This window comes from Halichoeres trimaculatus, unplaced genomic scaffold, assembly GCF_033239565.1.
Source record: "Halichoeres trimaculatus isolate MK-OKI-2021-1 unplaced genomic scaffold, fHalTri1.1 fHalTri1_scaffold_13, whole genome shotgun sequence".
NCBI lineage: Eukaryota > Metazoa > Chordata > Actinopteri > Labriformes > Labridae > Halichoeres > Halichoeres trimaculatus.
This window is the reverse complement of record NW_027437191.1, coordinates 16014093-16156553: the sequence shown is the minus strand read 5'-3', so window position 1 is coordinate 16156553 and position 142461 is coordinate 16014093. Positions and strand designations below refer to the sequence as shown.

At 39.6% G+C, this 142461-nt stretch overlaps 10 protein-coding genes across 12 annotated transcripts in view; 6 read left to right on the top strand and 4 right to left on the bottom strand.

The window, feature by feature from the left end:
• Positions 1-2336, top strand: part of LOC141802396 (phospholipase B1, membrane-associated-like) — a 4709-nt gene extending 2373 nt beyond the window's left edge. The window contains exons 6-7 of the mRNA XM_074685947.1: positions 1430-1501; positions 2070-2336. Coding sequence (XP_074542048.1) covers positions 1430-1501; positions 2070-2207 — 210 coding nt within the window. The 3' untranslated portion in view covers positions 2208-2336. The remainder of the gene's footprint in view (positions 1-1429; positions 1502-2069) is intronic.
• A 6616-nt stretch (positions 2337-8952) lies between these two features.
• chga (chromogranin A) lies at positions 8953-19492 on the top strand. The gene is made up of 8 exons (XM_074684573.1): positions 8953-9217; positions 9485-9534; positions 10421-10514; positions 13836-13904; positions 13989-14081; positions 14552-14863; positions 16886-17304; positions 18707-19492. Exons 1-8 carry the CDS (start codon positions 9151-9153, stop codon positions 18788-18790), a joined length of 1188 nt encoding a protein of 395 aa, XP_074540674.1. The 5' UTR covers positions 8953-9150; the 3' UTR covers positions 18791-19492.
• A 3639-nt stretch (positions 19493-23131) lies between these two features.
• ccn2a (cellular communication network factor 2a) lies at positions 23132-25846 on the bottom strand. The gene is made up of 5 exons (XM_074685079.1): positions 25508-25846; positions 25114-25330; positions 24749-25000; positions 24444-24655; positions 23132-24342 (listed from the first exon to the last, which is right to left on the bottom strand). Exons 1-5 carry the CDS (start codon positions 25568-25570, stop codon positions 24046-24048), a joined length of 1041 nt encoding a protein of 346 aa, XP_074541180.1. The 5' UTR covers positions 25571-25846; the 3' UTR covers positions 23132-24045.
• Positions 25847-67601: 41755 nt separating this feature from the next.
• On the bottom strand, positions 67602-79454 carry stx7l (syntaxin 7-like). Of its 2 annotated transcripts, none has more exons than XM_074684518.1 (10): positions 79358-79454; positions 77146-77239; positions 76956-77025; positions 76584-76674; positions 76328-76465; positions 73098-73144; positions 72915-73005; positions 72744-72816; positions 70413-70495; positions 67602-69632 (listed from the first exon to the last, which is right to left on the bottom strand). In XM_074684518.1, the coding sequence occupies exons 2-10, from the start codon at positions 77228-77230 to the stop codon at positions 69537-69539; spliced, it is 774 nt and encodes a 257-aa protein (XP_074540619.1). In that variant the 5' UTR covers positions 77231-77239; positions 79358-79454; the 3' UTR covers positions 67602-69536. The 2 variants fall into 2 exon arrangements, with proteins under 2 accessions (XP_074540619.1, XP_074540621.1); XM_074684520.1 differs by having other exon boundaries at positions 77146-77241; positions 79364-79437.
• A 2253-nt stretch (positions 79455-81707) lies between these two features.
• Positions 81708-85610, top strand: LOC141802319 (protein LEG1 homolog). Its single transcript, XM_074685857.1, has 8 exons — positions 81708-81993; positions 82258-82344; positions 82496-82569; positions 82914-83018; positions 83151-83269; positions 84969-85110; positions 85277-85373; positions 85456-85610. Exons 1-8 carry the CDS (start codon positions 81708-81710, stop codon positions 85608-85610), a joined length of 1065 nt encoding a protein of 354 aa, XP_074541958.1.
• Positions 85611-90236: 4626 nt separating this feature from the next.
• Positions 90237-93177, top strand: LOC141802272 (protein LEG1 homolog). Its single transcript, XM_074685807.1, has 8 exons — positions 90237-90522; positions 90757-90843; positions 90993-91066; positions 91586-91690; positions 91823-91941; positions 92529-92670; positions 92783-92879; positions 92984-93177. The coding sequence occupies exons 1-8, from the start codon at positions 90237-90239 to the stop codon at positions 93136-93138; spliced, it is 1065 nt and encodes a 354-aa protein (XP_074541908.1). The 3' UTR covers positions 93139-93177.
• A 5197-nt stretch (positions 93178-98374) lies between these two features.
• On the bottom strand, positions 98375-122483 carry dpf3 (double PHD fingers 3). Of its 2 annotated transcripts, XM_074685761.1 has the most exons (12): positions 122412-122483; positions 112639-112799; positions 111289-111396; positions 108203-108336; positions 107578-107673; positions 106408-106480; positions 105893-105934; positions 104574-104711; positions 104324-104452; positions 103223-103335; positions 101477-101558; positions 98375-101347 (listed from the first exon to the last, which is right to left on the bottom strand). In XM_074685761.1, the coding sequence occupies exons 1-12, from the start codon at positions 122441-122443 to the stop codon at positions 101280-101282; spliced, it is 1176 nt and encodes a 391-aa protein (XP_074541862.1). In that variant the 5' UTR covers positions 122444-122483; the 3' UTR covers positions 98375-101279. The 2 variants fall into 2 exon arrangements, with proteins under 2 accessions (XP_074541862.1, XP_074541863.1); XM_074685762.1 differs by lacking the exon at positions 105893-105934.
• A 527-nt stretch (positions 122484-123010) lies between these two features.
• Positions 123011-128341, top strand: wdr21 (WD repeat domain 21). Its single transcript, XM_074684960.1, has 13 exons — positions 123011-123422; positions 123517-123647; positions 124233-124390; positions 124547-124629; positions 125062-125164; positions 125278-125421; positions 125642-125691; positions 125802-125881; positions 126086-126178; positions 126365-126462; positions 126582-126758; positions 126986-127100; positions 127908-128341. Exons 1-13 carry the CDS (start codon positions 123310-123312, stop codon positions 128126-128128), a joined length of 1566 nt encoding a protein of 521 aa, XP_074541061.1. The 5' UTR covers positions 123011-123309; the 3' UTR covers positions 128129-128341.
• A 140-nt stretch (positions 128342-128481) lies between these two features.
• On the bottom strand, positions 128482-134926 carry zfyve1 (zinc finger, FYVE domain containing 1). Its single transcript, XM_074684959.1, has 12 exons — positions 133486-134926; positions 133152-133395; positions 132800-133060; positions 132489-132703; positions 132300-132406; positions 131878-131986; positions 131694-131791; positions 131319-131436; positions 130866-131036; positions 130572-130752; positions 130345-130458; positions 128482-129968 (listed from the first exon to the last, which is right to left on the bottom strand). The coding sequence occupies exons 1-12, from the start codon at positions 133972-133974 to the stop codon at positions 129736-129738; spliced, it is 2340 nt and encodes a 779-aa protein (XP_074541060.1). The 5' UTR covers positions 133975-134926; the 3' UTR covers positions 128482-129735.
• A 492-nt stretch (positions 134927-135418) lies between these two features.
• On the top strand, positions 135419-137466 carry pigh (phosphatidylinositol glycan anchor biosynthesis, class H). Its single transcript, XM_074685297.1, has 4 exons — positions 135419-136131; positions 136361-136570; positions 136702-136785; positions 136937-137466. The coding sequence occupies exons 1-4, from the start codon at positions 135955-135957 to the stop codon at positions 137006-137008; spliced, it is 543 nt and encodes a 180-aa protein (XP_074541398.1). The 5' UTR covers positions 135419-135954; the 3' UTR covers positions 137009-137466.
• The last annotated feature ends 4995 nt before the right edge of the window (positions 137467-142461 follow it).

The window sequence follows — 142461 nt, the reverse complement described above, 5'->3', positions numbered from 1 at the left end:
TGAAGTGGATAAGAGGTCGAAGGTCAACAATAATAGCAGGGACACTCAGAGGGACTGATTAGGTGTTGAAATATGTCACTTCCGTCTCTGGTGACCTGGAATAGCCTTCCTCTCACTGCTGTTTGAATGCATCGTTTCTTTTCTGAAAGTTTTGTTCCATTTTATCTTTTTTAATCGTAAACAACCATGTCATGTCTGTAAACAAGTAAACAGAACAAAAACACAAATTTGCGGTTTTTGAAAGTGTTAAAAATATTGACAGTCTCAAAAAAGGAAATCTATAGAGTAAAAGTTTAGAAAAAAAAGAACACAACCTTTTAAAAACCGTAGCCCTAGAAAACTATCCCTCGGTTATTTTCACCCAAGCAAATGTTTTTACATGATTTCCATTTTGTTGCATTTGTCCAAGTTTCATGGGTCCCTGAGTAGCTCAAGGACACTCACTGATGACCTCAGTAGTCGTGTTTTCCTGCCGCCATCCCTGTTTTTTTCAGCAGGCTCGTGGTAGTGTTTAAAGGTCGCATATTCTGCTCCTTTTCTGCAGTTTAATATGGATCATTGATGTCTTCATGAAATGGTAGTAACACGTTTTGGTCCAAAAAGCCAATAAATCAAGCACAGCAGCATTGTTTCCAGGCTCTCATAGCCCCTCTGTTCAGAACGCTCGGATTTAGTGGGCGTGGCCTTCATATGTAAATGAGCCACCGCTGATACCACCCCACTCTTCCATATCACTGAGAGTGGCGCCACAAGCTCCGAGTGCACAATATTTAGAAAACAGCGAAGCTCGTTTACCGTAACATTACAGGCTAAAACAACAGGCTAACTGCAGCTACAGTTAGCATCATGAAGCTAACACAGAGACAGGGGGGACACTGAGGAAAAGCTCTTACATCTGTTCCACAGCACACAGTAAATAGATTATTTAATAATATAAATTCGCTAATCATCGCCTTCTTACCTTGCAATATGGAGTAAATTTCAAAGAAACTGGAAAAAACAGTAACCTACCAATTGTGACTTGCAACAATAAATTTGGACATTATGTTAAAGAAGCTATTTGCTAATTTCAAAGAAATAAGAAAAAAACTTTGACTAATTATTACCTAAGTGTGATGAAATATGAGGACCTCTTAAGTAAAGTGTTACCAATTTTCTTATAACCTTCACTTGACGAGGCTCAAATCTCCAAGAGATGGGTTGACTGAAGAAAAAGCTCCCAGCTCAGTTAGTTTTTGGGCCTGCTCATGATACTTTTTTCCCATTTCATTGGACTTATTATATGGAAAATTTAAAGAAGAGTACTTCACTTTGCTATGTATTTTTGTACTTCTTTATATTTTCATGTGAAGTATTTCTTATTGGGTAAAATATACCCAATGCTATGTGATGGTTTTACTATTTGTCTATCTGTTTTTTATCCCCATAGTTTCAGCCTGAAGGAGGAAAGATGATTGTCAGCAGTTTCTCTGACCCCATAAGTCTCATCTGTCCTTCTATGGTAGGTCAGTGTTGTTACTTAAAAAAAAAAAACAGACCCAAGGTAGCTTTGGTTTTCTTGTTGAGTTGTTTTAACAGTCATTTAGCAGCTTTGAGCTAGAAACGGATGTTATTCATCAGTCAAGCCTTTCATTGAAATCATTTTGCTGCATGCTTTAAAAAAAAGATACACAACAAGTCTAATTTAAGACTGTGCATCCATTTTGGTATGCTTGGGCAATATTAGGTCTTTTATTCTTTAGCAGTAGGAAATTTTGCAATCAATGAACTACTTCTCATTTTTTATAGTTGGGGTGAGACTCGGTTGTGATAATAACCAGAATAAATCAACACAGACTTTTCCAGAGCAGTCCCAGTTTTGGTCCCCCTGACACTGCTTCATCATCAAAAAATAATTTGGAGAAGACTGAAGGAAAATAATAAACTAAATATGAATGAATCAAATATTGATGGTAGCCTAATTCTAAGTCTGCAGTTGATAAAAAAAGAGACAGACATATTAATCTTTCAAAACAAGAAGTTACGTTCCTCTGCAATGTTTTGTGAGTGATGATGTCTGTCGTCTGCAGGAACACCCGTACATCTTCACCCGACCGATGGCAGCCAACTCGGGTTGGCCTCACCTTCAGTCCAACGCTCTGTCACAGGCCGCCGTCTTCCTGCTCCTCTCACTCCATGTGGTTTTGGCACGTCTTGGACTAGTGTAGCTTCACTTTGCTGAACTTTTTACAAGCGTGTCACGGCTGCATTTATTAAATTAAGATGATACGATGGACCAGAAGCAAAGGAGAATTCAAAATGCCACTGTTAAACGTTACGTATTTGTGGCTCCAAATAGCAGCACTGAGGAAGTAACACCATTTGTGGGATCTGAAATCTGACATGTAAATGAAAATTGAAACTAAAATCCCCAGACTTTGTTTTCAGAAGGAGCTGGAGATGGGAATAGAATGACTTAAAGTCTCTGTTCATGAGAAGTTTTTATTAAAAACAGAAACAGTTTCTGATTTTTGCTGAACCCTGTCTTTTTTGCTCCTGTATTCCTGTATCGTAGAGGAGAGAATAAGCTGATCTATCGCGGCACCATTCACATGGTAGATGTGGCAGATGAGCCATGCGCAAGAGTGAGCGTGTATTTTTAAAGGACTGATTCCTCCCCTTCACACCAGTCATTGGCTGGTCACACGAGACAACTGAATGATCCTCAGCTCACACACAGGAAACAGCTCCCAAAGACCACCAGACCAGACTCCATAGATATCAGCTCTTAGAGAGTCCTGTGACTTCAAAATATAAACCAACATGGAGCGTGAGTGATGTCTTCAAATGGCCGTACTGATGTTTTCTGAAATGCATCAAAAAACAAGGAAAAGTATATAGAAAAATAATACCCCAAGATGTTCTTTTCAATGCTTGGCTCTGGTTTCAGTTGCCGTGATGATGAGACACAGAAGTCTGTAACATCCAGTGGATGTTGCTTTCAAGTAGAGGTGAGGGATATGTCAAATATACTTTACTTCATATACCGAGGGTTGTTGCATGTGATATGTATGAAGTGACTATGTCACATAAATGTTTAAAGACATTGGTATGTAACTCTCTTTCAAGTTTCCCTTCTTTCACTCTCTGCTGGTGCTCCTGTCACAGCAAAGCAAAAAATTCTTCGCACATCTTTTTATCAGAACAGGTGCATTGGAGGGTCAAGTATCCTGTAAAACAAATCCAGAATAAACACCTTCACACCGTTAGACATGCAAATAGAACAGAATAGAACTGTATTGTCATTGTAACAAGTATAACAAAATTGAAGTCACAGCAGCAATCAAGAAAATTAAAGTAAGAAAGTGTATAGAAAGTGCAAAAAGGTCCATAAGAAAATAGATGATGACAGCTTGTCCATCATTCTCCAGTTCAGTCAGCCTCCACCTCCACAGGGTCCAGGACTGAGCTTCTTCAGCATCTGTTCAGTCTCTGTCTCCTGTATCCTGTCTGCTCACAGCAGGTGAAGCTCTTCCAACATGGCGTTGGTGTCTGGTGCTGGCTCTGTTAGAAATGTCTGTAATTAGCATGATGCTACTCTGCCCCCTGGTATTCCCTCTGTTGCTGGGTTAGCACAGCTAGCTCGTCCATCTTATCGGAGATAGATCTTACGTCCCCAATAACGATGGATGGATGGACAGGTCAATGTCGTCACTTCTTAGCTCACACCTGAGAACCAGCACGTCGTCCTCACCTCCTTCTCCTCACCTTGTGGGGAACATCAGGCCTTGCACCAGTTAGCATCAACATGCTACAGGCTGCAAACAGCTGAGTTCACATGGAAACAATGCAGCCATGGTTACATGTAGTATCTCCAGACAAACACAGGAGAAAAAATAGTAAGAAAGATCACTGAAGAAAAAAACAGTTTGGTGTCCATGACCAAAAAATGAGCCAAACAAAGTAATGATCCACTCCAAATACAAAGATTATGAAAAAGAGACGAAAAAATTACAAGAAACGGACAAAGAGAGAGCTGCTGCAAAAGGCAGCCATAGCCAACAAGTCGGCGCGTAGCAACAAAACATTTTTTTTATTACAATGTTACAGTACAAGACATTCATCAGGCAAATGATTTGATCATAAGAAGGAGCATGTTAAATAAGAGGTGGCGGCCCCACACCTGCAGACGCTTCCTTAATCATGACGTCAAAAAAAAAAAAAAAAAGAAAAGAAAAAGAAAAGCAGCAAACTCCCCTGCCCGACAAGAAAACTCTCCTGTGCAGCATGTTTTTTGTATAAGGAGAGGAGAGCAAAAGTTGCCTGCATATCTCATCAGTCTGGGTTTGGGATTTGCATGCAACTTTAAAAAATCCAACTGAAGGGCCTGCTTGAATTGTTATACTGGTGTTGCTTTATGCATCAAAGGGTTGAATTCAAAATGTATTTAAGGATTAAGAGGAGAAATCGAAATATCAAGACCTGGCATCTATATTCACTTTCAAGGTGATGAGGCTCTGACTGGGTCAGAAAAAAAGCAGAATAGATGGATTGACGCCACCCACTTGAGGATTATTTTGACAAATTATCAGTAATGACAATCCCCAGGTCACGCCCTCCTGGTTATAAAAGGAGGAAACTTAGAGCCTGAATCTGGCTTATAAAAGAAATGTGTGAAACAGTTTTCCCACAATTTGAGGTACCAACAAGGAGATGTGCTGCATTTACATAAAAAGGTTAAAACATCCTGTTGACTCTAAGTCAGGACTGTGACAAAGCAAACAGCCAATCGCGGTTATGGTTTTCTTTTTTCACTTATGTGCTGGGTTGCCAGTTAGATTTAAAAGGCTTATGCCACCCCTGGCCATCCTCTGGATCTGGATCTGCCCATGCTGTTCTGACCACATACTGACTGTAGGGATGGAAGGACCTTTTATGTTTCTTCAACAAGGAGTAGCTTTAATTGAGGAAAATTGGCAATGCTTAAAACTTAACTTTTATTCAAACTTTTATAATTTCATATCAATACAGAAACATGTTTGACCTGTTAGTATGAAAGCATACCTATACCTTTCCAAAGTGGTGTCCTAATCTGCCTTTTCTGAGTGAATTTTCCAGAGGTCAGTCAGTTTCTATGTAGCTCATCACCTCCTCACTCTTTCACTGTTTCTGGTTTTAAAGTGAAACACTTTGAAATAAGGGTAAGTTCCTTTTTTAAGCTGGCTGAGAGAGAGGATAAAATTTCTGAATTTCAAAGAAAAATACAACATTGAAATTCTTTTACCTGAGAGATTGACACAGGTTAAATTCCTATTTTCATTTTTTATGCACAGTCACGCCGAGGGGCCCCACTTTCAAAGAGAGAGCACTGATCCGCTCAATGATTTAAAGATGAAAAAGTGTTTTCCATCCTTATTTCCACTGTGACTTTTCAAACTAGACATTTTAGACACACATCTGCTCTTCAGATCTCCAGGCTGCTGATGGCCCACTTTCACTTTGCTGTCCTTCAATAACTTCATTATCATGCACCAAGCACTGAGGACGAGATGTAAGCTAGCACAGGCATACACAGCAGCAGATAATATATATGATACTTGATGCTTAGCAGAGGATTCTTTGTTGTTTATCTGCACACAAATGAGCCACATTTAACAAAGTAGTTTATGATTACACAGTAAGGCTAATGTTTTATTCATGTACTCCCCGGGTTAAAGTAAACAGCACAGTTTGAATGTTCTCTGTTTAATGAGGAGAGCTCACAGGCAGGTGCAGGCTGTGTTTGGAGCAGCTCAGGTTACTTGAAATGTTCATTTAGCTCCTGAATGGGGATAAAAACCATGCACTATGTGCTTAGCATGGTTTGGTTGAGTTGTAAAGAGCAGAATGGGATTGTTCACTCAGACTAGTTTAAGGTAAACATGATGTACGTAACTCACAATGACTGAATAGACGGGGTTTGTGTCAATATATTGGAAAAAACATTTTCCATGACTTAAACCCTGAGGCTTGAGAAAATGCATGTATTGTTTTTTCTTATCGCCCATATTTACTTAATTAACCTCCCACTTGAAAAGCTGAAGTATATATTTCCAGTGTCCTCGTTTTCTTGCATTTCTCTTGGATGTTTCGGTGCAGTGAATTTTAATCAGTCCTCGTAGCTCTTGGCTTTCATTAGAACCATATTACTGCATTCAAAGAAAAGCCTCTTCATGTTTAAACAAAGCCATCTCTGGTTCACGCAGGACAAATATGGATGTGACGCAAATTGTTCTTTATTGTCTCTCTGAATGCACAATAAGATCTTCAGGATCTCAGAGGACAGAAGCCAGGGGTATTTGAAACAGCAAACAGCTTCATCTGTCTCAGTGAATGTGTCAGTAACAAAAGAGAAAAAATATGTCTCACAGAATCATGTCCATCCGGGCCCCGGCACTCAGGAGGCAAAAGAAAAAAAACAGCTTTACATGTTACCAGAGGCTTTTAAAAAGGAAACCTTTATGGAAAAATAACACGATGTCAGTTTTGTGTAATGGACTTTGTTTGTTTTAAGGTAGACTACAAAACATTGACAATAACATAGCCCGAATGTCTGTCTTTCTACATTTATATGGCCAGCACTGTGCTTTTCAATGTGACACCCCTCAGCAGAGGTAGCAGGCAAAAATGATAAGCTATAGATGATCTGCAAATGGTGATGTGTTCTTGTTTAGGTCATAAAGAGACATCAGTGTTAATTCAAGTTGTTTCACAGCCAAATGAAAACCTCTAGCAGGAGCTTAATGCTAATCAGCAAGCTAACAGACTCTCAGCAGCATTTCAAGAAAATATAACTACATTCCCCTAACACAAACCAACACATTGGTGTTGCACACTGACTTTAATTAAATACTAAGTAAACTTGGACACTGACTGTATATCACCAGTTTTGAAACCTTCAGCTTGCACTTTAAACAATAAACCACTTGTTAATTATGAGTAAAGTGCAAGCATCCTTCAAATTATCATCAAGTCAATAAGTCTGATAAAAACGTATTCTAAAATAACATATTTAGTCTCCCTTTTGAGAGAAAGTGGGTGTAAAACACCTTGACAGTGCCCTCAGTGTTGAAAGCAACAAGCTACATCCTGGTCTTCTGCAATTTAAGTTTGTGTCATGTCTGGCACTTCCTGTGGACAATGTGGGTCTTCTTACATATTTTCTGATTTTGTCCTGTATATTTGCATGTCATGTTTTTACAAACAAACCAACAAACAAAAAATTGCTGTGCTTTTTTATAAATCACTCATCAAAACTCTTTGGAGAAGAAATGTATAAACAAGACTGTTTGGGCAGTTGATCACTTGAACATACTCCTCCCACTCAGCAGAGTTTTTTTCACATTAAGAAAAACAAACAAACAAAAATACAAAACAAAAACAAACAACAACATAGAAAAACAACTATGAAGCAGTAAAAATGGCTTTGGAATTACTATCAGAGGTGAAAAGGCAAGAAAAATGAGAGTGACATCTTTTAAATTAGTCCTTAAAACGCTCTTTTACAGACTTTCATTTTTATTTAATTTTAGACTTTTAGTCTTGATGTCATCATTTGTTCATGTTTTTATTTCTTTTGTCTCATTGTTCCACATCTTTTAACCCTTCCTTTTTCACCCCATATGATGTCATTCCCTTTCTCTTCTTCTTCTTGCTAAATCCCTCCCTTTTTTTCTCCTTTGTGCTTTTGTCATTAAGCTGAATTTTCCACTTCCACCACCACTGCTCATCTCTTTCTGCTAAATGTTTATCAAGTTGTCTCTCCCAGTCTCTGCCATGCTTTTATCTGTCAAAGCACTTTGTAAATATTTGTTTAAAGGTGCTAAATGAACAAAGTTATTATTTTCATTAACAGTCAACTAATCTCCTGTTGCAGGTTTTAAGAACACATCAAATAAGTTTTTCTCTCCTTTATGATGAGGTTAAGAAAAACATAAAAATAAAAAAATAAGAATAAAAACTTCTTACAGGAGCTTTAAAAGAATCACAAAATTTTATTTATTTATTTATTTATTTATTTATTTATTTATTTATTTATTTATTTATTTATTTATTTTTGCACCAGGGTTGGAAATAAATACAACTAAATTGTTCATCATGTAACTCTGATTGCCTCACCGTTTAATACTTAAACATACTGATTTAAAATCATGATAATATGTTTGGTCTCAGAGTCAACAATCATACAAGTTTCATTTTTATGGAAACATTCATTTAACTAAATTTTATGGAATTTGTCTCCACCATATGAGATTTAATTGGTTTTCAGATAATTTTATCATCAAAATCTTTTAATTTGTGCTTTCCTAAACACAGTCCACATTTCATTCCGAGTTTGACTTTAAAAAGGATGATTTGCTGTGGTCTTTGGTTATGATAGGTGACGAAGGTCTTACATTATCAAACTGGAACAATTATGACTGTAGTCGTTTTTCAATAACCTGAAAACTAGCAACAAATTCAGGTGGTGTGGAGACATGACTGGTGAACACAGTTAGACAAACAAATGAGACAAAGACACTGAAACTGTAGACCTTCATCCTTTTGTTTGATCACATTTACCTGATTGTGTCACAAGTTTCTCTCTAAGTTGAAATACAATTTTATTATTTATTTATTCCTTTATTTATTTATTTTTAGGAATAATTTTGAATAGTGTTTCATTCACTGAAGGTTGTTACCATGTGGACTATAGCCTGTACTTTGTAATGCTGAACGTGTTCTCTACACCTAAACACAATAAAGATAATACTTGTAGGATTAATGAAGAAATCATAAAGTGTATTATTGTCTGAGTAGGATCCATGGCGTCATCTGACAGGTGATGTTAACCTGCGCACGCCCTGAGGTACAGGGATCAGGTACGGTGGTAACCGTCAGTCTCTGGATGATGTCACTTCCTCGATCCTCTCCTCCTATAAAAGCGCGCTCTGTTGCGGCGAGGTGTCGGTGAAGAGACCGGAGAGGACGATGCAGCAGGAGATTTAGCTCTCCAGAAATACTAAAAGGCGGCTAAGTTTGCTTCAGAATGCACCCGTAACCCACCGACTTTTCTTTCCTTTTTTTTAAAGAGGTGAAAGTGAAACCTTCTGAGAAAAGCTTCGCTATTTTCTTCTATTCCTGGAGAGCTCAATGCGCCTTGTTTCCAACAAAATGATCGAGAGAGGACTGTTCATTCTGACAATACTGTCCAACTGCGGTGAGAAAATCCTGAATCTGATATAAGTTGGTTTAAATGACGCTCATGTTGGTTTCTCAGAGGAATCTGCAGTAAGAGGAGAAACTGCATTGTTTCAGCACCAAGGACAGAGACCGACACGTCTTTAGATTGAGCTGCACCTTTGGCACATTTGGTCCCCTGTTACTGAAGCAGTGTGTGTGTGAGAGCTCTGGGGATTTGACAGAAATACAGCAGATAGATTATGATGAATGATTCATGATTTTCTTTTCTTTCTTTTTCTTTTAGTTCTGTCATTGCCAGTGACTCCAAGTCAGCTGGAGAATGAGGACGTAAAGGTAAAAAATACAATTATATGCAGCATACAGCTTCATATCACCATTATTAATATAGGGAATATTATGCATCAGTTTGAAGTAATCTTTTAACACATCAGAAATCGTTTGGAAAAACACATTTAACTATTTGAATAATCAATATTTTCCTAAGCCTGTCCAGTCATTCTGCTTTCCCAGCAGTATGAGAAATATTTAATCTGTGCCCTCAACTCACTGAAGTTCCCTCTCCATCAAGGGAAATCTCATTGTGACCTTGTTCCAATCAATATATCCCATTTTGGGAGCAACTGAGAGGCTTATCCTCCATGATTTGGTACTGCTGGATCCATTTCACTACTTGATGGAGAGAGTGGGGGAGAAAGAGAGATAGATTGGAGTATGGAGACATGGGAATAAAGAAGGGAGATGTGAGTGATGCGTAAAAGAGTGATGAGGCTTGTGCGATGGGACTATTTATGCTCAAAGATCTGGCAGGCATAACAAATAATGAGAGAAAAATCATCAGGGATGCAGCGCTGGCTCAAAATTAAGGGCACAATGGGAGTTAAAATGATTTTGATCTCTCATATAAGAGACCCCAGTCTTTGAATTAGGGGTTGAGTAAGCACTAGAGCTGCTTTCAAAGCCGAAGTAGATGAATTTTAATCTTTAAACTGTGTAAATTTATTCTCAAATAGCCCCAAACAAGCAGAGAAGGACTTTATTACACCACAAGGTCCTTGACTCACACTGAGAGTAGTAGCATCATAGTTTACTGTAACATCACTGACTCACCAAAGAGGCAATTTAAACAGTTTTTTCATCTTGTAAAGCATGCTCTAGGCAAATATCAGACTGTAGGAGGAAAAGGTTTTTGAGTCATGTTGAGCTCTGTCTGTGTCTGCAGGTAATGAAATGCATCGTGGAGGTGTTGGCTGATGTCCTCTCAAGGCCCCACCCTAACCCTGTCAGTCAGGAGTGTTTGGTCACACTGAGGACAGGTGAGCGCCACCTAGACAACTACACAGCTACTGATAGTGCTCAACCATTTCTAATCTTTAAACTGCTTCCTTTTAGAGAATTTCCTCCCTTCTCTTTATTTTATCAATAACTCTCTAACAATCACAGCATAATGGCATGAAAACATTTCTGACTCTAAAAAACTGAGGCTAGTTTTACTGCCAAACATACAACAAACTTACAAAGCCTATAATTTTTGTCTTACCGTATTAAAACAGTCAGAGTTAAGCTATTCATTTCATAAATCTGAGTGCAGGATTCATACTATATACTGCTGTTTTAAATATAGAAATTAAACCGCTACCTTTCTGAATATTATTTTAAACACAGAAAACTGTTTTCAGTACAATTAACTTAGTTTTTTTCTTCTCCTTTTTTATTTGGCCAAAAACCAAGAAATCAACTCTTGAATTTGTGAAAAAGAATGAGCTATAAAGGACTGAATAGTATCACATTGTGACTGTTATCTAATTAGCATAATAAATTTAAAAGAGTAAATCACTGATGAATGATACAAAAACATTTCCACTATTTTCACCCAGTTATTTGAGAAAAACTCAGCTTTATATTGTTTTTATGTATTCATTTTAATTTTTATATTTTGTTAAATGCTTTTTTCAGCACTTCAGAGTTTAAAATGATCAATTTAAATGCAAATTTACAAATTAATACCTTAATCTCTTAATCAATTCCTTCAATGCTCCATAAAAATGTTTCAAGTGATCTTGAGTTAGTTTGACTTTTATTTATTTGTCTGTTCACATTCAGTAATTTAAAATTAGGTTTATCAGCGCCAAAATGGGCCATTTCTATGTATTTCTTTTTATCAATTGTTGGGTTGGATTTCCTGAGGGAACACAAATCCATTTATGGCACACATCCCCTTGTTGCTTTGCATCCTGTAAAAAGTTGTCTTGAACAAAGAAAAGTAGCGTTAAAAACAAGATACCATTTCCATTCTTTGCTCCCAAAACAAAAGTTTGTCCTGGCAAGACTAGTGTCTATGTGACAGTGGGTGATAGTGCTCATGGGAAATGGAGTCTTTATCCCAGCAAAAATGCTTCTGACTCCAGATAGCGCAGAGTTTATCAAAGCAAACAAGGCCATCAGCTTTGAGAATTACTAATTCTGCACTGTTACTTCTAAGGGATTATCATGCACACAACAAAGGTGTTCTACGTGAATGCAAAGATGCAGGTTATCTGCTGAAAACAGCTGCCTTACACATCCCGGGACATTAGCCAAAACAACCAATCTAGATAAGAACTTTCTGCATTTACAGGTTGTCGTTAATCAGTCAAGTCAGAGTTTTCTTTAGGCAAATCTTTAAGCACCATTTCTTAATCCCTCTACGCACAGAGTCAGTCTCTGCAGAGTTGGTGTAACCCTAAATCAGAGAATTCTCAAAACAAAAGCCTGAAATTAGATTTTCTAAAAGTAAAGTCAACAAAACATGCAGCGTACAAAGCCCTACAGTGGTTGGCTAAACATGCTGTAATATTCATAAAGTTTTAGAGATATCATTTGTTTTTTTAATGGGATTTGATCGGTAAAAAATGAATAATTGAATCTGTTATATAACAAGGATTTAAGTATGCAACTGATTTAAACTTGGGTTAGAAAATTTGGCACTCTCAGGCATTTCTCCTCACCCTATTTGTCATTATAATCTTCACTTTCCACACGCACAGTTTCCTGTTAGCTACAACAAGGACTAAATCAAATGCCCCCTCTCTGGAACAAACACAGCTGTCTGAAAGAGCCAATAAGTATTCTCCATCTTCATTGAGAGCTAAGTGACAGCATCATAAGGTTAATGGATTGATGCAGTGGCTGCTGGGTAAAAACGTGCTGGGTTATTTGCAGCAGGGTCGCTAACCCACAGTGAAAGCTATTCAGTTACATCGTGAGTGTATTACCTTGAAGCTGTCCTTGTTGTAAAATCAATCGCAGCATTACTCACAAGTGTTTGTTACCGAGCGAGAGAGGGAAACTGGAAACCACTGGGGGGTGGAGGTGGTGGAGTCAAAGTCAAGGAGAGAAAGGATGAAAGGAAAGGGGGGAAGGTGAAGCAGAAGAAAGATCATGAGCTGATATTACAGCAGAGCGGCTGTCTTTTTTTCTGCTTGCTGAGTACAGTATGTGGTGCTGTTTTTGGGTCAGCAGAAAGTCCACGGCTCACTGCTGTGGGGAGTCTCTGTGGGCCAAATGATTAATTGTGCTCCTGCTCGAAAAGCACTAAATTTCAGGGCAATTATCTGTGACGAACCACTGAAGTGAAGTGCTGAGTCCTTTGAAAAAGTGAAGGTGAAAGATGTATACCTGTGATAAACCCCCCGCAGGATCCCATTAATACCTCTTTACTGTTGTTTTTATTCCTTGGAAATTCACACCATGGCCTGTTTCTCTTAACATGTCACATAAGATGCTAAGCTAAAATGCTGTTATAAGTAAAACTGTCTGCACCTGGATGCAAGTTATATAAACACAGTAACTAGACAAACCATTATCCAAATTGTTTGATTATTTACTTTATCACTTTACTTTATTTAAAAAGACAGAGTTAAGAAATAGTGAGTCAGCTGTTCAGAATTTCGGTTTGAAGAATGTAAACAACTTCAGCCACAGTGTTCAACCCATTCTTCGTTATCTCTTCTTCCAGATACTGCAAGCCGTTTATTTTGAAGGCTAAATTACTAGCATAGCTTGTCTAGAGATAAAGTCAGCAAATTGTCAAACAGTGTAGCAGCTAACAGTAATGCTAGCTATGAATGTTTCTTATATCAGTTTTCTGTTTTTTTAGCTAGCTTGACTCTTAGCACAGCTAATTTATTCAGCAAACATTTACACTGACACTACCTGCAATGGCTAATGGTATTCTCAGCTTGGTTTTTCCGCAAATGTATTGTCGCTTTTTGCTAGCTTAAACATTAGCATAGCCTTTCTGGTAAGAAAGCTAAGAAACTGTTGAACAGTCTAGTAGCTGGCTGTAATGTTTATCAGTTAGCTGACTTCTTAATGTAGCTAATGAGCTCGTAAGGCTTCTGTTTGGAAATCTTGTCTTCATCTTCTGTCAGATTTTTATCATTTGTTGTTTTTTTTTCCTTGTCTGGAAGCTTTTTGTTTTTTTAATTTACTGCCCTGAAACATGTTAGTACCAGCAGCACCTTATTACTAGCCCACTTGAAATCCCCACCCTTAGAGTGATGTTAAAGTGAAAATGGCCACTGTGTGATTATGGTTAAATGAACAAACTGCATTGATTTTGCTGTGTTTTAATACCTGTGGTTACTCTCACATAGATGACAGACTGGTTTCAATTCTTCGCCATCACAACTTTCTGAAGGAGCTGCAGGAGATTGCTGTTAAAGGTGAGTCACAGATCACACAGCTGGTGTCTGTTCACATAATTATTTCCTCTACAATGAAGAAACAATAACTGGTTCTAATCTCAGGTGGTCAAGAAAGAGCTCAGCTGCAGGGAGAAGCTGCTGCTGCTGCTGCTGCCTCAACAACACAGAGTCCACAGACTACAAGTGATGTTGCTGGTAACTTTCTCCCAGAATCCACACGTTTTCTTGTTGTTTATTTCCCATCATAGTGAAGCATGTTCCATTTTGGGGAACATCTAATCAAAATTTAAAATGCACCGGCTGTCAGAATGATGTATGACTCCCATTGCTTCCCACTTTTTGTTGTTGACAAATCAGGGCTGAGAAATAGAGGAGAAACATAATGCACAGGAGTGAACTCTATGAATCAATGTCATGTGTGGAAGTTTATGCAAACATTTACATTTAGGACACTAGGACCATAAATCATAAGGATTTTTCAGATTCAAAAATTCCAATAATCCAGCTCATTTGGCAATTTCATTTAGCATCGAACATCTAACTGTGACAACCAAAAATATTTCCAGCTGTAAATGTTTGTGCTTCTGTCCAAGCACCTACTTTAAACGTCACTGAAAAATCAATGCCTTCGAGTAAATTAAATTTCTCCCCCTCCCTGTCTGCAGATCGATCCATGTTGGAGGCTTTAGGAGGCCCTGGTGAGAGATCCATCCTGTCCCAGAAGAGGGGGACAGGACATGAAGTCGGAGAAGAAGAAAAGGATGACAGCCCAGAGGATGAAGAGTCACAGGAGGACACTAACAACCCTGAAGAGGGGCAAGTCAAGATGGAAAATGAGGAGGACCCTGGAAGTCACATCTCTGAGTCTGAGGATGAGTGGAGGGAGGGGAAGGATGAGAAGAGAGAAGAAGAGGGAGAGGATGATTTAAATTCACAGGAGAAATCAGAGGAAGGAAGCATGGCCAAGGAAAAAAAAGGCGAGTAGGTCTCTGTTTATTTATGCACACCAGTCATCTGTTTGTAATAAGGCTTAGTTAAATCAAAACAGATGTTAAGAAATAAAAAAAAGCGTTCACATTTTTATTGGCAGACAGCAGAGTTTTTAATTAAAATAGGAAATGACGTTGACCAAAAGCAGATGGCAGAATCTTGAGATATAGGGGGTATGCAGAAAGATGAATTGCCTTTGCAGATAAAACAGTCTGTCACCACAAGGCTGGGGATTGATTGAAGTGCTTCCATCTACATGATGAGTTCAATCCCTCCCCCCTCAAGCCCACAGCAGGGCGAAGCCAGCGCGCCTGACGAACAAACAGCACACCAAGAGAAATGATTAAATGTGTGCACGTCCCAGAATTCAAATGAGCCACGGTGGATAGTCACAGGTGGGATTACTGAGGACTTCCCCACATTAGCGGGGTCAAGTCAGTAACACCCAGAGAGACAGGTAGGGGATATATCTTAGTGAATATATATATTGAGTGTTTCTGGAAGCTGTCTGTTGTTTTTATTTGATAGAACTGAGAAGAGACAGAAATCATTCAGAGCAGAGAGTAGGAACTCACAAATCAGGTATAGTCTAAGGTCAAAACTGATAAGACAACTGGTCTGATGGGGATGAATATAAGCTTTGAAAATGATTTTCATCTGACATTTTAGGAATTTATCTTTGAAAATTGAGTGTTTAGATATTGAAACCAAAACCTAATTGAACTAAAAACAGCTTTATGTGAAATATCAAAGTTTTTTTTAGATGGGACTTCAGGCTGCAAGCTGAACTGCCCTTAGCTCAGTGTGCTTGAAGGTGCCTAGCTTGTGTAAAGGTGGGGACTCCATCAGTCTTAGCAGTTAACTAGTGTTTAAAATGACGCTATTGTGAGCTATTGTGATGCAGAAAATATGTAGTTATGGGTACCAGCTAAAGACTTTCTGGATCTTCAGAGCAAACAGCAACTTTCAGTGATAAATGAAACCAATGCAAGAGTGCTAAAGCTGCAGTTCCACAAGTGTCCACCTGAGATTGGCTCTAAAAGTAACATAAACCGCATAAACACATATTCATAGAAGCTCAACAGCAAAAACAAGCACTGGAGAAAATGCTTTTACACAGAAAGCAATAGTTTACATTTCCGATAACTTTGCTAACTTAAGATATGATTTTTGAAGCTATGATCTGGGGTGGCCAACCTGTGGCTCGTGAGCCGCATGTGGCTCTTTTCCTTTCATTGTGCGGCTCTTCCATCCATTCATAAAAAAAATACAGATATTTTTATGAGTAGTGGTGTGCTGATCAATCTAAAATATCTATGTGTTGATGCCAATGTTAAGATCACTATTGATCTATACTTGGTGATGAGATTGATACTTAAGTTTCGGTTTCTCTTCTGTACATGTGCTCCTCTCAATTGCTCATGTGCTCATAGCTATCTAGATAGATAGATGGAAATGCTTCTACTTACTTTTTATTTTATGTCATTTCGTTTATGTGTGTGTAAGACAATGTGTGTGATGCGGCTCTTTGTAGTACCATGGTAATTTGTGCGGCTCTGGGTCTCTGACTGGTTGGCCACCCCTGATCTGGACAGTAAAGCTTGACATGAGCTGCACAAGAGTATGAAACTCTTAGAGAGGTCTCAGCGCACATACATCAGGATTGCAATCAAGTTCCCCCTTTTCTGTCAAAACACCACTCAACAGATCAATATTTTTTTTCTTCTCTGAAACAGCAGAGTTCAATAAAATATGCACACCTGCTCTTTAAAAGGGAGTTTCAGCCAAGCCATCTCATTGCTCCAGCCATGCTGTTAACTCCCATAAAGCATCGCTAGCAGCACAGCCACTGAAGCTGCCAGCTGGCACCAAATCTTTCATTACAAGAAGTGGATTCTTGCTGATTGTGGAGGGTGTTCTGTCGCTGGGCCGGCAGAGGTGTTTCAGTTCAAAACAGAAAGATAGAAAAGTTCTCATTCTGTTTCTTTTCTTTTCTTTCATTTCACCAGGTGCAAGATCGAATGAAAAGACAGACACGCACAGAAACAAGTCAAAAGAGAAGAAGTCAGGTGAAGAAGATAAAGAGGAGAAAGAAAAGAGATCAATGTTTTTCTCACATAAACAAGAGCAAAAACACCAGGAAGGAGAGGACAAAGAGGAGGCAAAGAGAGAAGGCCTGCAGAGAGTAAAGCAGTGGACCAAGAGAGGCAAGGCCATGGCAGTGAGGAAGAAAGCAGTGGAAAAAGAGCTAACAAGTGAACCAGAAGTGCCACATCATTCAAAGGAGATGTCAGAGGAGGTGGAGGAGAAGAAAAAAAGAAACACACAGAGGAGTCTGGAGGAAAAAGAGCTGCAGATGATTGCCAGAAGTGGACCCGTGGGGAGTCGGGGGTTAGAGGAAGAGGGGAGCGCCAGCCGAAAGTCAGAGGTGAGCCCTCAAACTATCTATCATACCCCAATTGTCTAGAATTACACTTTTTAAACTTTGGCTTAATTTTTTTCTTGTTATTTTACGTAAGTGAGGAGACTATGTGAGGGGCTGCAGTGTGACAGCTCAGAATAAAGAATAGAGGAGGATAATGGGCCAGCACAACTTATGCTTCCCCAAAAAACACAGCAAGTAACCACACACTACCCCAAAGAGGCAGATGTAGCGTTATGGTTTGAAGATAAAGTTCACAAAGAGGTTCAGTGAACTTTTTTTTCTTCTATCTTATGACCAGCAGGGGGCGACTGCACTGGTCCAAACCACTCTAAACAGAGAGGAAGTTTATCATATCTATCTTCTCAGCTGATTCAAGAGTCTATTTTTGATGAAAATGATAATAAAGCTGGGTGAAACTGAGAGATAGATTTCTACCAACTAGTCTAAAGGTAAAAAAAGATACACAGAAAACAGTCTAAACAAGCACAATTGATCAAAAAAGGCTAAACACAGGATGATATGATTTGTTTGCTCAAGTTAGCAGAGCTAGCACTACTCATCCTGCGCTGGTTAACATCCATGTGTCTGTCCTGGTTATACAATGCTCTTGTCTGGTGGTTATATGCTAGTTTAACCAGACACAGCACAACTTTATCTACAAAGTCTAGGTTAAACTGCTGCCAAACAGCAACAAGCTACAAGATAACATCTGGGCTTGTTTACATCCAGGTTATAGAGCATTACAGAGAGTTACACCCTTAGCTAGTTCCTGTTATATGTGGCTACAGCTGAGACACATCATGGCCCTACACTAATAAAAATGATTAATACTTGACTAGAAATTTTGGTGAGGTTGAGAGGGTTTCTTTATGTATTCGACAAAACACCCCTCATTTGTTTAGGCTAAAGTTACATATGCAGAGAAATATACTGTATCTATGTGTAAATACCCTTTCGTCAAGATGTGGTCAAACCAAACAGGTGACATCCTGGTGGCAAGTGTTTTTCTTTGCATGAAGGAAACACATGACTTGCTTGTTACTGTGATCTAAAACTGAAAGAAGCAGGTAGCCTTTTGATCTTTCCAACAAACAAAAAACGATGTGGCAGGATTGGTCCTAAAGCTAGACTCCCATTGAGATGCAAAATGTAGCAGCTGCTGCTTGGCAACATGTTCAAAGGCAACCACTTGAACATTGATAGGCTGAATGGCCACACACTGTTTCATATGTGTTCTGACAGTGAGGCTAAAAGAGGTGATTCTGGCCTTAATGAGTCCTGCTAATGGTCCTAACACCCAGGCATGGAGGCTGAGTATATCCAGAGCTGCTGTGTGGACAGAATTTGCACATACTGCTCTCTTCGTAACTTTTTCCCTCTTCCCATCCTCTCATCCTATCTGCAGGATCCAGAGATTGAAAGCTTGGCAGCCATTGAGTCAGAGCTTGAAAACGTTGCCCAGAAACTCCACGAGATGCGGCGAGGCTGATAGTGAGAGAGAGAGAGATGGGAGTAAAAGTTGACACTGCAGCCTCCTCTTCCTCTTCGCCCTCCTCCGCTTTACCAGCTGCCTGGTTTCCTCAGATAGAGCGTGTGAATATGTGACAAGATTTTATCTTTTGCTATTTCTCTGGAAGATGCCCTCTGGCACCAAACTGCTGCGGCCTCCCTCGTGACATCCTGTCCTTTACATATATTAGTAAACAGTAGAGGTACATTGCACCTAGACAAGCATACTGAAAACAAAGAAACACCCGACTTGTTTGCTGTCTGCAAATAAAATATTTAGAAGACATAGCAGGGGTCCTGACGGAGAAATATTCCTGTCGGTGAAGGTTGACAGCTTTCCTCTTCTCTCTGACAATCATCTGTCTCTCTCTGTCTTTACAAGAAGTGTCTGCCTGCTTTTCAGATAGATTTAACTCTACACATTGATTTGTGTAAAAGGTTGAGCTAGATCCAGGTAAACACAGCAGAAAGGTGAGGTTGTACAATAGCAGCATGTATTCATGTACAAAGACTTTCTGCCAGGCTTCCTTCAGAGACGCTAGCTTAGTGTAGATACAGCTAACTCAAATCAAGCAAAGGCAATAAATGAACATTTTTAGCAGATTGAAAACTGGATTCTGATCTTAACCTGTAATTAATTTATGTAAGAAAACCAATAAATTAAATTGAGTTTAACTTGAAATCTCTGCTTCTGTTTCTCTGATCATAAATTCACATGAATCCACAGATAAGAGCAAACCTGCTTTTACAACCATGAAGGTGACAGATGAGATTTTTTCATTTATTTTGTTTAGAAATGTACCACAAAGCACCAAATTAAATGACTGTAAAATTAGATTAAAAATTATTAAAGGTCCCATATTCTGCTCCTTTTCTGCAGTGTAATATGGATCATTGATGTCTTCATGAAATGGTAGTAACATGTTTTGGTCCAAAAAGCCAATAAATAAAGCACAGCAGCATTGTTTCCAGGCTCTCATAGTCCCTCTGTTCAGAACGCTCTGATTTAGTGGGCGTGACCTTCATATGTAAATGAGCCACGGCTGATACCGCCCCGCTCTTCCGCGTCACTGAGAGCGGCGCCACGAGCTCCGAGTGCACAATGTTTAGAAAACAGCCAAGCTCGTTTGCCGTAACATTACAGGCTAAAACAACAGGCCAACCGCAGCTACAGTTAGCATCCTGAAGCTAACACAGAGACAGGGGGGACACTGAGGAAAAGCTCTTACATCTGCTCCACAGCACACAGCATTTAAAATACTCACATTTCCAGGGTTTGTTGGCAGATGGTTGGTAATGCGCCTGGATTCAGGACCAGTCTATTCACTAGCCCTCTGTTGTACTGTCCAAAGTTGGAAAAGCAGTCGGCCGTGAAGTGACGAGCACACACATGCAGAGTTTTACTGAGTGTAGCTGGCACATTTCCTTAATTAATGAACTCTCGCCACTTAGTCTTGTCTTCTTCTGAGATGGGAAGCTTGTGCATGAAACTATGTGGCTGTTTACAGCTAAAAACAGAGCAGTGATGGCTCTTCAACTTTGGCATTCTCCTCCCCACTGCGGGGACAGTAGTGGGCTGGGAGGAGGTTGGGGGGTATCTGCTCCAATGGACCAATCAGGTCAGACTTGCTCCTGATTGGTCAAAAAAGGGAATCGCTGATGTCGGCAAATCCCCCAAATCCAAACAACTCGTTTTAGGTCATGATTTTACCTTCAGAATCACTACTAAGTACAGGTTTTGTCATTGAATATCACATTTTGAGGGCTGGGAGGAAAGCCAAAGACCCACAAATTTCACCAAAAGACTTAATAAAGTTATTTTTGCACAATATGGGACCTTTAACATGTTTTTACATTCATTCAGTGCTTCCACTGTACTGGTATCCACAGTCCACTGTAAATCTGTCTGTTAGGAGACATCGATTATCACCGTAGTTACAGTTTGCACTCGTTGGTGTCTGTGGGCGAAGAAGCTGAAAACATGAATCATCACTCTGACACACAAGCTGTTTTTTCATTTCCAAGACAGTCACACTTTAACCTTTAGTTCTGGCATCAGAAATACATTGTTCTTTGGTTGTTACTACAAAGCGGAGCCAGCTGAGTGAGAATTTTTACAGTTTTTCTATAAAATCTGTGAATGCTCTGCAACAGAAGTGCGAAGCAGAGAAAGAATTGCTCTGCTGTCTCTGGCAGAATGTAGGTACGGATAAATTATGTAAAGGTCTCTGTATGTTTTTCATTCAGCATCAATATACGCAAAGGCAGACTTGGAAAGCTTGAATACACATTGTAATTTTAATGAAGTCGCTCCCTGCATGAGCTTAGCATAGTTTAAAAATCATGTGAATGTGAAGGGAATGTTTGGGTGACAACCCAAAAATGTGCAAAGGGACAAGATAAAAAATACCCTCAGGTTTGACTTTTTTATTTTGTAGACAAAGGAGACAAGGAGCAAGGAATGTTTCATTAAATGGTTTCTGCCTAATGCTTTAATGACTGAACAAACCAATTCACCAAAGATTTCTGGTTTATAAAGTGGTGAAACGCTGCTGCAATTCGCAGTAACACAAGCCTCAGTTTAGTGTCAGTCAGAGCTTGTCATTATCTTCCATCTTAAACAGAAAACTGTGAAAGCTGTCTGTCATTTTGACAGATTACAGTAATGAGGACAATCAGCGACTCATTCAGCGATTGTGCTGTGGTAACAGTGCTGTCAATATGCGGGAAAACTCCAGCTTTCTGTCTTTCTTTCTCTAGCTGAGACTTTAGGAGAGAGGATGGAAAGGAACCAAAGACGCACCTGTCAGACAGGTAACACTGTTACCTATATGTTATGAAGTTAATGGCAAAACTTTGCAGTAAATTAAAATCAGTTCAAACGACAGAAGTTTATTACACCTAAACGAGAGTTCCTGAGGGTTGTTGGCCCTGTACAAATGTGTTGTTCTTTAACTGCAGACTTCTTCAGTCTAAAGCTTTTCTGTCTCAGACCCTCAGTGCTGGTATTGATCTGATGTTTGCTCAAATTAGAGCTCATGCAGACATGTTATGACCAAGCTGCAACCTGCAGAGTGAGTGTCTGTATGGGGCTGACACCAGAAACATTATACATTAATTAATAAGGTAGATTTCACAGCATGACTAAAGATATTTAAAGCCTGGATCAGATTAGTAAAGAGGTTTTCATCTGAATTGCTTATTTCTTTCATAGATCACATTGTATGGGGGATACATTATTATTATTATTATTATTATTATTATTATTATTATTATTATTATTATTATTATTATTATTGCTTATTTCTTCAGTATTCCTTAACTCTGCCTCTTCACCTCACATATGGTTAACCCGAGAGCTCATTGTAAGCACTAACAAAATCCACTCTTCTCATACTAAGATTCAATACATTGACAAAAGATGCTAATAGAGAATAAAATCAGTCATCTGACTCTGGAGTCTCTTATTTATTTGTTTATTTTTATTTGTTTATTTATTTATTTATTTACACAATAGTCCTGTGGCTATCGAGAAGACAAAACAAGCTAAAGGTTTTAAAAAAATATGACAGCTCTGTGAAAAGGCCACCAGATGGCAGCATTGAGACAAACTGAGTCTTCCAAAGGTGAGAGGAGTTGGGAAGAGTGCACCTTGGTGACATTAGGACAGTTTTGTTTCCTTCTTTTAATCCCTGACTTGTTACAATCCTTGTTTTGAGTCCTCTGAAAAGTAGAGCCAAACCAGCAGAAATGCTTTTCATTGATAACCTTATTTAACAGGTTCATTTTCAGACAATATGATGGAGGTTTTTCTGTGGGTGTGATGACTAACACTCATTAACAAAATTATAAGATGTGTGTTATGAATCTTATAAAAGTGAAAGAACAAGAAGTAAAAAGGGTCATTACACTAATACTCCCGCTGATACCCTGTTTTATCTTCCTCATCCCCAGATCTGATGTAACGACTAAATGGGGTTATTTAACTGTCCCCTGGCTCCTGACGCAGTGATATTTGAGATATCTGAGATAATGATTAACAGACGCCCGCCCTGTTTGAAATGTCAGCATGAATGAATTATGATCCAGTGAAGCAGATAACAACATGTAATTTCTGTTTACCTCTGCTTCCAAGTGTGAGTGAATAGATCTTTTATTGTAGCTCTTTGCAGGTAGATGCTAAAGTGAAATTATTTAGATTTATTTTTAGGCATAAAGACAAGTGAGTCAAACAGGTTTGTATAAAAAAATATAACATTTATTTCCAGCTACAAAGTGAAACATGTAACATTTTTGTCACACTTCTCAATAAAATAGTAAAAAATACTGTCAACAAAAAAATACACTATTGATACACTTCGAAGCACAGAACAATTTGGCTTTAAATTAACTTAAACTGTACAAATATATACAAAATGTACACATCAACAATAAAAGGAATGAAATAATTCTTCCAGTCTTTTCTTCTATTTTTGTACAAAATAGATATTTTGTTCTTATTGACACTCTGTTTCTTCCTCCTGACCTGAATCAGTAAAAGTCAACATGTCTGTCTTTTTTTTTTTGCTTTTTTTTTCTCAGTGCAGTGGCAACGCCCACCGTGTTCAAATCTAACCCTAAACTCAGCACGCTGCATGCTTTCTCATCCACATGCTGGGCGGAAACTCTGACCTTTCCTCCACTCTGTGAGCGGAGACAAGGCTGACATTCAGGCCTGTGCTAACACACACACACACAAACACACACACACACACATACAAGGACACATTCAGACCTGTTTGGACAGGGGAACACTGGCCTGCTTTGGTCTGCATGCTCCGTCTACAGCTGCTTAGAGTTTGCAGGTCTGGTCTAGGCTCGGTGGAAGGGAGGAGGGAGTTATTAAACACCTCATTTAGAGAGGGGGTCATAGTTAAGATAAGGCAAATGAATACGGTGAAAGGATGGGTCTGTAAGAGGGGAATTCAAGGGAATGGGCAGAAACCTGGCAGTAGGTTTGTCAAAAATACAAGTTATAGTGCAGGAATCTCTTGGAGCTGCTATGCAACCCTCTGTCTGAGTCTATGCGGCTGATGTCAGCCATACCAAACACAGACACTTACACAAGTGTCTCGACTACTTTTACAATGAAAACATGACAAAATAGAATATTACACATAGATACTGAGCTGCAAAATGAGATGGAGTTCTGTTTGTTTTTCAAGTCATAAGCTGCGATCATCCGTCAGTGGCTTTCTATGCCATGTCTCCCATCATCTTCTTGTAGTACATGGACTCGAAGATGTCGTTCTCCCCTGGGCAGTTGTGGTGGCAGGCGCATGACTTGATGAACATCATGTGCTTCTTCATCACCTGTCCGTCAGGGCACTTGAACTCCATGGGCAGGGTGGTGGTTCTGTGCGGCGTGCAGCAGCGACCGTCCAGGCAAACGCCGCAGAACTTTGGCCTGTAGGACTTTGTGGTGGTGCAGCCGGAGATCTCAAACTTCATGGGCTTGGAGAGTCTTGGTGTGCGGATACACTTCTTTCCTTTCTGCAGGAGGAGGATAAAAAAGAAAGGGGTTTTATTAAACATCCTGCTCATTGCTCAATGTTATGACTTCTTGGAAACTCTTCATTTTGACAAACACTCACCCTGATGCTCTGCTCCAGCTGTGACTCGCATGGTCGCACCATACACAACCGGGTCTGTTTCTCCAGGCGACATTCACGGTTATCGTTGGTGACCCTGGTGGAGATCCCAAGGCCACAAGTCTTTGAGCAAGCGCTCCATTCAGTCGTCTGAACCAGGCAGTTCTCCCTCATCATGGAGGGGTCTGGGCCATAGGTCTCCTCCTCTCTGTAGGCTGTAAACACAGCAGCAAACACTCGGTTAAAGAGACCCTTCTTCATGTCTCATTTCAAAAACTTTACTGATGCAGAAAAGGAGACTAACTTACCGGCCAAAGCAGAGCCCATGAAGCTGTGTCTGTAGGGGGAATCACACTCCCACTCCTCACAGCACTTCCCTGGCACCTTCACCCGTTTTGGCATAGGGCAGTCGGGGCTAGGCAGACGGATGTCCATGGAGCAAAGAGGGACACAGCCCACGGCTCCGTCTAAGCAGGTACACTGGTACTTGCAGCTGCTCTGGAAGGACTCTCCACTCTTGTACACCATTCCCCCGAACACACAGGTGGCTCCATCTCGAGCTTTTGGGAAAAACAACAGAAGGAAGTTATTATTGGTTGGGAAATTAGCGTTCCAGTCAGACTTCTGTCATAACTAATAGTGTATGTGTGTGTGTGTGTTTCCAGTGTCTCACCTGTACACACGCCAATGCGCCTGTTAATGGGGGCTCCGAAGTCACAGTAGAGACCTTTGTGTGGGTCACAGACGTCTTTCTCCGTGCACAGCTCCCCCATCTGTTTGGCGCACACCCTGCAGCAGCCGCAGCCGTCCAGCACCAGGCTCACACCTGGGGGGCACTGAGGGGGAGTGGAGGGGCACGAGCACTGGCTGCTACACTCCTGACCTGCAGCCTGAACACAGGACGAGACACGGGTGCATGCTCAGTCAGATATCATCTACACATCATCCCTACAAACTGTGTTAACTTCCACCACAAGAGAACATGTTGTCCCCAAAGCTTGTGTCACAGCTTCAGAGTTTAAAACAAAAACAACAGCAGAATGACATCAAGTGAGGTTTTGACTTACCATGTGTGAAAGCATGATGCACAGGAGAGGCAGCAAAATCATTTTTGTCATCCCAGCAGACATCTTTTCTTCTCTGGAGGTTTAAAGTCTAGTTTTCCTTAAGTCTGGTAGAGAAAGTCTTCCGTTAGTCTCAGGTTCTGAGCTTGAGAAACCTTTTCTGATCAAGTTGATCTCTTGTCTGGTTCGTATAGTAGCGTTTCTCCGCTGCTCTGGTCACAGTCTGTCCCGTTTCTTTTCTTTCTTGGTGAAAGCTAGAGTTTAGCTTCGGTAGAAGAGCTGATCTGAGTTCTGACTGCACAGCCCAGCTCCCTTTATACTCGCTGGCCCTCGGAGGACGTCACTGGGGGCTGAATGGAGAGCCGGCCCTGGACAAACATGGACATACTTGGCATTCTTTCCTCGCTTCCTGACCCCCACTCCAGACATCCCACATTCCTGCTGTCTGAAGGCAAGGCTCTGCTGCTCGGGCCAAACAACACCGTCTCTCTCAGAGCAGCTTTCATCTGGAAGGGGAGGTTAAGTCTGGTTAGAGGCCTGGGACCCCACACTGGGAATTCCTGAAGACTGACTTCACAAACAGACCGGCAGCACCTATAAATATTATTTTTAAAAAAAAGAAAGAGCGAAAGACAAGGGAGGAACAGATCAAAAAGCTTCCTATAAAAGAGGAAGAAAGATTAAAGAACAGCAGGTAGAGGCTCATGAAAAGCATTAATGTGCAGCGATTAAATAAACCAATTGATGTGTAAGGAGTTGTTAAGACTTTAAGCCCACAACAGCATTCCTCAGCTTTAGTTCAAAGGCCCTCAGACAGCCTATACTTAAGTAAATTAGAATCACGTCGTAAAAAAAAAAAAAAAAAAAAGGAAATTCATTTGAGTCATTAACTCAAGCTGATTATCTATCAAGTCCCTGCACACAGACTTGGCAGCTGCTGCAATCTTGTGCTTGTGTGGTTACATCGAGGATACTGTAACAGCATTTTTGTTCCCTGACATCAGTGGCTGAAGTGCAGCTCTAAGCATTCTCAATGAAAACACAAGATAAGGACATTATGATCTCTTATGTATGAAAATAGAAATTTGATCACATTCCTTTTCCCTATTACTATTTAACCAGGGTTCCTCCAGCTTAAGGCAAGTTAAATTTAAGACTTTTTAAGACTTTTTTAATGATGTTGGGAATCAAATTTAAAAACAAGTCGACAATGAACCTCAATTGAAACAAACAAAACTAACAAACAAAAACACCACATGAATTACCTGGGTTAGAGTCAATTTTAACCCAATGTTTATTTTACATAAAAAAAAACACTTTTGACCTTTTTTTAACCCAATTTTTACAACTTTACAACCTATTTTGCCCCCATTCATCTTTTTTGGACACCTTCACAACCATTTTTGGAATTTTTACATGGTTTTTGAAAATTAATTTCAAATTTAATTCTCAATTTTGCTGCCATAATCAATTTTCCAAAGCCACTTTTGGATTTTTTTTTGCCAATTTTTGCTTATTTTTTTCTCTCTCCAGGCACCCTAGGTAGAACCAAGACATGCGTCTGCTTTAAAAGTTTCTGGTGCAACCACATCACCGTTTTGTTAGTTCTGCTATTGCAATTACTCGATGTTGCCACGAAAGTAAATGAGGAAATTATTTAGAAAAACAGATAAATGTTACTTGATATATTTTTTTACTTCAGACAAACATAAATCTTACCAATGTGTTCAAATTTTTAAGACTTTTGAAATTTGGATTCAAGACTTTTTAATGCCAGTTCAGGCCTTATTTTTTTTAGAATTATGAATTCAATGCCTTTTAAGACTTTTCAAGGATCCGCTGGAACCCTGTTAACTATACTTGTGAAAGTCTGGATTATTGTCTCTGATGCTTTTCCTTTGTGACTTCCAGTTTTGACACCGCATGCAGACTCCTTTGAAACAGGAGCAATAGATTAAAAAAAAAAAGTTGTTGGTGATGCGATGCCAAACTTCATTTTCAGCCACAGGTTTGTGGTGAGTCACACACTCTCAAATAGAGCTCTGCCATTTTTTTTGTGATGCAGCTGCCCGCTGACTTCTGGTGCACCTGTATGCTTAGCTCATGGTTGGTACTTCAAACGCAAAGTACTTCAGGGATATTTTGCTCTGTGAAGCTGCTGCTGCTGACTTAGTTCGTTGAGTCAAAAGAGACAAAATACCATATGATTAAAAATAAGAAAAAAAAAGTTGCCATTTTGGATCACATTCCCATTAGGATTAATAAACCAATGCTGACAGCCTAAAAAAAATTTTCTTAAGCCTTAAATTATACAAAACCAATGTTTTAAAGTAATTTTGGGGGCTTTTATGCCCTTAATAAGAGTTGACAGGGCAGTGGATAGAGCAGAAAACAGGGCAAGAGCAGGAAGTGACACGTGGGAAAGAGGCCACAGGCTGGATTTTGAACCTGGGTCGTCCCACCTGTGAAGGGCGACCCCATAGACCAGGGATCTCAAACCCATGCCACGGAGGGCCAAGAGGCTGCAGGTTTTCTTTCCAACCGAAAACTCCACCAGCCGATTTCACTGATTACCTCACCTTCAAGCAGAGAGCAGGGACTATCAGTGAAATCAACTGGTGAAGTTTTTGGTAGGAAAGAAAACCTCTTGGCCCTCCATAGCACGAGTTTGAGATCCCTGCCATAGACTGTTTAATTAATGGATGTTGTCTCCCGGCGTCACCGGTCTGTTTCTGAAACAATTTTTGAAGCAGATCAGCCATATTGGCGGTAGCAAGAGCTATGTGTACAGCTACAGGGTGCTCATCAGTCACGTGACCTCAGCTGTGCTTCTGATTGGGTGAGCTTGGTGTGTATGTGACTTCTGGTAGTTTTGGAGCCAGCTTCAAGTGGACACTGGAGGAACAGCAGATTTCAGCACTTCTGCACTGTCTCATTTTCTTAGACCAGAGGTTGCCGCTTGGGGACCACTAGGCAGTCTGTGTTCCAAAGACTCACTTTTAACACCAAATTTTAAACTAAAAAGCAGTTTTAGGCAGGGTTACTAATATTCATAAGTCTTAACTCTTGAAATTCCTGTTGAAATATTTCAGTTGATCATACAAAAAATAACTTGTCACTCCTTTACTGTTGTTATCTGCCAATGATTCAAAATACATAAATCCTCCGATTATTTCATCGCAGATGTTAGCCGAGCAGCTTTAGATTGACAGCTTCATGGTTCTTAGGTATTTGTTTTTCTTGCAGAATTTAGTATATTTTTAGGCTTTGCCATGGTAATTTGGCCAATAGGCTTGTTTTTTTTCCAGCTGTTGTCATACATAATAACAGTTTTAAAAAGACTAGTGAGTAATATTGTTTTTGGTAACAGGCCCATTAAAGCATCACTTTCTGAAGTGAGGTAGGGAATAGTAAACAATTACTGTCCCTGAGCAAATAAACTCAGCTTCTTTCCATCTCTACAAACCTGGCCTGACCAGACTAACTTTCTTGAAAAAAAAAAAGTTCTAGCACTAAATCATCAAATAGTACCCACTTAAAGGAGATTTCTGTAGCTGTTGCAAGGTCATGTGACCTGTATATCAGTCAAACTTACAGATTTAGCATACACTTAAGAATATCTTAGAGTAAAAATGATTTGTCTTTCATTTTGTAAGATGATCTGGATGGTCTGTTTCCTGTGCTGACTGTGCTGAAACTCAAGCCAAGGTATGCAGGTGAGGGATTACGTAGACAAAGACACAAAGTGGCTGTTTGTTGATTTGAGCGCAAGGAAAACAAAGGCAGGAGGTTTTATTTCACAGCAGTCAGGCACTATTTTCACTCCATCAGGCCTTACTCAGAGCAAACTATGACTAAAAATCCTGACTCAACTAGTGAAAGTGCAGCCCAGCCCATGAAGGCATGATGGGAACAAAGGCTACATGTTCTCTGGCTTCTCACCTGAATAATGAGGTTTAGTCTATGACAAACTTAAAAAGGCCAGGTGTGCCCCGTCCGCGGCTGGGCTTATTTTACGACATCAAACCCAAGAGTGGAGGATCGCAGGAAAGGGGCTAGACGGAGGTTTGTGTATATTGTGAATAAAAACGGGGGGATCACACACCAGGCTAGACTCTTATGAAAGGCGTCCCTACTCCTTCTCCAGCCAGCGAATCGGAAATGAAAAACTCCCAGAGAAACCTAGAGCTGGAGGAATGTGAGGGAGATGCCAGCAGACAGGGCTCTTACTACAGAGGAAGCTGTGCCATATAAGGGCGTCTGCTCTTTCCCTAATATGGATATTTTCTCTGTGTGTGCTGGCTCAGTACAGTAGGGACTCCTGTTAGACCGTCTGAGGAAGGCAAAACAGTCAAGAGTGAAAGTTTGGTGCGTGTGTGTGTGCATGTGCGTGCGTGTGTGTGTGTATGGTTTTCATGGTTTTCTGTCTCTCAAAACAAACCAGAGAGAAGTTTAATCTGTACGTGAGTGTGTCAGACACTACAGCCTCTGGGCTCAAACTTCACCTCTGATATCTAAAGGAAACAGCTTGATAGAGGAACGTGCTCTGGCCACGCTGCAAAACAAAACTCAAACTGGGCTGACAGCTTTATCTAACATGCAGTCAGGTTGTTTATTGAGCCAATTTATCTCACATTTTTAAGCAATTACTGGAATAATTCATGTAAAATCATTGAAAATAAGGTTCATTTTCACAGAGAATTTATCTCATGTTAACACCATTGAAAGACCTCAGTATTGGTCTTTTTATAATAAGAAGGCATTAAATCTTACCAGGTAAGTAAAAGTGCATCTGTGAGTTAAAATATGAAATATAAGTGTATGGGTCAGAAAACAATCTGGATATTATTCTTCATACCATTTTAATGTAAACAAACAGCTTGTTTGGTTGTTTACTGGTGTTGTGTTATTATTAGCTGTTATTTTCCTGGCTGTTGTTATGGCTCGGGTTGTTTTTGCTGTCAGACTGAACGTTCATTGAACTCATTCTATGAGCCTCATGGTTTCCTGTGTTAAATATCAGGAGCCTGACGGGCCACGTGCTCACTGTTCTGCAGATCTGAACGCTTGAAGCCAAAGGAAACATATGGCTCTGTGTGTGGTAGGCCCAGATATGTTAAGGCTAAGTTTAGACAGAGATATTTGTCTAAGAGAGAAGCCATGGGTTCAGATCAGTAATGGGACTGTGGTGGTGATACAGTGTCAGGGGAGTCTGTTCAGCTTTGTGCTCGTTGGCAGCAGTTTTGTAAAACATACTTGCCTGCAAGCTGTCTGTGTTTCACACGCTGGGGAAATCGTTCTTTGAGCAAGACAATGCAAGCAGTGCAGAAGTCTGGGTACGATGGTTGTGACAGGATTCAGATAAAAAAAAACATATTTAATAAATAAATCATAAATATGGAGCAGAGGAAACAAACTCAACACAGGAAGTGAATAATGCCAGCATTTCACTGCTGCCTGATCACTGTTAGCAAAGAATAGCTTATAGCTTATAGCTTATAGCTTGACCTTGATGACAATCCCAACCAGTACACAAAAGATTAACTTTGTTTTGTTATTTAGGTTATTTTAAGGAAGCTTGGCTCAGACATACCAACATTTTGTTATACCGTTATTATGGACCAAACACAGGTTTAAGAATCTCAGAGTCAACTAAACTTTTTCACAGATTTATTGATATTTTGTGGATTTTACATTGGTACCCCATCCCAGTTCTCCTGCATTCCCTGTAGGCAACTTACAAGTACCCAAGCCTATAATAACATCTTGAAACTGTCAAAGTTCTTTCACTTTAGGATTGGCCAAATATAAAACTGTTTACCATTTATAACATTGTTAATCACCAATCACATTATCACAGCTAGGGGGCCGTCACACTGGCAAACCGAACTGTACCTAAACACGATTCAACCCATGGGCCAGTGTGACTGCAAATGTCCCGTGCTTGGGTATGATTGACTTCTCTGCTTTGGCATGCTTTGGAGAGGTGGGCTTCATCGCTGTTCACTTCATGCATGAGCACAAGCACATGGACATGAGGTATGATCGGTGCGACCGCTCCTCTAGACAACCATTTAAAACAATAGCGGGCGGTGTTGGATCACAACAATGTATCACTAGCCAAAAAAGTCCCTTAAGTTGTTGCAGTGTTCTCTGTGTCTCATTGAGCTGACTGATGACTTTTTAATCCATGGCATAGGCCGGCTATGCGTGTGCCCCAAGTCTGGTTCATATTGGGGTAGTGTGACCGCAGGCTGTACTCTCTGGCGGGGGCAATTGTGCTTGAGTATGGTACGGTTCAAATGGCCAGTGTGACCGCAGCCTTAATTTGGTGTTATGACAGCTTTTGAGCTTTACACCTTGAAGCTTGGTGGATTTTGTCTGCTTATCCACGTAAAAATTGTGAACTGTTGTGCTACTACATTTGCTCATGTACTTTTTGGGTGTTTTACTTCTCTTACTCATATCTTCCTCTTGTGTCTGAAAACTTCCTGAACCGATTTGATCTTGGTCTTTGGATTTGTTGCCAGCCTCATGGGCTGATTTCACAGAATTTATGGGGAGCTTTTGGTTTTTGCTTATTTCTACTCAAGTGATTAGTAGTACCCCAGCTGCAGTTGTGGTAAGCCTTTGGACCCGCTCCCCTGTGTTTCTGTGTCCCTGCTGGAACCAGACATGGTACTATGAAGCGCACACGGCAAAGTCATTAGCAAAGTGGCCTATTTTCCCATCCAACAGACACAAGCAACAGTTTTGTTTTTATTTTTTGGTCTTCACAACCTCCTGAGGAAAACTTCTGGCTCTTTAGCTCATTAGTGTACTGAAATCATGTGCCAGCTAAAGCAGCACTGAAGTTTCAGTCTGTTTCCAGGCTTTTATCTCTTAAATCTGCTGCTGGCTTCAGTAAAAAAAGGATTCTGTGAGAATCAACAAAACAGAAAAGAAAAGTGACCATGATTATTCAGGATCTAATGTGATGATGATGTAAATTCTTTATAAAGACTAGATCAATTTCAGACATGGTTTGTAAGTAGTCACATCTGTGCGACAAAAAACTTGTTCGTAGATGTGTTACATCAAAACAAGTTTTAATACTTTGAATAATGTAGAAAACATTAACAGCTTCTGTGAGGAATCTTTGATGGGTTATCAAACAGACTGAAAAAAAGCAGCGTGGTTACTTTATGATAAACTATAAAACAACAGGTAAATCAAAATGTCTTAACACTTTTCCATATAAGAAACAATCCTCTGCTTTTCTACTCTTTCAGAGCAAAAGATGCTGATTTAGGGATGATCCGAATTTAGCAATGAAGTCATACTGACTTAGAGTCACATGACCTGTAGTTATTCCAGGTCAAGGCCTGGTTTCTATCCTGGTACAAACTGACGCACATTGCAGCCTGCCATTTATAGCCTCATTACTTCACTGCTGCTTTCATTGCTACTGTGTGACATCACAAGGCAGCAGAGCTCTGTCAGCTGGGACGTGTCCAACTTTAGGATCTGTGGGGATGACAGGCTCAGTGTCTCACTGAGCCACATTTTTATGTGCCCACATCAGCCTCTGGTGACAACACTGTCCTCATTTAGTCCCATATCCTGCTGTGGAAAGTGGAATTTATTTCCAGTTTTCATCGACGCTTTGAGCGTGAGCAGTTCCATCACATCAGGGGGGAAGACGTTATACCTGCTGGTGACGTCACAGAGGAGGCCTCTGTGTCCTGAGGGACATGGTCAAGCTGTTTCCATGGTTCACACACTCACACTGCTCGTTTTCAGAGCAGCTACAGTCATACCTTCCCAGCACTTTTGAGCTAAACAGAAAGATAAACATCAAAAGTAAAAAAAGGCAAGTAGTCACACCAAACACTCTGTTTCTCCACTCCATCAGACCGTATTTTACAGTGGACAATTTTAGTGTTTGTTGAGTCTCTTAAAGCCTGTACTTCCCTGTACTTTCCAGTTCATGCCAATTTTAAATCATGTATGGAGTTCAGTGGAGACCTCTGGTATGGTATGACTTTTCTAATACATTAAGACATAATGTATATCAAAAATACCAGCCAAACAGTTAACCTCTTTCACCAATACATTCAGGTTTTTTCCTCACACCTGTGGATAATGTAGTTTGAAGTGGTGTAATCTATAACTAAATACACATGCATATATTTATTTGATGTATATGAAAAGGCAAACGAAGAGTATCTTTCTCAAACTGGCTCCGCTTTTGAAGCTTCACGTGTGTTATCTGCACTCAGCTGTCCATTAAAACTAAATTCCATTAGCGGTAGCTGGCAGGCTATTTGAGGAATGTTCCCTGGCTTCAGCCATCAAACCGACTCGCGTACACCACTGTGTAAACTGAACAAGAAACCACCATTCCAAAATGATTTTCCTGCCTGAATATTTTTGCTTCTTTGAACTTTGGGGCTGCCTGCAGAGCCACAATGAGGACAGAAAAGCTGAAAACAACATGGTTCCAAATACTGTCATCTGGTAATTTATTGACTTTCGAGTCATTTTAGATGATTCCCAACTTGTGCTATGGAAAAATAAGCACATATTTCTGTTTAGCAACGCACACAGCTAAGAAAAAAAAGGGATGGAAAATGAATGCAAGAATTGGGGCATAACTTAAGTTTGCAGTCTGAGATGAGTTTTTCATCAGCGAGGCAAACAGCCCAATAAAGACGTGCTGGGAAAGTCTGAGTGCAAAAACACTCGTAGGGGAATATTTTAAAGGCTTGGATGATGATCTTTGGACATTTAACAATCGAGATGGGACTTGTCAGTTACAGAGAGATGAAAGAGTTGGAAAGTGAGGGAAACTTTCTGAAGCCTGTCTGTGAGGAGACAAGCAGTGGAAACTAATAATGGATCTGGAGCCGGGAATGATTTGTCGAGATTTAACAATGGGGTTGGTGGGCAGATGAACTGTCAAGATGGAAACTGTGTCTATTTAAAGGCCAGAGTGGTGGAAAATGTTCAGACTGGAAACATGCATGAGACTGAATCTGATTCAGGCGCAGCCAGTACAAAATAGTTGGGTCTAGGATTACTCAGGGTAATGGGCGGAGGTGTAATATATGGACCATTTCATGCCAAAGGGGCATAGTTGGGGGGTGGATTGAATTTTTTGGTCAATCTTTCTCATAAATCATTTAGTTAGGTTCTTTTAGGGGAGTACAAATGCCAGTTTGTGTCAGAAATGGAGGAGCTTTGTCTTTCATGTGCCTTGGACAAAGTGTTTTTCTCTGGCTGGGGCTCACAGGTGGACGCCAGCACTGGATCCAGAGCATGGGAACATCAGTTCAGATACAACAGAGGGGAGACGGTTATGGGTGGTTGAGAGAGTGGAAAGCTGCTTTTTAAAACCTGTGTCTTGGAAAGTGTTTAGACTGGAGACACTGATGAGAATTTGGGCAGTCCCTCTTTCAACAAACAGCAGAAAACCTTCTCAGCTGTAGATTTACTGCCACACACATGGATCTGGAAGTCAGGTGGTCTCAACCTAAACACAGCTACATGCAGGTCCAGGATGACCTCTGTTCTGGTTTTGGTGACCTGTAAACTGGAGGTCGAGGAACTTTCTAATCTTAGTAACAAATTCTGATTTTTTTGACCCATTTATGGATTTCTGGTTCGAAAACAGATGGTTTAGGGTCATAGTGTCTCTGACCCTAATGATGGTCTGGTTTCTAAATATAGCCTGGATCCTACCACACACAGTGCCACAACCACAATAGGGGCATTTAACTGAAGCACACTGAGACTTATTCAGATAGTCAGCTTGTTGAGGGTCTGTTCTTTTGAGGAATTAGGCGAACATTTTGTTAAATATGCTTATTAGCTACTCATATGACTAAGCCAGGAAGTGATTAACACAGCTTATCATAAAGACTTTAAGGGAAACAGAAAGCCCACAACAATACTAAAGCTTGCTTAAGCCAGCAGTAGTAACTTCCTTGAGTCTTCCTGGAAGTGGACAAAAGAACTGTTGTTTATCTCTGAAAAAACACAGTATGTGCTTCCTAGTTTCTCATTTTTTGTTTCAAACAGATATGACAAAAAGCTAGCTGTCTTTCCTGTCCAGTCTTTATGTGGAGCCAGGTTATGCTCAAAAACCAATTTGGTAATATATCCCCATGCACTCCTCCAAATCATGCACCAATGTACATTATTCAATCAACACAGTTGCACATGCTTCGATGAAAGTTTAGCAATACACAATACATATCACTAAGAGACTACCCTGCTTTGAGGCCTGGCTCGCAGAATTCTCTAGCACCTTATATACGGCTGTTAGGGGATCCTCATGACACCTCAACACCTCTTCCTTTAAGTCACACAGTATAATTACACGAAAGGAAAACCAAAGCAATAATTTATTTAGAGTACTTCACAGATGATGTTTTTGTTATGTTTTGTATTTTGAATTTTATGTATGTATGTATGAACGTATGTATGTATGTATGTATGTATGTATGTATGTATGTATGTATGTATGTATGTATGTATGTATGTATGTATGTATGTATGTATGTATGCAGGGGCGGACTGGCCATCTGGGCGTTCTGGAGAAGTCCAGAACGGCTGGTGCTGCCGGGGGGCAATGTGTCCCGTTATTGTAGGCTGGGCAGAGTTTTGCCACTGTATGTATGAATGTTTGTATGTATGTATGAATCTCTTTTTGTTTATTGTTTGTCTGTAAAATGGGATGGGGGGGGTGTTACTCTTCTATGTCAGGTGTGACTAACCAGTCAGAGACCAAGAGCCACAAAAGTTACCATGGTACTACAAAGAGCCACATCACACACACACTTCCTCTCACACATAAACAAAAGGACATAAGATGAAAATCAAAAGATTTCCAAATTTTGAAGTGACATTTATTGTGTTTGTAAGTGTGTTTCAATTCATACTTGGAGCCGTGTCAAAGACAATTTTTTGTTTTTACTGCAGAAGAGACAAAGTTTCATCCATCAATCTATCTAGATTGCTATGAGCACATGTACAATGTAGAGAAAAGAAAATGAAACTTAAGTATCAATCTCATCACCCAAGTATTGATCAATACTGATAACAATATCAGTATATCAATAATTTAGATTGATTGGTACACCACTACTCACAACAATAATGAATGGATCAAAGAGCCACACACCGAAAGGCAAAGAGCTGCATGTGGCTCAAGAGCCGCAAGTTGGCCACCCCTGTTCTATGTTAACCTTTAGATTGTTCTATTCCCTTTTTAAAAAAAAAAAAAAAAGGGAAGCTATAAATAAACTATTAAAAAATTACATATCACCAACACCATATAACTAAGCCGAAAGGTGACAGTCCAGTCAAATCAAAGATGCATAGAAAAAAAACACATCACTGCAAAAGATAGGAAGCTGGATAAAATATGAAACACTGCAGCAAAACAACAACCCTCTGTCCACAAATAATGAGTCAAAATTCAGGTTAGCCCCTGGTAAAACTGGTTTTCCCTCAAAAGGCTCAGAAGATTAAAAAAAAAAATCTTTTTCTTCACATGAAAAGACTTTCAACCCTTTGGCCACTGTTACAGAAGAATAATTTGAATTGATGAAAAGTTATCGGCCTTTCTCATATCTTCCAGTTTTAGTAAAGATGACTGAAAAGCAGTTTTACATTGATTAAATAACCATCTGAAACTTTAAAACTGTTTCAATGTCTTCCACTCACGACCTAATTGCAGCACTGAAAACACTCTGGTTAAGGTGTTTGATGACAACCACTTTAACACTGACAGTAATAGAATTTCAGTCTTTTAATACTGGATCTCAGTGCTGCTTTCAACCTAGTCCACTACAATGTACCACTACACACAGTACTCAGCTGATTGAAACCCCACCTAAGGAGCAGAGACTACTTTGTGTCATCACCACATCTGAGCAGACAACAATCGGAGTCCCTCAAGGCTCCATTCCTGGGCCTCTTCTGTTTAACTTCTGTAAGTTTCAGCAGGCTCAGATTATAGAAAACAACAAAATGAGTTACATTACAAGGTCATATCCTTCCTGTACAAGCTCAGGGTAAATGCATTGAACAAATTAACAAGTGGATGCGTCGAAATTTCCTTCAGATAAACAAAGACAAAACTAATATAGTTTTTCTTGGAGCCAAGAAAGAAAGATTCAAAGACAGAAAGTTGGTTTCCCACCACAATGAATATCAAGGATTAAATGACTCAAGTTTCAACAGGATCTGGAAAAAAACTGGTCTGTGCATTTATTTTCCGACTTGATTATTCTTACAGCTTCTTTGCAGGTCTCACTTTAACATCCGTCAGACCGCTGCTCGGGTCCTTACTAAGACCAAGAAAGTGGATCAGTTCACTTTGGTTCTGACGTCTTCACAATGGCTCCCTGTTTATCAGATAAACATGTTTTAAAAAAACTGCCTCTGGTCTTTAAAGAGCTAAAGGGTTTCAGGTTAAAACACATTAGTGATCCTCTCATACAGTGCGCAGGTCACCTGGGACAATTCTGCTTTTTGTCCCCAGAGACAGAGCGAAACAAAGTCTCAGAAAGTGTCAAGTCTGCAGAAACATTATGTTCTTTTCAGGTTCCAGGTTGAAGACTCACGTGTTGAGAGCTGACTTTTATTAAATTATATTAAAACCTATTTTTATCAAACAACACTGCAATGTGCCTTTCATGCTTTTGTTTTAAAACTGTGTTGTTACAATTTTAGCATTCTGTTTTTGCTGTCTTATGGCTCATGTAGAGCCAACCCTGAACCAATGACAACATCAGAAGGGTCGGACCTGTGTAAGACCCAAAGAACTGGGCTATGGCTCAGCGTCCAAAGTCCTTGATTCAGATAAAAGTTAATTGTTCATTACATCAGGAAATCAAGAACCCAAAGTCTGGGGGAAGTGTCGACAAGCACACAAAATAATTTGCCTGAAATCAGGTGTTAAGTTTCCACAGTCAGTGATAGTTTCTGCTTCTGCTCATTATGTTTTCTGAAGTCCAGAGTTTATACGGCTGTTAACCAGGAGATTTTAGAGCACCTCATGCTTCTTTTCTCTTACAAGCTTTATGAAGATTATGAAGACTGGCTCAATTGCTATATTATGAGCTTGACTGGCCAGCAAACTTGCTGGACTTGAACTCCAAAGATGGTCAAGAGGAAGACACAGAAGAGCTGGAGGCCACTTTCAAAGCAACCTGGGTTTCCATCACACCTCAGCCCCAACCAAATTTTGAAGACACGAAAATGCACATACTTTCCCAAAAGGATATCATTTTGAAATCCATTTTTGTGGTCTTATGTCATAATCAAATTTCACGATATACTGAATTCTGCTCCAGACAAAGGATAACTCAACTAGATTAACACCAGTTTGAAATTACACAATCTAGATCTACACAACACACGACTGGTGTAACCATCTATCTACTCATGAAAAAACCCTCTTGTTGTTTTGTTTTGCAGATTGATCCTGTTTGAAGCTGGCACATCAAAAGAAGAGAATCTCTGAGGTTTCAGAATCAGCCAGTCTCTTTTATGTCAAAGAGTCTTTTATCATGTTGTTGAAACAAGGAATAAACCGCAGCATGTTTTTCTGGGTTGTTCATTTACCCACCTTATAATCCAGGGCCGTGTCACAACTTTTTTTCAATATTCAAGTTAGATTTGAAAGGAAAAAAAAGGGATCTGTCAGTGAAGTGTTTCATTATGACATGTTACTGTGCACCCAGACTTGGCCGTGACAGTAAATGCATATTCTGAAGCTTTCTGCGGGCACCGCTCCCCTGCAGGAATGTCAGCTTCCCCCTATTAGCCTGGCACACGACTGCATACCTTAGCTAATTAGCTTCCTGTAAAAGCCTTGAATAAAAACATCGGTTTTAATCACACGCTGCTGCTTTGTTTTATTCACTGCCAAGGTAAATGTTACCTCAAGCTGAGAAAAAAAAACCCCTCATGTTGCTTAGTGGGTTTTTGCTTCCTAGACAGGTGTTTTGGGCTGTGATGTGCAGCGAACCAGGTCAAGTCCTCACCTTAAGATTCCTCAACATCAAATAAACTCTGACTGTTTTCCTACCATTAGAGCTTTTAAGGCTTTCATTTAAATTTATGTGAGTTTTTTCTCTCATCCTGAGGTTGCTTGAGATGTCAAACCGCTCTTGAAATGTGTGTTTTATTGGATGGTAATTTACAACTGTTGGTGGGAAAACTGTGCTCTTGTGCGTGTTAGTTCACACTGAGCGTATGGTCGCTTTGAAGGTTGTTTGTTTGCTGTCAGCTTCTGAATTCCTGCATGAGAACTGGTTGACTGGCTTCTGATTATTTAGCAGCTACCCACCGGTAATACTTCCTTCAATTTACTGTAGCTCAGTCAAACACACAAATTATCTACAAGCTGTTTTTTTTTTTGACCTCGCAAAAAGACATACCCACAACTTTTGACAGACCTTGATTCATTTCTAAGAGAAAAAGGCCACAGAATTTGCAAAGTCACATAGACACTTTTGATTCTTTTTTCCAAATCATTCACTGCAGACATAGTTTGATTCACAAGCTGATTCTTTAACTCTCGAAAAGCCAACTCAAGGTCCAGTTTATATCCTGGAAAAATGCAGGCCCACTTGAATCCAAGAGAAGTATGGGAGAAACAGCCTTCAATATCAGGGCCCTCCTCAGTAGATTTTTCCGCGAGCCAGACAGCCTGAGTCCCTGTAAAACTTTCCTTTCTGATAAAGCTTAAATAAAAGTTGGCCTCACGCTTGCCTGATCTGGATTCTGGTTATGCTGCTGTAGGCTAAGGCCTCAAATACATCATATACGTCCGCAGTCCAGCTAAGCTCCGTCGCGTGTTGACTGTGTTCGTCAACTCAGACCGGCTGCGTGTTCAGTCCAGCAAACTGCATGACTGACAAACAGCTGGAGTCACAAGACTGAGGAGTTCTCACTGCAATGATAAGCCTCTTTTTATTCATATGGGGCTATAAAACCTCAAACCGGTTGACTCCTGGTCTGGCTCCACTCATTTTATCCATTTATTATGGCAGTCAAGCTAAAAATTATATATATGTTTTATTTTGAAAGTCACTGGGTGTTCTTCTGTGGTTTTTGTCCACAACTTCCTGTCCTGCTCAGTACCTACGCTGAACTTATGTGCCACAGCTCTGGCGTTCGAAATAGTTGCATGCCTATGTACTACCTGTGATCTGTAAGACCGGCCATGCAGCTGGACTGCAATAGAGTAAATCCAGTGTAAGTTGACAAATTGACTTCAATGGACACCAGTGGCAGTTGCTGGTCAGTCAAGGAGGGGAAGCTCATTTTTTTCCAACCTACATCATAACTTTATTTATTTAAACGTAAATTCAACCCTCCGATCCTTTTCAAGAAAATGATCTGTGACCCTGTCGTACCAACCAGGTGTTTTCCAGGTTTCCAGGGATTTTACCAGTGTTCTCTCAACACTAGTCATTTTTAGGAAAGGTAAACTCCCTGGGGATCGATAAAATCTCTGGATCGGTCCAAAACAAGTGAGAAGATGCTCCGATGGAGGGTTATACTTAAAGATCACTGACTGGCTCATTTCACTGTCAATCAAAAGGGATTCGGCCTCAGACAGATCATCCAATCATCATGCAGAAGCCCAGCGTCCAGGCCAGCCCACTGTCTCATAGACCCCTAGAGACGCTGAGCGTCTGATGGGCGGGACAAAGCCCAGCGTTTATCCAATGACTGTCCAGTTTCCACAGTGGAACAACCCACTCTACGCTTCCCCGCTGAAGTCAGAAGACGCTCAGTGTCCGACATATCAACATTTTTTGGGGGGACATTTTAGGGGAAGCTGAGCTTCCCTTGCAGTCTCAGAGCAATCGCCACTAATGGGAACCAATCTGATCCGATGCCGAGACGGAGCAGAAACACATTCAGTGCATTTCAGCTGTAGGACTGTAAGAAGACTTGATGCCAAGAGCTCCATTCCTTTTTTTTGTGCATACACATCCAATCAAAACATGACACTTACTTTATAAAATCCTAAATCCGCTTGAGCTTCATGCATGTTTTCTCATAGTTGTTTTTGCAAAAAAAAAGAAAGAAAGAAAAAAAAAAAAGAATAGAAAAAAGTATTTAAAGAGACCCCCTTTTGCCTTCCCAACTGCATTAAATCTTCATGGCATAGATTCAACAAGGTGCTGGAAATATTCCCCAGAGAGTTCTGTCCATATTGATATGATAGCATCCCGTAGTTGTTGCACATTTGCTGCAGATTTGTCGGCTACACATCCATGATGAGAATCTCCTGTTCCACCACATTCCAAAGGACCTTCACTGGATTGAGATCTGGTGACCGTTAAGGCCATTTGAGTACAGTGAACTTATTGTCATGTTCAAGAAACCAGTCTGAAATGATTCCAGCTTTATGACATGGCGTGTTATCCTGCTGGAAGTAGCCATCAGAAGATGGGTACACTGTGGTCACATGATCAGCAACAACACTCAGGTAAGCCGGGGAGCTTTAACCTTTACTGAGTGGTACTAAAGTGTGCCAAGAAAATATCTCCTACACCATGACACCAGCAGCTTGGCTGTCCAGCTACGTGCCACTTTCTGCCTGTCTTTAAACAAGTTTTCTCTCTACACACAGAACATCCTTTATCATTGGTGATTCATGTTGGGTCTGTGAAAGTACAGAGTTGTCTTAACCATACCTTAGAAAAATGAAGGTGTGATTTATGGCTTTATTAATAATCAGTCTTGACACACTGCATTGGTTTACTGTACACAGATAATGTCTCTAGATCTCAATACTTTCTCCTATACTTCCATTTGTTTTCCAAGACAAACTGTACTACAGTGAAGCGCTACTGACTCTGCTTATGTGTCACTAATGCTATGAAATAACTATAATGTATCTTCTGTGTGGGTTTTGTCTCTAGCCAGCCCAAAGATTTGGTTCCCATCATCTCAAAAAGAAAAAAAAAAACCTTTCACCTCCGAACACAAAGATCAAGCCACAAACCTTCCCACTGAAGGTGTGTGCAATAAGTCCCTTTCATCACAGCTAGAGTTTTGGCCTAACCCGTGAACACCCTGTCTAGCCCTCTGGCACTGACAGCAAAGACCAGCGCCTGTCTGGAGAGGAAGAACACTCAAAGTCAACAATTGATCCGTCCTGTTAAGGAACTGTCGGTGCTGAACGTTGCAACATTTTCACATGACTAATCAGAATTAACAGAAGTTGAATGGTTAGCCCAGAGAACTGTGCCTGTTTCAGCGGCTGTGAAAATATTACTCTTCAAGGGCTTTCCCTCTTGCTAGGCTATCATATTAAACACAAATGTGTTTTTAACTTAATTTGAAAAACAGTTTTACGACATGCTGCTTCATAAGGTGCTGATAGAATAATGAACTGAGTTTTCGTAGTGGGTGGTTTGGTGATTAGGAGAGCAAAATCTCCCATATGAACTCCTGATGAAATAATTCACTGCCAATTTCTATAAAGAAACAGACCAACCAGGGTTCCTATTGGTTCTAGTGATATGGAGCTTCTGCACAGAGGCTACAGCCGCTAACAGGACCGCTCCCAGTCTGTCTGGGTCTGAAACCCAACAGCCTCTCACCATTTGCATGGGAGTTGCAAGGTCAAACTTTAGCCGACACCCCTGCCTCGTGTCTGTCTGTTTGTCTGTCTGTCTGGTGGCAATTTGACCCCCCTGTGCTTGTCTTTGCATCTGTTCACTGGAAGGTCACAGCAGGTCTGACTTTACTCCTTGTTTTTTTCTCTCTTCTATGCAAAACGTGGCTCCTGCAGTATGAAGTTTTTAGCCACTTTTTCCTCAAGTTGAAGAGAAACATTGGAAATGTGGACTTTTTAGGTTGGTTAAAAATGTTGTCAGGCTTCGAGTCAAAGCACAACCCTAAAACCAAATGTATGTTATGCCAACGTCATGGAAAATAAGTGAAAAACCTGACAATTCAATGCTGACAGTGTTCTTTGCCCTGCAGCATACCTGCCCGCTCCAGATGGACAGCGGAAAATATTAGGCTCCCATCATCCTCTCCACAACAACATGGAATATTCCCAGCTGACACAGTGGAAGGTGGATTTCTCAGCTAAGTGAGGAGGAAGTGATGACGCAGGAAGGAGTCATCGTTCAGCTAGCTGTCAAACTGATGGCAGACAACCCAAGTTTCACATGTTCTTCCTACCTCAGCCCAGACAGCGGGAAATAGGTTTTCCACTACCTGCATGAGAGAAACAAACTCAGACCTTAAAAGGCAGTGCAAGTGGTACATGACACAGGCACAGGAGTCCACAGACAACATTTAAATGTATTTCTCAGAGCAAGATAGGATGGTGTGAACTACACTCGAGTTTTTAATGCCAATTTTATTTTATTTTTTCAGAGATGTGAGCAAAACTGAGAAAGTCAAAACACCCAAATTGTACTGCATTTAGCCTTGTTCAGCTGTTGTATCTAAGTTTAAACTTATATAGAGAAAACACTGACAAGGTGGAAAATATTGTTCTTGCAGGCTTGAGTTGTTGCATCACAAATATTCATTTTTTTTGACTCATTTGATTCCACAACAAAGCCACAAAGTTCCAAGGGCCACATCTTTAAGACAATGAGTGATGGTGCTCATGAGAGATGTAGAGTTCCACCAATAAAAACACTGGAGGCTTTGTCCAAAGGTGGCACCAGAACAGTGGCGGCTGCTGGTCAGTCAAGGAGGGGAAGCTCATTTTTTTCCAGCCTACATCATAAATTTGTTTATTTATTTAAACGTAATTCTACTCTCCATTCCTTTTCAAGAAAATGATCTGTGACCCTGACGTACCAGCCAGGTGTTTTTTTCCAGGGATTTTACCTGTGTTCTCTCAACGCCCATCATTTTTAAGAAAGTTAAATTCGCTGGGGATGGATAAAGCCTCTGAATCAGTCCAGAACAACTGAGAAGATGCTCCGGTGGAGGGTTATACTTCAAGATTGCTGACTGGCTCATTTCACTGTCAATCAAAAAGGGATTTGGGCTCAGACAGATCATCCAATCATCATGCAGAAGCCCAGCATCCAGACCAGCCCACTGCCTCATAGACCCCCAGAAACGCTGAGCGTCTGATGGGCGGGACAAAGCCCAGCGTTTATCCAATGACCGTCTAGTTTCCACAGTGGAACAACCCACTCTACGCTTACCCGCTGAAGTCAGAAGACGCTCAGCGTCCAACTGTGTGAAAGCGCTGAGACGCTGCGGAGATGAATGAGAAGGAGGTGGAGCCAGTTACCTGTGATAGGTAGCTGATTCTGAACAAAAGATGAAGGAATTCTAGCGCATATTTTGTCAATGAAATGTACACACAGCAGAACATATCACCACTTTTTTGGGGGAAATTTTAGGGGAAGCTGAGCTTCCCTTGTAGTCTTAGAGCAATCACCACTGCACCAGAAGCAACACAACATTAAAACTCTACAGGGGCCTTAAAGGGGCTGTGAGGACTTTCTCAGTGATCTTGAAAAGGTCTCACCACTATATTCTTGATCATAATCTGCAATTTAAAATAAGATTATCAGCGCAAAAATAGGTTGTTCCTCAATGCTACTTCTTTGCTTCCTAATCAAGTCAGACAGGACCAAATTGATTTATGACACGTCAAAGTCTCTATGACAAAATCACGCCAGCTGAAAAAGTTAAGCAGTGAGAGGAGAGATCAGTGTTTTTTTGTTTCTCTGCAAAAAACAATTTCGTAGATTAATTTTATAGTAATGGTGGACACTGAAGCTGAACTGTCAAAAAGAAAAAGGACAGAAGAGCAGAAGAAAGATAAACAGGAGAGTGATAGAGCACTGGCCAAAGGCTGAAACACAAGCTAATGCTAAAACATGGGCTAAACTGTTTGTTATAATGTTTATTCCAACCCACAAGCAACAGTTATTGTGTCTGTTCAAACTTGAGTCCATCAATAAAATGAACAATGAGGTTACATTAGCTCTGCTTGGTAGATGACTGGCAGGACATAACCAGATACAAGTGTTGCTTTTGTTTTAACTCAGACATGTCTAATAGGCCAAAACTGTGCTGCTGTTTTTCCAGCTGTATTCAGTCTTGCTCAGTGTATAAATCTATCAGAAGAAGACAAAAGAGGACATGATGCCGTAGGGAGGAACTATCTCAGGTTGGGTATCTGTAAATCAAGTGCTAGCAAGAAATCTTTCAGCTCATGTGATGCCTTTAAAAAACTGTGACTAAACCATGGCTGTTTATAACCAGGATGTGCTGCACATGTTTCTGCGATCAGCATCACTTTTCAGTAATGTGTTCAATGCTTTTGCTTTCAAACCCAGATGGGATCAATGGACGTTATTCAATGCCCTTCCATATTTCAAATTCAATCGAGCAAGAGTTAACAGCCAGAGTAAATCACTTCCAAAGGACATTTTTACAGTAAAGACTCCTCCAGGTCAGATGTGGAGGCCAGGGGGGCTCAAACCTGAGCCTCTTGTGCTATAAAGCGGTGCAGAATGCACGGCTGGGGCCCCTGGTGAGGTCTCACTTACAGCACAATGATGAAAGGGTGCGACGGTTACGCAACGACAAGGTGTTGTGTGATGCCGTGTGAATATGAAGCCTTGTCCTACAGAGCAGAGCTTTTACAGGGCACGTCTGACAGGTAGGTGTTCTGTCACCACAGGTCAATACGTAGCCTGTCTTTTAAGCCCTCACACATATTTTCTTTAACCCCTTTTGCTCTTTTACAACATTATTGCTGAGATTTTTATTTTATCCTGTCCCCCACATAGATGTCCGTTTTGACATTTCTCTCCCATCTGTTTTTTCTTTCAATATGTGCAGATCTCTTACGACTCCATGTTTGATTTCACACATATGTAGAGTTCTGCATTTGTTCCTCAGTATGTTTTGTATGAAGCTTAAACCTCTCTGTTAACTAAGCACGTAGGAACTAAAACTTTCTCCTTTACCTCAAGCTTCTCATACTAACTGCTCCCAGGTATATTATTCTCCTGCCTTTTAGACATGTGGTTTAGCGTGCCTGGCAGGGTGGCAGGCAGCTCTGCTGGCTTGGTGTGTTTATGCAGGTGCAGGACTTTCAGGACACACCGCCCTGCAGAGTACTTTGAAGGGGCTTTTCAGAGCAGCCTACCCTGCAGTATATTAGAAGGGGCCGCCTATATGTGGCATTTAGTGGGAAAGCCCAGAAAAGGCATTTCCTCAGGTTACTGGAAATGGAGCTGTAAAGGGTTAGAGCCAAAGTCAAACACATCAGAGTGAGAAATGTTTGAATGACAGACAAAAGATAGATTCTGTGTTCATTTTAAGATCAAAACATTTTATTGAAAAAGTACATGGTATGAACTCTCACAAAAAAACAAATAGGTATCCAGATATTAGAATCATATTTCAATTACAAGTGTTGTGTAATATAAATTGGGGTGTAACCTGCATAACATATGAAGTATCAGCTGCAAGTATGCCCCTCTTGAAGCATGAAGTTGAATTGTCTCAAATGACTTGTTAACCAGGTGTCAGGTTGCAGCATGTCTGCATATTTATACTAGATGCTCCCTGAAACATCACGACTATCACTGCCCTCTTTATTTCTTTATGGCTTCATGATGTGATGGCCGTCACATATTGCCTCAACAATCTGTCACTAGGTCAAACAGACTGGTTCAAACTCAGCTATTGCCAATCTCCACCCAACTGTCTTGTAGTTGTTATTTGTCCCTGAGCCCAGGCAAGGTAAAGTCTTATTCATGTCTACAGTGTCAAACTAACAGGCACTGCGTCAAACTAAAGGCTCCACCATTTTCCAAAGCACTCTTTCTTGCTGAGTTGTTCCTACGACTGCTCATATTTCCTCCGACAGTCCCAGATATGCAGGTTAGCTGAATTAACAACTGTACATTGCCCATAGGTGTGCTGTGAGTGCGAATGGTTTCCGGCCTATGCAGTGCTATTATAACAACTTGGCTAGCCTGTCACAGACATAGACTGTAAAAAAAATGGACGTCCGCTTGCTTGGTTCGAAGTGAGGTCTCCACAAAAACTGCTCCCCCTGGTGGCTGGTTGCAGTATAGGTTAAAAAAATCCGGCTTTCCAGCCATTCCAGATGGGCTGTGGTCAAACTTTAAAAAATTAATACTTCTCGTAAAAATGTTTCTCACGTCTGATTGTTCTGGTAATTCGAAGATATCATTCAGCTGTCTTGTATTCAAGTCCTCTTTTATTTGAAAAGTTTCTTTTCCTTTAGTTATACGAGGTTAAAAACGAGGCTTTACGTAAGGTTCAACGATGATTGACAGCTGCCGTTCTCATGTGTTTGTTTCAGGGATTGTAAAATATGTCGGGAGGTAGAGTCAAGAAGTCATTAGACTCTCGAAAGAAAAACAATACATATTATTTTTGTCACTCAGCTCCACTTAGATTCTCCCAGAATCCCTCATCGTCTCTACTGCGCAGACTCTGGCTGCAAACTGCTACAATGGCTGCGCCTGTGACGGGGGTATTATGGCTTCAAAACCGTACAATGGTAAATGGCGGATCCACGCTGTCCACTCTATATACAGTCTATGGTCACAGACCTGCAGCCATGTCAAGCAGTACACAGCTCTCACTTGGCCCTTGCTCAGTTTCTTTAGTCTGGTACAGTTTCCAGATACAAACAACAATGCAACTACACATAAGTGGGATGAGGTTGTAGATAAATGCATGGAAAAAGTAATATCTCATTTATCCTTTATACATTGATTAAACCTATGTAAGGAAATAATGATGTCCTTAGGCTTCCGGTCAAAGCGCAACCTTTTGTTTCAAGAGTTCTCTGCTTTTTCAAAGATTCACCGTTACAAGAAACTGACCTTTTTCTTACAAAGCTAAGACTACATCTGGCTTCAAGTACATAACTATTTTGCTGTTCAAAAGGCAGTTTTTAGAGGCCAGGGCTACAGCTCATCTGCCAAAATAACAGCAGTCATCAATAGCAGCAATAATAGGTCTATTGTGTACAACAGTTTCATTGTCAGAGAGGACAGGGAAGAAGAATAGCCTTGCCCTGCTTGGCTCACTGTGCTCTGTAAAGTGTTTCCAGGATAATGAATTCCGCTGGTTTGTTCGGCCAACAGCAGAAATGAGGGGGGAGGAGGAGTGAAAGTACAAAACGGAAATACTGAGGTGTTTGTCCAGTCAGCAATTAGGGTTTTAACAAGCCCTCTGTATTGTGGGTAATTGCAGATTACTGGTAAGATAAGTGGATTGACTAGAAATGAGTGGAGGGAGGCCAGAATTACAAAACAACACATTGAAGTCCAATTTTTTTGTCTTGTCCCTGAATGTAGGTTAAAAAATGAAGCAATTTTTATTAGCCAGGACTTCTGGTTCATCGATGAAAAACATATTGGAATACCAGAACAAAGTCTGCTATTGAAAATTCTGTATTGAGTTTAATATGAATTTAAAAACAGGCCTGTTGGCTCGGGTGTGAATAGTTTGTTCCAATGGGCATCTATCTTTTACTCTTCACATCTGGGGCTGGCTTCCTTTACAAGAGCTCAAAGTTCATAATATTTGAGCTCTCCACTATGTTCCACTTTAAATCTTGTGAAGTTTGGCACTGGCTTAAAATGAGCACATGCTCAATGAGCCATACTGTTGCCCAGTGGTACAAACACAGATGCACACTTAGCGATCACCTTAAAACACAGAATGCACACACGCACAGCACACTGCGCTTCCACATCGGAGTGAACTAGGTTGAGAAATTTGAAAGAAAACAAACAGGATTCCAGAGCGGTGCGGTGTGGCGTGAGGCTGCTGGACTGCAGCACAAAGAGAGGCCTGTTTGCAGCGTTCAGGAGCATTCCAGCTAACAGAACAGGCTCTGGGACACTGTTGACCTAAGCTACTTTAGAATGTTTGTGCAATAGCTTTTGACCACTTGATTAAAAATATCGTTTGATGCTGGAGCGGCTCTGTCCTAGCAAGGGGCAGTTCAGACTGGTCTGAGCAGAGCAACATGTTGCTGCATAAAGGAAGGGCTCTTATTAGGAGGTGAGCGCCGAGCTCTTTGACTGGAACAGTGAGCCACAGTTGAAACATTTAGGATGATGACCATTCTTGCCATCTAAAATGTGATTTTGAATCAATGGATGTTGGTTCGGTGTTTCTTTTTTGATTATTAACACACCACAAAAGTTGATGGGCTGTTACATGATTCATGTTTTTAACCATGACTGTGGCTTGGCTCTGAAGTCTGGCAGTGCTGTTCTGTTGGTTGGACCACAACTTTAAACCAAAAATAAAATATCTCAAAAATATGTCTTTGATTGCAAGGGAATTCTTTATCAACTTTCATGGTTAACAGATAAAAAATACATTTTAAAAAAAAAATTACATCAATGACTTTCTTCTCTAGTGTCACAATGACACCCACATTTGTGGTCCATCCAAGTAAAACTGTAAGGCAATGCCATGAAATCAGACATAGTTGCTAGGTAATTATTTTTGTCTCTTTTTCGTAATCTTTGTATTTGGAGTGGATCATTACTTTGTTCGGCTCATTTGTCAGTCATGGACACCAAACTTTTTGTGGCTTCAGTGATATTTTTACTACTTTTTCTCCTGTGTTTGTCTGGAGATCCTACATGCAACCATGGCTGCATTGTTTACATGTGAACTCAGCTGTTAGCAACCTGTAGCATGTCAGCGCTAACTGGTGTAAGGCCTGATGTTTTCCCACAAGGTGAGGAGAAGGAGGTGAGGACGACGTGCTGGTTCTCAGGTGTGAGCTAAGAAGTGACAACATCAACCTGTCCTTCCATCCATCCTTATAGGGAACATAAGATCTATCTCCAATAAGATGGACGAGCTAACCATGCTAACCCAGCAACAGAGGGAATACCAGAGGGCAGAGTAGCATCATGCTATTCACAGACATGGCTAACGAAGCTAACATCAGACACCAACGCCACCTTGGAAGAGCTTCACGTGCTGTGAGCAGACATGATACAGGAGACAGAGATGGAGCATGACTGAAGATGCTCAGTCTATTCTATTCTATTCTATTCTATTCTATTCTATTCTATTCTATTCTATTCTATTCTATTCTATTAATTATTGAATTGAGAGAATTTTGTATTTTTCCTGCAGTTCTCAACACCAGGCAAGTCAAAATGGATTACGTGACTTTCTCATCTTTAGCTGCAGCTAATGCTAATGCTAATGTTAACATTAAGCTCAGGCTATGTTTCACAAAGACTAACAAGCTTTTGGACCATTGTGTCTCCATCCTTATTAAGTATGATACCAAGAAAAACCTGGAATGACACTTCTGTAAACTTATTAGTAATTTTGAGTGAGAAAGAATTTTAGCACACTAAGACATTGAAGGATGTCAAAGGTATCATAACCTGGGTTGAGGAATAATAAAACTGCTTCAGACGGATTGGAAACCTTTGATGATTTGCAGCGATTTGCAAAAGAATTCCAAAGCCTTTCATAAAAAGCTTCATTGTTTCTTCAAAATGTCTTTCATTACACAAAGGTCCTCGTTCCAATTTGTGCATTCCTCATGTTTAGACAAGTGGGCTGATGGGATGATTGAGACTTTGGATCCCTAATTTGCCAAGAAAAATGGACGCCAGTGAAATGAATGTGACCTGCTCTCTAACTCAGCTAATACCATAGAAATGTCCTTGAGCAAATTTCTTAACATCCAAATTGCTCTGGTGGAGCTGCCCAGTGGACCAACACTAGCAGACTGTGGTTGCACGGGGCAGCTGCCAGCTATGAATGTGTGTAACTTTGTACTTGTGAAGCAGCATGTTGATGAAAGACAGAATGTGTGCTTGGCAAATATTCCCAGGATAAATTAAGGCCAAAAGTAAAGTCCATACTGAGATCTAAAAAGCAAATGTTTGATGTGGTGGCAGATTTGTGCTTTGAGGGTTGGATTGAACTGGTCACAGAGCAGAAACACGGGGATGAAGTTAGATTAAGTCTTGCCAGAGGTGTTTTGACTTTTGTATATCTTTGGTTAAGAAGATGTTGCCTGAAGCCAACAAAAAAATCCTGAGATAAAACATCAAAGAATCGCAAAAAATGCCTTAATTATTCTTTCATCAAAGCCCACTAAGGTCTGAAATCCTTATTTAATCTCTTTTTTGGGGGGTTAGGTCTCTTTTTGTTTAACAACTACAGCTTGCCTTTTTTCTTCACCTCCAATAAAGTTTTTTCCCCTTCTCGTCTCTTTAAAGTCATTTATTTCAGTCAATTCTAAACTAAGTTAAGTCCATCTCAAGTAACTTTAAGGATAAAAATTGTCTGATCTCATGATTTAAGAATAACACTCATCTATTACTACTACTTTTTATCGCTTTCAGCCACTGAAGCAAAATATTTTCATCCATTTCATTTACTAAAATAAAAATAATACTTTATCTTATCAAGTCATCGTTGTATAGTTTACTTATCATCTGAAGAAATGAAGCATGTAGTATTGTAATCCAACATGCTAAAAGTTGCTGTTTTCGATGATTAATTTTAGAGTACTCAGTTGTTCCAAGCTAAATTTCAGAGCAACTGATACCATATGAGCTATCTTGCAGCTTCAGATCCTCTGGCGAAGGCCTTTTGGCCGTTACAAAGTTGAGGCTCTAAAACCAAATGTGACCAAGCTTCCTCCAGAGCTCCTCGACTTTGGAACGGTCTGCCAGAGGAGATAAGGCGTGCAGAGTCAGGCGCTTCCCTTAAGTCACTGTTAAAAACTCACTTTTATAGATTAGCTACTATGTGATGCCGTCTTTTTGTCTATTTGTTTTTTTTTTACTTTTGTCCTTTACCTTCTCTTTTATCTTTTATCTCTTTTATTACTATCGTTTTACAGTCTTGTTAGCTTTTTTTATTGTTTTTTTTCTCCTGCACATTATTTTATCCTCACTTTTATTATTATTATTATTATTGTTGTTATTATTATTATTATTGTTATTATTATTATTGTTATTATTTTATTACTCTATCAGCACTCTTATTATTGTCTTTTTATATTTGCTGCCCTGTTTTCCACTCTTAACGTCTTTTTATTGCTTTTTCTTTAGCTTGCTGATTAATGTTTTAAGCTTTTATGTTGGTCCTCATGGTCTGATTTTAAATTGCATAGTTCTTGTCTGTGTTTGCATGCGATATGAAACCTCAGTGTTTCTAAGACTTGTCTCAACTGAACTTAGCCTTTTGTTTGATTGAAGCTAGTGTTTCTGGTTTTTATGGCCTGTTTTTTTTTTTTTTTTGTCAATACATTTTGTGAACTTCTGTTTTTTAAAGTGCTATAAAAATAAAGTTGTCGTTTATATTATTGTCTTGTTACTTTATTATCCTGAACAACAATTTTATTCCGACAACAGTATGGCAATAAAGGAGAAGCACGAAAATGAGAAAAGAGATGAAAAAAAGATGAAAAGAGATAAGACAAAGTGAGAAGTAATGAGGGCATTGTTTTATCCATAGAATCAGGTTAATATGCCCCCTCCCCCTTTCAATACACTCTTTCTCAACTCCTTTTTACATTCCTCTCATCTCATCTTGTTGCATAGCTTCTCATCATGTTATCTATTATCCCAAATGCCCTTTTTTTCCAGCTTATCATACACTTTATCCTCACTTCATCATCTCATTGCACTTTTTCTCACGCTATCATCTCATAACTTTTTTCTCATTTTATCATCTCATTGCACTTCCCTCACCTTGACATCATGATGCAGATTTTCCTCACTTCATCATCTCATTGCTGTTTTCTCACCTTATCATTTTTTCTCATTACACTACTTTTCTTATCTTGACCCTTCTTAAATTTTCTTTTCATTGATTCATCCTCTTCCATCCTCTCTTTTCTCATTCCATCTTCCCCTCATCTCATCGTCTATCATTTCATATTATCAATCCATTTTTGTTTTGTCTATCTGATCTCTACTCCAACCTTGCAGTATGGACATAATCTTGTTAATCATCTCATTGATCATCTTCTCATGAATATGGGGCCTTTATTCATGTTAATGCTTAGTCCTTATCTTATCTCAAAAGATAAAGAAACTTTTATCTCGTTTGTTCACTTTTTCAGAAAAAACCCTAACACATCCTCATTTACTAAAACTCATTCTGTAATGTAATGCATGGTTTTAACGGCAAGAGGCAGAAATGAAACACAGTTAAAGTGCAGGTAAACACCACTCAAAACTGACAACGTGTAACAGATAACATGATAAAATCATTATAAGTCAAGCAAGCTGTTTAAGTTGATATCAAAGATGGAGACAAGCAGAGAGGCAGAGGATGAAGTGAACTTGATTTAAGAGACAGATCAGAATCTGGAAGAGGATGAGAAAGACAAATACCAAAAACAGAATGAGACTCTGTTTCTGCATTTACCATCTTTGCACTTACTAACTTGCTTATGTCTCACAAATGAATGAAATGTCCAGAAAGATTTTTGGCCACTGTTTTCTATTCTTTAGAAGCAGGGTGTCATACCTGGTCAATAGTCTTATTTTGATGAGAAACGTGACTTAGCAGTTGTGCGAAAACTGAATAGTTAAGTGGCTTTAGTAGAATGTATTTCTTTATCCTAACAAACTGTTTCTTACTGATCTTAGCTTGCCTTTTAATAGAATATTTCTGTCTTGAATATTCTTTAAAAATCAGAGTCTTGTCTCATTGTGTCTCTAATCTTTGTATTCATCTCATACTGTAGCATCTCTGCTGGCTCTGGTCTCTTATGGGATCTAAACTCAGCAACATCTTGACAGCTGGAGGTGAGGGCCAGACAGAGAAATGGAAAGAAGCAGTCTGAGAATCCCCCGGTGTGAAAACATGACGAACATATCACAACACTGTGAGTAAACCCATAGCCTCCTCCTTCACTCTCTCCCTCTCGTGAGTCTTTCATCGACCTCTTTGGCCTTATAGCCTCTCTCTCACACACTTATCCTTCCTCTGTCTGCCTCACAGGCCTGTGGTGTTTCATATAGCTGCTGTGTTTGTAACAGCAAGCTGTGTTTGCAGAGCAGCTTTCACCCCCCACCTCCACTGTTGCACCACCCATCAAACCCTTTTAACCTTTGACCCTGACAGCCCCACCTGCCAACTCACCAAGCCAACTCACGCACACACTCTTCACACCTCTTGTTCTGTTAGCTTTGTCCAGCTCTGACGTCAAACCCTTTACAATGATGCTGATTAACAGGTATAACTCACTCAGGGCTCAGGATGGATCCAAAAATGCTGGGCGGGCATTCCTGTTTGTGGGTCACTTTGATATAAATAATCTAAAAAAGGTTTTTTATGAAACAAAACAAAATAAATGAATAAAACACAAAAAAGTTAGATCTTTTGATTAAGTGAGTATGTTTTTCCTCATTAAAACTATAGTTAGTCTGATACCTCAAAGCAAAGATAGAAAGCATTGAAAACCTAATGGCTCTTTCCCCATGTGGACTAATGGAGTTGGCACTGCTTGGTTTGTAAAAGTTATGTAATGGATCCACGTGTACAGGTAAGAGCTTAGGTATGTTTGGATTGAAATGTGTTGACAGATGTGCAGTTGTTTCCTCATTCAACCTTCTCTGTTCATCAAATCTAATCAAACCACACTCACAAAGTCCCGATGAAGGAGATTAGCTCAATTATGAAGGTAATAGGCTTTGTCATTAGAAATTATTAAAGCTGTCCTTTTTCTTTTGATGAAATCATTTTTGGGCTGCTCTGCCTTTATTTGAAGATAGGAATGTGAATACAGCCAGCAGGTGGAAAGAAGGAAAGGAGAGTGTATAAATAACTGATACCTCAGGAAGGTTTTTTTTTTTTTTTTTAAATACAAATTTGTGTAACATTAAGGTGGTTTATATTTAATTTAATTTAATTTAATTAATTTAATTTAATTTAATTTAATTTAATTTAATTTAATTTAATTTAATTTAATTTAATTTAATTTAATTTAATTTAATTTTAAGGTGTTAATTAACAGTGTTAGTATGAAGGATACATTTCATGTTGGTTCAACCTATTTAATCCATGGTGGTAGGGGGTATAAATGATTAAAACCATACAAAACATTTCAGAAACAGTAATCAGAGGAGGAGGATAGATGACTGCTGAGAGAGGAAATACTTGCATGATAAGATACAAATAAATTCTGGTAAATACAAATCCCAAATCTAAGCTCATTTTTATAAATGAATATGAAAATATTTCAGTGTTAATTTTTAAGACAATGCTGTGTTTGTCAGTATCACTTCTCCGTTATCAACCAGTCAAAATCAAGAACGGGTGTGATTTTTGATTAAAACATTTTTTACACCAGCAGCAGTTTTCCAACAGGAGACAAGCAAATCACCATTGCTTTTCATTGTTTACTTTGAAACTGCTGCAAAATACCATACCATACCATACCAGCTTTATTTATAGAGCACTTTTAAAAACAACCACAGCTGTAGACAAAGTGCTGTACAGGTAGATCAAATGAAATGATGTAAAAACAGACAAATAAAAGAAAAACATTGTAAAAACAATAAAAAGCAAATAAAAAGCAAGTAAAAGGGAATAAAAGAAAATAAAAGAGAATAAGACCAGGCAAAGAAACTAAGTCTCGCTGGAGTTAGAAGCCAAAGAATAAAAATGGGTTTTAAGACGTGTTTTAAGAGTGGACAGTGAAGGGGCCTCTCTATTGTGCAGAGGAAGACAGTTCCACAATCGGGGAGCAACATTAGAGAAGGCCCTGTCCCCTCTGAGCTTCTTCCTGGACCTCGGTACCTGCAGGAGCAGCTGGTCGGCCGACCTGAGGGACCGAGAGGGTGAGTAGGGCTGAAGAAGCTCAGAGAGGTAAGGCGGGGCAAGGCTATTTAAACATTTAAAAACAAACATAAGAATTTTAAAATCAACTCTAAAAGTCACAGGCAGCCAGTGGAGTGAAGCCAGTACTGGGCTGATGTGCTCTCTTTTTCTTGTTCCGGTTAAAAGTCGTGCAGCGACTAATAAAAATGGGTTTTAAGACGTGTTTTAAGAGTGGACAGTGAAGGGGCCTCTCTAATGTGCAGGGGAAGACAGTTCCACAATCGGGGAGCAACATCAGAGAATGTTCTGGACCAGCTGCAGACGGGAGAGCAGGGACTGACTCACTCCAACATAAAGTGCGTTGCAGTAATCCAAACGTGATGAGATAAAAGCATGGATCACTGTTTCAAAGTGCTGCCTGGACATAAAAGATTTGACCTTTGCCAATCGCCTTAAGTGATAAAAAGCAGACTTAACAACAGTTTTAATTTGGCTGTCTAGTTTAAAATCACTGTCCAACTTAAAACCCAGATTGGTAACAGTTGATTTAAAATAAACTGTCAGGGGTTTTTACAATTGTTTTTATCTTTGTTTGTTTGTTTGTTTTTGGTAAAATTCTACTAAAAGAAAGAAAATATGAAGCCTGTTGAACACCTTTCAAACAGGATTCTTTGGTGTCCTGAGGTGAGTATAACTCTCATTAAACTAACAACAGTAAACACCAGTGAGAAGCCCTCTGAAATTGAAGTTTTTGCACTTTGTTCACGCTAAAAACAGACTCTTGTTCTTGAAGTGAACTAATTGCCATAAACTTCCAAAGTAGTCCGCAAAAGAAGTTACCTCATTTTTTCTAAACAGATTTTTTTGCTTTTAGGCATAACCATTGGGGAACAACAAACATAAAAATGTGTATTTTTAGCTCTGTAATGACCTAACACATGCAGATGGACGGAAAAGCTCATTTTTCCTCTGCTGCCATGTTTTTCCTGCATCATTTAGGTCCGTCAAGTAAAACTGTGGTTCAACAGGAACTTCCAATCCAAATTCCTCAAATCCCACCATTACAAACACCCACAATTTACTACCCACCATTACAGAAACCCAGAATCAAATATCAGTCTAGTAACAGTCTACATCCTTTGGTCCTGCCACGGTGAAAGTTCAGAGTGTAACAATAACTCATGCTGAAGCTTGGTGGGGCCTCGCTGCTAGTGTGTGTGTGTGTGTGTGTGTGTGTGTGTGTGTGTGTGTGTGTGTGTGTGTGTGTGTGTGCGTACACGCACACGTGTGTGTGGTCTGACCAGTGCCCACATCCTTCCAGGGCAGCAGCATGGCCACCTAGGAGACACATCCATTCCTCAATTGCCTCCAGGCTTCTCTCCGACCATCCTTCCTCCCACCAACAGGGAGACGGCTGGACGATATGACGTACGTTACCCTACACAAGGTCACCACAGTTTGTCTCCCTGCATTTTTCCTCAGGGATACATTCCTCTGTACAAACAGCACCCCGTACATATAGGAGACAGTTTGCAGTGAGCAAACCAGGATGGTATTTAACTTGTTCACAAAAGATGAAGCAAAACATATTTGAGGTGGAGGCTAATGAAGGCCTGTCTGACTCTCTCCTTTGTGAAAAATGAATAAATCATTTTTTGCTGTAACAGGAGAAGCCTGCAGGATGAGAAAGTAAGGGTTCAGGAAACTGTTAACACAAGTTACCCTCCAATATAATTTCATAGCTAGGATACAACTATGTGTCTAAAGGTCAAGATTCAAACCACAGGAACTAGTAACTATAGGAACGAGTCACAGTGGAGCACGATACACAAAGTTCAGAGAAGTGAGACAATGGCAAGGATTGCTTTGTTTTTGAAAACACAACTGTAAGAAATTTGTAGTAAAGACTTCAGAAAGACAGCAGATGATAACATGTCTGGAGGCTCAAACGAATACAAATAAAATCTGTTGTATGATGTGCAAAATAAAACAAAACAAAAACACTTGAAAAGCACTCAGAGAGCACAGACCTCCTCCAAGCATATTGTGATTGTTGGCAACACTTTAGTCCTACTTTAATGTTATACTTCCTTTCAGCAGACTGTCTGCTACAATTTGGTGTTAGTTGCAGGTTTGTACAATCATTTGTTACCTGAGAGTGTTAAAAGTACATACTTCATATTCCAGATCTTAATATCAGATTTTGCCAGGGTCTGGATCGTATTTTTACTTCTGTCAGAAATTATGGGGCCTTGTCTTGTATTTTCATTTTGCAAAGCAATCCGATCATTTATCATGGAGTTATATACACATATGGTGAAAACGGCCCTATCTCACAATGATAAAGAATCCTTTAGAAAAATCCTGGATCCAGACGGGGATCCGGATCACCTCCAAAATTTAATCCCTTCTTCCTTATTCCATTTTGCAGATTTCCCTAAAAATTTCATCAAGATCCGTTCTTTACTTCTTGAGTTATGTCGTTCACAGACAGACAGACAATCTCTCCAAAAAACATAACCTCCTTAGCGGAGAAAATAACCCTCTCAACTAACCATCCATTTATTTATCAACTATCTAGACATCTGATCAAAAGTAGCAAATGTACAAATTATATTTTTAATATCTAAGGGCTCAGCAATAAACTGTAAAGTCCTGCTCCAGTGTCTGCCATTACTACAAGACAAATCCAAGAAATTGGAAAGATCTTGCTTCTAACTTGGTCAGCAGCTCGACTTTGCCTAGTGGTCACTGAGGGGTCTAAATGCCGGAAATGGATTTGTGTTCTCCCATGAATAGAATAGAATAGAATGGAATAGAATAGAATATTCTTTTATCGATCCTCCTTGGGGGAAATATTTTGTCACAGCAGGCCATGCAAAAGTGCAATAATGCAATAAAAACAGAACAATGATAATAAGAATATGAAATTAGAAATTTAAAGAAATATAGAAAATAGAAAAATGCAAAGGTGCAAAAAGGCCTGTATTTATTGCACGCTGGATGTCATTATGGTGAGAATAAGGTGAGGATCCTTGAATTATTATTTAAAAAGGAATTAAATGAATTAATATAATACAAAGAAGTATCGTTCAAAAATAACCAACTTTGGTGCTGATAAACTCATTTTACATGGGGGATTATGAACAGGCAAATGTATAAACGTTTATGAAAAACTTATAATATATTTCAATATCATTTACTAAGTCCTCAATGCCTGTAAGTATAAGTATAATAAGGTCAGCTGAGTTTGTCATTAATAGATGTTTTGACTTTTTCCTCCCTGTAGTGCTCTTTGATATTAAATGATGCCCACCTCAGTAAATATGGACATACTGCATTTGTACATCACCTTTTACCTCCTCCTACAAATAGCCAGCTACCCTCTGTGTCTGAAATATGAGCGACTGTCAGAGCTAAAAAAAACACCATGTACACGTTTGTTTTCTCGTGTAAAGGGAAAAAACTGTTCTGTGCAGGTGTACCAAAAGTTTTAGCAGTGTGCAAATTTGAATTTTTAACTTTGACACCGTAGGTGAGCGCAGCGGTTTCCTCCCAGTGCGGAACATCCTGTCACATACCTGAGAGCTACTTCCTCTTCAGAAAAACATCAATATTTACCTGAATACACAGGAGCCTCTAAATCTAAAAACCCTTTACCCACAGGCGTGTTTTTCTGTTCTAGTGCCAGTTGTCTTGCAACTTGTGCCAGCTTCACCACATCTTTATTTATGACTTTTTTTTCTTTCTGAATATTTCTTTTCACAGAGAGTACACCTCAGAGATGACATTTTAACAGCACACTCTGCATTCCTGCTGCTGGACCAGAGCTGGACTCCAAAATAAAGTTTACATTCCAGGGCTGCTGAGAGGAATGCAGCCCACTTGGGCTTTGGACCAGACCTTGAGGATTACATGTCAGGGATCTCTGATGGATACAGAGATGCTCAGTTACAGGTAGGTTTTGAAGACGTCAACAACCAATGGTACATTACACCGGCCCTGATGGTTAAACTATGGGTAGGGTTATGAAGACCTACAGACAGTCAAATTTACATTAACAGGTGCTTTTTTTAAAAAAAGTAATGACACCTGACAGATAGTTTATGTTTCATTATGTGGGCTGTGGCTGTGACATAGCTGATGAGAACTGATTGTTTTCTTAAATAAATGAAGTCTAAGTAATTCATGGTGAGAGGGGAATTGGGATTGAGATTTTATTAGGGCACCATGACATTATTAATGCAGTTTATTGATTCCCAGGGATTGTGTGTGTGTGTGCAAAAAGTAGGCATACATTTCTGTGTCAACTTGGACATGCATACTTTCACTGCTCTCCTTAGATGGGAATGTTCTTGCTGACCAGTGTTCTGGTTTAGAGAGTGACCGTGCAAACTAGCAGCTGTTTGCCAAATGTATTGTGGTTGTTGTACATGGAAAGAATCCTCCCAAATGCATCCTAATTCAACTTAATGGGTCCAAACTAACTTATCAGATACACAGTTTGCTTTATTGAAATGCTTGCAATGTGGCTACAAATCACCAGTTGATAGGGTCACTGTTTGTACTGGAACACAGGCATCAAACACTCCTGATAATGTCACATGTCAATGTTCTGCAAGGCGTGCAGAACAATGTAGGAGGCATTGATGAGCATAAATGCAAATGATACCTCATAATGGCTTAAACTTGATTGAACTGGTTCTCAACTGGGACTGGTTTTTGATTCTGGACCCTAAAGACTATCAGTGGAAGCTTTAAACAGGAACTGACAAAAATCACTTATTTAAAAACAGGACTAAACATTCTCCTAAATTACCTGCTTTCAAGATCTTTCGCTGCTAGTTAAGCTATACATTACTTTTTCACTTTCTCCTCTTACCTGTGAAGAGATGGCCCGGTAGCTCCCTATGCAGATCTCACTTCTGTATCTGGTGTCTGACATTATTTCTTAACTCCCAAGACCAGCCTGAGAAAAGAAGCATTATGGCGCAATATTTAGTGTTTCAGACTATTACAGACTATGAATTACCTAACTCCATACCATCTGCAAAGTTCCCATTTACTTTTAAGAGATGTCTGAAGACTTAACTGTTCGGGGAACACCAAGGTACTTGAGTTGACCCTTCTTCTCTTTGTCCTCAAGGGTAGAATAAGTCACATGGTCTTCTAGGCAAATACTTAAAGGGATAGTTCAGTTTTTTTGAAGTGGGGTTGTATGAGCTCTATGTGACCACTAAGGACATTAGATACAGTAGAAAGTTGTCTCCTCTCCCTCAGTAAGACATAAACTGTAATCGATGGTGACAAGGAAATAGGCGCCAACAGGGAGAGACGGTACCAAATTCAAAGGCTATTTTCTCTGCCTACAAGAACTAAAATCAAAAAGTAATACCACAGTTTAAGAGTGCGCTACATAAAATATTTTTTAAGTGCATTAAGTCTTCGGAAATATAAACATTTATCCGGACCTAACTCACTGGTCATTTATCCTTCTGCCCAGCGCTAGTGTGCTCCGTCCCCCCTCCTCCTCTCAGCTGTAGGGAAGTAAACAAGCTATGCTACGCCGGTTGTAGCCTCGTGTAAGTTTGATCAAGTATCGTAATTCTTTTGTTTGTACTCTGGACATCAAGATAGAGTCGGAAATACTCAGTGGTGTAAGTGTCTGAGCTGTGACTCAATGCCCATAGATGCTGAGTGTTAGTGGTGTCACGAGTGGAACTTGGTTACAGACACTCTTCAGGATTTGTCTGAGGACACTGCTGGCTCTCAAACCGTCTGCATAACTCATCACACAGATTTCCCTGCTCTTCTGAATTCTGGAGTGTCCTGTAACAGCAACAACAACAACAACAACAACAACAACAACAACAACAGTCGTGGCAGCAGTAACACTCAGCATCTTGATGTCCAGTGTCCGTGGATGTCTCCTCTGTATTCCTTTCAGTCGCCATCTGTAGCAGCTCCTCTTCTGTGTACTGCGGTTCATACAGGTATCCTTTTGGTTCCAAAGTGACTGAAACTTCTTCATCGCTGTCATAGTCACTCATTTTGAATTTCCTACGCTGCCACACAATCCTTAGAGTACAAAAAAAAGAATTACGATACTTGATCAAACTTACACGAGGCTACAACCGGCGTAGCATAGCTTGTTTACATTCCCTACAGCTGAAAGGAGGAGGGGGGACGGAGCGCACTAGCGCTGCGCGGAAGGACACATGACCAGTTAGTTAGGTCTGGATAAATGTTTATATTTCCGAAGACTTAATGCACTTAAAAAATATTTAATGTAGCGCACTCTTAAACTGTGGTATTACTTTTTGATTTTAGTTCTTGTAGGCAGAGAAAATAGCCTTTGAATTTGGTACCGTCTCTCCCTGTTAGCGTCTATTTCCTCGTCACCATTGATTACAGTTTGTGTCTTACTGAGGGAGAGGAGACACCTTTCTACTGTATCTAATGTCCTTAGTGGTCACATAGAGCTCATACAATCCCACTTCAAAAAAACTGAACAATCCCTTTAACACTGATCATTGAATGTTGTTACAGTGAGTTTAGTTGTGGTTAGCTATAGCTATATCATTTTACATGGGAAAAACAAAAAAGGCACCTCTTCTTGCATTTGATGGCAGGACCTGCAGCCAAATAACTTGAAGCACTTTGGCACGCTCACAGATGTTTTCCCTTCTGTTTAAATTCTGTACGTTGCTTTGGACTAAAGCATCTGCTAAATGAAGTTGTAGAATTGTAAATTAACAGGGAAAGACATTTTTGCCACAGTGTCAACAGGCTGATGTAATACGTCCCAGACCCCTTTCTGCTGATCCATTTGACATGTTGTGCTTTTTCTGTCGAGAACCACACTCCACTGTTATGTGATTTTGACCAATCAGAATCAAGTACTTCAAATAGCTGGGTAATAATTTGATGTAACAAATTCACAACCCCAATACTTACAAACTTAGCAACCCACACTCAAAGTACTTTGCTCGATATAACATGCGGAGCATTTACTGACCTTTAACCCTACTGCAAATTCAATTAATGTTATCCAAAGGAAAATGTAGTTTACATTATGTTGGAATAAGATAAAGAGGCTTTCCACAAAACAGTGATGGCAGCTGCTGCTATTGGTACTGCTCAGTAGATGTGCTGTTACAAAGAAAAAGAGAGAAATGTAGATCAGTTAAGACAGGCACACAGCCACTACTGACAAAAAAATGATCTGAAAATAATGTACTGCTCCAATGTTATTAGAACTCCATCTGATCATAATCATAATTAACTGAACTGCACCTCCGGCCATTAAGAGGTTCACTGTTTCAGTCAAGGTCTTCTTCATGATAGCTGCTGCAGGGCTTGGAAGTGAGCGGACAGTCTGAAGGACAGTCTGGACTTTGATCTAAGCTAATTAACGTAGACTGGACCTGATAAATCTCTCCAGAGAAAGAGATCAAAGCCGTAACAGACACAGTTTGATAAATGTCTAATTGAGCTAAGTAGAGCTTGTTTTTACTCTTTTAATGAAGATCACTTGTTTACCGCCTGTATGTGTGCTGAATTTTAAAAAGTGGGCATTGACTTTAAACTGTGTCCATTCCATCACTGTGTCCTCAGTCATGTTAATGCATGCTCACAACCTCACATCAGGTAACGTTCACAACACTATGAGGGCAGTGTTCAGAAGTTCAGGACTGCCTCCTGCTGGCAGCAACAATAACTGATTATACCAAAGACAACCCTGACTGACACCCCTCTTTAAGATACATTTTTGTGAAGAAAAAAAATTAAACCAAAGAAGAAATCTTGTTTCTAACAGTAACCGTTTTATTTAAAATAATTAAAACAGGAACACAGTGAATAACACGTTTGTTAATAACAAGGTAGACCCCTTATGTAAAAGCACCAATGCGTATTTGCCACTTCACTTTACAATGTGTAAGTGATAAGATTTGGGTGTTTGTGTCTCTATCTTGCTTGACAGTAAAATTAATGGTTATGGTTTTATTCTTAGGGGAAGTACTTTTTAACCTTGTGAAACATGAACTCATGTTACAATAAATGGGTTTATTTTATTTGTGTCATTTAGTTTAATGGTAGTGTCTGCTGAAGTTTGCGAAAAATATAATTAAATGTCAATTTTTGCAGGAATAATCCAGCTCAGTCATCACTTCTGGGCTTCTATACAATGTCTGTGTCAATGTCTGTGTCTGCCACAAACCCTCTCCTCAGCCTCTATGCTGATGTTTTAGTTGAGTTGAGGTGTTTCTGGGCAGAGAGTAAGTGTGGTTACCTCAGCCAATCACAGCACACCTAGTGTGCAAGTGACTTTGGGTGTTGATAATAGCAAGTTGAGATGCTATCCTGAGCAGGCATGATAGTGGACGTAGCAGGGAGCAAGAAAAACAACAAAAGCGAAACGAAACACCAAACAGATAAAGCTTTTTCCTGAACAAGGGTGAAGCTTGGCACAACTTTCACTCGCGTCTAGGCACTCAGAGAGCAGCTCAGGTCAAAGGGCAACACAAGTTGGCTTTCTACTGAGCAGGTATGGGTCAAATAACCCAGTGATTAGCTTGTGCTAACATGCCAAGTCAGGTGCATGGCTCTAGAGTCTCTTCCACATAGAAACACGATGCTGCAGGTGGTTGCTGGGCTAGTGAATGCGTTCACATAGTAACAGTTGGAGGCTGTAGGTGTGCGCTGCTGCTGGCACCGAGCTAAGGAGGAGGAGCCCAGTTTGAATGTCGTGTTTAATAACAAGTTGTGAAAATTCCTGCAGATGCTACCTTTAATTTTGTTCAGTCTAGCTGTAAGACAGTTTGAGGACTGATAGAGAATAAACATGTCAATAAAAACATCAGTTATTACTTTTGTTATAGCCCACAGTTACAACAGAGGATAATTACCCCATTAAGGATACGAAAAATTAGATTTCAAGAACAAAGTAATACATTTATGAAAGTAAATGTGTAAAAACAAAAGTCACTGAGGATAAAGTCATAATTTTAAGAATAATGTAACATAATGAGAAAGAAGTCGTAATTAAGCTCAGGGATATCTGTGTCAGCCGAGGGATGTAGATCATCTTGTGAAGTGACAGCTCAGGACAACCCACTCCATTACTTTTTTCTCTTCAACCCTTTAATTTAAAGTTCCCATATTTATGCTCCTTTTCTGCAGTTAAATATGCATCATTGATGTCTTCATGAAATGGTAGCAACATGTTTTGGTCCAAAAAGACAACAAATCAAGCACAGCAGCATTGTTTCCAGGCTCTCATAGTCCCTCTGTTCAGAACGCTCTGATTTAGTGGGCGTGACCTTCATATGTAAATGAGCCACCGCTGATACCTCCCCACTCTTCAGCATCATTGAGAGCGGCGCCACGAGCTCCAAGTGCACAATGTTTAGAAAACAGTGAAGCTCGTTTACCGTAACATTACAAGCTAAAACAACAGGATAACCGCAGCTAAAGTTAGCATCCTGAAGCTAGCACAGAGACAGGGGGGACACTGAGGAAAAGCTCTTACATCTGCTCCACAGCACACAGCATTTAAAATACTCACATTTCCAGGGTCCGTGGTTTGTTGGCGGATGGTTGGTAATGCGCCTGGATTCAGGACCAGTCTATTCGCTAGCCCTCTGTTGTACTGTCCAAAGTTGGAAAAGCAGTCGGCCGTGAAGTGACAAGCACACACATGCACAGTTTCACTGAGTGTAGCTGGCACATTTCCTTGATAAATGAACTCTAGACACTTAGTCTTGTCTTCTTCCGAGATGGGAAGCTTGTGCATGGAACTGTGTGGCTGTTTACAGCCAAAAACAACCACACTCCTCTCCCCGCTGGTGGAGCGATTTCACTCCAGATGCGGGGAGGGGGTTGGGGGATATCTGCTCCAGTGGACCAATCAGGTCAGACTTGCTCCTGATTGGTCAAAAAAGGGAATCGCTGACGTCGGTAAATCCACAAAATCCAAACAGCTCGTTTTAGGTCAGAATTTTACATTCACAAGCACTACTAAGTACAGGTTTTGTCATTAAATATCACATTTTGTGGGCTGGGAGGAAAGCTAAAGACCCACAAATTTAACTAAAAGACTTAATAAAGTGATTGTTGCACAATATGGGACCTTTAAATCTTATTAAAACGTTTCAAAAATGGATCCAGATTCACATGAATAGTGTGTTATTTTTCTAATCTATTTTTCTATAATGGTTTATTTTAATTATCATTCATTTCTTATTATTTTTCATCTGTCCATGTGTAGGTATGAATACAGCGTTTGGTCTCATGCCTTTGGTCTCATGCTCACATAACTGTCTTTGGACCTTTATTTCAAGAAAAAGATTACTTATTGCTGTTCTTGGAAAATGAGTTTGTGAGGTTGTATAACAGGCAGCAAATGAATTATCACTTTAAACGTCCAAATCACAAATAATCCTGCAGTTATCAGACAGTATCACTGAAAGCTAACACACCAAATTGACCCACTAAGTACAGCCAGTACGTAATTTGTCCTTGCCTGTATTTGAACAAGGGATGGGTCGGTTATAAAACCTTGCTTGAACCTTAATTTTTTTTAAGGAAGTGGACAAATAAACAGCCAGGCTGAAAACAAGTTTGACCCCACACAATTAAACATCAACTATCTAATGAAACTGATATTGAGTGACAGAAGATCTTTTCTCCTCTCCTCTAAGTTTTCCCTCTCCATCACCATTCGACTTGCACTGTTTTTGCTTTTGTCAGACTACAACTAGTTTTTCATCCTCCAGGCCACGCTTGCAGAGGTCTCCGGATCCGTCTCATTGTAAAATATGGGAAACCATTAATCTGACCCAAACCTGACCTCCCCTGTTACATCAGATTATTACAGTAAAAATCCCAGTCGTACCATGATGTTGACAGAGGTTAACGACATGCAGTTGTTGTTTTTGGATTCAGTTCCACTTAAATAAGAGACAAATATTAAGTTGAGCTTTGTGTCCCCTGACTCCAATCATGATCTGCTGATTCTGTTGAATCAACAATCAGTTTCTGCATTAGGGTCATATTTATGCTACATGGCACTTTAAAAATACACAAAGTAATAGCACAGAGCAAGAGAAGCAGTATGTGTGATATTGAGATAAAAATAATAAATGCTGTAAAATGCATTATTACTTCTCATTATTGTAGAAAAAAAATATTAACAGATTTGTAAGACTCCACTCAACTTAGTTAAAGAAAAAAATTAAAGTGACTAATACAAAACAAATATAAACTTTAAATTTATTTATACATTTGAGAGCATTATAAAACACTTTGCTTCAGTAAAAATCATTTTTAGGGTCATTACATTCACGTTAGTTTCACACATGCATAATGTAGGCAGCTTCAAAAATAAACATGATCATCATTTACGTTTTAGTCAGAGAGCTGAAGCAAACCATCTTTGTTAGTGTTTGCTTCAGTATACTGCACTTACCAGTTTGAATTTGGTGAAATATTCACAGTCAACTGTGAGAATCAGCACACCTCAATGAACATCTAACACACAACAGTTTGAGGGGTACATTCAAACATTGAGGGGTATTTTCTTAGAAATCATGGAGCGAGGAATTCAGATACATTCGAGTTAGCTGACGTTTCTGTGACTACTCATCAAGGCTACCTTTTACAAGCTGTAACTCCAGTAAGAGAAAGAGTTAGGAATGCCCCCATGTTTTAAGAGCTGCTGATTCATGCCAACCTTTTGACTTTTAGAAGAAGTTTAGTTTTAATTTATTAGTCAGGGGTGTAACTTCAGTGTACACTTCACTTGCAGAGTAGAGACACACATAATGTGCAGAAACACATGAGTCATTAAACCTTACATAGTCATCTGCTTTGATAAGAATCTGTTACACCCTGGAGTGTGCTAACTTTAAGAGTCTTTGTGAAGATGCATTATCTGTCTTATTAAAAGTCCATGGTTCACTGTGTCAAAACAGCTTGTGGACAAAAACCCTTGTATAAAAACAAGCTGTGACTTTAGCTCTGCTGAACTGACCCCTCCTCTGGACCAGATGTTTTGACATTGCTTTGGTTACCTTTAACTCGTATCAACCCATAAAATGACTTAAAACAGTAAAACAAAGCTACTTAGGCTATAACATGTTCTTCATCTATACTCTACATGTTTCTCTTGATATGTGCAATCATCAACAGTGAGTCAGGTCGTTTCATTTCCTTCCAGGTAATCTTTCTGAACAACTTGTTCAGCCCAAAAGAGACACACTAACTACTTAGAGTGACAATAAATTCTTAAGATTGTGATCAAATGATTGATTCATCGTGGAGTGTTCTGTCTTAAACACAAGTTTAAAAATATCTAAGTACAGTAACTATCACTTCATAGAGTTTCAGGCAGATTCAACTCTAACTTTAAAATACAGGATATGATACAGAGGCATTTTAACAAATAAGAACATCATAAAAAGGTCAATTTCTTCATTCAATTATAAAGAATATGAAAAATTAATATGTTCTACAGTCATAAAATAAAATAAAATGTTTCCAGCATTTTTCTGCAGCCATCCCTCCAAAAATAATAGAAAATTTCATTTTGATTAAATTACTGTTCAAAGAGACAATTTGTATCTCTGGTAAGACTTAAACACAATCACAAGTAGAGGGAGTCTGCTGATCTGACACTCCTCCAGAAGATTATCAACTTAAAAAAAAAAAAAGCAGAGAGGCTTTCAGTTAAATTAACACCAAAAAGCCGCTTCATTAAAAAGATGGCTGCAGTCCTAGCTGCTTCATTGCACTCAGAAGTCTATCTGAACTGTGTCTCATTTAACTTTCAGACCTGACTGAACAAAGCGTCTGGCTGACTGCACACAGAGGACTGACAGTCAGATAAGAACCTAAACTAATGAACTTTCCTGTCAAAGGAAACAGTGTTTCAATGGCAGCATTTATAATATTTGTGTGTTGCATTGTCTTGTGTCTATGACTCAATCATTGATTACCAGCTCTATTAATGCTTTTTACAGTGCAGGAGTGTGCAGTCCTGTTAGTGGGATCTCTGCAACTGACAATCTCAAAAACTCGCCCCCACGAGGAGAGTGAGAGGAAGAGGAGGATGAGGAGAAGAGAGGACGATGTCTCACCCTTTGTGCCCATGCTGATGAATTAACAGGAGAAGAAGAGAAAGGAAAAGAATCTCTCAATTTTTGAGAGCCCCCCAGATGATAAGTCCAATAATAACAGCAACTACAGCCAGCACTATCACCAGGATGCATATCTTCTTCCGGTAGCCCCGCTAGAGGAAAACAAACAAAGCAGAATGTAGTTTTTCTAATACTGACTATGTATAACATGTGATTTGACAGGATTGCTCAGGACAGCTGATAACCTGAAGTGACTCACTGCGTGAATCAGCTCACCTTGTGACTCAGCCTTTTTTGATTTTCTCTCTACGCCTCCTTCTCTCTGCCTGAATTACCAGAGTCCTTGTGCAGGGGGCGGAGCAGTCATTGACTCACACTGTGACACACTCTTGGTCTGCCAGCTCACTTCTACTACATTTAAACTCCTCCTCTTCTCCCAAACTTTTTTGCATGCCCCCTCTTTGGTAGATAAAAAAAATTCACACCATTGATGTTCAAATACATTTCAAACATTCAACAGTGCTTCAGTCAGAATATAACAGCTAATAACATGCCATTTCCTTCCATGGCCGTTTCACAGTAAAAGATGTTAAACCACAAAACTTGAGGGGACTTTTATTGTGAGGATTTCACATTATTTTATCATCAAATTAGCTTAGCTGCAAATAGCAGTGTTTGACCGATGTGACAATACTTATGTTGTCACAGTATGTGTTGTTCAGGAAGTACTGAAGTAGGCCACTGCTGCTGCTTCACTGTTGGAGCAGTTAATTGTGTATTCCAACCCCTGACACTTTTATTTCACCTGCTCTTATCTGGTACTTTCACATAGTTGGCTCTGTTAGCAAAATAGAACTGGTTTGGAATCTTTTATTTTTATACATTTAATTCCTCAGTTCTGACTTTTCTTTTTCTGTCCTGTTGAGTTTTACCTGATAATCTGCAGCACGAGCCAGTTGCTGTGTGGCATTCTGGACATTCACATCTGCATTCTCCACGTTGGCTTCTATACTGTCTGTATGAAGAAAGACAAAGTTTACATTTAGCAGGACTGAAGAAGATATTTTTCCAGTTAAATGTCATGTTTACAATCACGACTTAAGCACAATCTAAGGCTGAGAGCTGCATAACCAAACTTATATTAAAGGTCCCATATTAAGCAAAAATCACTTTATTAAGTTTTTTAGTTAAATTTTTTGGCCTTTGGCTTTCCTCCCAGCCCACAAAATGTGATATTTAATGATAAAACCTGTACTTAGTAGTGCTTGTGAATGTAAAATCCTGACCTAAAACGAGCTGTTCGGAATTCCCAGGGTTTGCCGAAGTCAGCGATTCCCTTTTTTGACCAATCAGGAGCAAGTCTGACCTGATTTGTTCACCGGAGCAAATACCCCCGAACCCCCTCCCCGCCCACTCCCCAGGGGGAAGGGGAGTGTGGCTGTTTTTGGCTGTCAACAGCCACATAGTTCCATCATGCACAAGCTTCCCATCTCAGAAGAAGACAAGACTCAGTGGCTAGAGTTCATTTACCAAGGAAATGTGCCAGCTACACTCAGTAAAACTGTGCATGTGTGTGCTAGTCACTTCACGGCCGACTGCTTTTCCAACTCTGGACAGTACAACAGAGGGCTAGCGAATAGACTGGTCTTGAATCCAGGCGCATTACCAACCATCCACCAACAAACCTCAGACCCTGGAAATGTGAGTATTTTAAATGCTGTGTGCTGTGGAGCAGATGTAAGAGCTTTTCCTAAGTGTCCCCCTGGTCTCTGTGTTAGCATCAGGATGCTAACTTTAGCTGCGGTTAGCCTGTTGTTTTAGCCTGTAATGTTACGGTAAACAAGCTTTGCTGTTTTCTAAACATTGTGCACTCAGAGCTCGTGGCGCCGCTCTCAGTGACACGGAAGACTGGGGCGGTATCAGCGGTGGCTCATTTACATATGAAGATCACGCCCACTAAATCAGAGCGTTCTGTACAGAGGGGCTATGAGAGCCTGGAAACAATGCTGCTGTGCTTGATTTATTGTCTTTTTGGACCAAAACATGTTACTACAATTTCATAAAGACATCAATGATCCATATTAAACTGAAAAGAAGCATAATATGGGACCTTTAAAGAAATGTGAACTGATATTGCAAAGGGACTTGGCAAATTCTAATTAAGAATCCCAATCTGGACAAAACACTGAGGTAGTTTGAGGCTTGGTTGACAGCAGTTATCATTTTGTGACGTCTTTATTTCTATATTTTATTTCCTTACTTAGATATAAAACAGCCTGAAAAATACATGATTGAAAAACAGATTTTTTTTGCTTGCTTTGTTGGGGTGAGCTTAATGTGTCGTGTTGACACCAAATGCTTATACTTAATTTGAGTATACAAAAAGAAAATTTTAATTTATGGGATTAACTTGCTCGATTCTCAAGAGCTCTGAGACACAGCAATCTTCCAAGATGGTTTCTTCTGAAAAACAACTCCAGTCTGTTGTCATCTGAGCTTCACTATGCTGCAAGGCCGGTTGTGCTAATTGTGGCAGTGCTAACTTGCTTATAAAACCGGTAGCCTGCCAAGTAACAGACAAAGGTTTTTACAAATTACCGGACAATCTGACATCCTCACTTTCCTCAATGTGAGCTCCTTTGCCAATCCTGCTTCCATAGAAATAAGGTAGTGTCACAATTTGTCTCACATCTTCTGGGTGAATAAAGTGACTGCCATCCGTCTCAGTCAAATATCTTTGGAAGATCTTACTGCTGATTGTCTATCGCATCACATATGATTTGAGAAGCAAGAAAAGTGTTTAACACGTCCAAAATTGTGTATATTTAGCCTGATTCACACCATCTAATTTGTGTCATTCGCACTGCCCGACAAGAAGTAGCATCTTTACTTTGACTCGACATGGAATTCACTCCTGCAAATCCTTGTATTTATGATTCACGTGAAAGCAACAGTAGACATCAAACGTTTCAATAAAGTTCAAACTATTGCTATAATTTCAAGAATTGTCCTTTTTTGTCTATCATGAACAAATGTGCTAACGACAGTGACACTAATGACTGTATGTATTCTACTGTTTGAAGTTCTTGCACTGATTCTTCAGGTCTGGCTTTGTTATGAGTATTTCTTTATATTGTGAATGGTTACAGAAGCACATGTGGTATGAATAAAACAATTATGTTTACTGTTAGGGAACATTTATATTTCATCATTAATCGTTTCATTAGTACTGAGTAATCCACAAACAGGAAACAAAGGCTCACCAATCATGTCCCCCTGCTCGTGCACCATCATCCCCAGGTCCTTGAAGATGTCATTGATATCTGTGATGTCAGACTGGTTCAAAGAAAATAAAGACAGATGTGACTTTGGGGTGAACTCCAAAAACAAAGAGCCGCTGACATATGGTACATGTTGGTGGTCATGTTCTCCACCTCCAACTGCCTGATGGCCGACTCTCTCTCCTGGATCAGTACTAGGTCTTCTTCTGTGATGGCCTCAGCTTGAGCCTGAACCTGGGAGTCACTGCAGGAGAAAATAATGATTAAACTCAGTGACAGTTATTACAGGACTTGTTATAAAGATCTTAAATAAACCAATGAAAAAAGAAAAGCTACCCTTGAAAAGGAGAAACATTTCCAAAGCTGTCATCAGGCTGCCCGCCCTGTCAAAAGAGATTAAGAAGTTTAAATATACATGCTGTGCTTAGCATTTGTAACTATGCAGAGTACAATCTTAAAAGTCAATGAAAATGACCATTTAACTTTTTATTTATTATATACAATACAAAATACAAAATTAGGCACAGAGCAGAAAAATTAATGCAAGAAAAAAATAAAATCTGTCTTGAATTCCCAAGCCAAGAGTTTTGTAACAAACATCAGCAGAAAGAAGCTGTTCCTGTTTATAGTTCCAGTAAGAACAAATAATTCAATTTATGTGCCGTGAGATAAGCGTAGAGGGGATAGAGTTGCCAAACAAGCTGGCTCTCTTGGGGATGTCTGAAACAGTCATAATTACAGCTACAGCCTGTAGCTTGGTTATAAGAGAGCATTAGTTTGTGCATCTTTATATCTTTTTGAATATAAGACGTCATTAGAGGCACCAACAACAAAAGTAATAACTTAACAGAGCCCCTTGCTTCATTAAATCCTTACCAGCAAGACAACAAGAAGCTGTTGGGAAAAACTACCAAAAAGTACAGAAAACATCAGTATGGTGATAGATATGCACAGCTTTCTGTGCAAGTGCATCTTATAAACATTTGTATGCTCCAGCACTCTTTCATTGACCAGTGGCTCTGCAGGGACATAAACCAGGAGTTATCAGAGATATGCTCTTGATTAATCCTGAAATGAAGGAACCTCCCACATTTGATTCAGAGACGCCAACATCATCATTTCTGTGAATTTAGAAAAATCTAAATCAGCTGGTAACTGGGTCATAGAGTTTGTGCACTTGTGATGTCCTCTCTTTGCCGGTGAAGTTGGGTGAAAGGTTGAAGTACTCCATAATTAAGGTTATGGGTTAGGATGTCACAATATTTGATGTGGAGGTGGCCTTATCTTTACATGAACTTAAACTCAACTGTCCCCCTCTTTGCTTGGGCCTTACATCCAACCAATCAGCCTTTCAAAACTCAAGTTGAAGACACCAACACTGGCTGCATTTGGACTCGTAATTGAGGGGAGGACTCCCTGACCATACAGACTATTTTATTGTCACGTGTGGTCTTTGGCAGAGTCGTTGACCTAGTTCTAGAGAATGAGCGAGATGCTTAAGAAACTTGGACCCTCACTGAACAACTGTATCAGTATCAATCTCTGATATTGCCCTCGAGGTGGTATGAGTCATCCCCCAGTAAAACAATTAATATTCTAAAAACATATCTTAGATTCCTCCTGAAAATTGTTCACATGGGAGTGCCTAGTGTGCAGCACATGCATTGAAGCTATAGTCCTTGTTGCAGCATTGATCATAGACTGTATATAGGGTGGACAGTGTGGCTCCGCCATTTATCATTGTACGGTTTTGAAGCCAAAATACCCCCGTCACAGCCGCAGCCATTGGCAGCAATTGCAGCCAGAGTCTGCGCAGTACAGACGATGAGGGATTCTGGGAGAATCTGAGTGGAGCTGGGTGAAAAAAATAATAATCTCCTTCTTTTTCAAGAGTCTAATCACTTTTTGACTCTGCCTCCCGACATATTTTACAGTCCCCGGAAAAAATACAGGAGACCGGCAGCTGTCAATCATCGTTAAACGTTACATAAAGCCTCGTTTTTAACCTCTTATAACTAATGAAAAGAAAACTTTTCAGAAAAAAGAGGACTTGAATACAGGACAGCCAAATGATACCTTCAAATCACTACAACAATCTGACGTGAGAAACATTTCTACCAGGAGCATTAATTTTTTAAAGTTTGACCACAGCCCATCTGGAAAGACTGGAAAGCCGGATTTTTTAAACCTGTACTGCAGCCAGCCACCAGGGGGAGCAGTTTTTGCGGAGACCTCACTTTGAGCCGAGCAAGCGGACGTCTTTTTTTTTTTTTACAGTCTATGGCAGTTACTGATTCAACTCACAGCATAGTTTGCTAGAAATGATTGTCAGCATAGGGTAGACCCTATGCTGACAATCATTTCTAGCAAACTATGCTCCTCATTCCCTGTCTCTTTCAAGTCGTCTTTTCTGATAACTATTCATTTACTTGAAGCAGACATAGTTGTCCACTTCAGTGCTAAGAGTATTAAAGCCTTTAAAAATAGGTCTTCAATTTACACTCACAACAGAAATTCATTTTTTGTCAACTCTGAGTTAATTATCAAGAATCTAAAATTATTTCTGATAAAAGAAATGAATTATTTGACAGCCCTAATTTGATGATGCTGATATCTTTCAGGGGTTGTGTGTTTGATTTGGAATTAAATGGAGGTTGGATCGAAACATTTTTTTTTTTGTTCAAGACAACTTTTTACTGGACACAACGTGCCGAGGGAAGGTATTATGAGCATAGTTATCCAGCAATACGGTTTGAATTGTGACATCACACTGACAGTTCGTAAGTAGTTTAGTAGCCGTTTATGTTCAGCACAGCTGGCATTCCTGTGCTCTAAAACCTGTCTATAATGTGTAACGTTAGTGAATCCTGGTTAGCTTTGTCCTGCAAGTCATCTACCAAGCAGCGCTTAGGTAACCTCACTCTTCATTTTATTGATAGACTCTCAAGATTGAACAGACCACTGCAGAATAACTGCTGCACATGGGTTGGTATAAACATTATCACTTACAGCTTAGCCCCTGTGTTAGCCTTTAGCTCGAGCTGTATCACTCTTCTTTTTAGCTTTCTTCTGCTCTTCTGTAACTTTTTCTGTCTGAAAGTAAGGCTCCTGTGTCCACCATTGCTACAAAATTAATTCAAGACAGCATTTTCAGCAGAGAAAAACACAGATCTCTCTCCTCACTACTAAACTTCATTAGCCAGCGTGGTGTTGTCATAGAGACAGACCTGCCGTAAATCAATCTGGTCCTGCACGACCCGATGTGGAAGCTAAGAAGTATCTATTTGACTGCAGATATAACAAGCGTTCACTCTTGGGCAGAAATTTGAACATTTGATCTACATCTGTAGATATTTCTGGTGAATCACATTCACAAGAATGGACCAGCTAAATAGATGACTCCAACACGAAATGCATTTGATGATGACTGTAGCTGGTGCTGAGGTGTAAAGTGCTAATTTGGGTTTATCTACCTACAAAAGGATAGTTTGTCCTTAAGTGAAATATCTTACAGACTCTGGTCCAAGCCTGACCTTGTGTTTTCACAGGCGCAGCAGATTACTCACAGACAACCTGGAGCTGGCTCTCACTCTGGCCACAAACTCTCTTTCTTTGTCCGCCGCCAGCCGCTGGATCTTCTGGAAACTGTTCAATGCGGTGGAGAAGTCGTTCAGTAGTCGCTCTTTCTGTATCTTCCTCTGCCGCTAAAACAAACACAAAATACATGTAACAAAACCACAACTTTGAACACTGTGGTTCCAAATTAGAATAAAGAAACAAAGGAAAAATCTGAACTTTGGTCAAGGAAAAGGTCCTGTGTACCTGATCAGGGCCAACAGGAAGTGCACTGAAAGCCTTGATCAGTCTGTCTGTCTCCTTTGCTAGCTGGTTGCCTTGCTGCTGCTTCTGTTTCCTGAGAATCATAAAAACTGTTATTCATTTCGTGAGAAAAGAAACGATCACCAGACATTAAGAGGAGAATTGAAAAGGATGTGATGGACACGGATCCCGTTAAATCCTAGTTTCAGATGATAAGCAATCGATTTGCTCTATTGACAACGCTGGCTCTGGGCTGTATTTGCTTTGAATGCACGAACAGTACCAGCCCGGTGTGACTTTTAAAGACTGATTGTTAGACATTTCTGTAACCTGTCCTTGTCCTGTTTAGTGATTTTGCAAACTCTGATGACTTACAGCGTCTGTCGTAGCTGGCTGCTGTCCTGCTCAGTCCCAAGAAGAGAAACTGCTCTCTGCAGTTCAGAAGCTAGGAAAAGAAGACAGAGAACAGAGATTTACTCTACTACTACTTTTGAGTGATCCACCATCTTAAGTCACTAAAGTGGGAATAATCTGGAAAGTTGTGCGAGTAAAGCGTGTGTATTACTCAGGAGTGTGAGCTTCTGGATGTTGGAGCTAATGCTGTGAACCAAAGCACTGGGCTCCTGAGGGATCCCAGCCTGGTACGCCATGATGGAGACCTGTGAAGGAAAACAACAACACAACATGACACTTTTTTTCAAAAAATAGGCCAGATAAAGCAAATAAACCACAAGACAAATAGCAGAAACACTTCCCACTGATGTTTACCACTGATTTGCTCAACCTTTTCTTGGAATAAGACTCTGTAAACATTTGATGACACAGAGACCAGTTTTGTGGTACTGATAATAACAATCCTCTCTCTAACAATCTCCTCTCTCTAGCATCTAGCTTTTCAGTAGTTTCAATGTCCTTTGTTGAATTATTTGATATCACCTCGCACAAACTGTTTCTAGTGGGTGACAAGTAAGGATTGCAGGCAGATAAGTTTAACACCAAAACTCATCTACTGTAGAGATGTGTTTTTTTTTTAATGTGAAGTATGAAGTTTGTTTTGCTGAAATATACAAGGTCATCCTGAAAGGCACCCAGTTATCACCGTTTCTGGACACTGTTTATGTTTGGTTTTCTCTGTGCGTGGCATAGTTTTACCTGCATTCGTGGATACAGCAATGAACAGTGTAGCCTACACTAGACAGTGCCGATTTCCTTAATTTTGGGGGATCGGGGATCGGCCCATCCTTACATACAAACTGATCTTATCAACGGAAGGTTTGACAGCCAGTCATTGTTGCTTTTGATCTGAGAGCTAAAACTCAGGACACTTTATTGCCTAAGGGCGCGGTCACACTGGCCATCCAAACCGTGCTTAAGCACGATTGCCCCCCACAGCTGTAGAGTACGGCTAGCGGTCACACTACCCCTGTATAGACTTTAGAGGGTATCACACACGCACATGGCCCGCCTACGTCATCGTGAAGCATCTGTTTACATGAAGTGCGATCTCATCAGAGTCAGCACAATGATTGTGCTTGTGCATGAAGTAAACCATGCTGAAGCCCACCTCTCCAAAGCGTGCCAAAGCAGAGAAGTGAACTGTGCTCAAGCAGGGCACGGTTGCGGCCACACTGGCCAATCGAAACGTGCTGCAGGGCTGAAGTGTGCTTAAGCACGACATGGTTTGAAGATAAAACATGAAGATTTTGTTGTTTCACTACTGTTCAATGGTTTTCAATAAAATACTTTCAATCTTAATATTTTCTAAAAGGCTGACATACAGTAAGATTCATCCTCTGTTTAGTGTGTGTGATGATAGAAAAAATAGGTTTTCCTACCCAACCTTTCTTTTTATTTTTCTTTCTTTAAAAAACAAACAAACAAACAAATAAACAACAGGCAGTAAATATGTTTCTTAATACTGTGAGAAGTGTCTGTTTGGTTTGGTGTGTTACACACCAGATATCACACACACGCCATGTGCATGTGATATCTGTTTTTTTCTGCAGCAAGCCTCAATTATTATCTTGAATTAACTTAATCGAGATCTTCAGTTCAAAAATGTTGTAAAGTACTTTTTTACTAAAGAAAAACAGAGTAAATAAAATGGATGCATGTCTAATGAGGGCTCTCATACAGAGATGAGCAATTTGCTCTCATTTAATATTGTTTTAATGAAGCAGGGCTGGGTCAGACATGACTACTGTAGGTTGGTCTGCAGACTTCCTGCATTTCAGACGTACCAGGACTGAAACCACGACTAGCATGCAAATGACTATCTGCTAAGAAACTCTCAGACGGGGACATTCTACCACCAATGTTTATCAGAGCAAGAATAAGCTTTAAATCATCTTAAACAATCTCCGCGTCCATGATTTGCGTGTTGAACAGCTGCTATCCGTCTGTCTGTCTGTACTTGTCTCTTTAACCGACTTTACGATCTGTCAGGGGAAAAAATGCGGAAATCACGGCAGCTGCCCATCGACAAGACGTCTGCGCAGAAAATAAACACTTAATTCTGAGACATTTGCCGGGATTCAAGTTGTTAAATGTTAAAAATCTTTACTCCAGAGTACAGCGAGTGAAAAAGTCATCAAGCCTCAATCACGGAGACATAACAGCTGGGAGATTTTCCTCTAGTTTAAAGACGAACAAGTTGTTTTAATTCATTTGTACCCTAAACATGAAACAACACCGTGACCTGTTGTTTATCGTGCTAATGTGTCAGTATGAATCCTTCCCAAAGGTTGACGGTAGTTTTGTAAAAGTTTAAACTTTACCTTCCTTGTGAATTGAAGCAGAGACAAATTTCCGGACTCTCAGCCCCGCCCCCGTCAGTCACATGACGTCTGTGAGGAGTCAGCCTCACGGTCACCCTATGGGAGTCACCAGAGGGGTTGGGTTTGAGACATGAGATCACAAGGGGAAAGTACAAGAAACACGAATTTAAAAGCCCTATAAATATCAACGCTTCTATATAACTTAAAACTTAACAAATTTAACATTGTGTGTGTAACTTATGCGTATCTTTACCTTTAGAAAACACAATTTACAATTTGGATCTCATTATCCTGTTTAACTTTAAGGTTTCAATGTTGTTTATTTTTTTAGTATCCACCAATTTCTCCTGGTGTAAAGGAAATAAAAAACACCAAAAAAAAAACAAACAAACAAAAAAACAAACAAACAAACAAACAAAAAAAAAAAAACAGAAATATTTTAATATTTTGGTTTGAACAGGGGTGAGTATTTTTTGACATTTGTACACCCAAAATTTCCAAGAGAGTCCAGAAAAGGAATTCAACTCATAATTTTGTGATTAAAAATTCATAATTTAAACATAAAATATCATTTTGATTAAAAAACTTACCCATACTGGGTTACTACCATGAGAAACAGAATTACCAATTGCTCTTAAGATGCTCACAACTCTCATTTGGAGTGATTTACCCTTCTTAAAAAGGATTTCTGGACTGGTATCAAATTTGCCAAGTCTACACAGACTCAGACTCTTTCACGTGTTTCAAATGTAGGACAGCAGCAAGTTGTCCTTAAACTCACCTTGCTGTGAACATGATTGGTCAAATAAGTGCAACAATTTAATTTTAGATAACAGAGTTTGCTTTTATTGGCCATCTGCTGTCATGTGACATTTTGGCTAAAAACAATGTTTGTAAATCAAGGTTCAAATTGGATTAGCCAAAGCTAAAAGGCTGTTGATCTTGATAATCAGGAGGACTTGAATCATGCCTGCACTGGGAAGCAAATGTACAAACTGTGTGTAGAAATGAGACCTTCAAAATGGGAAGAAATGTGTACATTATCTCAACAAAATGTACCCCTCTGCTCAGATTCTAAATCATCAGACAATCAAAGTCACATGGAACAAAGACTAACCCGTTGAACACATATGGCTTGCGTTTTCAGAATTTGTAGCCAGTTTTCAGAGGCAGTTGGCACTCAAACAAAGTGGTCATTCAGTCCTGTAGAAAAAGTTCAGTTTAGTTCAATTCATTTTAAGGACAAAGATCACTTCAGTACACAGTTCCTGAAGCTTTAGAAGGAGTCCTATTGGGGTAAAACGGTAACAAAATTGATATCTTCTATCAAAATAATTTAATGTTTTGAAAAATATTTCATCAGAATGTTATAAATGCATGTGCCACATTTTAAAACAAGCTTTATGCTGTGAAAAAAAAGAAAAAAAAAGATTTATTGTGGGGGAAAATAAATGGTCCAAGCATAAAGCCCTGGGGCACACCTTAAAGTCCAGGTAGAAAATACATTGAAAAGCTAGCACACTGAATTCATAGCATTCAAGCTAACAGATGAACTGATTTTGAGGATGCAGTTCTCAAATGAACTCTATGTGATTGCCAGTTAAAGCTCCTGTGTGAAATTTCTTACTGGTGACAGATTAAATCATTGCCAAAGTCTATCAGTCTTAAAAAAATCAAATCGAATTCCAGTGTCAGAAATATCAATGACTTGTCCGTCTGAGTGTTAAAATACAGAAGAATTAGCTTTCCCTTGTTCATGACAAAATTGGTAAAGCTATAAGATTTACCACTTTGTCCACAGGGGGTGCCAGAATCAACACAAGTTGAAATCATAGCAGCATTTACACTCTGCAGAAGTTATCTATAACTATAGCTATATAACTTGATGTGAAAATAATAAACAACAAAATGTATACACGTCACTTATTTCAAGAATCAGTGGCTTGTGGATGCAGACATGTAAATGATTGTTACTGTGGGACTTAGAGTAGCAACTAATGTAATTTCTGTCAGTCACAGTCACTTGAAAATTTACACTACTTCTGCTTTGAATCAGATTTTCTCTCTTCGCAGATTACAACAAAGGTCAGATTGGGGCTTGACTGGGTACTCAGTGATGTAACTCTTGTGTGTTTAATCATGAGTGTATTATCCTGAGGGTACCAAATTTGGAGCTTTGTTTACTGATATTATCTAATCTAGTCACATGGCCTAGTGTGCCCCTCTATATAGGTGTTTTTTGTTTGAGTAGGTCCAAAATATTAAATCTGTCAGGGTATATAAACCAAATTTCAGTCCAGGGCAGATGCACTTGACGCCAGTCTCTTTCTGCAGTCTTAGCTCCTCAGTCATGCCGCGTCTAACAGTCCTCAGCTTTCTGCTGACATGTGCTGTGTCTCTCAGCAGTTCAGCTATTGTTGTAGACAATGGCATGCCCCTCCTTTGGAATCAACTGGGTGATCTGTCTCCAAAAGATGGTGTCCTGACAATTAATCCCTGGCATATCTTCAACCGCATGGCTATTTACCGGTTGATGATTGATGCTACAAACCCGGTAATGGACCCCATGGGACCAGGTGAAAATCAGAATCCTATGTTTGGGCTGCCGCTTCAGCTTGGCTGGATGCTGACTTCTGGTAAGATGAAACTCATTTCAAATCTCTGACTCAAATCAATGTGAAAGTGGATGTTAATCATTCTGGGGCATGAAGCTTCATTTTCCAAAATCAACTTCAGGAAATCTCCTATCTTTAAAAAGATGACTTCTACTGCTGGTATCATAAATAAAAATGGAAAAACGGACATCTTTTATGGTCCCACACCTATTGTATGACAACTTTAAAGACTGCCAAAAAGTCTAGAGACAAACTAATGTCAGTGTTAATGTCTTGATTCTGCAGGGCGTCTTGCTGACCCCACAGGTACAACAAACTGTGGCATGGACCCAGGAGAGCCTGCGTGTATTTCCACTGCCAGCTGGTGGGCCTGTAAGTCAACTATACACAATATTTTTTTTATCAAAAATTGTCTAGGCCTGCTCAATGAGAAAACAGAAGTGACACAAGCAGTGATTTGGTGTTATAAACATCAAATTTACCAGACCTAAACAACAGATTAAAACGATATCCTCTTTTTCAGGTGAGAACTACTTTGTCTCAGTGCTGCCCTTCCTCTCTGTTGTGCAAAACAAATTCTTGGGGGAGGACATTCAGGTATATAAGAAGTTGTCTTTCTTAAAGTGAAAAGTGAAAGTTAAACACAGTTAAGAACTACACCTGAAAGTCAGGTCAAACCAATTTGAATGAATACTATTTAAAAACAAAAACAACAGAAGCCGACCTATAATCTTAGGCTATCTAAAGGCTATTTTGAAATTGGGCTGGTCAAAAAGTTACCTTTTTTTTGTAGTCAATAGATTGTAGTGACTTTTTATTTTCACCTACCTGAACTTTTCATTTAAGAGATGACCAATGTACAAAAGTTCACAAACTATCCAGAGCCAGTTTACCCTCAAATATCAAAATTTTTCTAATGATTGGTGATTTTGATTCATTAGGTCCAGATTCAGCCGGTTGATGGTGTAACAGAGTACTGCAACACGTATGCTGGGTGTTTAGCTCTCTTCCCTGATGCCATGACTAAGTGGGATAACTTTTTTAAGGTACATGAAATGCACTCACACACATCAATCTTTATCCAAAGTCCTGATTTTGAAACTGTGAATCAATCACTTGGCTGCAAGAGTTGCTGGATTGGTTGTATAATTTCTTTTTTGTTCTTTTGTTTGATCAAGGGTCTTCTAGCCAGTGGTGGTTCTTCTGCTCCTGACAATGAGAAGAAGGACACTCTCCTTGGTCTCTACTGGGAAGCCCATATGGCATCAATTGACGCATCTTCTGCATGTGATGCCAGGTAATTTATCTGTCCCCCTGCCTATTCATATAGCCATCCAGCAGCAATGAGAAAGGTTATGAGTTATAAGGTTTTGGCTATTGGATTGCTTAAAAAAAGAAAGGTTACAACAAACCACAAAGGACATGCTCAATGTACAGGTTTCATCAATAAGTAACACAATCTTTTGAGGCTAAAATACCTTTTGATTTTTGATTTTTGGTTTATTTATTTATTTATTCTATATATAAAGAATAACATATATTTATGTATACTTCTTTGTTTTTTTTGGCTCAGTCTTACGTGGTTACATGAGGAACTGCACTCTCATTGATTTTGCGAATGACTGATCTGGTCTTTTTCTTCAGTCCATGGTATTTTAACTTTATATGATACAGTTAAATTTCTACATGTAACATATATATATATATATATATATATATATATATATATATATATATATATATATATATATATATATATATATATATATATATATATATATATATATATATATATATATATATATATATATTTATTATCAAGGTCTTATTAACATAAAAAAACAGGTTTTTTCACCTCCCCCCAAAAACAAACAAAAAATAAAAAAAAGAACAGAGAAGAAACCAACGAACAAAAATATGTAAATATATACTACTAATGAACACACCCACTCACACATAAAAGGACAGAAAAATCTATACATATACAATTACAATTGCAATGCACCCTAAAATTCAATTTCATCTACATTTTATGGTTTAAAAGTGAGCCAAGAAAGGTTGCCAGATATCAACATGTAACATGTTACCAATAGTTACGTAGTGCTGCCGTTTATAACGTGACAAGTGACAACACGCAAAATTTGTAAACTCCATTCTTGCCCTTGTTGGTGAAAAGATGGCTGTGGTGAAGATCTGTTTAGTGGTGCTCACAGCCCGGTGCACTAAGACTTGCCGGTTACCTTTAACATGAGTGAATCCTGGCTATATCTTAGAAGTGCTTATCTACCAACTCCAACCTTACCAAACAAAGCTAACATTATCTGGCTCTTCAATTTATTGATAGGCTCTCAAGTTTGAATAGACCACTGCAGTATAATTGCTGCATGTATTGCATCTGATCACAAACAGCTGATTTCACATTTTAGCCTTGAGCCTGTGCTCTATCACTCCACTGTTTGGCTTTCTTCTGCTCATCTGTTCCTTTTCTTTTAGCCAGTTCAGGTCCAGTTACTGCAATAACTACAAAATGAATCCAAGAAAAAGTTTTAATCAGAGAATCAGATCAGATCTTGCTTCTCACTGATAAACTTTGTCAGCCAGCTTAGTGTCAAAGGGCGGTTCAGTCTGCCTGCTGTAAGTGGACTGGTGAGGTACACCACAGATACTAAGAAGTAGCAGAAATAACTGATTCTGATAATCTCATTTAAAATTTTGGATCATGAACAGACAAATATATAAAACTGAAACAATTTTAATATCACCTATAAGCCCTCAAAGGGCCTTTATAACAAAACCCATCACTAACTCTTGATTCCCTTTTGATGGTGAAATTGGTGGTCTGCTTGCTTTGATTTTGTTTTCCTTGTACTGATCAATAAAAGAATAGCAAGGTCCTTGTCACCAAACTCTATTATTATTTCTTGATAATTAAGTGTATAAAAACAAAACCTTTAATCTTGGTGGTGTCTGTCTCTGTCCTGTGTCCTCTCCATCAGGAAGAACCTCCTTTCTGGGCCTGAACTGTCATTTGCTAATGCCTGGCTGAACTCAACTCAGTATGTTGCTGCAGCACATTTCCAATCCGGTCTGGAACTGGCTACTAAGTTCTTAGAGCATCTGCCAAGTCAAGTCCTAAAGGTACATGCTTACAATTTCCTCATCTGTGTATATATTCTAAGTAGCATTTTTGGAATCTGTATATATATATATATATATATATATATATATATATATATATATATATATATATATATATATATATATATATATATTTCTGTTTCTTCTGTCATACTTGGACAACAAGGAGGATGATGTTGCACCAAACATTGAAAGACTGAGTCAAGAGGAGAACCAGATGCTCATGACCTTCACTTGGTTGGATTCGATCAACACTAGAATGAGTGAGACAGTCACACACAGACACACAAATATCAGTGATTTTTTAAAGTGATTTTTGAACCATTTATTTCATATATTTCCCAGGCGGGACATTGGTGAGTGTGTGGCAAAAGGCGATGTGCACAGTGTCAACAAGAGAGAAGGGCCGAGCACTTTTGGAGAGGATCCTGCTGAATACTGACTACAATGCCATCGGCTTCTTGGGCGATGTCACTTTAATGGCTGCACAGTGTGCGTAAGATAAACAGACAAACAGAAACTCCAACTACTTTTGAGCTAAAAAAGAAATTGAAATTATACATAGATTATTACAATCAGATAAGAATTTCACCCGTCTGATGGTATAGTGCTTAAAACCTTGCATGTAATACTACTTTTGGGACATTTGATAGATTCAAGAATTTGACAAACGGCAGGTAGTATTTAAAAGTATGAAACTTTTAGTATAGGATTTGATACTTTGTCACTGTCAGATGAGTTTACAGATTTGTGGTGGCTTATCATGATTAAAAAAAACAACTGTAAAACACCACATTAATTCAAGTTAAATAATGATTTAGTGTCAGCCACCAACACCGTTACTACAGTCCTATAGCACCCCCCAGTGGTCATTTCATCTGATTACGAGACAATAGTCAGTCTTATGATGAATGGGTGAAATCTGTTCCTCAGTGAGTGATGACAATGAACTTTGAAGGTTTCAATTGAATACATTTACAAGAGTTGCACATGAATGTGTGAAAACTTGAAATAAATCCTTTTGAACTTTTAAGTTTGCATGGTATCACTATTGGATTATGTGGGAAGAGCATCAGTATTCAGAGATACTTTTGAATAATTTGAATGCAAAATGAAATTGTGGATAACATGGAAGTCACATCACGTCAGATTCCTTTAAGATAGCTGCTTTTTTGTAAGTGCACTGAAAACACCTTCACACCACAGAATTATAGCAATGGCCCAAAACACGAATCAGAGGTGCTTCTTTGATAAACTCAACAAATCTTTAATTGCATGGCACTTTTCTGCTGCTTTCATGCTATTCTAGCATGTGGCTAACAGTGTATCTTGACAGCACAGACATAAAACAGTAGCATAGGTAGATCAATAAAATGTCCAAACAAAACAGAGGGTGGGTAGTAAATAATCATTAAATAAAATCAACAAAGCATGATCAGATTAATGGCAGAAAATGAAATAAAATGATGTAAAAGAACATGATGGGGTGCTGAGCCTGTCTGATGTTGCAAAAGGTGGTGTGTGAAACTGCTGTAGAGTTTGTTGTCGCCGTGGTTTCTTCATAAAGAAATGAATTATTGTTTTTCGGAACAAATTTATTTTGAGCATACTCGTAACCAAAAGCTTGTAGATAATATTACTTCAGCTCTAATTCAAACCAGAAAGAGCATTAATACATGAGTGTTTAAGTTGAAACGTTTGACACAATGCTTAAAGGGTAAATCCAAAAGACAACTATAATTCAAGTCTGGTATAGCATTGGTTTTAGTATCAGAGAATTTGTTTTGCTACTGAATCAGTTAATTACACAGTAACTGTATTTTTCATAGAGAAATTTAAGTAAAAATGATCTAATAGAACATGTTGGCAAAAAATAAAGCTTGTCAGATTTAGAGTCGTATCAATTTCCATCTCCAGGCTCAAACTTTGACATCACGTCTCACCATTATATTTTACAATGCCTTTGCATAGCTGCTGTCAGATCCGACCTCGTTGGACAAATTCTTTTTGACATTTTTCTGATACATTCAAGACCTGCCCCTACTCCTCTTTGAAGCACTTCATCCTACACTATGAAAGGCAATTTTTTTGTTGGCTACCAAACAACAGCAAGTATACCTTGAAGGGCTTAGCATCACAAAATGCGCACAAAATGTTTTTTTTTTTTTTTTTTTTTTTTAGGTTTGGCCCCATTTGTGTTCTTTCATTTTTGTTCTTGCTTTGGTATCAATATATGATGACGTAAATTATATACTTGAAAATAAATAAAGCAAAAACACTCAATGAGAAGACTTGCCCAAACTTTACAGGTACTGTAAATATTAACCATAACTTCAGCATTAACTTGCTAAAGAATCTGAGAAATCAAAAGAAATTCACAAAGGATCTCAGATGATTTTTGTCAAATACTTCTCCAAAATTCACCTTAAACATATTGAACCCTTTTTTCAGATATACTCTAATTGAAAAAAATATTTCCATAAGTCAAAGCTCATATTTTTTATTCAAAACTGCTTTTGATTTGGGCTATGAAACAGAACCAAACATGTTCCTCTGCCTGTAGCTCACTGACTAGCTGTTCAAGTGTATGGGCTTTAAAGAAAACAACTATGCAAAGAAACTAAAAACCAGCCTTCTTCCCCCCAATAATTGCTGTACACAAGCATGACATTTTGCCAAACATTCTGCTGGTCTCTGCTGGTAATGTTTATATATTCAAACTATGCTTCTTTTCTATGTAGCCTGTTTTTAAAGGGCAATGAAGAGTGGCAGGAAATACACAGCAGGTAAGAGAGGGTTGAATGAACTGCAGCAATGGGCCAAGGGTCGTAGTCCAACAGCTGCACTGTCAACACACTGTCGCCTCTGTAAATGGGTTATCTGTTTGACCTGACATTAAACCAGAATCCTATCTTTTCTAGCATGTTAAACATACTGAAGTAACTACTATTTATACATTTCAACAGAGTTTGTTAAATACTTACTGGAGACATGCGTTTTCATATCAGTTAACATACTGTTATGGCTTAATGAGTGGTTGATGAATATCTGTTTTCACTGACTGATGCTGTTAAATAAAGAACAGGTTGACTGATGGCCAACATACAAGGCCGATTTAATGTTGTTAAGTTTCCATAAAAAAAACACTGTTTAATTGTGTTTAATTGTGAAATCAATTATACCATGTACATTACAATTAAATGTATACATTGTGTCTTAGCCACTAACATGTTTTAATAGGGTTTTAATTGATTCACAAAGTAGGAAAATGCATATATACATACATACAGGACTCTATTTTATTGTATTATTTTAAATATAATAACTGTATTTATATTAACCACTGTCCAGTGCTATGGAATTGATCTGCTGTCATTCAGGGTTGGAAAAGATGACGGTGGCTGGAAAAAGTTACTATAGCAGAATGGAAAATGGTAAAATGAATTTTCGGGGAGAGGGGAAATATTGCTCGACAAAGCCTGATGATGATGCTGAAAAGATCATTTATTTATTTATTTATTTAATTGAGCTTGTCTGATGCCAATCGTTTTGAATGCTTTGGCCCAATTAACTATTATATCTACGTATAATGTATAATTCTGGTTTCAGTATTTTGGTTTTGATACAATTGAACATGTAAATTTCGAAGTGAACAAAAATAACCAGTAGGCTAATGAATTAAACAAAATTTGCTTAACAAGACAACCACAGAAAAGTTCAATTTAAAAGATGAAACAATTACATAGGTCATATAGACGAATAACCAATTTGACCAGATCAAATCCAGCAGGTCACAGCGGTTGCTCAACAAGTTTCTTATAACTTTCGCAAATTTACAATTTTTCTGAAATCAGCCGACACACAGTATGCGCAGAACTCTGCAGCTGTGTCTCTGGCTGTTTTTCAAACCGACTACTACACTAGCCGTGCCTACTATTTTGTTTGAAATTCAGTCTGTAGTAGGCAGTATGCGAAAACTTGCAAAATCTGTAGTATGCCAAAAATCCCTGGATGTCCTATTGATCCAGGAAAATTCTCAGTATAGGCTACATCACACCAGTCTACCTGGCATACTGTTTCCCAAGATGCACGGCGCCAATGTTGTTTGTCTATGTGAGTGGCAGGTTTAGCCGAATTAGCGTCATCTACTGGAATGAGTCAGCAGCACTATAACTACAATACAACAACACTAATGTTAGACAATCTGTGAGATAGAAGCAAAGTGATGCGAAAGAAACACTGGTAAATCTTGTCACTAGTTATAAAAGAGGTTTTTACATCTACAAATTTATTAAAACCCATGAAAACCAGCCTCTAAATCACCTTTTTAAACCATATGTGGTACATGGAAGTGGTTTTTCCATCAGCTGTACAAGTAAAAATCCCTTCCAGATTTATTTTCAGTGAACAACACTGTTGTAACACTGGACCACCATGTATTCGACATTACCTGGTGAGGTCTTGGCAGAGGTTTGAATTGGTGCCATTTGTAGAAAACAAATGTGGGAACTTTGCATTAAAGTTTGAGAACTGTGACTCAAAAATTCAGTTAGAGGTGCTGAAGCAAAAATGTTATAACTATATCCGGTCTCCCCTACTACAAAATGGACCCAGCAGAACAGTCATACTACATATTACATGCAAAAGTATGCAGTACCTACTACTACATTCATATGTAGTGCAGTTGGCGGATTGGAACACAGCCTCTGTAACTCTCGTGGCATGCTGGTGGTGTGTTCAGGACCGTCGGTATTTTCTGTACTACTGAAAATACCCGGGGTTGCACTGGCTTACACGTGAAGGATCTGTGTGTGGTGCGGACAAAATGACCCCTGAGTGTCAGAAGAATATCATGCACATATGTAGGCCTACATATGTCAGGGAGGGGGGGACAACAAATGTATACGTGCCCCCCCATGGCGCCACTGTTTCTTATCCTGAGTGAACCAAATTTGGAGCTTTGTTATCTAATCTAGTCACACGAGGCCTTATGTTCCTCTCTATGTAGTTTTTTTTTTTTTGAGTCGGTCCAAAATATTGAATCTGTCAGGGTATATAACCCAAACTCCAGTCCAGGGAAGATGCACTTGACGCCAGTCTCTTTCTGCAGTCTTAGCTCCTCAGCCATGCCGCATCTAACAGTCCTCAGCCTTCTGCTGACATGTGCTGTGTCTCTCAGCAGTTCAGCTATTGTTGTAGAAAATGGCATGCCCCTTCTTTGGAATCAACTGGGTGATCTGTCACCACAAGGTAGTATCCTGGCGGTTAATCCCTGGCAGATCTTCAACCGCATGGCTATTTACCGGTTGATGATTGATGCTACAAACCCGTTAATGGACTCCATGGGACCGGGTGACAATCAGAATCCTATGTTTGGGCTGCCACTTCAGCTTGGCTGGATGCTGACTTCGGGTAAGATGAAACTCATTTTAAATCAATGTGAAAGTGAATGTTAATCATTGTAAATCAACTTCAGGAAATCTCCTACCTTTAAAAAGACTTTGCAGCTTCTACCTGCTGGTCTCATGAATAAAAATGGAAAAACGAACATCTTTTATGGTCCCACACCTATTGTATGACAACTTTAAAGACTGCCAAAAAGTCTAGAGACAAACTAATGTCAGTGTTAATGTCTTGATTCTGCAGGGCGTCTTGCTGACCCCACAGGTACAACAAACTGTGGCATGGACCCAGGAGAGCCTGCGTGTATTTCCACTGCCAGCTGGTGGGCCTGTAAGTCAACTATACACAATATTTTTTTATCAAAAATTGTCTAGGCCTGCTCAATGAGAAAACAGAAGTGACACAAGCAGTGATTTGGTGTTATATACATCAAATTTCCAGACTTAAACAACAGATTAAAACACTATCCTTTTTTCCAGGTGAGAACTACTTTGTCTCAGTGCTGCCCTTCCTCTCTGCTGTGCAGAATAAATTCTTGGGGGAGGACATTCAGGTATATAAGAAGTTGTCTTTCTTCAAGTGAAAAGTGAGAGTTAAAAACACTGAAGAACTACACCTGGAAGCCAGATCAAACCAAATTTAATGAATACTATTGGAAAAACAAAAACAACAGAAGCTGACCTTTAATATTAATTAACTTTAGTTGTGTTTCTTTCTGAAGGAAGCTCTAACCAAAGGCTTTGTGTAATTCTGGTGTAAAATAACATTTAAGCCTGCATGAAAATGAGGAACCTATACATCTTGAGAAACTATACTCAACCAGCTGTGCAGTTCTTACAATTATAAGTATAATTTCAGCCTAGCCAATAAAGGCTTTTTTTGAAATTGGGCTAGTCAAAAAGTTACTGTGCTTTTGTATTCAATAGCTTGGGGTGAGATTTTATTTTCAGCCATCTTTACACACCTACCTGAACTTTTCATTTAAGGGTTGACCAATGTACAAACAATCAAGAGCCAGTTTACATTCAAATGTTAAACAGTTTTCTAATGATTGGTAAATTTGATTCATTAGGTCGTGATTCAGGCAGCTGATGGTGCAACAGAACTCTGCACCACGTATGCTGAGTGTTTAGCTCGCTTCCCTGATGCCATGACTAAGTGGGATAACTATTTTAAGGTACATGAAATGCACTCACACACATCAATCCATGTTCAAAGTCCTGATTTTGAGACTGTGGTTCAACAATTGGCTGCTGGAGTTGCTGGATTGGTTGTATAATTTCTTTTTTTGTTCTTTTGTTTGATAAAGGGTCTTCTAGCCAGTGGTGCTTCTTCTGCTCCTGACAACGAGAAGAAGGACACTCTCCTTGGTCTCTACTGGGAAGCCCAGATGGCATCAACTTACGCATCTTCTGCATGTGATGCCAGGTAATTTATCTGTCTTTCTGTCTATCCATCTAGCCATCTAGCAGCTAATAGCTACCTATGAGCCATGAGCAAGCTAGCTATTAGCTATGAGCTATTGGCTATTGGCTTGCTTAAAAAAAGAAAGGTAAGCACAAAGGACATTTTCCATGTACAGGTTTCATCAATAAGTAACATTGTTTTGTTTTGTTACTACTTAAAGCCAATGTGAGAGCTATACAGAAACTGTAGCGTTTTTACAGGTTAAGGACTCCATTTCCCATGGGTGCTGTCAACCACTGGCATCATGACATCACTCTTGTCAAGATGTGCTTTTGTTTTGGAGCAAATTGATAGAGAGCAGATCTTTTTCTTAACACTACTTTTCTTTGTTCTAGGCAACTTTTTGCAGGATGCAAAGAGACAAGTTATCCACTGTTACGTAGCACTGCTGTTTGAAGTGCGACAACAGGCAAAATTTGTCAAGACTTGCCTGTTACCTTTAACATTAGTGAATTCTGGCTATGTCTTACGTGCGCATATCAAAGCTCATCTGAGCAAAGCCTTTAATCTCTCTGGTGTCTGTGTCTGTCCTGTGTCCTCTCTTTCAGAAAGAACCTCCTTTCTGGACCTGAATTGTCATTTGCTAATGCCTGGCTGAACTCAACTGAGTATGTTGCTGCAGCACATTTCCAATCCAGTCTGGAACTGGCTTCTAAATTCTTAGAGCCTCTGCCAAGTCAAGTCCTAAGGGTACATGCTTACAATTTCTATATCCATGTTTATATTTTAAGTGGCATTTTTGGAATCTGTATATATATGTGTTTAGTCAACTTTGTTTCTTCTGTCATACATGGACAACAAGGAGGATGATGTTGCACCAAACATTGAAAGACTGAGTCAAGAGGAGAACCAGATGCTCAAAACCTTCACTTGGTTGGATTCAATTAACACTACAATGGGTGAGACAGTCACACACAGACACACAAATATCAGTGATTTTTAAGGTGATTTTTGAACCATTTAAGGTGAATTATGATTATTATGTATTTCATATATTCCCCAGGCGGGACATTGGTGAGTGTGTGGCAAAAGGCGATGTGCACAGTGTCAACAAGAGAGAAGGGCCGAGCAATGTTGGAGAGGATCCTGCTGAATTCTGACTACAATGCCTTCAGCTTAATGGGTGATCTCACTTTAATGGCTGCACAGTGTGCATAAGATAAATAGAGACAAACAGAAACTCCAACTACTTTTGAGCTAAAGATGAAATCAAATGATACATAGATTATTACTATCAATTATAGTCTGATAGTGTAGTGCTTGAAACCTTGCAGGTAATACTATTTTTGGGACATTTGATGGATTCTTTCTTGAAACACAAGAACTTGATTTGGCAAGTAGTATTTAGTGGTATTTAAAAGTATGAAACTTTTAGTATAGGATTTGATACTTTGTCACTGTAAGATGAGTTTACAGATTTGTGGTGGCTTATCATGATTAAAAAAACAACTGTAAAATACCACATTGATTCTAGTTGAATAATGATTTTGTGTCAGCCACCAACACCGTTACTCCAGTCCTACAGCACCCCCAGTGGTCGTTTTATCTGTTTATGGGGCGATAGTCACCCTTGGTGAGTGTTGAAAATGAACTTTGAGGGTTTCAATTGAATCCATTTACAAGAGTTGCACATGAATGTGTGAAAACTTGAAATGAATCCTTTTGAACTTTTAAGTTTGCATGGTATCACTATTGGACTATGTGGGAAGAGTAACAGTATTCAGAGATACTTTTGAATAATTTGAATGCAAAATGAAACTGTGGATAACATGGAAGTCACATCGCATCAGATTGTTGACGTGATGTGACATGTTGCTAAGTTGAAATATGTAGCATAATGTTAAAAGAGTAAATCCAAAAGAAAATTATAATTAAAGTTTGGTATTAGCATTGGTATTAATATAGGATAATTTTTTTTCTACTTAACTGGTTAATTACACAGTAACCTTTTTTTCCAAAAGAGAAAGAATTGTATTTATACATTTCAGTAGAGTTTATTTAATACTTCATGGAGACATGTATTTTCATTTCAGTTAACATACTGTTATGGCTTAATGAGTGGTTGATGAATATCAGTTTCCACTGACTGATGCTGTTAAATAAAGAACATATTAACTGATGTCCAACATACAATGATGATTTGATGTTGTTGAGTTTGCATTTAATAAAAAAACCCTGAAAGTTTAATTGTGAAATCAATAATTCCATGCACATTACAATTAGAGGTATACATGGTGTCTAAGCCACTTACATGTTTTAAATGGATTTTTTATTGATTCATAAAGTAGAAAAATACACATACATATATACAAAAAACACAAAGTAATGCTGTCATGAACATGTCTTTATTATATATAACTTTATTTATATTCATCCACCCAGTGCTATGGAATTGATCTGCTGTCATTTAGGGTTGGAAAAGATGACGATGGCTGGAAAAAAGTCACTATAGCAGAATGGAAAATGATAAATTGAATATTTGGGGAGGGACTAATGTTGCTTGACAAAGCCTGATGATGATGATGCTGAAAAGATTATTTATTGTAAATATTATTTTTTAATTGGGCTTGTCTGATGCCAATTATTTACAAATGCTTGGCCCAGTTAACGGGAACATCTATAATTTATAATTCTGATTCAAATATTTTGGTTTTAATACATTTTACAATGTGAATTTCAAAGTCAACAAAAATAACTGGTAGGCTAATGAACAGTTTACTTTTAAAGAAACAACAGAAAAGTAAAATTTAAGTAAAAAGATGAAAAGATTACATAGGTCATAAAGACGAATAACCAATTAGACCAGATCCAGCAGGTATCCTGTAGGTCACAGAGTTTGCTCAACAAGTTTCTGATGCAATAGACTACAGGTTATGGTCCTTCAACCTGCTGGATATTCTCTTTTGATAACATTCAAGAGAAAAATCAATTCAGTGAAGCAAGAGTCAGAAGTATGTAGAAAGCACACCAGGGTTGGCGTTATGGGTGGGCCCATCATTTCCAAGCCCACCAACTTTCTGACAGGTCAACCCTAAAATTTTTTTGGGGAAAAAAAATCAAAACAAAAAAAAAACAGTTTAAAGGAAATTTTTGTAAAAAAAAAAAAAAAAGTCCTTTATTTTCATCATTTTGTTATCATTACATGCCCTGTCTCTATTAATTTGTTTTAAAATGATATGAGTGTCAATCTTTCAGCCTGTTGGAAAAGCAACAACAACAATTAAAGAGTTTAGAAACATTTAGCAGCATGGTTTACAGATAAGACAAGACAATGATTTTGGGAAAGACTGTAATTTTTTTTTCTTTTATTAAATTCTGGTCAATGTTGTTGTTGTTGTTCTTACAACCTATGATGAAGGAAAGTTGAGGCGGTGCAGTCTGCTGGTGTGTAAGAACACTAGTCTTTGGCCAGGACCATGGAGAGCAATTGCAAGTAAACCCGTCTGATGCACTAAAACCTTATAAAATGCAATAAGATATTAAAGAAGTAAAATGCATCTAAATTTACTTTATAACATACAAGTAGTAGTTGTAACAGTAGTACATACACATAGATATATAGTAATAGTTATTTATTAACTTTTGTGATTTAAAGCCCTCCCAAAATCAGTTTAGCCCACCTTAAACTGAAACCCTGGCTCTGTCTCTGGAGTACACTGACCACCAAATTACTGAGAACAGTTTTCCTGTTTATTATTTTACATAGACTATTTTTTATTCAGTTTTTACAGTATGTGATTATAAGAGTCACATGAAACAAAACATTAAATGTACTGTTATGAGTCAGCTGTGTTCACCGTCCCCAGACTCCATGACCTCCTTTCAGAGACAGTGAGCAAACACTACATGGTTACTAAACTTCTGCTTTCCAGCAAACAGGCTGACCACTGTTGACTAACGCGGTATCACCAGGCTGCATCACTGTTTTATGAGTGTTTTAGAAAGCATTCTTGAACTTATAGTTATTAATTATTGTCATTCATGAATTCCTCAGTCAATTTGTTTTATTCAAAAATTCTATTTGTTCGCACCCTGGGGAGGCAGAAAATGATCAAGATTATCACAGTTTATGCCAGAAAAAAGATTAGTGCTGTGTCATTTCAATAAATGTGTTTGTTTCCCACTCAGTATATATTTAAAAATGTAACAAATTGTTACATTTTGGTTTTTATTGCATTTTGGGCTCAGTACTTTTGTTACGTTTTGTGTTTTATTGCATTTGTGTTCGAGTGTGTGTGTTCACTTTGAAGGATAGGGAAGTTGCTGGATCAGCACAGTTGTCTAATGTTCTGTATTTAACCTGTGAGTCCTGTTTTTGTCTCCTGCACCACCTGATTCAGGATTATGTTCATTCCCACTGATGCTCTCTTTTACATCCTGCAATAAATCTTCCACTGAAAATCAGCAAATGTTGCTGCGAGAATGTTAACTTGGCACAGCAGGGATACTTGCATTACATTGGTCTCATTTTCTCTTCATTTGCTACCAGTAAAATCAAGAACATTTTCATTTGGGAGCTTTTCTTCCAGTTTTAGTACGTGGTACAAAGGAACAAGTGATTAAGCAGTACCTTTCAGCCCTTTGCTGGCCTGTACATGTCCAAGTATTGTTTTATAACAACCTTGAGCGGTTCTTTCTTCTTATCGTGGGGTTTTATTTTTGAGAGTACAGATTTGCACTTCCAGGGTGCAAGTTTATACAAATATGAAAAAAAATCAATCCATGGTTATCTGCTACGTGTTTAAATGAAGGCTTTTCTTCTAAATATTTAGAGAGTTTTGGGTTGTATGTACTCACTTTATCTTATCCATACATCATGAGTGTTTGCAGAGCAAAGTTTCACATGTAACTACATGAACACTAACATGTAATCACATGTGTTTTTCACGTTTTCCAATACACGTGATGTGACATATGTGATATGACATATAAACCAGGGTAAGAGGGAAGATCCTCATACCCCGGCCTCTTGATCACTGCAAACACAGGGCCTCAGCCATGCGTCCCCTGACGGCCCTCGGCCTTCTCCTCTCCTATGCAGTGTATCCTAGCAAGTCCACTGTAGTCCTAGAAAATGATACATGGATGGGCTCAAGCTATAGGATCGGTTTTCGAGATGCACAATCAAGGTACCATAGTGACCCCCAATACCTTTGACTACTATCATTGTCATAGCTTCAGCCAGTTTATTATTGAAGCTACAATGAAGCCTAATCCCACAGACGGTCCTATGTGGTCTCTTAACCTGCAGCTTCTTTGGATGCATATTTCAGGAAAGATAAAATGCATTACTTTTATTTGCGTAAACATCAGTAAGTTTCCAGAAGAGTGGATGTAGGCTGTTAGTTATACAGAATATATGCTGTTACTGTGTGCCACAAGTGTTTATCAGAAGCATGCTCATCTTCTGTACTCCTCAATTGAGTGAAAATATCACTAAATGCCAACATCCAAACTGATCTTCATATAAAATACCTTCATCTTGCAGGTCGTTTTGATTACCTTGCAGGTGCTACACTCTGCAGGAGGGCACCTTTAGATACTAGATACTGTAGACACACTTTCAGAGAGTACACCACAAGATAAGGGGCATATTATATACCCTTTTCATCTCCAAGGTGTGAACTACTTTGTCTCAGTGCTGCCCTTCTTGTCTGCACAGCAAGGACTTATGGGAGAGGGGCCCGTATGCAGTATCAGTCATTAAACAAACCGGACCATTAGTTCTAACGTTCTTTTATGAAAGCAACGCAGGTGCAGATTACGTCATCATTAAGGGGAACCCCCCCCATGGAAAACCCAGGAAAACCCCATCAAAAAATTGGAACTGCGCATGCCTACCACTCATTAACAGCAGTAAACCTGGCGAGCGGTAACAGTGTGACTGAGAGATGATAAAGAAAAACATTTTTTAGCTGAAGACATGGAGATTATATTTCAAGAATAAACATGGACGAACAGCTGTTATCCGTGAGTCTACTTTACTCCAACAGCACACTCTAGTGGTAATCTAATGTATGTAACTAGTCCTCAAGGAGCAATCTATTTTGTATGTTTTGTCTGTTGATTATAAATTGATAATCTTTTTGGTTAGTATTGAGCCTCCATATACAAACAGGGAGGAGGCTCTATGAAAAATCATGGCTTATTGCTTATCAAATTATAAAGGATGCTTATCAAACTCATATGTCTTGACTATAGCCATAAAAAACAGCCAGTACCTCTGTGTTTGAATTAAATTGACCCAAACTGAAATAATGTTACTGTGTGAAGACATCTGGAAGAACTGGGAAACCTAACATGTGGCAAAAAGATGTATGTAAAAGTCTTTATTTGTCACAAAACAGAACATTTACTTTTACAAAACACAACACACGTTTTAAATTACCATAAATGATGGTATCAAATAAAAATGCAAAATATTTCATAAGGAAGACAAAAAAGGGTCATTAAACCCAACATGAAATAGCACAATAATACAAACAAACAAAAAAACCCTCTGCATATTATTAACAACGTGTTCTGTATCTAAGCTAGCTCATGATTGTCAGTGGAAAAGCAATGTCCAACACAAACTCACAATGTTAAAAAAAAAAAAAAATCATACAAATGCATGTTGTGATATCATGTCAAGGCTTTCATACAAAGTGTACATTGAGGGACATCTTCAGCTTGAATCTTTTTCTTCCATGTTTATGGTCAGTCTTGTTTTAGAGATCACTGAGTGACTAGTTACAATTTTTAATGAATTGCATTGAAATGGTTAAAAAAATCTTATTCTGAAACAAATGTAACAGCTTACAACAACAGTACGTACTCGAAATGTATGCTAGTTTTAACTGCATGAAAAACCTGTGACAAATCCCAGACAGGACTCGCTAATAAACACTGTTTACTCAGGACATGATATCATTCTCCACACGGCTGGTCTCAAACTGTCACTAATCAGGGGTTGAAGATGAACACGCAGCATTAGTCAAATTACAGGAATAGCTCCCAAGCTGTGGGATGTGGAGAAGTATCTCAGGGGGTCACATACATGGTTTAAAAAAGATCTTAACTGAAAAGGATTATTTTTTGATGAGACATGATAATTTTGTTTTCAATTTCCATCAAGTTAATTTGTCAATTCTTCTCTCACTAAGCCCTTCCAAAACTTTGGTTTTCACCAAACAGTCTGAGTGTTAAAAAATAAATAAACCTTGATAAATCCACATGTTGAAGGGTTGACGGCAAATGGAAACATTAGCATATGTGGTTAACAGCTCTTGCCGATCTAGAATCAAGCTAATCCTAACTCATAACCATGAGGTTATTTGGGTTGTTGTACAAGAAGGCCTTACAATTAATCAAACCAGCACTGGTGGTTTGGATACTTTTTATTACAGAACTGCATCTTTTTTGTATCAACTGGCCATAAAGTAGACTTTATGCTAGGGACATGGGGCAACATTAGCCTGAGATGAGACATGAAAAACAGATTTTAAGCTTTAAATTTTACGCTACCAACTTAACAGCCACCATGTGATGTCGTTAGACAGCATTTAACAGTTTTAATCAAAACATGTAAGCTACAGAAAATCCTTTAAAGAGTGGTACTTAGTTAGCGTTTATTAGCTTGTCAGCTAACTTTGGTAGGTAAATAAAACCTGCTAACATTTGCAAACGGACCCAAATTCTAATCTTTTTGAAACATGAAGCTTGTGGAATGATTGCTGATTTAAATACTGCTAAGGGGATACACTGCTCTCACCGTGTTATCACTGTAAACTGAATCAAATGTGAGAACATTTTTCAGGTGTAGCAACTGTAGCTTGGATGGTGATTTGTAAAATGATGAGCTGTTCTGTTTTAAGTGCTGAAGCAGTTTGTTCCACCGACTCTTTCTCTGATATGACAAAGTAGCTGTAGTGAAAAAACAGTCTGTGAACCCTGTGCCAACATGTTTAGAGGCTGGAGTACTAATGTCTTCAAATTCAAAATGCTGTAAAAGTTGAGTCAGGCTTTAAGTGAGAATAATAGGCATATCTCAGTGAAATATGACCTTCGAAAGAAATTCGACAGGAACCTTTAAGTCCATGTTGTGTTTATAATACGTGGATATCTTGCTCCTTTGTTTACTACTATTTTCCCTCTTATTTGAAGTTATTCAGGGGGTGATCTTTCACTTTAATTTGAGAAGACCTTTAGAGAAATATGAGAAATGTGGAGAGTAGAGAGCTGCTGAGGACATGCAACCAGGGGTTCCTAAGAGTCTGACCAGCAACTGCTGCAATGAGGAGTGGAGCTTCGAAGCATGCTTAAAAACTGCTTGGCAACACAGCGTCCCTATTTTTGCTTTAAGTTAATACATTTTCTTTTCAGTAAGTGTTCTGGTGTCAGGAGAAAGGTGCAAAGTTTTTTTTTAATTATAACAAAATAAGTGTGGGAACAGCATGTTAAAAACTAACTCCTTAACAGTAACATTAAACTAATTTAAACAAAAAATAAATAACCTTTTCTCTGTGTGAGACATGGTAACATTTTTGCAATGTATCAAATTTAGCACCATAGTAACCTGCAAGGATACAAAACACAGATGTGGATTTAAAATATCCACAGCCTCTAAAAGAAATGATATTCCAGCTGCTTCAAATCCCCTTAGCACTGGATATAACTTTCAACAAGCTTGACAAAACCTGTGAATTATAGCATAACTAGCATGGAGTCTGTGCAGATATAAAACAGGAATGTCACTGTAGAGTGTAAACAGAGGAGAGGAGGAGAGCTGGGAGGAGATTTTTAAACAAACATCAGTCAAAACCATTTAGGCTCCCTCTCTGTGGAGCTTACACAACTTTAATAAAATCCCTCCAACTCAAACTCAAATGAGTTTCAATGGTTAAAAGATTCATGTTTGGTTTATGTTGGTGTGTTTTCATTAGCATATGCTCTACACAGTATCGGCCATTAAAAATGTTGCTTTGGCGTTTTGCCATCAGCTGAGTGGTGAGGTAGAGAAATGACTGAATGGCAGGTCCGGTGTTTGGTGACTTACGGTGGAGAGTGCATGTTGAAGCCGTTTGCATCAATAGCTTTGCTCAGCTGTACAAGAGGTTGAACATCTCTGTGCTTTGCACAGGAAACTGCCCTGAGCCCTGCTAATGCACTGGAGTGTGTGTGAATGAGTGTGTGTTTCTGTGTGTATTTGCTACTATCCAAGACAAAGTTCCTGCCAATGTGTAGGTATGTCAAACAGTTGGTGTGTAGGTAGAAATGTGTGATATATCGTTTGTATGTGTGTGTGGAATGTCTGAGGATTATGCTTCTCCGTACGCTGAGGCTTTGTCTTTTAGCATGTCCAGACACAAGTGACAACTCCAGCTCCCTGTGGAAACAAAGAAGGACACAGAGAGGGTTAAAATCTTTGTTCTCCTTGTTCTTTTCTTCCATATTTGGCCTTTCCTTATATGCTCTCAAACATTCAGGTGTAGGATTAAAGCTATGAGAGTACTACCTTCTGGAGGTTGGGTCATTGGAGGCTTGAGGCAGTACATGTGGTATCCTCTGTCACAGTCATCACAGAACAACAGCTGGTCCTACGTTGGAAGAAAAAGCATTTTTATTACAAAATTTATTTACAATATTTGTAGAAAGCTGAAGATTTCTAGAAGATGCAAATATATTACAAAACAACTACTTAGTATTCTAGGAATTCAGTTGTAAAATGAAGTCAAAAGAGAAAAAGATGTAAATTTATTTGAATAGTGATGAATTAACAAGACTTAGATTAAAATCTTTTATGAGAAAGAAGTCTTGATTAGAGGCTATGATTTATCGCCATGTGAAATACCACATGGTGGGATTCTAGTGCAGCAGTCAGGTGTCAGAACAAAGAAAGGGAAGACAGATCATCCAGTAAAGTCTCCAGTGAACAGCTGAGGATGGACAACAGTTTGCTGAAGTGATAAAGGCTGCCTTTTGGACTTGTCCTCTGAATGGATTTAGTTTCCAACATGGCCTTTTCAAAATCCTAATTCCTGTTACAAAGTTCTCTGATGATCTTCTTATAAAATCTACTCTGAAGTACAGCTTCACGAGATATTCCACTTTCTTCATTTAATTTAATGCAAGCAGAAAGTCTCGCTTCTAAAATTCTCCTTCAAAATTTCAAGCAGACAAAAACCTAAAATTACAAGTCCTTGTAAATTTGTAACAATCTTCTTGTAATATTGCAACTTTAATCACATAAGTTTTTAACCTTTTAATGAAAAATTACAACTTTATTATTGTAAACCTACAGCTTTAATCTCAAAATCTTTTTTTATAAATTATTTTGGCCCTCATTTTCCATCTTAAATAATACATCTTTCTTATAAAATCGGGGCCTTTCTTTTTAAGAGTTGTGACTTTATAGCTGTAAATTAATATCTAAGTATCAGAATTTGTGATTGTGTAAAAAAGGTTTTCCACACATTGTGACGTCTGTGAGCGTGGACATGCATTTGGCAGGCGTCAAAATACTTTGCAGCAGTTGAAATATGTCACATGTGTGTGAAACATTTTCATGACTTCAGCCAGAGTAACAACAACATGGTGATTTTACAAAGTCTGAGTTAGAGACTCAGGAATTTACAAACATAACTTAAGCGTATTTCTGTCAAATTTTTAAATCGTAAGCTTTGGAAGGCCATCTTATGTGCAAAAAATGGTGTTACATTGTGTTAAAAAATGTCAAATACTATCTAGAGTTACATGCCATGTAATTAATTAATTCTGACTTATGTCTCTTGTTGGTACTAGCAAAAAATTGTCTTCACACAAAAAAGAACCTGGATGACATGCAATTATGACAAAAGGGTTTTTATGACTGTATGTGTGTATGTGCACCTGGAAATCTAGTTTTTTCCTCCTAATAGTAACAATTGCTGACTTTACCCTCAAAATATTACCCTTCCTCTTTCTCCTTCTCTGCTGTCTTCTGAGTATTATTATGAATTACATCATATGTATATCCTTTGTCGAAGTAGTATTTTATCACTATCCTCTCATTTTCAATTCTTTCTTTCTGAGTTCAAACTTGTGCTTGGACATGGAAACAGAAAATCATTCTGCACTGCAAGCATCTGTCCAGTCAGTAAAAAGATGAGTTGTCTCTGTCTTTTTAATCTGTAGGGTAACCAAGCATCAAACCTGGATGTCACACAATATTATACAAGACTTCTTTGTCTTCATACAGTGGCATATGTGGTTGTATTCTTACGTCGTTCTCGGAGGTGCCACACAGACTGCAGGATTTGCACTCTATGCACTGCCACTGGTACGTCCTCACTGCCTGCATCATGTTGTCAGTAAACTGCAGACACGTGGGGTGACCTGGGTGTGACAGAGAAGAGCACACAGTTAATTTGTGAATCTGCGTTTTCATTTGGAGTGCAGTCGAACAAAAACTGGCTAATATACAGAAACTCTGTTCTTTTGTTTCAGTGTTTCTTTCAGAAGATATTATTTTAAGTGGTTTGAAATTTCCTCTGGTCCCGTCTCATTATAAACGTCTCACAGCTACTGCCAATGTCTTTATCTGCCTCCTAAAATCCGCACAGTGCTCTCATGCACACACTTGTCTTTATCACCTTGACATCGGTGAGGTATCAATGAGGCAACTAAAGACATTGCCAGTAGCTGTGGCTAATTAGCTTTTAGCTCGGGCTGTATCTCTCTCCCATTTAGCTTTTTTCTGCTCTTCTGTCCTTTTTCTGTCTGACAGTTAGGCTCCAGTGTCTACCATCACTACAAAATTAGTCACAGAAATCCTTTCTAGTTTTATCTCTTCTCACTTCTATACTTTGCCAGCCGACATGGTGTTGTCATAGAGACCTAGATGTGCCGTAAATCAATCCAGTCCTGCTCGACCCGCTCAGGAAGCTAAGAAGCAATTTAAAATAACCTGTAACCCGGAATACTGGCGCTGATAATCTTGTTGTAAAGCATGGATTACGATCAGGGATATATCTAGAAGGGAGCTTTGTTTAAGATCACTTTCAAACTCTATACAGCCCCTTTAAATCCCCTGAGGCTGATGTTTAAAACATTCACACAACATCCATCAGCCTGACGTGAGAAAACAAAGCAGGCACGCTAATTTAACGCAAAAATATTTGATCTAATACTTTGTGCTAAGTGTAGCTAACTGTGAAGCTAATGTGTACTTTTCTTGCTAAGATTTTGAAATAACAGTCATGGTATTCCTTTGTAACGCCCTCAATTTAGTAGTTAGGATTAAAAGACAAGTTAACCACTGATGTAGACAAAGAACCTGGAGCCTGGATTAAAAGCTTCCATGTTGGGGATACTCAAGACTCACCAGAGCGTCCACAGTCGGAGCAGGACACCAGTTCTTCAGCCTGGCCCGTCTTTCTGTTTGAATCCTGGTCACCCAGACAGAAGTCACAGTAGTCGTTGGGGATGATCACACCGTCTGGACCTTTCTGAGCTGTCAACATGAAGAGGTAGATGCAAAAAAAGAAGAGCTTTCAGTTATCGTCTGATTTCCCGAGAGCCTGTTGTGAAACATTGTGTAGTTCTATGTAATTAAATGACATCCAGCATCTTACGCTTGTGGTTGTCTGAGTAGCGTGGAGGAGACGGAGCCATCTCTGTCTCCTTCTCCTCCTCACCCTCTTCCTCTGCCAGGTGGGTGTGGGTGTAGTGGTAGCTCAGGCCTGGCCGGTTCTTGTAGCGCTTTCCGCAGACTAAAAATAAAACATCACAGGTTAATTAAAGGAGTGTAAAATCTTGTGAAATAAGCAGAGGATGAGCTATTATAAGTGAGGCAGAGTCTTATAAAATCAACTGCCTGTGCTAGAAAAAGCAAATTTTACAGATTGTATGAAAAAACTTTATTATATTATGATATCATTCATTTTTGATTCTAAAATGAGAAGAAAACATTAGAAACTATCCTCTCTAACAATCCAAAGTTGCATATTTCTGACTGTGCTTTTAAGTAAAATCTTCTGCTGTTTTCACAGTTTAAGGTTTATGATGTCTGCTGTGAGAAACATACTCATACATACATACATATGGCTCAAAAACAGTTTTTAGTTACGTTAAAATGTACAAAAAAAATGTTTAAACATCAGACAGGACAGACGTCTACCAAACAGGGACACACATTTAAGAAGCTCCCTACAGCTGCTTCTAGAAACAGCTTGAAAGGTGTTTTTTGATGCTGCCTTTGCTGCTCTGTGAAGCCATAAAGTCAACAGTCTAAAATACAAAGACAGGATTGGTTTGGAGACATGTTGTACACTAATTATAGGGACACTAGGCTCTACAGTCTACTACTGCAGAAGCTCTTGGGGTTTTTCACTATCACACTAGAGCTGTAGCCATCATAGAAGTCTCTTTTTGCTGTTAAGTTCTGCTGCTTTTCTTTATACAACCAAATCTGCAGCCATTCCTCTCTAACCAGATTAGCATATTTTACCACAAAGCTTCTCCATGTCCTTATAGACTTGCTGCCAATCCAACCACATGGCTAAAATGGATCCATGTGAAAATTTCAAGAAATTCCACCCACTGTAAACACTTCTACAATGGCTACATCTGTGGATCACATCACTGCTAGTTAGGCCTTTAGAAACATGCATCATCCAGTGCAACAACAGCTGCCATTCGAGCATTACTTGATGCATGCCTTGCAATGAGCAAGCATGAGGGCACATAGCGTAGCGTTAGTGTCATGCAATGTTTGCAGTGAACTCAAGAACAGATGCCTGGACTAGCAGGAAGCGCTTAAATCAGCAGAAATCTCTGGAAGTTTAGCAATCAGTCAGCCATTCCCACACCAGATGCCCATGAGCAAGAAGGCCGATCATTAAGACAGTTCACGGAGCCGCAAGAAAGACAAGATGGCGACAGTTTCAGATACCTTCTTCAGCCTTTTTTGAGTTATGCTTTTGTTTGTATCTATCTGGAACAGAGAAGACACAAAAGCAAATAATAAAGGAAAGACAGAACAAGACACAAAATGAGGATGAGATTAATCTGTTTGAGCGAGGCTATCTCCGTACACATCCCCATGCCTGAGGGATTCTGCCCAAGTACGCCAGTGGCATGCTAGTCAGGTCTGGATAAACAGCAGACCCCTTCTTCATGCTGCAGAGGACTGCTCTCAGAAACAGGAGGAGAGGAACCATCATTGAGGGATAAATAAGTTTAACTGCTCTGCTGGATTTTTCTCAGTTCTCTAACCATATGATCTAAACTTTGGAGCAGGCAGGTAGAGAAAAACATCCTAAAATGACATCATGAAGGGGTTAACTCAGGTCAAAAGTAGCTCTACAAACAGCATGAATCTGGAGTACGGTAGAATAACATGTAAAACAGAAGCTTGAGACAGAAGTCACATAGTTTACAAAGAATAGGACAGTTTTTTTCTCTTACTGTCACAGACGTAGGGTTTGTCCTGATCGTCCGTGTTTACAGGTTCTGTCCTTCTGCGACTGGATCCTCTGTTCTGAAACAGAGACAAGACACATCTGATAGTTTAAACCTCTGCTGTTTGAATAATTTAGCTCAAGTCTGGAGTAATGGTGACTTATCCACAGATTCTTATACATGTTGAAGATTATCAATTAGGAATACTCTAAAGATAAAGTTAATTGTGAACACAAAACTTACTCCACAAAAACACCCAAGAGTTAGCATTTGTTTTGTGTTGCTGTTGTGACAGCTCTCTTCTTGTACTTTTTTCACCCCTTTTTTGTCATCTTTGTATTTGGAGTGGATCATCACTTTGTATGGTTCATTTGGTGGTCATGGACACTGAACTGGTTATGTCCTCAGTGATATATTTTTCTTCTTTCTACTTTTTCTTCTGTGTTTGTCTGGAGATCCTACGTGTAACCATGGCCACATTGCTTACATATGAAATCAGCTGTTAGCAGCCTGTAGCATGTCAATGCTAACTGGTGCAAGGCCTGATGTTTCCCCACAAGGTGAGGAGAAGGAGGTGAGGACGACGTGCTGGTTCTCAGGTGTGAGCTAAGAAATGACAACATGGACCTGTCTTTCCATCCATCGTTACTGGGAACATAAGATCTATCTCCAATAAGATGGACGAGCTAGCTATGCTAACCCAGCAATAGAAGGAATACCAGAGGGCAGGGTAGCATCATGCTATTCACAGACATGGCTAACGGAGCTAACATCAGACACCAGCGCCACATTGGAAGAACTTCACCTGCTGTGAGCAGACAGGATCCAGGAGACAGAGACTGAACAGACTGCTGAAGAAGCTCAGTCCTGGACCCTGTGGAGGTGGAGGCTGGCTGACTGGACAATGATGGACAAGCTGTCATCATCTATTTTCTTATGGACCTTTTTGCACTTTCTATACACTTTCTTACTTTTGTTTTCTTGATTGCTGCTGTGACTCCTGAATTTCCCCTCGGGATAAATAAAGTATTTTCTTTTCTATTCTATTCTATTCTGCTGCTCAAATCATAAAGAGATGTTGCAAGAAGTTGTTAGTTGTCCCCTGATTTAATTTTTCATTGTCTACCATATGTTACACTCTCTTCACTCCATAATTAGAAACACTTTGATGCTCACTTTGCCTCTGTTTCTGCTCTTTCTCTTCGGAGTATCCAGCTCAAAGTCTTCGTCATCCTGGAAACCGTCTCCATTTTCCTCTGCCTCCAGAACTCTCTGTAGAATGGAAATACAGAAGAAGAAAGCGGGTGTGAAAGGGGACAAAGGAGGAGACATCAGCTGTGTTCACTTATTCACAAAACTCTCACTCTCACTAAAACTATCTCCAAATTTCTAGAGAGGACTGCATGTGTGAACACACACACCACACCAACAGTTTTTCAGCTGTAGAAAAAATCCACACTAAGTGAGTTAGTGGGGGTAATAATGTTTATCAAGTTACTGATGCAAAACCAAACTGCAGTATGTTATGAATGAAAACACGTGTAGTTGAAGAAGGAGAATGACTCAAGACGAGCAGCGGAAATATCTGCACATTCAACTGTTTGCATGTCACAAAGATAAAGATGAAAAGTCCGCCACCACAGTGACAAAGAAAAGACACTGGTGAACTCTTTGATCAATCCTCTCAGTGTCAATCTTTCAACTAAATCCCTAGACCTTTCCTGCATCCCTCAAATCTTTACACCTTCAGGCCTCCCCAGGAATGAACGGTACTGTACATTTTACACCCAAAATAAATCACCTGAATCTCCAGCAACGTCTCCTCTTCTTTAGCGATGTTGCTTTTTTTCTCCAACGGGTTGTCCCCCCTCAGGAGGGCCTCCAGAGCTGTGGCCTCGCCTGCCGGGACCTCACGTTTGGGGGCCAGTTCAGCTTCTAATGAAGTGAAGAAGAAAAAAAAATAAGAAAAAGGGAAAAAGCATTGGAGCCAACAGGTTTGAGCACACTTTATGTCCCTACTTCCTCAAATTAGCTTGGAGTTTTGGTGTAGTGGGGCAACTTCAGCGGGAGATTGAATGCATCTCTTTGAACGTGGACATGGTGTGAATGATCACTCTGTGCAAGGAGGAACGGCATGGCACCAGAAAACAAAAGTACCAATCTCAAATAAAAAAACAACCTTAGTCTCTGGCTTTGACTCCATCCCTCTCCCCCTCCCTTTTTTCATTTCCGTGGAGATGAACTTGCCGCAGCTCTGACTCTGCTCACATATTTGAACTCTAACACCAGGATGAAAACAAAATGAAAGCAGGGATGTGATAAGAAAGGCAGGAAGGGAGCAGAGGTATTGTTATTACCTCTGTGTCTCCTTTTCTTTTGTATCCCTCACCTTTATCTCTAAACCTGCCATTGCCAACACCCCCACCCCCAATAACGGGTGTATTATGTCTCCTCTGTTCCCTGATAACCCCCTCCTATTTCACATCTCCGTTTTTCTTTGCCTGAACCGTCCTCTTCCCCCTTCATGACCTATTTACCTCTCTCTTAATTGTTGAGGGTGATGGACATAGAGGAGAGAACATGGAGCTGTATCTTCTGATCATTTGATCAAAAAGTGACAAAACCCTCCAGCAGCTCAAACCTCAAACATACTGACAGACAAGCTCACGGTCATCTGCACCAATACTCAAGGGTTTGGAGTAGTGGGTATTTTAGAGACAGAGGACTCTAAAGGAGAATGCTACTGAGTTGCATTTTGGGAGGTAGGGATGCACCAATATGAACATTTTGGCTGATACTGATATTGATATTGCTGTTATGGTCGATAACCTATATTACAGATATAAATATTTGTAAAAAAAAAAAAAAAAAAAAAAAGAACAATCTTGACACAGATGATGTGTTGAGGTAGTTCAGAGGGAGAGAGCGGCTTAATCGTGAGAAAAGATGATAGGAGTCATGGAGAGGGCCAACGGATGTAGCATCCGAGATGAACATGATGAAAAAAGTACATTTTGTCTGTGTTTTGGATCAAAAAAAAGAGGGAGACATAAAAGAAGAGAGTCCACTGCAATATGCTCTTTAAGTTTATTTTTTTACCTGCTTTGATTTGGTGGAATTTTAAAGGATCATGTTGTGCTGTCTCTTCTGAAAAAAGGATATCTGTTCTGAGCCGCTGCCAGTAAAAGACACATTGTTGGAGGACACAGTCCCCCAAATATTAACACTGTATTTACATCTTTGTACAACTCATGATTAGTGATGTACCTATAAAACTTTTCAGGTTCTGATCCAATCTGGTCCAATACCAGTGTTAAATAATAACCTACATGCCCTACTGTGGGATAAGACTGGTAATGTTTTGGGTAAAAGGCAAAAAATGAGTAAATGGAATTACTGAAGTTAATATTTATTTAAAGTATGATATAGTTAAATGTTAACCATCAAAATAATTCTTTAGAATGTGCACAAGTTCTTTTCAAATGTAAACTTTCATACCCTGTTGACTGGTAATGCAGCAAAAAACAAAGCAAGTGCATCAGAGGCAGCATTTAAATCAACTAGCATAGAGCGCTGGTAAAACAAAACAAAACAAAACAAAAGAGCTGTTTGGCTGGATCGGCACCATGGATCTCTTCCCACCGATACCAACTGAGCCTTGAGGGGTATTGATACACTGTTAACCGATATCGACCAGTACCAGTGCATCCCTGCCCATGTTACTTAAAACAAGGATTTCTACAAACTACATCAAAATGGCAGCTAAGGCTTGTTCGACTTATAGCTGAGCTGCAATGCAAAAAAGCAGAAAATGCAGAAAACAGAGAATTCACTTCTAGTTTGAAACTGTGTCGGTGTACCCCTGCGACACAGCCCCTGTGTGTCTTTACTCACAGAGACAAACCTCTGTGCTCAGGAAGTATTAAATAAACATAAAGCATTTCCAAGAGCACTGAAATGGGAGCACTCACATTCCTCCACTGTGTTATGATAGATATCTGGGCCAAACTGCAGAGCTAAACCCCGAAAACAAACTTCTTCTCTTTCACTCTCAGCTACAAAGCCTCTTCTACTTCTCTCACCATATTGCTACTTTTCCTTGAGTGCTTAGGTTGGTCGGGTTTTTGCCGCTTTGGGGAGTTTCCTCTTTTTTCTTCTCCTTAAAATGACTCTGTCCTCTCCTTAAAGCTCAACTATTGCTGGTAGAAATCTCTGGAGTATTAAATTACAACTGAAAGACAGTGAGAGGGAAACAATAGTGTGGCAAAGGCGAAACAAAGACCTGCCTTTATTTCTCCCCCTTATCAGGTTCCTGGGACATTCCTTTTGCTGAAATCCCCTAAATCACACACACACACATACATGCATGCATGGATGCACACACACTCACGCACACAGAAAAAAAAACACACTTCCACATCATAAGACTCACTTACATTCTAATGCCTCATGGACAAATGATTATAGAGGCCCAGTCAGGGTGCTTCTGTGCTGCAATGGAGAGTCATGTGTGGGGGTGTTTGTGCGTTTTTCATGTGTGTGCATGTGAGTGTGTGTGTGTGTGTGTATACTGCCAGGGAACAGTGAGAGGAGGCATTGATTTGGGGAAGAGAATGAACCTGGAGACCTGGCGAGAGAGACAGGCTAACCAGAGCCAGATGGTCAGATAGGGAACATTAAGGCCACTGAGCACGCCTTAAGCTCTGCAGACACAAGGCACCAACGTATATGTGCACGCAGATGAAGGACAAGGGAGCAAAAATTGATTGGGTGCACCAGTAGAAGCATACTTTATTGTATAACAATGGGTCGATACTGCAGTGTTCATGGTACCCCTCTGCATATCAATGCTGCTTATGTGTGTATGTATACGTGTGTTTGCATTACCTAGTCGAAGCTCACACAGGCGGAGCTGTGGATCCAGGGGAGGGTGGAGTCGCCTCTTCTTCCTCCAGCAACGAGCAGGGTATGTATACATCTGTCCCGCTGCCTGGCCTGTACACACACACACAAACACACACACACACACACACACAGACACACACATATTGGTATATATGGACGTACACACATGCAGAGAAAGAGGCACTCAGGGAGAATTTTAACAACCACTGGCAGGCTTACAATTTGAACAAAACTTGCATTGAGACCTCAACCCCACACACGTACACACAGGCTCACACACATCCACACACACACAGAGGACTGGTCTTGTTTTCTGGACACTTAATATGTCCCAAATTCAGTGCTCAGGCTGATGCTTTAAGTATTCACAGAAATCCAGCTCGACGTTGAAATCTGAGAAACTGCCGTTTCAACTGTGTTTGGGCTCCTGGTTACATGGTTGTGTGGTTTTATCTTTTGAATGCCAAATGTTGAATATTTTTTGTGCTGTCACTGTTTCAACAAATATCTCCTTGAGTGTGGTTTTAATACGGTGGTCACCTCCTTCTACCTTATTGTATTCCTCAGCTCAAGAGACCAAGAAGGAGGACAAGACACTTTTGTCTACTCTCAGCATGAGCACAGAGAAAATCAGGAGCAGGAGGGGAAGGGGGATAAACCTAGAATAAATGCATATAATGTGAGTTAGGACTGCCACAAAGTATAGGGTGTGGCCTCAAGGGCTTTGCATACACGATGGAGCGCAGGCTATTTGCGTCCGTCACTCGGTTAAAAGCAGATTGTTCCCTTTGGCTGTTCAAGCAACCCAGATGTGCATAAAGCATCCTGGCTGCCTGTCTAAGGACAATCCAGCATTTTTATTGGTTTGTGTTTTATGGTAGGAGGGTATCTTTAAAGCCATTTTTCCTTTTCAAACATATGCCTGCATATTCTTGTTAATGCGTAAGGAGTTTGGGACCTCTCCCCTTGGAGACTTGAGACCCTTTTTTAAAAAAAGAAAAAGTCTTACAGACTCAGCAAACAACTTCCTGTAAAGTTACTGCTTGTCTGTTTTAGACTTAAAGAGTATGAGACTTAAGTATGAGTTAGAAATTGATATTTAAAGGTTAAAATTTGCAGACATACTTGTGAAAGCAATTTTCTGCTTTCATACCTACAAAAATAATACACCAGATATACAAAAAAGTGATCAGTAAACTGTCACTACATGTCACACATTGAGTCTAAGTAGGCAGAGTTTTCAGACATGGTGAGGAGATAGATAGTGCTGCAGTGCTGCAAAGGTGAGGGCACTGAAAGAGGTCTTTTATTAGGTCAGATGTTGTGTCCCACCTGGCTGGCGCTGACGTTTTTCCATCCAGATGTAGCAGTTGTTTTGTGCCACACCAGTCTGTGAGTCCAGGAAGGGCATACGCACGCTGCGCTCTGCACAGAGACGGGCATTGTAGCTGCGACAGTGTTCGATCGCCTCCTTGTAGAACTGGTCACCCAGCCTGAGCACAGACAGAGAACATAGCAGGTCAACACATGATGCAAAACTATCAAAAGCAATCAGACGTGATTCATCAGAGGGTACGCGTTGAGCTTAGTATAGCAGTTCACTTTTACAACCACTGGACCATTTAGCGCCTCGAGTGAAATAAAAAAGACCTCTTTGCAGAACTGGAGTAACATTACCGCCTGTTTCTGCCATTGATCCAAGCTATTTGCAGCATGCTGCTTCGATTTCTGCTTTTCTGCGAGCTGAGTCATTCCTGCTGTTAAGAATTTTTCAGATTGTTAGTGGCATAACATGTGCATGGCGGCTGATGATTTGGTAAGGTCTGCAAATCAAGAATGAGCGGGCCTCTTCAGTCCTGGTTGAAGTTAGCCTAATATCATGCAGAAGACGGCTCCCCACAGTTTGGCTCAGTCTGATTTTAGATATTTGGTTTTAAGGATGCAGCTTGAAGACAGCTGAGCTAAAAAGGAGCCTCTTTAATGACGGAGCACAGTGAGGCTTGATCAAGTACTCACACAGTCAGGTGTAAAGGTGAGAGCTTGCAGGTGATAGCATTAAAAATTAACAAGAATAAATCAAGATAGACTTTGACAAAAAAAAAAAAATCAGTGCTTGTTATTCTTCCTCTTATTAACACTGAAATCCAGACAGGAAGATGTGGAAAAGATAGTTTCTGGTAGGTCTGATCTTTTGCCAGCAGAAACACATAGCCCGAGCTTCAGAGAAAACAGATTTGACAAGAAAAATGTCTCTAAGCACAAATTACTGTCAGGCTCCTTTAATGAAATAAGACAACCTTAAAGTAGAATCAGCTGGGGGTTTAATCTCCTACGTATGATTTCCAGATATTCTCTTCTGTAAAGCCGACATATGTGATCACATGGGAGTTCAAATGTTTCCAAAAGGAGAAAGAGGATTTCTTGTTCTCTGGTGTTTCACTGATCTGTCGTCTTGTCTGTGAGATGGGCTGAGCAGCACTGGGTGCTCTCCACACAGATATGTAAAGAATGCCAAAGCTGGACAAAGACCAGTGCTGGTTTCACTGAAGCTCACAGAGATGTGCAGTGTTTGGAGGTGAAGGGTGCAGGGAGGTGGGGTGGGTGTGAAAGGGGGTGAGCAGAAAAGGGTGAGAGGTTGTGAGTTGAAAGGGGGACTTGGCCAGGTAAACGGTATAGAGAAGAAGAAAATAATTAGAAATGAAAATATGACTTAGAAGAGAGCAGCATGTGAACAGAGATGAGAGGTAAACTAGATATTTGATGCTTTTGAAATCTAGATGTTTAAACCATGATCACTCAAAACTAATAGCTAAAAGAAATTAAAAACATTGTTCTACAATATAAAATAAGGATAACACGCTATGCTAAAATGCTAAACAGAACAAATATAACTGATACTCTGCCCTCTACAGCAGGAGTTCCCAAACTTATCAGCACATCTCCAAAAGTAGTGGTGCCAGAGAGCAGTGACCACCTGCTGTGAGAATACACTAACAGGCCAATCCCAAAAATGACATAAACGAAACACCCAAGATACCTCATTTAGATGGTTAGTAGACAAGGAAATGTTTCCAAAATTAATCTGCTAACACTGACACTCTCATACCCCTTAACTTAGTCTTTGCTGAGACAAAGAAATGTGGAACACTAATCAAAAAATTCTGTTTGCATGGTTTAATCAAGCGGCAACCTCTGGTCTAAGAATACGAGACAATGTGGAAGTGCTAAAATCTGCTGTTCCTCAAGTGTTCGCTTGAGGCTGGACCTGGAGGTACCGGGAGTCACATACACACCAAGCCAAAAAAAGACATTTTCAAAGCAGAAATTAACCTATTTACAGCCTGGTTCAAAAAAAGTCTCCTGCCTAAATCACTAATTTTACTATCAGCACACACTGCACAGGGGGTGAATTTTTTTCTAACTAAGCCGTTCAGAGGATATAAAGATCACAAGCTCCCCCAATCAGAGGCACAGCTCAGGTCATGTGACCGACAGGCGCCCTATAGCTGTACACGAAGCCCTGGGTACTACCAATATGGCCGCTATAGCTGATGTGCTTCATTTTCCGTTTAAGAAACAGACAGGTGACGTCGGGGAGACTACTTCCATGTTTTATACAGTCTATGGGTTTGATAGAAATTTTAACTTTCTTCTTAGTTTCTATCTTAGTTTAAATGAATACAGGTGTTGACTTTGGCACAGAGTAAGACTGGCTAGTTGATGTGTATGGGTGACTAGCAGTGTAAAATGCACTTTGAGAGGTCAGAAAGACCAGAAAAGCTCTTCATGGTTAACACTCAGTTTTTACATTAACGTAAAAACAATACTGTATGGTAAGGGTAGTTTCCTCTTGCTAAACTCACATTTTTAAGTTCTTCTTATTTATACAACTCTGTCTAAACAATAATTCAGTATCTTACATCTTCTCTGTGGATGCCCCTGTGAGGACTATTCAGTTAGTGTTGATTTTACAGACTTCTGTGATCAAAGTGTACCTCTTTCCTCTTTGCTGTTTCTGTTGCTGTCTTGTTCATGTAAAAAAATTGACTTGTTTTCCCAGTATTGGAAAATGTAAACATGGACAGTTTCTGTGACATGCAGATGACATTCCAGCTGTAGTTTAAAAAATAAATGAACTATATAAGAAATAGTGAGTTTTGTGCTAATTCCCTGGTTTTCCTTTGAAGCTTATAAATATGAAGCAGTATTAAACTTCAGTTTGTTTCTAGGGATGCACGATATTGGATTTTTGCCGATACCCGATATGCCGATATATCGGAACCCCTTTTGGCCGATACCGATACCGATAATCACAAGTTTGTTTGTTATTTTCACTGTAAAGAAAGCTAAGTCTATCCTGTACTGGAATTTATATGTTACTCTTATTGTGACGGTCTTATTTGTTTAAGAAACACACATAAAACAAGACAAAAACATTTGATTTTACCATAAATAAGAAATGTATTATTTTTTCAAACTCAAGATATTCAGTATTGAAATACAGAAAAATAATTTATTTAGATGACATGAACTTTAAATGTACAATGCATTTTTAAACATAACCAAGTAGCATTTGATTATTTTAGAGCTACTGTAACAACCTGGTGACAGACACAGAGCTCTACAATGCAAATAAATGAAGTGCTACATTTTATTTAAGGAGCTTATTTTTCAGATGGAAAATAATAATAATGCTAACTGAATAGCACATTATCGGCTGTGCATATCGGCAGAAATTTTCATATCTGCCGATACCGATAAGCGTGTTTTTAAGCTTTTATCTGCCGATACCGATATTGTGCCGATAATATCGTGCATCCCTATTTGTTTCATAGCTAATGAGAAACTCCATGACACTAAAAACAGTGGTGCATAAAAGAAACACTGATAAGCAGCTAAGAATGCACCCAAATGCCCAGTACAGTACACTGTCTGGACTTAAACCCAGACACTGGCTCAGGTTTGAGTCAGAAGACCTGTGCAGATGAGGAACACAGCTGGTATGTTTTTTTTTACAGTGTGACAAACCAGCGGTCACAGTGATCGGGTAGAAATCCAGATCTCCAGAAGAGACTTCCTGTCACATAACTCACATTTCCAGAAACAAACATGTGTCTCTGCTCTCACTATGAACTGAGGCTTGTGTGTGCGTGTATGTGTGTGTGTGTGTGTGCGTGTGTGTGTGTGTGTGTGAACCTAGAGGCATTTCTCTGCATCTGTCTTCCCCACTTTTCCTCCTCCTCTTCCTCCCTCTGTCATCCCATAATTCCTGCATTTTTTTTTTTTTACTTTTCCAGCAACAAAGTGTCTGCGGCCTCATAACCTGTTACATAAGCAAATGTGGCTGCTGTGCATTCATTTGAGAGGCGTGTTTGGTTAAGTGAAAGTAAAGAATGTGTGTGCGTGTGTGTTTGTATGGTTGCAAGACCATCTGTCTGTTTGTTGCGTGTCCTGAAACCCCCCCCCCAGATCCACCCATCAGAGATTGCACTGTGCTCCTTTTTGTACCCGTTAGATGCATGTATGACTGATCCTTGTGATGGGGCTTATGTAAGTGGAGTATTTTGCATGTTGGGAAAAACATTCCTCTTGGTCAACAGCTTCCTGGATACTGATGGAATCTGTATTGTTGTGTGCGTACTTGTTTGTCGTTGCTGCGATTGCTCCCATACCAGCACAAACAAGCTTTGTGGGCGATGGTTGGTCTTATCAAAGTACAGAGGCAAGGATTGTGCTCTGCAGCCATGATAAGGTTGATGTTTCCAGGTAAAAGCACACAGAGACTGAGCTTATCTGTACGATAAATATTCAGAAGTTGACTTAATCTCCAGCCAAGGGGAAGATGATGCTCGATTAATCAGATGTTCTCAGTAGTTTCATGCTAATGTTTTCTCAATATTGAAACCAGACATTTATTTTTTTCTGTTCTTTTCTCCTCCTCTTAGCTTCATATCCACTGTGCTGTAGACAATCAGTGAACAAATTAATCACTGTTATAGTTTTTTCAACATTCATATTCATTCTGCACAATTTCCTTCCTGTTCAAACTGCCTCTGAAGCAGTCTACCACTGGACATTTCCTTTACCAACTAAGTAAGGATATCATTTTATTTCTCAACCAACCAAGCCGAAAACTATCTGAAGAAAAATAATATAACTGCATAATTTCTGATTGTTTATTCTAGCATTTACATTACATTTCAAAAGTATATATGAACAGTAATTCAAGTGTCTTCACCCTTTGTTGCAATGGAAGCAGATGCTAGCATCTTAAAGATCAAAACACTATCAGGCCATCGAGTTTGCTTTGTTGTCTTTCCAGCATGACATGAATTCAGTGAAAATCAGATCTTGAAAAGTCTGTATGAAATTCTGCTGGATATTCTATAACTGCAACTATTTCAATTTTTTCATTTTGCGGAGAAAAAAATCCTGGAGCACACACTTCAACTTCTCCTAATGATGTGCGTGCTTCTTTGCTTGGCTGAATGTAAGCACCTACAACCCAAGCCCTACACACAAAATTCTACACACAACACAAAAAATGAAAGGATAATAAATTCATTATTAATTTAAAAAAAAACAAAGAAATCAAATGTACATACAGATCCACAGCCTTTCCTCAATACTTTGTTGATGCACCTTTGGCAGCAGTTAAAGCCACAAGTCTTTTTGAGTATGTTGCCACAAGCTTGGCACAGCCATTTTCAGATCTCTCTAGAAATGTTCGATCAGATTTAAGTCTAGGCTCTTGCTGGGCCACTCAAGGCCATCCACTCCTTTGATATCTTAGCTATGTGCTTAGGGCCGTTCGCCTGCTGAAAGATGAATCTTTGCCCTAGTCAGAGGCCTAAAGTCTAGAAAGCTAAACAAACATCCCCACAGCATGATGCTGCCACCACCATGCTTCACTGCAGAGGTGATATTGACCAGGGAATGAGCAGTGCCTGGTTTCTTCCAAACATGACGCCTGGCATTCACTTCAAAGAGTTCAACTTTGTCTCATCAGACCAGAGAATTTTCTTTCTCGTGGTGTGAGAGTCCTCAAACTCCAGGTGGGCTGCCATGTGGCTTTTACCAAGAAGTGGCTTCTGTCTGGTCACTCTACCATACAGGCCTGATTGGTGGACTGCTGCAGAGATGGTTGTCCTTCTGGCAGGTTTTCCTCTCTCCACAGAGGACCACTGGAGCTCTGACAGAGTGACCACCACCCTGACTGAGGCCCTTCTCCCCTGGTCACTCAGTTTAGACGAACGGCCAGCTCCAAAAGAGTCCCGGTGGTTCTGAACTTCCATTTAAAGATGATGTAGGCCACTGTGCTCAATTGGGACTTTCAAAGCTGCAGAATTTTATCTGTACCCTTCCCTGGATTTGTGCCTTACGACAATCCTGTCTTGGAGGTCTACAGGAAGTACCTTTGACTACATGCTTGGTTTTTGCTCTGACATGCACTGTCACCTGTGGGACCTCATATTGGCAGGTGTGTGCCTTTCCAAATCATGCCCAAACAACTGAATTTACCACAGGTGGACTCCAATCAAGCGGTAGGACCATCTCAAGGATGATCAGTGGAAACAGGATGTACCTGAGCTCAATTTTGAGCTTTGTGGCAAAGGCTGGGAATACTTATGTACATGTGATTTCTATGTTTTTAATTTTTGATCATTTTTGTCATTGAGGGTTGTTATATTTGCATTTTTGAGGACAAAAATAGTTTAGTTCTGTTACAACAAAATGTGGGAAAAGTGAAGCACTGTGAACACTTTCTGGATGCACTGTGTGTCCGTCAACAGGCAAATATATATGGATCAGATCTTCAAGGAACACATCAGTGCACCCCTCGGGTTTGAACAAACAATATAATAACATACCGTAAGTACTTTTTTTTCTTTTGACTAATTATACTCAAGGCTCTTTGGACCAGGTTTGACTTTGAGCCCAGCTCCCTCTAAGTACTGTGTTTTGCTGGTCCTGTGCAATGTAATTCAATCATGGTGTATTGCACGCTCTTTGAAATGGGTTTTTGGAACTCAGTAGTTCCAACTCTAAACCAAACAGCTAGTGATATCCTGTAACAACTGCATGCCTTTCAGTTCAGAAAGAAGAATCTAGAAACATCTTAAAAGGTGGGCAGCTGGTGCAGGGCAGTGCAACAGCATACAGGCGACTGACAGGCAGTTTTGTGGCACTTTGTAGAAGGATGATGAACCAGGGAGAGGAAATAGACAAAGAGGAGGAGCCAAGGAGGCAGAATGGGAGGGAAGAGGAGGGGTCCAATATGTCCCGGGGCACACGTGTTCCCTTTCAAACCCTGTCACACTCATTTTCTCTCAAACGTGCGGATGTACATAACGCACGAGCGCACTCACACACACACGCACACACACACACACGCACACACACACACACACACGCACAAACAGACATACAAAGGGAATGAAAGGGAAAGGTGCAGAGAGCAGGCACGGGGGGAGTAAGGGGAGAGGTAGGGGGAAACCCTGATTCAGATGCTGCCGTTGTTCTACTCAAAAAGGGGAGGAGGAGGATGGTGAGGTGAAGGAGAGGAAGCAGGAGACGTGGGCAGAACGATAACTCACATTTACTCAGCATGGATTGTGGAGAAAAGCAGAGAAAATGTGTCTCTTTGGGAAAAGAAGCTATTTTATGTATGAGGTATAACACGCAGCTGTATCCCATCACCCCCCACTCTCCTTTCAGAAATCACACACTTAGACACAAAAAGAGGGAAACATGTGCCAGCTCCATGAACAGAACAGGAAAGAAAGAGGGGAAATCACAGGATTGATCACTGCACTTAGATTTCATTCTGAAAGAAAAAAAATGTCCCTGGCCATTTAATTCCACATGCCTGGAAACCATTCCCTGACAGTCCCACTCCTGGCTTAGACAAAGGCCGGAGTTCACCCCTGTACTGAGGGTGTAGTATGAATGTATGCAGTAAATGCAGCCAGACAGACAACCCCCCACCACCCCTCAGCTCCGAAAAACCTCCATCACTCACTCACGCCGCCTCTCACGCAAATTTGGGGGAAGGGCGAACAGCTACACAACCGCCTACACATGCATTATACACATATACATTGACCCCCACGGCACAAACAAACCATCCCCTTCTCTGATACATTTCCCCACATTTTAGCCTTTAAGTCCTTGTGCAAACACAGACCATCCACTCTCCACCTGAGCTCTTTGTGCATCAACCTAATAAGAAAGAAGGTACTCATAATGTGGAAAAAACACACCTCTGCATATGAATTATTTGTTCATTTGAATACCTCACATGTCAGCTCATCAGAGCTGAAGGCCTCCAAGGCTTAAATCACAAAGAAGCCTTTTTAGAAATAAGAGTTTGAATAAATCATGTAAATAGGCATGGCAAAACATGACTGAATGAGTCCAGAGCACCAGACATATTTACTGCTGGCTGATTGTAATTCATCTTTCAGGGCAGAGACCTAGCAGGGGAGCTAGTAAGATTATAACCAGGCCTGTATTGACTGCATATGATTTATCTGCCACATCCTGGGGGACATACTCAATATTTCACATAGGCTCTAGCGCTTATGTCCATTCTGGAAGGTGGTGTCTCACTGGAAACCCACACATACACACTTTGTTTCCATTTCACAGATATTAAATGGAGTGGGGGTTGATTTAGGGCAGTCTGATTAAATCCCACCATATATGAAGGGCAGATGGGGTCCTCCCTCCTCTGCCCCAGCATCTTCTCTTTACACACCTCTCCCTCTTTCAACAGATGGACCCAGGAGAGTACTAGGATGCCCCTAATCTGCTACTCTACATGCAAAACTGCAGACACAAAAAACACACACATACTGTATACCTACGTTCTCCACATTCTAATCTGTTTTAATGGAATACAGCAGCTCAAAGCAGCTTTTTAAAGTACGTGACAGGCATACAGCTAGATATTTTTGATTGTAAACAAAGAACTCACTGACATCACAGATCCTTTCCCCGCCTCTAAAGATTTGTGTTTGGGCTATGTAAAAAGCATCAAGAAGATATAAAGTTAGTGACTGATGTTAAGTGACAGCTCTATGGAAATAAAAACACTATTTCAAAATGGTCTAGTGTGACACAAAAACATCCAAAATGCTGGATCAAACTTATTTCCCTCCTATTTAGACATACTCTGACAAACGAAAAGATTATGCCACTTGCACTACAGATTCTGTCACTACTGTCTGTACAAATACCACATGACCTGTGGTAAACATCTGCTGTCAGCCAGCAATAAGACAAGCATGCATTCACACACAGTTACAGCAAAAAAGACCGACAGGATAGTTTAGAATGCAAAGTGTTGGTCAATCATAATCAAAAAGAATAGCTTTGTCTGTTTTTATGTTCTTTTATGATTGTATTCGTGATGTCTGACTGTTTTCTCATAGCAAACGTGATGTTTTCTGACGGTTGATGTCTCCGAAAAGCAGAAATTGTTAATGTTCTGGTATCAAGAGCAGACAGTGGCAACGCTACAATGCGGGCAACCTTATAGTGCATGCACGAAATATACTTTACAGCGAGTAAATGGCTATACTAATGTGCTATGTTTTGAACAGATGCATTTTGTTGTTGCAGCTTTCAGCACAAGTCGCGCACTGGGTGCGAGTCGCCCTCTCAAAGTGCGCTTTGTGATAAAAAAATTGCATTGAATTATCTATGCAAAGTCTCCCGTTTGCACCGACAAAAGAGACCGGCATGCAAACTTCTGTCAACCGTGCTTTTAACGCCGATAACGTGGACGGAGGCAACTTCTACAAGAAAGTAAAACCAAGTGAATGAGGGTTAACAACAGAAGTATGGATGCGGATATTTACGCGCGGGTTGGAGATGATCCCCTGCAGATTGTGCATGGGTGCATGCTTTCGTATTATACAACGCATAAAGCAACGGTACCTGCAAAAAACACACACGGAGACTGACCAAGTAAATGGTTTAAGAGTTAATTTTAAGATTACAATAAAAACATGCGTTTAACCCCATATACATCCTGGACGCGATCATCACAAGCAATCAAACAATGAAAATTTGAATACATTTCTCTGCAGTTTACTTACGATTTTAGAGGATTATGAATGACAGTCGCCATTTTCCTGCTGGACTGTAACGTAATATTCCAAATCTCGGTGTAGTTTGGGACCCTTATGAAAAAAACACAACAGCCAATGCGGTCGTGGGCACTGTGATCTCTACCAATACAGCACAAGCATCAAGACAGGGGGCGTGGCTTGAGAGAAATCTGTCAAAATCAATGTCCATGTGTATAGAATTGCAATACTTAGTCGGAATAAAATGTATTTGTCTTTATGGATGTACATAGAGATTTATATTCCACTAGGCTTTTTGTAAAAAATTCATTTGCTTCGGTTAATTAGTTTTATTAGAAGTTTGCAGAACGAAAAAAAATGATTTATTGGGAAAGACTTAGACGATAACGAAAAGCTCAAAGAGTTTTAGCCGCGCATTTTAAATTTTTAATCGTCCCTCTATGTACTAAGAGCAAATGAATTGCTAACGAATCCGCATAATATAGTCTTTATGTCTGTTTTTTTTTTCTATGGCTTAGCAGACTACTATAATGATTCTGATGCGTGGCTGAAACGCTCACAAAAAACAACCAATCAATGCGCAAGACGTCATGCAGTATCGTTAGCCATCAGCCAAACAATGGCCTCTGGAGGCGGGACAACATGGCAGGAACTCGATGTACTGTAGTTAGCGTGTTTGGCTAATGAAGCTAAAAAACTCACGTTTTTACTAACATTTACTGACATTTCTTTCGTTTTGGTTGACTAATTTAAGAATTAAGACGAGTGTATTGTTTTTATTATGTACTATACATGAAGATAAGGCGTGTTGGTCATTTTACAAGAGAGCATGAGCCCAGTAATGCTATAGTTTCGTGAGGTTACATGAAATACACGTTAGTGTTTTGAGTCTTACTGTGTAGTAGAGATGAAGAAATGGAACTGGAGAGAAGGGCAGCGACCACACAGGCGACACGGGACTGGTCGTCGACACGGCTGGTACAGAGGCAACCGGTGGAGGTCAACACAAGACGAACAGTGGTAATATTAACAAGACTATATCAATCTGAAGTGATAAAATCAATACTGTTAACTCGTCCTAACTCAGGTGAACTTGTCTATTTTTTGTTCACAGGTCTGGTCACAATAGTGCAGAGCCATACAGCAGAGCATCCAACCGGGGATATGAAGACCAGTCATCATCAGTCCCGTCCGCCTCATCGTCTTCATCTTCTTCTTCTTCCAGTACCAACAGTTCTGCGCCAGGTTCGTACCATCTGCCCCCTCTCTCTTAAATTGTGTGGTAAAGGCTTTTCATGAAAACTAATAGCAGGACTGTGCCCGTCCATCCACCGCATTTTAACTTGACTCACCCAAATTTTACCATCCTTACAGTGGTTACCTGTTTTTTTTTTTTTTTGAATAGATTTTAAGATTATTTTGGTCACTTTTAAGGCATGACATAGACTTGACGCTCAGCATATATCTGAGCTTTTATTCCCTGTATGTGCCAGGTTGCAGCTGTTCCAAGGTCTGAACTAAGATCTAAAGGTGACAGGGCTTTTGTTGTGTGAGTTTCTTGACTCTGGAACAGCCCGCCAGAGGAGACCAGACTCGGTCCCTCATTTTATTTTTTAACTTAAAACACATTTGTACAAAAGTTATTACTTTATGATCTTTATTCACTTTTACTGCTTTGCTTTAATTTTTTTGTATGGTTTTATTGCTCTTCTGCTTTCATCATCTGTTTTTATCCTCTTATGAAGCATTTGGTTTGATATAATAGTCGTGGAGAAACAAAGTTAATATTATTTTTTTATCATTATTGTTATTTTTATGTTTGGTTTCCAGAGCTTCCTGGTTTCTATTTTGACCCAGAGAAAAATCGTTACTTCCGCCTTCTGCCTGGGAACAATAACTGTAACCCACTAACCAGAGAGCAGCTACAGGAGAAAGAAAGGGAGAAACGGAGGAATAAGATGCTTGAAGAAGAGGAGAAGCCCAGAAAAGTAAGCCTGTTGTGTTGTTATGTATGTGATCTCTTTTACAGCTTTGATATACTTCACATCCTGGAGTAAGGATGTGTGAGATATCGATCCTGTCTCTGTGGCTAAATTCAGAACACTTTCTTCAAAAGTTGAAAAGTGTGTTTTTCTTTCACACAGAAAGCACCAAGAAAAGGACTCAATACTTCTTTGCTTCTGCAGAAAAGACATCTTGGCATGTTACCTGAGAAGTCCTACTGCAGGTACTGAATGCCTGTACACATACACATCTTTAGAGCTGATTGCTTTGTACCCTTTAAACATAATAACACCCACAGCTGTGGTGTATTAGAGAAGGCAGACAGAGCGAGAGTGAGTCTGACTTTAAAAATAATCAGCTCTGTATGTGAAGTGTGGGTTGTAGTTGGAGCATTGCCTGCCCACTAATAACAATACTAATCATTTATGACGGGGCTTTCAAAACAGTAAGAAAAAGTTTGGATTGTATTATTTAAATTGAATTCACTGAAAGAAGAAAGCTAATAGATTTCCATATTAATCCACAAAAACATGAATATATTGGCAAAGAGGAAGACACAGTCAGATTGCAAAGTAATGGATGCAGTAAAGTAGACCACCTGCAAATATTTCTCATCTTTGTAGAAACTCTTACCAAGGTTACCGTTTGTCCCCAGGTTGGTCCATGAGATAAAGGTTAGTGCAATGAGATCGCACAAACTGGAAATCCAGAGTACAGACAACAGCAACCCAAACACTGATAACTTCAGGCTCATAGTGGTGAGTATAAACACAGCTAACGCATATTTATACCTGTAATATTGCAGTGACATTTATTATTTTTTATCTGTACTATGTTTAAAATAACGTGTCTTCTCCTCTGTTCATTTGAGGGTGACTCGGCTTGCGAGCGAGTGTTTACAGTCAATGACGTGTCACATGGAGGCTGCAAATACGGTATCATGAACTTCAGTAGCAGCAGCCGAGGGTCTCTGGCTGTAGAGATGTGTGACAACCTTTACTTTACCAACAGAAAGGTGGGGATTTTCACTGAAACTGGAGCAATAACTATGAATATGTAGACACTGATGATGCATGCTTCACATGTTTTCACCTTCATTTTAAGGAAGCTGGTTAGACTGGTTTGCTGTACCTCTTTCGTGTCAATAATCCTTTGATTTACCTTTAAATGTTTTGTACATATGCAAAGTATGTGTGTTGGAGTTGCGTGTTAATGCTCTTTGAAATGTGTTTCAGGTCAATTCTATTTGCTGGGCCTCAGTCAACTACCCAGACTCCCATGTCCTGTATCCTTTTGCAGCTTTAGCTGTTGCTTTTTGTAATGTTACATGTCTTTAAAGCCATAAAATTGAAGTTTAAGTTCCTGCTTTATTTCCTTGATGAGGCTGACTGTCAGGTTGTGTCTGGTTGGAGCTGCTGACACTCCTGGCTGTGTCAGTTTGCTCCCTGCTTCCCTCTTCAGCAATTCCAACCCAGGTTGGTGTCTCACATTTTGTGCACTTACAGTTCGTTTCATCTCTTTCAAAGGTGTTTCTTATCAGATTTTTTCAAAAGCTGATCGAGGATGCTTCCTTAAACAAAATACACAGTATATTCAGTCAAACAGTAACTATAAAGACACATTGTATTTAGTCATTTTTTGTTACCTCTGTCCTTTAAATATCTCTCGGCTCTCCTCAGACCAGCCTGGGATGCTGTGTAGCTTCAAGATCTCCTCTGCCTGGTCATGTGCTTGGTGCCTCAACCCCCAATTTGACAAGACTTTCAGCACAGGTCTGTTCAAGCCATCAGAATTTAAATAGACAAAAATCTAAAAATACAGCTACAATCAACACTGTCAATCAGATAACAATCTTTTGGGGTATTTAGCTTGGCTTGGTTGTGTATACACCTTTTCTTTATATGAAATGATTTAAATGAAATGAAAAATTCTTCTCTGTTGTTGGTTTGTGGTGGCAGGACTTTCTCGTAGGGTCATAGTAAAAGATGCAGAGACTGGCCGGACTCAGACATACAGCACCGGCAGTGACGTCTTGGCCCAACAGTTTGCCCACAGAGTGAGTCATCTGTTGCTATGTTTTAATCGGGTTGACTTTAGTGGTCACATAAGGGTCTCCTTTTTCTTTGGTAGGACTTCAAGGAAAGTAAATTTAATGCAGCTATGTTTTTTTCCCAGGTTCCTGTGCTTTTTAACGGTTGCAGATCAGGAGAGATCTTCAGCATTGATCTGCGGCAGCGTGTCCGCAGAGACCAAAGCTCCAAAACCAGCCGCTTTCATCAAGAGTCAGCAATCACATCTGTGCGAGTCCTGGAGGATGAGAATTACCTGCTGGCTGCTGATATGAAAGGCCAGGTTAGAGTGTTGGCGTAAACTTCAGATCTTTTAGCCGATTTGTTCTTGGCTACTTCAACAAAAATTAACTATAAATAGCTGGAATTTTACCGATGTAACAGAGAACATACTTTGTGTAAAAGTTAAATAGATTTAACCAACCTTTCCTGGGATTTTTAGTAAAATATTAGTTATGAAAGTACACCACACTCTGCTCTTACTTGGCTCTATTTTCTATTCTTGTGCAGATTAAGCTGTGGGATGTGCGAGTGACGAAGCCAGTGCAGGAGTACAAGGGACACTACAACGAGCATGCCTATCTTCCTATCCACGTCAATGAGCCTGAGGGGCTGTTGTTGGCAGGTAAGAGAGGATTAAACAGCACATTTGACTTTAACAAGAGTGACTTTTAAACTGGCTTTGAGGAAGCACTGTCTGCTACATCTGACAGTTGTTTATAAGGATTCGCCTTGACTCTTAGAGACAGAATTGCAAACATAGATACACTATAGCCTGACAAATTGTTTCAGAGAGCAAGTGCAAGAACTGTCTGCTGAAGGTAGACGCACAAACATTAAAAGTTTCTGTGTGTCTGTTATCGGGGTGAGCATATGGAACAGTTTAAGTGAGGAATTAAAGAAATGTTCGAGTAAAAACAAGTTTAAAAAAATGTACAAAATTATGATATTTGCAAGATACCATAATGAAGAGAATTAAGGAGTCTGAAAATATTATATGGTTATTATTAAAATATAATGATGATGAGAGAATTATATATATCTGTCTGAAATTATAATTACTTAATTTGATTAAATTAATTAATTGGATAAAAGTTTTCTGTTGCAATGTCCAAGCATTAAACAAGGGTGCGTGGACATAGTTGACTTTGTTTGAGTGCATAACATCTGCATCTGTTTATAAATAACTGTTTGGTAAAGGGGTGGGAATTAATACGTTTATTCTTCATCCCACTCCTTTTCGAATATGTGATTAGAAAATGTCTGTTTGTTTGTATTTGTTTCTGTCTTTGACAGAAATTTCACTTTGACCTCATGTTCGAATTAAATTGAATTAAAAAAAAAAAAAAAAAAAGGTGTCTCATCCTTCCTACAATGTGATCACTCTTTATTTATGAAAACATTCGATGTGTTCTCGTCCTCTTCCTCTCAGTTGGTCAGGATTGCTACACACGATTATGGAGCCTTAAAGATGGACACCTACTGAGGACTATACCATCACCTCATCCGGCTGCTAACGACCTGATTCCAAGCGTGGTCTTCTCCTCTAAGCTGGGCGGCTGCAGGGGGCTCCCCGGTCTGCTCATGGCCGTCAAACACGACCTGTACTACTTCCCGTACAACACGGACTACCAGGAAGAAGGAAGCCTATAGGAAAGACTACATCTCACTTTTTTCTTGCAGATTTATTAATGGGGATTGTTAATGATTAAGTTAATCTACAGGAGTATGAAATGAACTCTTGGTTTGAAGTCTCAGGGGATATTTTTTATTGTGACTTGTTCTGTCATAATAAAAATGCTACATATGAGTGCAGATTTGTTACTCTTATATAAGGTGATCATAATTTTTAATCCCTGTTGTAGTTGAGGATGTCTGTGATCTGATTCTTAAAGGTTGATACTGCAAATTGCCTTTTATAAAATAAAAATGCTGGACTTTTTGTGGAAGAAAAAGCAAACCGAGTGATTTTCTGTAGTTTATTACATACTGTATGAGCATAAAGATCATAAAGTTATTGATTGATTTTTTTTCTTGTGATATTTCTTGAACATCTGTCTGAGATGGCCTTGTGCTCCTTCATTGTTATTTAGGCTTATTATTAGTTGAAATGACATCAGAACCAAACCAGCCCTAACATGTGAACCATCAGGGCAGTCAGATAGCTCAATACCACTGTAATATCATGTGTTGTATTTATCAGACAATTGTCAAGTACAGTCTCGTTGCAGTAAAGGCAACATCAAACATTGCTAACATTGCTAAACAGCCTGAGTTTTTGCCTCCTGTTTTGAGGGGCCAGCCTCAAAGAAACACTGAAGTCTATCCTGAACCACATTTCTTACTGGGAGCCAGCCTCTCTATAAAAGCAGATTCTTTGACATTTCATTACACTGCAGTCTTATTTCTCCTGATAGTAGTTTTGACATAAAAAACAACAAAAGAAAATGAGGCCATTTAAAAATATCCCTATTACCCATTAAACCCTTTTTTACCTTATATTTATAGTCTAGAAGTTAAACAGTCATCCACACAGCATCATTAAGGCTGCTCTATTACCATCTGCCCAAACAAACACTAAAGATTATGTAAGTAGTAGATAATTATAAGTGTTGGAATGCATCTTGGTGCTACAGTACATTGTTAGCTTTTGATTGTGTGAATCCTCTTAAGTCCACTGAAAAGCAGCCAGAAACAGCTGTTCATCCCTTCAAATGCACGTCAATCTAAACAATAATGGATCAAGTTTTCTTTCATTTTCCTCCTGAACGCTGCATCCACAGCTCTGAGATTAAAAGTGCCAACCTGGAGTCAGATTAAGATGCTCAGTCAGTACGTCTGATAATACATGATATACACATTGAGCACCAAACAAAAGGTGCTAGTAGGACGAGTGAGCCACACTGGGAGGGATTGTCAAAGGGAGTCAGGGCTTAATGTGCACAGGTGCAAAATTTATAAGGATCAAATGGGAACATGGACTTAACCTGCCTTTCATTAAACGTGTAACAATGTTTTAACTTCTTAGCTTCTTGACTTTAAGTCTCAGCCTGACTGTTTTTGTTCACAGTGTAAAATATAGGCTTATTAGAATGAAACAGGTACTGAAGTGACGTGAGGACAGCTTTAAAACAGAGTCCGACCAGCCACAGAAAGTCCAGTGGCATAAAAAAAAAGAGAGAAAAACAACAGCTTTTTAGTCGAGACGTCAATTCCAGTTTAAGAGGCAGATGTCTTTAACTGTCTTCTTCCTTGTCCTGCTAGAGATCCCCAGCTTTCTGGTTGCAACCGGTGCAGACCCTCACCGGGTGGTCCCAGCCACGGGAGGGCACAGCACGGCGCTCCTGAGAGCAGTCATCACACACGCCCTGCCCACAGGCCCGACAGTGATGGATAGAGAGGCGAGGGGAGAACTCTCTCTGGCACTCGTTGCAGGAGTGGATGTCCTGGTCTGGGACCCAGTAGGCTGGGCGAGCGGCGTCTTTCACCAGGCCTGGATGCGGAGGAGATGGGTTATTGAAACGATTTGATCAGGCTTCAAAGAGATATGAAAACAATTTAAACACCATAAGAAGAACAGGTTTCTTATTCGGAGCATTTTAACCAGTAACTATGTTCCTGTGCTAGAAAAAGGCAAAATGGTCTTAAAAAAAAGTATTAAGGTTTACAGTAAGTATTCTTGGTTTTGGATGGTAAATCCTACTCAAAAAAGCATCTTTAAAATGTTTCTTCATCTGCTGAAGCTGAAAATAACAAATTTACTGACATTGTTCACAGCTTGTTTTTATATCCAAGAACAGCTCTGCAGGAGCCTTCAGCTTTCTGTAATATTTTGTGTTTTTGATCATGTCATCTTATCCAAAGCTCACCCAGAGGTATGTCGATGGCACCAACAACAGCTCCCAAAGTGTTCTGCACAGCTTCCCCAACCTTCCGAGCTATCAGTGTGCCTCCCTCCTCTTCCAAGGCAGCATCCAGCAGCTCTGCAGAACAGACGCATACACACATGAGACATAAGGCTCTGCCAAACTGGTAAGAACCACATCCAGAGCCAACAGAAAGCGACTCATTGTGAGAAATGAGGAGGCTAATTTACCAGTTGAAATTTCTCTGTTGTGGAAACAGGCATCGCACACTCGGACAGGGGCAAGTCCCCAGCCCCTTTCCGGTACGGGCCGTGTTTTAGAGGAGCAGGAATCACAGAAGCCTTCCCCACAGGCGCGGCAGTGGTGCTTAGTGTCATTAGGCTGAAACTCTTCTGCACATTTATGGCATTTCTGCAACACACAAACTTCAAATCACTCTTTTGGTATCACCCTGTTAAGCACAAGACTCAGGAGGAGACATGTTCTTAAATACACAGACTATGAAGAAGTGTTTCTGTAAGTACCAGGATGAGGGAGTTGGGTTTCCAGTATGTGGGAGCAATCTGGTCCGTGAGCCAGGAGGTGACTGCTTTGGCAGGTTTGACACTGAGTTCAGACACAGACTGAGAAATGTATTTGACTCCATCCAGCAACCTCTGAGCAGCATTGTTGTTGTCTTTCAAAAAACCGTCGGACTGGAAAAGAAGGAAGAGGAAAGATACAACTGAGTGCACGGCATCACCTTTTCATGTGCTGTTTTCAACACTCGGTCTATTTAAAGGAACAGTAGCACGTCCAGTCCCCATAACCAGTAATTAAGCAGACAAATTCATGCCTCTAAGCTATTCATGTTTGTTAACTAGAAAAAAGAGGTCCTTAACAAACTTTACATTAGTTTCCTGGTGTGTACACAACTTTTTTGACTTTCATGTTAATTATTTATGCAGCAGGATCTCTTCAGGCTGCTGTGTTCTTACCCCAGGCCAGATGTGCTGGATCTCTGTTCGTACCACTGTCTCCACTGGGTCCTGGTTTCCATACCAGTACTGCCTGCTTCTGTAGATCACTGCACAGTTGGGACACTCAATAACGTACCTGTACAAATACAAAGTTGTTTCAGCCAAGAGGGATGGTTCAGTCTTCCTAACATCACAAATTCCTATGTGCTGATTTGTCTCACCAACAGTGACATTTTTAAAGCTCAGTTATGATGTGCAGAACTTTTCTTTGTTGCTTTATAACTAAATGAGATTTTCTCCTTTTTCCATCATAAGCACAGACTTGTCAAATGGTTCCTGCTAAAGAGAAACACATTTGGAATCGTTTTAAAAACTGCTGGAAGCTGGACTCACCCAGACCAAGCATAAATGGCCAAACCAAACCATGGTGAGTCAGATGAGGCTGTCGTTTTTGGAACAACTATTACCTCCTTCCCCCCCTCATAGCAGGCCTGTGAAGACCAGCATAGACACTTAGAAAATCTCAGAGCAGGCATATGTTGACACAAATGCGTGGTATTTTGGGGTTTGTGCTCACCTTGCAGGTGTAGATGCGGTTGTCATACTGGGCGGAGTAGCGGCAGCGATGTTTGGCTTCATGGTCAAGTTCTTCCTTCAGGTGATTCATACTTCTCTTACAGCCTGAACTGAAAGACCACAGTGTATCAAGATTAATTTAATTCTTCATCATAATTTGTTGTTTTTATTTTTCTTACTTTATAAAATACTTTAGTTTTGTTATGTTGTTTCCAATTTGTGGTTCCTATATGAGGTATCAAAAACTCAAAAAACTAAAAAAAAATCGTTCTTCCTTTAAAAGTTATGTGAACAGCAGTCCAGTGAGACACTATGTAACATCTCAGAACTCTCTGGTAACAAATGATGCGTTTGTTCAGTATTTTGGTCATCGCACTGATTCTACTTTTTGTGAATGAATGCAGAAAAATGAGAAACACCTACCCACAGCTGAGGCAGAGACTAGAGCAGGTAAAGTACTCATCTGGGAAGAATGAGTTGCTAGTCATCTGCTCATCTGGAATATCCCCACTGAAGCTTTCGCTCAGGGCCTAGAGGAAAATCATCTTTACTGTCAGTACTTCTGGATGACTCCACACAGAATCAAAAAAACCATCACTAAGGCATTACTACCTGGAGGGCCTTGTAGATGACACTGGCTGAGCGTGGCGAGCGGGTGGTGTTGTTATCCAGCTGTTGCTCCAGGCTTCGCAGCAAACCACTGAAGTCCGTGGGAGGGTTGTAGGTTCGAGTTCCACGGTACTGAATGGAGCTAAATGCTTCTGGGAACAGACCCAGCTTTCTGAAGCGCTCCTGAAGAAGACGTTCAGCTGATTCAGACGCTTTGTCTGGAATTTCAGGAGAAAGTATAGTGTTAATAACTAACCTGTGATGACTTTTGCTCAGTACCCACCAGAAGATAAACAATTGAGTTTTTTTTATACCTGATCCCAGCAGTTTGGTGTGTACTGTCTCATGGAAGATGATAACTGCGGGACCCAGAGTGGACAACGGGACGTCCAGGCCACAGCGAGTTGTAGTTGCTTTCAGCTCCTTGGTAAAATGTTTCAGGTAGGCATCTGAAGCATCACCGAGGAACTTGAAGAGATCATCATGAAGTCTGTCAGCATGGGTTCGGTAGATGACAACATCAGATATAGCTAAGACTTTGAGGAGCAGTCGTGTTCGCTGACCCTGATTGGCTCCTAATGAGAGAGAAAGTTTTTAGTAAGTGTTGGAAACAGCAGCTATTATTTGAATACCATGCTGTATGCAAAGACATTGTTAGCTCTGTACCAGCTCCAAGCAGTCCTTCTGTGTCGATGACTACCACTCTGTGCACAGGGTCCATAGCTGCCCACACACCCACAGTGCAGGACTCTTGTGTAGGTGAGGTCTTGAACACCTCTCGCCCCAGGAAAAATGTGTGGTTGAGGGTGTGGGACTTGCCCTCTCCTGTGTTTCCAAAGATGGACACCACCTTGAGGAGCTCTTCTGGTTTGCAGCCCAATCTTCTCACAAAGTCTTCTTCATTCTTCACCTAAGAGTTGATGTGAAATCAGCTACGTATTCATGACAAAACATGAATTCAACGTGATACAAAAATGAAGAAATGCCCCTGAAGATTTACCTGCATCTCCTCCCTCTCGTCCACCAATAGAAAGCTGCACACTTTCTCCAGCTCGGCCTTAAGGATCTCCATCTGTGAGTCCCCTGCACCCACATTATTGTCCTGTGGTGCCTTCGCTGGAGGATAAGGTGTCAAAGGGTGCTTCTTCTTGTTGACTCCACTGTGGGTGCGTTTCTGGCAGTCCAAGCACAGGTTGATCTTACAGCCCTGGCAGCGAACCACCGCCCTGAGCCGTCCACCGTTGACAGAGCAGCTGCTGTCACCTTTGCACGAGTCGCAGAAGGGAACGTGGCCCGGCGCAATCCGAACCCGGTCGTGATTCCTCATCCGCTCCTGGCGATGGAGCTCCAGTTCACAGCGGACACATTGCAAGCTGCCGCATTCATCACATTCAAACGCAGCCTCATCTGAACCCCCACAGGCGTAGCTCTCCTGACAGCCCAGGACTGTGTTCATCCCTTTGTCTACAGCCGGACTTTGACCACTCATCTCGAACCTGACAGTCCAGAACTGGACTGGATGGATTACTAAAACTAATGCGGAGTACAGATGTAATCCAGTGAAAGAGTCACGGTTATGTGAAACGATAGGTTAAATTTCCCCGGGAAATGTATTCCTCATCTGAATTATAGTCAAAAAATACAATGGAATCTTAGACCTAAAATCCCTTTCACTGCTTACTCATGATGAGGACATTTAGTCTCTTGTGAAACAACCCGAGGAAGCTAATTTTAAAACACTTGTCAAGACTAGTAATAACTATGTCTTGGACAACAGTTTGCTAGCTAAAATAAGCTACCCCTATTTTCTTATCCTGGTTTAGAAATGTTTCAACTTAGCTCACAAGTTTCTATTTAGAAGTAACCCTATGTGCCCAACACAATGTTAAACAATAAAATATGAAATCAAGAAATAAACCCGTTACATGGCATTAACAACACAAAGAGACACACTCTTGGAAAACAACAACCTTCGTTTCAAAGGACTGACCTAGCAGTGGCTGCTAGTCCAACCAAAGACGAGCAGTTCGTGAACTAAACTGCTGCCTCATCACGGTCTAAAAGTGGACACGTACACAGTCTAACACCGTGCCACCGTCCGCCTCATACAGCTAACGTCGGTAAGGAGTTAGCCGCCTGAGCTATTTGGTGTCAGACCCCTGTTGATGTTGTTGCTTTTACATCAGCTGATCGGCTTGTTTTTATCCAGAGTTCAAAAGTCAAATAAACGCGGTGCATTCTGGGAGACGGAGGATTTAGGAGCAATTAGCACTGGGGCTAAACGTTGTCAAAGTAACTGTCTAAACCAAAGTCACGCCTACATCACGTTATAAATCAAATTCCTAAATGTTTTTCCAGAGGCACTGTGATTAAAATTTGTCACCAACTAATTCCTTGAAGAAGTCACCAACCGCTGCTAGCTGTTTACCCATAATGCTTTGTACCTTCCAGCTGCTTACGAGTGATGGAAATAACATATCCTTGAGATGAGTCGGTTCTTTTGGCTCGACTCTCGGCTCCCAAGCGGCTCCTTCGTTTTTTATTCCAAAAGTGTAGCTATTAAAAAATAAACAGGCATGAAATAAATACTTAAATAAAAAACATACATTACATCAAATATCTTCTAGTTTTATGGCTTTTGATATACTCCACATGGAGTAGAGTGCCACAAAAACAAGGGACCATCTCAACTGGACAAACAAGTCTGTTCTCCGATTGCAAGTAAAATATTTTTAAACCTTTTTTTTTTTTTTTTTTTTTTACAGCAAACCAGATCATTCATCTTGACCAATTATGTACGGCTTTAACAGAAAAATGGAAGACAATCGGCTCCCAATCAGGAGTCGGCCCAAGTCGGTGACATTGTGGAACTAGTTTAAAGAGCCTGATCGCGTTTGCTACCCATAAATCAGTTGCGCGTCTGATGCGTTTCTTTTGGACTCGGCGTACGCCGATGGTTACACCGCTGTGGCAAGGACTGCCGGTAATGAAAGAGTAAACCATAAAAACGTAGGTTGCTGTATCGCATGGATTTGTTTTGTATCATAGCAAACGAGACTGACGAGCAAAGACCGTTGGCTGTCCTTTTGAATAGTACCTTACTCTAGGCTCCGCTTACAACAGTCAATCGGGATAACGCGAAGGATGTCGCGAGTGATTCCAATATTTGTATTCAACTCGGAATCAACTCAGTTGTTTTCACTTGTTCCGGGAATATTTTAGTGTTTTTGCTGTTCAATACTTCTTCTATTTCTTTTTTACCGAATTGTCCAAGCGTCGCGTGTATGCATGAATAATTCCTTTGGTTTAATATCAATTTAACAGCATAGGTCTCAATGTGTGACTGACCTTGTCCGTGTACAGAGACAAAACTAGCTAACCAACCTATCAGTGTTGGCTGGCTGGGGAACTGTTTATAAGACTTAATGTGTGCTGTTCTTTACCTCGCTTGGTCTTTATTGCCTTTATAATGGAAGATGAGGCGTTCACGGATATTAATGGCAAAGCCATATCTCTGGACTGCCAGAGTCACTCTGGTTTGTGCAGAGAGTTCACTGTCAGCTCCGCTAAAGTGTCCATCGGTAAGGTGATGGTGTACACCTGCACGGTTTGGCTCCTAGCATACGCCGTGTTCTTCTTTACAGAGGTAAGAAAAGTACACAACTATACGTGTTAACGGTTGTTTTTATATATCTATTTCATAAACTGTGGTATTGATATTTAACACTAAAATACATGTAGTGCTCCGTAGGCTGTTTGATTTATAAAGGCTAAACCAACCGTGTGGATTGTGTTTTGAAATTGTATCGAATGATCCAAATTAACACGGTCCTTCTAAATAAGACCTGACTGTGTCTTCCACCCTTGTATTCCAGAACACTGCTGTGCTGTCCTGTGCTATATTCATCACCCTGGTTGGCATGATGTGTCACATCCACTTTGTGAAGGTGGACCATGAATCCCTGCTCGTCATTGGCTCTTTGGGCATCCAGGTGTCTTCCAGCTACGCCTCAGGCCGAGAGACCACCACGTTCATAGAGATGAGCAGGATTAAGGATATAGTCATCAATGAAGCTATTTATATGGTGAATATGTAGAACGTGTATTTCTTCTACCCATGGGAACACGGGAACTCATGTAAGGATTACTGGGCGTTATTCATAGAGCTGTTAAGCTGTTTATGAAAAGTAAAATGACATTTAACCTTTTCTTTCAGCATCAGATAATTTATTACTTGTGCGTGCTGTTGAAGGATCCTTCAGAGCCTGATGTGGTGTCGAGTGTTGTGCCATTGTTTCAGGTGAGCATAAATAAAAGGTGCACACACAATTCTTATACAAAATTTCTTTTGCCAAGTAATTTTTGTTTATTCCTCTGAAGAAAAAAGAACAAAGCTTTTTACTGCACATGCTAACCTGTATCTGATGAACCCCCTTGTCTTCATGTTTCAGAGTTCAAAGCCGAGGTTGAACTGCCTGACGAAGGTTTACAAAAGCTGTCAGGAGATTCTTTCAAAGTGTTAATGGCATAAAGAGGCGGCCATCCATGAGAGATGTTTCATACCTTTGATATTTCTTTTTGTAAGCTGTGTCCTTTTTGATGAATGAAGACAGAAACTTTTTTTTTCTTTTTTGTGACGCAACTTGAGTCTTTTATAGTTCTTCTTTTTTCTAGAATATTTCTCATTTTCATACCTTTATGATCACACATACATCCCATGAGTCTGGTCTCTTGAAAAAAAGTGTCTTAAAGACTTTGTGTACTGAAACTAACACCACTCCACGTTACTATTTAAATCCCATTGAGCCAAGCCTTTAACTGACCTCAAACCGGTGTTTAAATTTCCTTTGATCACTGTTCCTCTGCCTTTATTTATATTTAAAAGTAGAAATTGACTATCTATGCCAATGTCTGTATTTTAGAGCGATTCCAGAAATGTATTTTTTAAGTAGAAAAGCCTTCAATAAAACATGAATTTATCATTTTTTTTCTCATTTATTTATTTACCATCACAAGGAGAGGGTGAGTGGGTGAATGTGACTTGAAGTGAAAAGGTGCTTGAATGGACTGACGACTACAGCAGGGGTCTGCAACCTGTGGCTGTAGATCCTCTGGCAGCTCTTTGACTCCTTAGGAGTGCCCTCCTGTAGCTTTAAAAAATATTATTGAAATAAAGAATTTTTATTTTTCTTACAGGGAGTGTTGATGATTAACAACATTGACTCTAAATGAAATCACGATTTATTTATTTATTTATTTATTTTTTTACTAAATATGCATCACATTTCACCATAAAGCTCAACACCTCTCTACTTCACCTCCTACAACATCAATAGCCCACCAACTTTCCCTACACCTCTAGTTTTAAATCTCTGGTAAGTTAACTAAATCAACAAAAGGACAGCATTATAAAAGTGCGCAAAATGTGGCAAAACATTCGCAAACAAAACAAAATGATGAGTAAAGCAATTTTTAATGTTGTAAAAATTGAAGTACCAGTATTTTATTATTTTTATTTATTTATTTATTTTGTAGTTTTACAATTTCATAAATTCAAATTACTTCTTGTTTAGAACAACAGTGTATTTTCAGTATTGATCGATTTCTTTTTTAAACGGGAGTCAATACTGTGAATGTCCAGTAGGGGGCAGCCGTGTTCTTACTCATACATAGAATTGCTTCTCCACTCAGTAGTAACATTTATTACTCCCAATATACAAAATCACTTAAGATGTACAAACAATAATTTGACTGGTGTGCATGGATGGATCCAATAAACCTGCTGCTTTAGGAATTTGACTGTTTTACTTCAAAATAACACTCAATTTTAAAGCTATGGTAGGAAATATAGACAAATACTTGTAATGTGTAGTTTTCTATGTGTGATAAATTTATAAATAAACACCCCTGCCTTCTTCTCTAAACCTATTTTTCACTTCCTCATAGCTATACACTCCAGTCTTTGAGACATTCGGTCACGTTTACCTTGGTTCTCTTTAATCCTCTGTGAGTGTGTTGACACAACAGACCAGCTCCCAGACATGTCACTCTGAGTTTTCTGTCACACCAGTGATGCTGCAATAACAACAGGATAGAGTAGATCAGGTTTTTATAATAAAAGTTTAAACATGAGTGTTGACAGGACACAGCCTTTTAATTTCTCATAAAAAAATCAATGGGTGAAGATCATCCTGAGTCCTATCAGGAGTTAATGAGGAACAAAACAAAAATCTTTCTTAATTGAATCTTTAAACTGTTTGGAGAATATATTTCAATCCTCTAGAATTACTTTCACCATGTGAATACATCAAAGCCAGAAAGACAAAATGTTTCGACAAAGAGGTCCAGTGCTCGGTATGAAGAACTTTAAGTTAGTTTTGAAATGATGACATGTTGGTTAGTAAGGAGGACATGACCAGAGTGTCAAAAAGTTTCAGGAGCAGAAAGTTTTCCACCTTGAAATGCCTTCTGGCTGTCACTAATATATAACAATCCAGTTGAAAGTTTTATGGCTCCCAATTTCCCACAGTTTAACGCTCACAGCTCTTTCTTTCTTTGCCACTTGGCCTGTGATTCCCCTCCAGGCCCAATAATTTCCATCCATTTCAGATCACCATGACCAGCTGCAGCTCCCCATCAGACCTGTGTGTGAACCCTACGCTCCACGGGCCAACAAAACAAGCAGAAGGGTGTGATTTTCTCGAGGCAAAGCGTTACGCTGCTGTGAAGAGTGGCCCTCTGACAGGATAATAGTCCCTCCTGGAGGTGTGAAACAGTCAGGGACCGAGAGAAGCAAAAAACCTGGGAGTGACCGGGAGTGACACCTCAGGGCTTCTGAATAGGCCTCATAAACTGGTGACCCCCCTTGAGTGTAAATCACAGGTAGTGTGGAGGTTTTGGCAGGTCAAAAACACAGTGATGCTGTCTACAGCCAGAGGCATGGGCTGTGGATTACCTCAGTTTCCAATCAGCCTGTAATTTCACATTAAATGCTGTACTATTTCACTGCTGATTATTCAAACTTCAAATCTCTGAATTCTTCTTGCCTGTTTGTTTATAGCACGTTTGATAAAATTTTTTGTATTTAGATTTTTAGTTGCTCTCTATCATTAAAAGCTAGAGAGGTAGACTGTGTGAAATTACCTCAGGTGCTGACTGTAGGAACCTAGAGGTCTTATGGGAGTGGAGGGGTTGAAGCCCTGCTGAGTTTGGGAGTTGTCTCTTTACCACCTGCAGAAGGTCCACACACTCTCACACACACATCACTACAGATTATTTGTCCACTTTCCTGAAACAAGTTTGCAGTCCTATTCAGAAATACTCCAGCAAAGCCCATTCATAATTGTCAAAAAATGAATATTGTATATGTTTTTTTGTTTTTTAAAGCTTCTGTACACCAAATTCACTGCTTGCACTGACAATGACAATATTTACCAGTATGCGGTGTGAACTGCCATCCTGCCCAACAGTACTGGCAGTGTTTTGGAGTAGCTACAAGAGTTCACTTTTACGGGAACCAGCGAAACACAGACCTGGTCTCTGTGCAGAGTTGCAACTGTGTTGTACAGCAATTTAATTTTTTTTACTTGTCAATAAAGCATCATATCTGTTCTGTACTTTTATCAGTGTTTCCCTTATTATTGGTTCATACCATGGCATGAGATTGGCCTAGCCATCAGCAGAGGTATCAAGTAACAAAGGAAAAATACTTCGTTACCTTACTTCGTTATTCATACTTTACTGGAGTAGTTATTTTTTAGCTGACTTTTTACTTCTACACTTTACGTCAGGGGTGGCCAACCGACGGCTCGCGAGCCATATGTGGCTCTTAGCCTTTCAGTGTGCCGTTCTTTGATCTATTCATAAATATATATATATTGTTATGAGTAGTGGTGTGCTGATCAATCTAAAATTTTGATAAATTGATGCCAACGTTGGGATCAGTATTGATCAGAACTTCGGTAATGGGATTGATACTTAAGTTTCAGTTTCTCTTCTTTACATATGCTCCTCTCATTGCTCATGTGCTCATAGCTATCTTGATAGATAGATAGATAGATAGATAGATAGATAGATAGATAGATAGATAGATAGATAGATAGATAGATAGATAGATAGATAGATAGATAGATGGAACTTTGTCCCTTCTGCAGTAAAAACAGAATTTGTCTTTGATACGGCGCCAAGCAAAAATTTAAACAAACTTACAAACACGATAAATCTCACTTTGAAAATTGGAAATGTATCAATTTTCATTTTGTTATTTTGTGAATGTGTGAGAGTAAGTGTGTTTGTAAAACCACATGTGTAATATTGCTCTTTGTAGTAGTAATTTTTGTGGCTCTTGGTTTCTGACTGGTTGGCCACCCCTGCTTTACATTTTCAGACAAATATCTGTACTTTTTAACTCCCTACATTTTGAAAATAGCCCCGTTACTCCCATTTCATTTCAACTTGTATTCATTACAGCCTGTCATCAAAAAAAAAAAAAGACCCACACAAACAAACACAAATAAATAATAATCTTCCTGCCTATACTGCACCATTATGATAGAGTGTATCCTGTAGCCAGGGCGTGTTATGTATATGTGTTACACTTCAAATATAGATGAAAGTGGGATGAGATTTTTAATAAAATCACTACTTCATAACTGACAGGACAAAATTAGGAAAAAAAGATGCTTTGTCCACAGGGGGCGCCAAAATTGACCTGAAAAGTCTCACACAGGAGCTTTAAAAACAGGAGTTGTTTCCCTCTTCCCACTGTACATGCTAATCTAACACTACTATAAACATAAAGTTATAAAGGTAAAGTTAGTGTTCAAACTTGCAGCTGGAAATTAAAATTTGTGAGTGAATAAGATTCTCATGATGTAAAATTGGGTCAAATGTTACACTATTTCTACTCTAACTAGCAAAAGTCCAATGATAAATAGAGTATGCATAACCACAGAGTTGGTCAAAATTAAATGTTCCAAAGGTTTCATCATCTTCTGCAGCAGAGGCAGCTCCTGCATGACGTCGTGGTTATTGTAGTGCTGTGTCTTTGTGCTGTTCCTCTTGTGTGGCGAGTCCGTGAATGACAGATTCAAAAAAGGAGAAAAGGTTAGGGCATTGTTTAGGATATGGCAGTTTATCCTCTCCACCCACCGGTCCGTACAGGCAGGTGCAACATGATGTCTGTTTGGATTTGAATCTTAAAAAAAAAAAAAAAGACTACCCTCCCTGACTCAGTGGTAACGTCAGAGGAAGTTTTACCGGTTACTTCACCCTCCCGCATTGAAGCACGTACACAGTGCCATGTCACATGGTGTATGCTCCTGTGGAAAAAGATTTTTCACACTCACCTCTAGGTTGTTTAGTCTGAATCCTGTAAAACAAATTTAAAAAGAAAAAAAGAAAACAGGCCATTATTTCTGCAGATAGGTCCAAAAACTATGTTGCATTTTTGGCAAGTGATAAAAGAGGTTTTGTATCAGATTACTCTGAGTGTCTGTCATCAGATCTTACCTTTGGGACAGTATTGTTCTCCCCATAACGCTCAAACTGCATCTGATCACCTTGTTATCCAAACATCAGTGTCTCAGTGTGCATCTTTCAAAAGCAGGGTTAAGCAGCCAAGCATAGGGGGACAACACAGGTGGAGAGAGTGCTGTTAGGACCATTTATCATTCAAATGTGAATTATTAGATTCCAGGTTTCACAGTACACGCTGACAGATGTGCAAATATACAGTAACAGTCATGTTCAACGGAGCTCAGCCTCCTCCGCGCTGAGTTTGATTATATTCACATTAATGTCAACAGCAGCACAGATAAAAGCAAGCTGCAGGCTGGAGGGTGAGTCTGGACTGCTGGGTGGCGTTGCAGAACCGGTCCTGGTACAAAGAAGCACTTATCAAACTCTCTGGCACCTTTGTGGTAACACAATACAGAGACTAAAAGTTGCATTGCAGACACAGCCCATAAAGAAGATA

Coding starts and splice junctions, on each gene's coding strand:
- chga (XM_074684573.1), top strand. CDS start 9,151: ATGCGCCTTGTTTCCAACAAAATGATCGAGAGAGGACTGTTCATTCTG. Junction 9,535..10,420: donor TGGAGAATGAGGACGTAAAG/GTAAAAAATACA, acceptor CTGTGTCTGCAG/GTAATGAAATGCATCGTGGA. Junction 17,305..18,706: donor GCGCCAGCCGAAAGTCAGAG/GTGAGCCCTCAA, acceptor TCCTATCTGCAG/GATCCAGAGATTGAAAGCTT.
- ccn2a (XM_074685079.1), bottom strand. CDS start 25,570: ATGTCTGCTGGGATGACAAAAATGATTTTGCTGCCTCTCCTGTGCATC. Junction 25,331..25,507: donor GCATCATGCTTTCACACATG/GTAAGTCAAAAC, acceptor TCCTGTGTTCAG/GCTGCAGGTCAGGAGTGTAG. Junction 24,656..24,748: donor CATGGGCTCTGCTTTGGCCG/GTAAGTTAGTCT, acceptor CTGTGTTTACAG/CCTACAGAGAGGAGGAGACC.
- stx7l (XM_074684518.1), bottom strand. CDS start 77,230: ATGGCGTACCAGGCTGGGATCCCTCAGGAGCCCAGTGCTTTGGTTCAC. Junction 77,026..77,145: donor CCAGAAGCTCACACTCCTGA/GTAATACACACG, acceptor TTCTTTTCCTAG/CTTCTGAACTGCAGAGAGCA. Junction 69,633..70,412: donor CTCGTGCTGCAGATTATCAG/GTAAAACTCAAC, acceptor GTTTTCCTCTAG/CGGGGCTACCGGAAGAAGAT.
- LOC141802319 (XM_074685857.1), top strand. CDS start 81,708: ATGCCGCGTCTAACAGTCCTCAGCTTTCTGCTGACATGTGCTGTGTCT. Junction 82,345..82,495: donor CACTGCCAGCTGGTGGGCCT/GTAAGTCAACTA, acceptor CCTCTTTTTCAG/GTGAGAACTACTTTGTCTCA. Junction 85,374..85,455: donor TTCGATCAACACTAGAATGA/GTGAGACAGTCA, acceptor TATATTTCCCAG/GCGGGACATTGGTGAGTGTG.
- LOC141802272 (XM_074685807.1), top strand. CDS start 90,237: ATGCCGCATCTAACAGTCCTCAGCCTTCTGCTGACATGTGCTGTGTCT. Junction 90,523..90,756: donor TGGCTGGATGCTGACTTCGG/GTAAGATGAAAC, acceptor TTGATTCTGCAG/GGCGTCTTGCTGACCCCACA. Junction 90,844..90,992: donor CACTGCCAGCTGGTGGGCCT/GTAAGTCAACTA, acceptor CCTTTTTTCCAG/GTGAGAACTACTTTGTCTCA.
- dpf3 (XM_074685761.1), bottom strand. CDS start 122,443: ATGGCGACTGTCATTCATAATCCTCTAAAATC. Junction 105,935..106,407: donor CAAACCCTACGTCTGTGACA/GTAAGAGAAAAA, acceptor TCTCTGTTCCAG/ATAGATACAAACAAAAGCAT. Junction 104,712..105,892: donor CTCAAAAAAGGCTGAAGAAG/GTATCTGAAACT, acceptor TTTTATTTTTAG/TCTGCGGAAAGCGCTACAAG.
- wdr21 (XM_074684960.1), top strand. CDS start 123,310: ATGAAGAAATGGAACTGGAGAGAAGGGCAGCGACCACACAGGCGACAC. Junction 125,692..125,801: donor TACCCAGACTCCCATGTCCT/GTATCCTTTTGC, acceptor GCTGACTGTCAG/GTTGTGTCTGGTTGGAGCTG. Junction 127,101..127,907: donor TGAGGGGCTGTTGTTGGCAG/GTAAGAGAGGAT, acceptor TCTTCCTCTCAG/TTGGTCAGGATTGCTACACA.
- zfyve1 (XM_074684959.1), bottom strand. CDS start 133,974: ATGAGTGGTCAAAGTCCGGCTGTAGACAAAGGGATGAACACAGTCCTG. Junction 131,792..131,877: donor ACCGCATCTACACCTGCAAG/GTGAGCACAAAC, acceptor TGGTCTTCACAG/GCCTGCTATGAGGGGGGGAA. Junction 129,969..130,344: donor TGCCATCGACATACCTCTGG/GTGAGCTTTGGA, acceptor CTCCGCATCCAG/GCCTGGTGAAAGACGCCGCT.
- pigh (XM_074685297.1), top strand. CDS start 135,955: ATGGAAGATGAGGCGTTCACGGATATTAATGGCAAAGCCATATCTCTG. Junction 136,132..136,360: donor CCGTGTTCTTCTTTACAGAG/GTAAGAAAAGTA, acceptor CTTGTATTCCAG/AACACTGCTGTGCTGTCCTG. Junction 136,571..136,701: donor TCAATGAAGCTATTTATATG/GTGAATATGTAG, acceptor CTTTTCTTTCAG/CATCAGATAATTTATTACTT.